General features: G+C 37.8%; 4 protein-coding genes across 9 annotated transcripts; 2 read left to right on the top strand and 2 right to left on the bottom strand.

Annotated features, from left to right (window-relative positions):
• The first annotated feature begins 15,296 nt into the window (after positions 1 to 15,296).
• Positions 15,297 to 29,749, top strand: LOC139984158 (zinc finger protein 704-like). The gene is made up of 8 exons (XM_071997913.1): positions 15,297 to 15,958; positions 18,111 to 18,241; positions 21,542 to 21,694; positions 21,885 to 22,069; positions 24,189 to 24,289; positions 25,785 to 26,040; positions 26,535 to 26,618; positions 27,119 to 29,749. The coding sequence occupies exons 1-8, from the start codon at positions 15,456 to 15,458 to the stop codon at positions 27,341 to 27,343; spliced, it is 1,638 nt and encodes a 545-aa protein (XP_071854014.1). The 5' UTR covers positions 15,297 to 15,455; the 3' UTR covers positions 27,344 to 29,749.
• Positions 29,750 to 40,878: 11,129 nt separating this feature from the next.
• On the top strand, positions 40,879 to 55,527 carry LOC139984659 (uncharacterized). Of its 3 annotated transcripts, none has more exons than XM_071998647.1 (14): positions 40,879 to 41,083; positions 41,308 to 41,390; positions 42,558 to 42,637; positions 43,792 to 44,014; positions 44,652 to 44,971; positions 45,558 to 45,721; positions 46,480 to 46,645; positions 47,435 to 47,533; positions 49,254 to 49,361; positions 49,995 to 50,102; positions 50,729 to 50,848; positions 51,103 to 51,210; positions 52,239 to 52,344; positions 54,394 to 55,527. In XM_071998647.1, the coding sequence occupies exons 3-14, from the start codon at positions 42,559 to 42,561 to the stop codon at positions 54,425 to 54,427; spliced, it is 1,635 nt and encodes a 544-aa protein (XP_071854748.1). In that variant the 5' UTR covers positions 40,879 to 41,083; positions 41,308 to 41,390; position 42,558; the 3' UTR covers positions 54,428 to 55,527. The 3 variants fall into 3 exon arrangements, with proteins under 3 accessions (XP_071854748.1, XP_071854749.1, XP_071854747.1); XM_071998646.1 differs by having other exon boundaries at positions 40,880 to 41,083; positions 41,308 to 41,452; XM_071998648.1 differs by lacking the exon at positions 41,308 to 41,390.
• Positions 55,528 to 59,838: 4,311 nt separating this feature from the next.
• LOC139984258 (uncharacterized) lies at positions 59,839 to 83,076 on the bottom strand. 3 transcript variants are annotated; one of them, XR_011798991.1, is made up of 16 exons: positions 82,252 to 83,076; positions 78,483 to 78,713; positions 72,280 to 72,522; positions 71,138 to 71,455; positions 69,190 to 69,420; positions 68,265 to 68,392; positions 67,663 to 67,815; positions 67,215 to 67,551; positions 66,413 to 66,606; positions 65,912 to 66,079; positions 65,191 to 65,303; positions 64,659 to 64,918; positions 63,871 to 63,937; positions 63,044 to 63,333; positions 61,430 to 62,465; positions 59,839 to 60,967 (listed from the first exon to the last, which is right to left on the bottom strand). XR_011798991.1 is itself a non-coding variant. In XM_071998090.1 (15 exons), exons 1-15 carry the CDS (start codon positions 82,310 to 82,312, stop codon positions 62,161 to 62,163), a joined length of 3,099 nt encoding a protein of 1,032 aa, XP_071854191.1. In that variant the 5' UTR covers positions 82,313 to 83,076; the 3' UTR covers positions 59,839 to 62,160. The 3 variants fall into 3 exon arrangements, 2 of the variants coding, with proteins under 2 accessions (XP_071854191.1, XP_071854192.1); XM_071998090.1 differs by having other exon boundaries at positions 59,839 to 62,465; XM_071998091.1 differs by lacking the exon at positions 78,483 to 78,713 and having other exon boundaries at positions 59,839 to 62,465; positions 82,252 to 83,075.
• Positions 83,077 to 87,339: 4,263 nt separating this feature from the next.
• LOC139984257 (uncharacterized) lies at positions 87,340 to 121,338 on the bottom strand. Of its 2 annotated transcripts, XM_071998087.1 has the most exons (19): positions 120,482 to 121,338; positions 115,326 to 115,556; positions 104,745 to 104,984; positions 103,558 to 103,887; positions 101,553 to 101,783; positions 100,923 to 101,171; positions 100,030 to 100,272; positions 98,196 to 98,444; positions 97,571 to 97,672; positions 96,793 to 96,920; positions 96,260 to 96,412; positions 95,811 to 96,147; positions 95,017 to 95,210; positions 94,503 to 94,670; positions 93,757 to 93,869; positions 93,225 to 93,484; positions 92,081 to 92,147; positions 91,380 to 91,669; positions 87,340 to 91,025 (listed from the first exon to the last, which is right to left on the bottom strand). In XM_071998087.1, exons 1-19 carry the CDS (start codon positions 120,540 to 120,542, stop codon positions 90,673 to 90,675), a joined length of 3,999 nt encoding a protein of 1,332 aa, XP_071854188.1. In that variant the 5' UTR covers positions 120,543 to 121,338; the 3' UTR covers positions 87,340 to 90,672. The 2 variants fall into 2 exon arrangements, with proteins under 2 accessions (XP_071854188.1, XP_071854190.1); XM_071998089.1 differs by lacking the exon at positions 115,326 to 115,556 and having other exon boundaries at positions 120,482 to 121,337.
• Positions 121,339 to 131,282: the final 9,944 nt, after the last annotated feature.

The following is a 131,282-nucleotide window of genomic DNA, read 5'->3' as shown; positions in this document are numbered from 1 at the left end:
AGATTTGTGTTAGCTGTTTCGTTAGGTTGTTCATGGCATTATCTCTACAACAAAATACTTGTTTCCTTGCAGAACTTCATCGTTTTCTATTGTACATTCAATCTTTACAGCGGATTCGCCCAGCGGTATTTGCCGGTGCCGCAGTATACTCTTTTAGGCATATATTCCTTTCCTTTAAATACCTTTCCCAGATCAGCGATGCCAAACTGTATCAGGCTGACCTTTCAGCTGAGCCGACCACAGATAACCGGTATAAACAAACTTAAGCTCAAATTCATCTGCACTTAAATCAAAATAAACAATTGTCGACATTTTCTTTTTCTTTATTACTTTTGGGTTGTAAAATCGAGGGAGGCGAAGATAATCGCGGAAGAAGAGTTCACCTCAAGTTCACATCGAAGTCTCGCGGCATATAATACTATCACGTGACCTTGTGTACACCGGGTCGTCGTTGCCGTGCTTTTGGTACAAATAGGCAAATGCTGTGTACATGTTGTTCCTCGTGCAGCAAATTAGAACCAAATTTAGTCCATTTTGTCTTACACCAGATCCAATCAGGGCGTTGTTTCTTTCCCTATCATCCGACATGTTTGTGGTTACAGCAATATATTGATACGTTAAATAGGCTATTATATATGGGAAAGAAAACAGTCGTGAAAGGTATAGCATACACCTACTAAAAGCCCTATTGACTTACACACTAATTCACAAAAGTAATGTGGTCTCTAAGTCTAGATAGAAGTTCTCACTAGCTAAACGCTACCGATCACTGGATAGCTGACAAGTTGGCCTTTCATGGCACCATCAATTTTCCGTAGTATGAACATGCAGATTTTTTGCTATGAGCTCCAAGTTTTCGTAAACAAACCTCTTTACTCAGTAGTAAACAATTTTCGTACGCTGCTCCTGGGAGGCCTGAAGGGGTCTTAAATTTGCTCAATTGACCCAATTTTTGCACCACATGTGCTCCCATTCATGCTCTTCAACATGAAAGCCACGAAAAGCTAGATCCTGATTGATAACATATCACAAAATATGTTCTCCTGCTGGCTTGGGTCAAGTTTCCTACTCTTTGCCAGCAATAATGTTTCGAAACGCTCGAGGACTTACAAACCTGCTAAAGGAATAGATGGCGCTATCGTCGCTTTAACAAGTAGTAGTTGGAGGAGCATACACTCCCTGTCTACTGTGATATGGTTTGATTGGAAAAGGATACAGGTTCAACACTTATTGTGACGTAATATCAACATAGTTGTTATAATGAGTGGATAGGACAGCAGGCTAATATGGAACGCCAATTATTACACATAGGATATATGATGATGTTCTACAAGATAAGCCTATGTAGGCAACATGCTCTAAATGAATATACCCATATTGTAAACTGATCAGTGAAATATGTATGCTATTGCGCAACCACGCACCCCCAGAATTCACCCCCCCCCCCCTGACAGACAGAATATTACATCTCCTAGTGTAGTGTACATAAATATAATATGTATATGCGGTGCAATCTCAACAGTAGACACTTCTTTAACACTGTTTTAAAGTTTGGCAACATCATTTTGCATCTGAGCGCCCTCCATTTTACCACAATTTCTCATTTTTACATATCAGTTTGTAACATATTGAACGCGCCTGTCCAAGTGTTCTGAATGTGCGCCCAAAGTCTCACACACTATATGTTAATGTTATTTATTAATACTACCGGTAGATTTAATAAACATAATCAACTTAAGTGTCATTTAACAACAGCACTGCATACAAGCTTGCATCATCAACATGGTCAAGGACAGACAGGAAGGCCTTAACTCCTTCTTTCAGAATTATTTGGGGGGCATATCTTTCAGAATTATCGTCATATGCGGTGATCGGTTCGGCGTTCCATAGCCTATAGCGATAGTTTCGCAATCTGCATATTTCAATCATGGGACTCAATTTCCGTGATTTCAATAAAAAAAAAATGGCGTTTGAGACGTAAAAGGCCATATGTATAGCCCACAAATATGCTAAAAAAGTCAAAACAATTTATAAGAGTTTCCAAAAGCAGTTTGGTGGATAAGGTTCTGGATCTGTAGTTTATTCGCATGTAGAGATTGAGAAGTGTTAAGTGCTGGGATATTTAACGGTCTCGAAGTAGCAACTCAAAAACAAATATAGGTGTGAGGGTTCCAGTGAAATGCTTGTGGCCGATACTAATCACCTTCAATTGTATATTGAAATGTGAGCTTGTTAAATGTGGCAGTCCGTGCACATTGACGCTGCATAGGTTGTGCCATTGTCTGTAAAATGCTGAAATGTATACATTGATGAGTGTATTGCGCAATCAGGGAGCTGCCTCCTTTCGCAACAATCTGTGATGTCATACATGGACTTTACTAGTTTCCCCTAGAGTGAAATTATCATACGATCTTGGGAAATACTTGCTAAACATATGGAAACAAAATGACTAATTGTTCAGTTCATATATTAAAATTTGCAACAAACATGACAAATTTCTTGATGAAAAGATAAGGTAATGAATGCAGAGAAAGATGTAAACGTTTTGATTGCACCAAGTTAACATTTCCATATGAACTAACTGTGTGAATTAGGGAGCACACAGCATCATGTGAATTTCTACACGTGATTTCCAGTGGAAGTGATTATTGCATCAGTGAAAACAATGGAAAAGATATGCAGTTTGATGTGTTCTCTATATATGTTATGTGACATAAATATCAACATGTGATATCTCAGCAGCCAGACAAGCTACCAAGTTGAAACAGTATCTCATTTCTTCTAGCTTCCTTCTTATTACTATATCAACAGAAACGCTATCACAGCCACTAAATACAAATAATAACGGTAGGTAACAGAAAAGCAAATAATTATAGCAACCTGGAATAAAAAACGACCTTAAAAAAGACCGTCAATGACCACGAAATCAGAACAAAATGTAGAACCGTTAAGTTTTCATGATGAGGTGGTTTACGAGACCCCCAAACTCAACTATCATCTGAAGGTTTACGATCATGAAGATCTTGGTGGTGATCAACTCCCACAAACAGCTTAGAACAATCCTGGTCAGTTTAGGAGATAACCTAGCTTAAAAATCGTGTCAGGTGTTCGACTTTGTAAATCTGTGACGTCATACTGCAATTAGGACCTGTAATCTTGTACTTTCTTTTTGCTTTTCATATAGTTTCAAGGTAGAATGTTAACAGTGTTGAAATAAAGTAAAACCACTAGGTTGCTAGTTGGATGAATAAATTATGACGTCGAAATTTCAGTAGCGCCTGGACCATGCTGGGGACACCGCCCCCCCCCCTTCCCCACCCAAGTATCCGCCCACAAATGAACCATTATACCGTACTACGCCACCGTTGACCATTCCAGAACAGACAAGTCCACGGTCATGACACTGTTGCATAAGACGAAAAGATACACACGGTGTGATCGTCCGACAGTTAGCCGATACCGTCTGCTTCCATGAGCAACATATCTAAAGTGAAATCTAAAGTTCTATACTTCCCTTCGGAATTTTACTCCTTCTACCTGCTAGCTAACCATTTCTAGCCTTCACGGATTGACTTGTACAACGAACTCCGTGTCCCTTATTTGAACCCGTAAACCAGCATCTGTTTTCCCTCTGGTAAGCTCGCTGGGTTTCCAATAAAAACAGCCAATAGAAATTCTCTCTTCCACGACAGTCAATAGTAAGATGGTTGCTACAGCTCACAGGAGTGATTCAGGAACAAGGCTCGTGTTTCCTGGAAATCCTCCTAGGCACTTGTTTTTCCTTTCCAATCACCCGGCTCTGCGAATAGTCATATTTTTGTACAAAGCCATCGACGCGTAGGCCTATGCAGTTGAGGTCGGGTAGGCCTATGTATAGAGAAGCTATATCTAACAGGGAGTTAGTCATCGTGTGATGAAGCAAAATAATAAGGGTCGGTTATAGGTTACTTATATGTTATATAATGCACGTGTGTTTGAACAAAGGAAATATTATTTAATCAACTTATCTAAGTATCAATGCAAAGGGGTACACAGTCGCCACATATACATAGACAACGTGGGTAGGCTATACTGGGCAGTGTGCCAAAAATGTAAAACCGGTGTTTATGGAAAAGAATGTGCAGTAGAAGCGTGTAAGTTCATACTCGTGTTATGGGTTACTTGGCTAGCTAGCTTGGACGGGGTTCACACTTTTCATTGACTGATTTTGTTCAGTCAAACAACGTTTGAGTAGACAGACATGAAACTTATTGAAGCGACTTTTATGGCGTGTGCAAAGGCGGGAGAGATTGGGTATACTTCCCATGCAGTAGTGTAGTACTAACAAAGTGCCCGGTACTCGATTAGTACTCTGGGTACTATTTTGCAAGTACTCGATGAAAAGTACGCTGGTGCTTAAGTGCTCGTACTCGTCGTAGTACTCGGACTAGTTCAATGCTAAAATACAGGATTTAACTTGGTACTCGCTCAAGACGAGTACTTTACGATTACTTACATGAAAACTAGTTATATAAAATTAGCATGACAACAGGAAGACATATAATATTTCGATCCATTTATATTACTCTATAATAGTGTTATGCACAGAACTCTGTCTCAGCAGTATCATACATTTAGCCTAGTCAGTGTATTACGACATACGTATGAACATGAATAATGTACGAATATGAACTGGATGAGTGATGTATGAACGTATGAACATGAATAATGTTTGAATGTGAAGTGAATGAGTAATATGTATGTCAAATTGCCCATGCAGACATACGGAACAATTAATAGTATAATTGCAGTATTGATAGTCTGCAGGCTGTGCATATGTAAACATGTCAGGAAGTTACTTGCTTATGTCGTCTCAATCCGATATGATCAGAACTTGATAGTTGTGATACTAATATTGAGATACTTCTGCATCAACTGTTATATCATCTGGTTATAATGACAGTTGTATGTATAAGGGTTTAAGTGCATACTTACTAAATCAAAAGTACTCGAGAAGTACTCGGTGAGTGAAAAGTACTCTTACTCGGTACTCAGATCATAAACTACAGTATTTGGTACTCTTAACGGCGAGTACTCGGTATTAATCGGTACTCGGTTGACCTTCAGAATGCTAAAAGACTTGAACAAGTCTAAATTAAAATATTGAATTAATGCTTAAGTTAAAAGGACAGTAGAGTTTGTAACATTGAGGGTTTTCATCATCTACTAAGTTAAAAAATAATTTCCTTTTTCTCTAGGCCGCTCTCTTTATCCTTTTCATTTATTTATTTGAACGTTTTGTCTTTCTTTACATCAATTTGATAGCTGTCAGAATTAAATATGTTGATGCTAAAAGATAGACTTGTCTGAAGTTGTGACAATATAGGCTTAATGATAATTATTGGTCTATATTGTTTGTAATAACAGGGGCAGTGTTCTCTGCCTTACTGAAAGGCTTTCAAATACGAAGAAAACTTGAAAACAAAGATTGGAAAAGAAATTATCAAGATATTCTGGTACTATGGTGTTCGCGTCTTCTATTGTGTTTGGAGAATACTGAAACTCCCCACCCCCCCCCCCACTCCTATCCTTACCCCACACTCGATCTCCATCCCTGCAAGAGACTATACTTGGATCAGGGAGTTGTTATGATAACAACTCCCTGCTTGGATGAAGTAAGGAAGATGGATTGCTGAGGTTGGAACTGGTTAATGGCTTGGTAGTATTCACCCACGTCTTTTAAATCCTATCTCCGTATTAATAACGCCTACACATTTTTTTGTAAGTATAGTAAAGATATGCTCGGAGAGTGTAACCCTGTCATCTCCGGATTGTATATGTTTCCACATCCGAAATTCACCTTCTGACGGCTGGCGCGACGTTTTGGAAGTTCCCAGCCAAGTCAGTCCCAAGTAACGTCCGTTGAACCACACTGTTTATTACGGCACCTGCATAATTACAATGGATCTCTCGAGATTTGTCGCTTCATAGAAAGGTGAAGTCAAGTTCAACTGCTAATTTACTATTAAAGATAGGCGGGGCTTACGTCACCTTTGACCTTCTATACAATAGACGTACGTTTTAAACGGTCTGAACCCTCTTTTCGTGTGGTCATGCTAGCTCTCTACGTAAACGCGTGCAACTTTAAGTGCAGCGAACAATGATATGAGCATAAGATTCCAACAACTAGTATTGAGAGCGTGCCGCTTTTCACGGTGCTTGGATATAATCATATATTAAATGAAAATATCATACAACAACAGCTGTGAAACCAATATGGATTTAGAAAGAAAAAAAGTGAAAAAATAGAGGGATAACACATTGGCGCAGAACTTACCTCGGCCACCTATAGGTTATATGGTTCGTAGGCTTACTAAGGGGGGAGATAAACTTGACATGAACCCACGGTTAATTAAGAATGTGAAGTACGGTTAAGAATATAACATGATTGGAAGAATTAAAAAAAAAAAAAAAATCGGTGGATGAAAAAACATTTCAGGGAACTAGTATATCTGGGAATTTATAAATCTATGGATGGTAAGCTGGAATCGCAAATTTGTGGTACTGAAGTGTGGGGCTGGGGAAGGTTAATGGAGACAGGAGCGCAACCAGCTTTGTATACGAACTTGAAAGAGTGAGGGGTAGGAAACTATGAGGGGTCGGGGTAGGAAACTGAGGGGTCGGGGTAGGAAAAAATGAGGGGAAGAGTAGGAAACTATGAGGGGTCGGGGTAGGAAACTATGAGGGGTAGGGTAGGAAACTATGAGGGGTAGGGGTAGGAAACTATGTGGGGTCGGGGTAGGAAACTATGAGGGGTCGGGGTAGGAAACTATGAGGGGTCGGGGTAGGAAACTATGAGGGGTAGGGTAGGAAACTATGAGGGGTAGGGGTAGGAAACTATGTGGGGTAGGGATAGGAAACTATGAGGGGTAGGGGTAGGAAACTATGAAGGGTCGGGGTAGGGAACTATGTGGGGTCGGGGTAGGAAACTATGAGGGGTAGGAAACTATGTGGGGTATGGGTAGGAAACTATGAGGGGTAGGGGTAGGAAACTATGAGGGGTCGGGGTAGGGAACTATGTGGGGTCGGGGTAGGAAACTATGAGGGGTAGGGTAGGAAACTATGAGGGGTAGGGGTAGGAAACTGAGGGGTATGGGTAGGAAAAAAATGAGGGGAAGGGTAGGAAACTATGAGGGGTCGGGGTAGGAAACTATGAGGGGTCGGGGTAGGAAACTATGAGGGGTAGGGTAGGAAACTATGAGGGGTAGGAAACTATGAGGGGTATGGGTAGGAAACTATGAGGGGTAGGAAACTATGAGGGGTAGGAAACTATGAGGGGTCGGGGTAGGAAACTATGAGGGGTCGGGGTAGGAAACTATGAGGGGTCGGGGTAGGAAACTATGAGGGGTCGGGGTAGGAAACTATGAGGGGTCGGGGTAGGAAACTATGAGGGGTCGGGGTAGGAAACTATGAGGGGTCGGGGTAGGAAACTATGAGGGGTAGGGTAGGAAACTATGAGGGGTAGGGGTAGGAAACTATGTGGGGTAGGGGTAGGAAACTATGAGGGGTAGGGGTAGGAAACTATGAGGGGTAGGGGTAGGAAACTATGAAGGGTCGGGGTAGGGAACTATGTGGGGTCGGGGTAGGAAACTATGAGGGGTAGGAAACTATGTGGGGTATTGGTAGGAAACTATGAGGGGTAGGGGTAGGAAACTATGAGGGGTAGGGGTAGGGAACTATGTGGGGTAGGGGTAGGAAACTATGTGGGGTAGGGGTAGGAAACTATGTGGGTAGGGGTAGGAAACTATGAGGGGTAGGGTAGGAAACTATGTGGGTAGGGGTAGGAAACTATGAGGGGTAGGGGTAGGGAACTATGTGGGGTAGGGGTAGGAAACTATGTGGGGTATGGGTAGGAAACTATGAGGGGTAGGGGTAGGAAACTATGAGGGGTAGGGGTAGGGAACTATGTGGGGTAGGGGTAGGAAACTATGTGGGGTAGGGGTAGGAAACTATGTGGGTAGGGGTAGGAAACTATGAGGGGTAGGGGTAGGGAACTATGTGGGGTAGGGGTAGGAAACTATGTGGGGTAGGGGTAGGAAACTATGTGGGTAGGGTAGGAAACTATGAGGGGTAGGGGTAGGGAACTATGAGGGGTAGGGGTAGGGAACTATGTGGGGTAGGGGTAGGAAACTATGTGGGGTAGGGGTAGGAAACTATGTGGGTAGGGGTAGGAAACTATGAGGGGTAGGGGTAGGAAACTATGTGGGTAGGGGTAGGAAGCTATGAGGGGTAGGGTAGGATGTCGTACAATGTAGGAGTCTAAGGGGAGGCTGCATCCCAGCAATTGTTGTTAAATGGAAGGTGCTTCGATGCAAAATGCCCCGAACTCTACCAGACCGGGGCAAATTGTCTTCGTTCTTTAGATAAAATAAGATAACCTTAACCTGATCCCCAAGGTTTGAATTCCAAACCTGATTAGGTCACGGTTATATCCTTGGTCTGGATTTGATATTTCAATGCGACAACATTCATGTTTGCATCAACATACGGCATGCATTTTGCTACGCTTATCCCTCCCCCCATTGGCCTCCCCCCTCCCCCATTAGCGTTTCTTTAAATCCCCGATGACGCTGCCGCTTAACAAGAAACAAAGTGAATTGGCAGTAAAACCTCACATTGTTATGTTAACCAAGTTTCTGCCAAACCCCACTTAATTTGTCTAAATGTATGTGTTGTCATTTGTTGAATTGTGCGATCAAACTGACCCTTCTACGGAAATTTTAAGGTGCCGTTAATTGTATTTGGTATTTTCTAAAATATATAATTATAGACAGCACATAATTGTCCCCGGGGACCCACTACGGCTCTCGACGCCACAACGTCAAGTATTTGTCAAAGTTTCTGTTGCAAATTATTTATAAATGCAAAGATCTCAGGATATTCTATAAGTTTGGTTGTGTGACGTTTAAGTGAATTAAATTCAAATTATTGCTATACAAAAATGGGCCCTTGATAAAATGAATAATGAATAATATTAAATGTGAGGAATTAATCACTAAGTTACAAAATCGTTTAGTATTAAGATAATACGTCAAAATATCAATTTCATCACTTTTTCAGAAAAGGCGACCTTTCACAGAATTATTACAAATACCGTAACATTTTGACGGCACTTTAAAGTTTCCATATTCCATAAATTCCCTTCAAAAAGAAAAAAAAAAGAGTGAAAAAAAGTTGATTACAGCTCTGCGTGGTTCGTGTAAAGTTCAAAGAAGACTATAGGCCTTATCGTGATGTCGATATCTAGTTCACAAAGGTTAAAGGGTTTCTTCTCCTGCTCTTCAATTTAAACAAAAGAAAGATCATGCGACAGTTTGGAACGGTCCAATTGCACTATAGTAAATGAAAGAGTACACACCATGTCAGGGTAAACTTCCATTGTGTAACATTTCCACGCACACACATACACACACTCACACACAGGAAAAAACAGGACTTGAATTATTATATGAGATGTATGATTTCACGTGAACAGGGCTACTATGAGTATTAGAAAATCAAATTGGTCTAAATTTTCTCAAAAGCTATCAATTCTCCACAATTAGTTCGGCACATTTGGACTAGGACTAGTAATGTTGACCAGCCCCTCCCCCTCCCGACATCGGGAGAGGGGCTGATGACGGATGGCGGCCCCAATATGTTTTTAACAGCAATAAGTAGTCAGACATTAGTCCGACCCGATTCCTGCCCCCCGCTCCCCCCCCCCCCACCCTCAATGTCCATTTCGGCGGACGTGTAGATTTACGGCCTCCAGGAACCGATCTAGCAAATTTCTAGCATGTTATATTAGTTACCATAATATGATAGAAAATGAAATGATGGTCACCCATATCATCAAACTGCTACAGGGATATTTTACTATAACCCTGACCGCCGTAACGCATTTGAACTTGTTGCAGATGATCACGACACTCTCGGTGTATGGGGAAAAAAGTAAGAGGTCTGACAACCCCCTAAAACCACCTACAACCCCCTAAAACCACCTACAACCCCCTAAAACCACCTACAACCCCCTAAAACCACCTACAACCCCCTAAAACCACCTACAACCCCCTAAAACCACCTACAACCCCCTAAAACCACCTACAACCCCCTAAAACCACCTACAACCCACTAAAACCACCTACAACCCCCCTAAAACCACCTACAACCCACTAAAACCACCTACAACCCACTAAAACCACCTACAACCCCCTAAAACCACCTACAACCCCCTAAAACCATACAAACCCATAAAACCACCTACAACCCCATAAAACCACCTACAACCCCATAAAACCACCTACAACCCCCACGCCCCAAACGTCTCTGCAGACTCAAACAGATCTCCTGACGGGAAACTAACTCACAGCAACAAACCTATCCAGGTTACAGTACCCAGCCCGACCCGCACCATCCAATCAGCTGATCCTCCAAAACTACGTATGGTATACGGCCAGACCCTCCCACGGGATAGCCAACGCCCCAGCTATAGAGAAACAGGTCACAATCCTGATTCGAGTAACGTATAGCACATAATAATCATATAGTCCGATCTATACCCCCATATACGTGCTGTTAGTGCACGCACCATCACATCTGACGTATGTATACAGTTTGTATTTTCTTGGAAAAATCACTTATATTCGTTACGTAATCGTATTTAAATCAATGAATTACAGCCTCGGACCTGCATAAAGTACATGCAGAAATTCTTTAATCTCAATATCATATGATCGGTACCGTTAAATAATTTGACTACACTGATAATTCCCATAACGGGGCATTTGGTTTGGATGATCCGTAATATTTTATAAAAAAAAATATATATTTTATTCATTATTACATATAAGATTTGAGCGCTTTAGGACTGAAATAGGTTGTCTTGAAAATCAAACTCAAGTAAGTTGTGGTTGTGAACATGCATGAGTGTTTCGTTTGGACCTGTTCGGTCTGCGACTTATGTTATTGAAATTCAAAATATGTTATCGAAGGCCTACTGTCCACAGACGCCGGACGGGGAGGGTGATATGCCCTGGTCCTCCAACACCCCACCCCTCCCTAATAGCTTTGACCGAATTGATTCTCTCGTGACTGGTGAAAATTAAACACCTGTGAACGCTGATCTGACTCTTACTCCACCCGACCCCCCCCCCCCCCCCCTCGATCTGCCCAGTCCCACACCTTCGTCGATTTCCCTGCAGAAGACGTTTGGATGTACTATACACGAATCCAGTTGTAGTACCTTGATACAATAATTGCCCTTCTGTATATATGTATATATAAGCCGCATTTTCATATTCCAGGTAATTTGCCAATAACACTAATGAGAACTATAGTTCACGGGGCTGGGAGAGCGAGGCCGGGTGGAAATGTGGCCGTGTGTGTGCGTGTGTTTGTGTGTATGTGTGGGAGGGCTAGGAGTGGGTACAGGATACGTTCTCCCTTAATAATTTAATTATAACTTCAAGAAAATGTAGAGCATCACACTTTTTAATTTTAAAAGTGAGATATAACGAGCTCCCTTGATATGACTTTCGATTGATGCTTTGTTTTTTATACTTAACGAACAAGGATTGATATGCAGCTCGTAACACTGAAGGGATATAAACGAATTTCTTTTAACTGTTATCTATGATCGATCATTCCACTGCGCATGTGCAGTTTGAATCATAGCACGGCGGCCGCTTGTTGTGACTCATAATATAACCTGCTCTCTTCTCTCTATCTATGCTTGTAGAAGATGCTGGATTCCTGGAAGAAGCCTTGGGATGGAGGATGATGCAAATGCCAATAACGAAATAGAATAGTAATCATTAATTCGCGGAAATGATACAAGAGTAAATAACCTTACTGAATACTCAGCTACTATAATGCGAGTTGGCTTTTCAAGTGAGTAACAATGAAGTATATTGCAAACTTGGTTATGCGCATACCGGTATGCCTTTCTGTATACGTGCAAACATACCCGACGCGTACTATAATGCCAGTGCACAATATAGATATGTGTACTGACTCAATACCATGGTTCGATTTCTTGGATAAACCGCTCCGTGCGAGATTACGTTTTGTCCATTTCAATCATACTATTCCTTGGAAATATCAGCTGCCATCTTGTTAAGCACCTATTTGTAGTGGGACTCACCCTCCCGATGTAAGGTAAGCCTAAAGGGCCATTCCTGTTCGGATTGTTTTACATATAAACCAACCCCACCCCCACTCCCGCAACACCCGGATTGACTGTTTTAAGTAAATTACACTAGATATTATAAGATCAGTAAATAATTGATTAACTAGAATAACACAACTATTGTACCTCGCAATTTCACTGGACCGGACGGAGTGTGTACTGCGGTGGATAAGACAGAAATTAGTGATGAACGATATAATAATATATACGTCACTTGCTAATTTCCTTACGAATTATCTTTATAACTACATACTCTATATGAAAGTCTTTACCATGTGTATATGTCCCATCGTGTTGCTAAGGACCAATGTGACGTGGCCATGTGAAATTACCAACGTGTGACACACCAGGCAAATGTTGGGCATTGGCCAATTAGTTAAATTTAGCCAGGACGCTATACGCCTATCCTTGCCTGATTGAAATGTTATACAATAGGCCAACAACAATGCACCTGTATGTCAACAACCCGAGTTAGCGATTTTGTCTTTCAGAAAAAGTAGCTGAGAATGTCCTAATGTAGAAATCATTTAGCCATTGAGGAAAAAGTCACATTAGTTAAAACAATTAGTTGTATGTTGATGAATTTCTATAAGCAGAGTATTTCGAAACCAAGTTTGTTCAAATGTGTCACATTTCAAGAATAAATAATTAAGGTAATTTTCGTTTAGGAAAGTAACATTGTTTTGAACATCTGCCATGACCATGAAGTCTTAATGACATAATTTACTAGGATCCTCTTCCCGGCTGATACATGAGTAAGGGAGGGCTTAGTCAGTCAAGATGGGGTGAGGAAGGGGGGGGGGGGTGTACTAGGATCCTCTTCCCGGCTGATAAGGAAGGGAGGGCTTAGTAAGTCAAGTTGGGGGGGGGGGGGGTATACGGTCAAACAAACATCGAATTTGATAGTTCGCTTACTGTGGAATATATTGTTATAAGTGTTACCATGTCTGCCATGCACGGGGAGTCCTCGTGTGGTATAGGTTCACTTACCCATACGGTACGGTATGCAATGGAAGAAGAACAACTACTTTCTTCTAGCTCTACGTAAAGAGCATTTCAGTTCATGACGAAGGAGGAGGAAGTAGCTTTGGACAAATACTTGACCAAACACATGATATGTATCCAATCAAATTTGGGCACAGTTTTGCTCCAAAGTGAGTAACATTACGACAGTTTAACAAATTTCATTGCCAAAGAGTGCCGATACATTGGTCAAAACTGTGTGCATTTTATTCAAGGTTTTGGCGGCAATCATTTGGTTGGGCCAAGTTTTTAGAGTATACGGTTAGGACACTATCCTCCTAACCTGCTTCAGGCTTCAATCGGACCCAACAATATAACTACGGTACCTGGTTACCTCAAAGAAAAAAGTGGATTTCAATCCTTCCCAGCCGTCAATAACCCCTGCCCCTACACACACATAGTGGTTACACATTCGATTGTTTAATGTTATAGCTAATTAAGAAATAAAACAAAACATGTTCAAAATTTAATTTCAATTGTTTTTTGGTCATGAAAACAGGTTCAATCCAGGGACAGTAGTACTAAATGTGCAAAACTGTTGCGTTTATGTAATGATCACCTTATCCAGAACATTTAGTTGGATGCATGCGTGAGTCAGTCGCTCATGCATTGAAACACTCATTCAACCTCATTACGTATGCATGCGTCATCGGTCTGTCTACGTGGACATTGTCTCGTCCTGTTTTACCACAGACTGTCACGAGGTTCCATTGATTCTTGCGGAAATCTAAGCTGATGAATGCAAATTAAACATCGTGCCAAAATTCATGTTAAAGCCAGAAGGGTTCAATAACTTTTTTGGAAATCGGTATAGTTCATATCGGGTACACATAACTTAACCACATTGCATAAATCTTGTGGTCAATGTTAAACTTATTCTCAAGTGGCGCAATGAAATTCAGACCAGACGCATTATAAGGAGACGAAGCAATTACGTCATATCTAATTTAAATATGTGGTAATTCATGTAGCCTTTGCCGAAACATTGCTACTCAAGTTTTGCTTAAAGATGAACATGATCTGACGCAAAAGTTGATTAATGATTTTGGCAAACAAACATATTTCTTATTACGAAAATACAAAATTACTTTTATAAAACATGGAAACAAATTAAGAATTGGTTTATGACATATCAGTTTGTTATTTTATGTTAATTACTAATAACTTACTAATTCGAGCAATCAGTAAGTTAATCAATAATTTGGTATAACAAGTAAGTAATGACTGTCTTAGTATCAATAAATAGGGTTTTTTCCCCTTGTAAGACAATATACATTTAAATGAGTCCTCACATCCCTACACAGACTTTCTAGCCACAATCTGGACCCTAACTCTAATCATATTACAACAATTTCCCGAATGTTTGTCAACCGTCCTCGAACAACTCGGAACTTAGGCAAACATGTGATTCCCGGGAACTTGGCACTTACCCAACCTTTTCTGTTCCATGTTTACATGGAGTGAATTTAATCAACACACTCCCTCAGGTAATTGTAAGCCAGTTACTGCTTAACGTGGCTTGTCCACAAAAAGCCGCTCTCTTTTCACAATATATAACCGTAATATAGTTTTTGCTATTACGAAAATAACGAACTGGAGATACTCATTTCATTTCATACCTTTACAAGTCACTTTTAAAGCTTTCGAGATATATTCGCGTAGGGAGTGTGTACAACCTATGTATGGAACTGTTGTGTAGCAGGGTTATCTGAAGTTCACATTTTCAGTGTATGCACGCACTCAGTAGGATTGCACAGAGTAAGTTATTTCATCTTTGAAAAAGAATAGATACATGCGAAGAAACGTCTGCACATGTAAGAAGAGATTTAGCTACGGTATGAAAGTTCGCTTTTGCTGTTTGTGATCTGTTATCCATTATTAATTTATTATCGCAATTCAGTAACAAACATCTTTACCACAAATTCAATCAGACAAAATTTCCACGAAAATACATCGAAGGCCATTTCGAAAGACGGACAACCAATGAAATCTTAATATCAGGGTCAACCTTTATAAGCCCCGCCCATCAGGTTATCAACAAATAGCGCGTGGGCGGAGTTCACCGGTAAAGTATCAGCCGGTACAGAGACTAGAATCAAAACAAGTCGCACATGACGTGATATATCTGAACGCAACAGTCGAGTTTGAAACAAGTGTATTTACGCTACGTTAAATGGAATTTTTTTCTCTTTAGCCTTCACTTTTTATTTGGAATATTGAAAAAATGAGGAGTATGGACAAGTCAGAAGTGGGGATTTTTCTCGGTTCTCAAGTAGCAGCTCCGTGGCAGGATGGTATATTTTATCCTGGAATCGTAAAGTCCGTTACGTCAAGGCCAATGGGTGACACACTGTACACCGTGGAGTTCGATGACAAGTACATCAAAAATTTTACCGACAGACAAATAATGATTGGAAATTGTTTTGTTCAAAACACGAAAGATATCCACTTAAAATTCAACCAAAGAGTTTTTGTCACTCATGGCGATGTGGAAATGTGTGGATATGTCCAGAAACATCGGAAACAGACGAATGAAGTGTTTATCAAGTTGGACGACAGCGAAGAAACTTTAATCAGAAAAAAACTCGAAGAAGTCCGGTTACTCTCTCGCAATAACAACGAGTTTGGATTTCCTACATTTGATGATATTTTCACCTTGAATTCCTCTTGCACGTCAGCGGATAATTCAAAGAAAAGGACAGTTACAGATGGAATCGAAGTTCCATGGTAAGTTAGACCTCTTGCCTTGCAAGTTATAACCCAACTGTTGCAGAATTTATTGCAAGGGCTATAGGCTAGGCATTCCTAGCCTTGGCTAACCTTGCTTTGGCCCATGTGAAATAGGCAAGGTGTGGTTGATTCGTTTTCTTATTTCTTACTATCTTTATAAATTAAAGTACATATCTTATTAGCATTCATACATTCTCTACTCCTGAAAACTAGAATAATTCCGACCTTATTGGTACAGCCTGCATTCATATATTTAATTGATGCTAGGCCCTAGCTATATTTGATACTCCTTGTCTTGAAATGTGTTCCACTACTGAAGGTTAAACTCCATATGAATTACATTGTTACATCATGACTAATTGACATGGATCTCTGCCCTAGCCTAAATTAGAACACAGAAATATGTGTCGTAGCTAGGACAATGTGTAATATTATATATTAAGGTAACAAACACTATAGTCTCCTCATTAACGAGTGGTCTTGGTTTTATAAATTCTGCGAGAAAAGCCATACAGGAAAAATACTAGGCTAGGCCAAAAAAACAAAAAAGATATATTCCGAACCATGTTATTTGTTGAGTGTTATTTCACCATAGGCCTAGACCTATAACTGATGTTTTTTTTCCAGTCCCGATTTGTGCCCGTGGTGTGCTCCGTGTAGGCTGCTTTTCCTACTACTCCTAGTGACTGATTTGGATTCATGCATCACAATCACGACTAAGACAAAAATAATACGAAATTGCTACGATAACGTGGCCTGACTTAAACTGATTGGTCTCCAACTGTAATGTTAATTGCGACATCCTGTACAGTAGCATTGTTTGTTAATATTAATACATAGGCCTACACAAGAACTGCTTCTTTTACATTCCAAACATAGAAACTAATGCAAATTGTCATGTAAATGAAATTAGATGTCACCATGATATCATATTGAAAGTTTTTTCCGACTTAAGTTATAAGTTGTTAAGTTTTTGAGCCTAAAATTGAGGTGAAAATCTGGATTATTATGTACAACCACATACACACTTCAGTGAACTGCATATATCATGCCGCATAGTGCGTGTTTTCATTTTATGCCATGCCGCCGATAGGTGAACTCGCTCTGTTGTTTACAACATGCGGCACAGTTCCATTGGCACGTGTCCAAAGTAGGTCCCTGGGTTAGCTCACCATCCAGGGGCTGTATAATACTAGGCCTTTTTTAGTGGTTTATCCTTGACAAGTGATATACTGCAGGGCTAGTGACTGTACAAATATGCATTGTCAGTTTGAAAGAAAAGAAGAAAAACATAAATTGGTCGAACATTTATCTAGGAACTTGCTTAAAGTAGGAAGTTCAGTATTTTGCATGAATTTCATTAGAAATTTACATATGAAACACATACTCCAAAAAATAAAAAAGAGAAGAATAGAAAGGGAGACACCTGTTACTTCCCATCTGTTTGAAGAATAAACTAGGGTTTAAATTAGTGACATTATGAGCCTGTAGGAAACAAAGACATGAAATTCCACTCCATTGTGAAGTAGCTACAAATATAGGTCCTTGTCCTTTGTGTCAAGGGTCTTAAGCATTATTTATTGTATCGTGTGTGCCATGCTCTGTTTGTATTCAGTATTGACTCAATTGTACTGTATAAATAAACAAAAAAGGTTTTCTTTGTGGAAGCTCAGTGATATTATGGATACATATCCATGTTTGTTATTAAACCTGGACCCAAATCTATATGATTTTCAGGCAAACCTTTGTCTGTATAGTTTGGTTACCTTGGGTTAATTTACAGTGACTTTGGGGGGGGGGGGCTGGAGGGGAGGAGGCATTGAAATTTTCAATTGTCAACTCTTTTTATTGGCGTCCCTCTTTAAGATATTCCCAAAATATGCTAGAATAAGTCAAACAATGGTCAACCATTGTACTGCTACCAAGCTTCAGAGCAATATGTCCCTCCCTTGGATTATATTTTAACATCACGTAGTAAACCCTCCTGTAATATCTGGGAATACTTTCAAAACTTTCAGCAAGGTTTTGCATCCTAAATTTCACAGCAATTATGATCACCTATAATAGATTGTGCATATTTAATGTGGTGGCCTAAAATTTGTGAAGACAACAATTAATATGTTTATATTTTACTTTTTACCTTTCACAGTGCCAAAACCCTAAAAGTAGCCAAAGAGGAGGAAGAACCAGCGATGAACGAAGTTATGGCGGCCATGGTTCTAACCAGCTTACAGACAGCCAGTCCATCCTTTGCACAGTGCCAGCCTATGGACTGCACAGGTAATTCTTTACTTCATTCTACACTTACCTATCATCTCACAATAACCCCACTCTCACTTTTACCTACCCCCTCACAATAACCTCACTCTCACTTTTACCTACCCCCTCACAATAACCCCACTCTCACTTTTACCTGTCCCCTCACAATAACCCCACTCTCACTTTTACCTGTCCCTCACAATAACCCAACTCTCACTTTTACCTGTCCCCTCACAAAACCCCCACCCCCACCCTCACTTTTACCTGTCCCCTCACAATAACCCCACTCTCACTTTTACCTGTCCCCACACAATAACCCCACTCTCACTTTTACCTGTCCCTGGCAAAACCCCCACCCTCACTTTTACCTGTCCCCTCACAAACCCCCACCCTCACTTTTACCTGTCCCCTCACAAAAACCCCACCCTCACTTTTACCTGTCCCCTCACAAAACCCCCACCCTCACTTTTACCTGTCCCCTCACAATAACCCCAATCTCACTTTTACCTGTCCCCTCACAAAAGCCCACCCTTACTTTTACCTGTCCCCTCACAAAAAACCCACCCTCACTTTTACCTGACCCCTCTCAAAACCCCCACCCTCACTTTTACCTGTCCCCTCACAATAACCCCATTCTCACTTTTACCTGTCCCCTCACAATAACCCCACCCTTACTTTTACCTGTCCCCTCACAATAACCCCACCTCACTTTTACCTGTCCCCTCACAATAACCCCACTTTCGATTTTCCCCTGATTTAGAGTGACAAGCCGTAAACAATGGGGTGGGTCATTTCCTGATGTTGAAAACATTATCTATGGGCTTCTGAGCTTGTTGACAGAAATCTGTCAAGTTATTAAGAAAACAACATCCTAATCAGCTTTCATGTGTTCTGCATTGAAGCTGGATAGTGTGTGTTGGGGGAGGGGGGGCTCTTAATCAGCTTTCATGTGTTCTGCATTGAAGCTGGATTTTGTGTGTTGGGGGAGGGGGAGGGGGGCTCTGGTGAGTTGTCTTAGTCCTTGCATCTGGAAAATTCTAGGTTGTGTGCCTAAAAGTTTGTCAACCGCTGGCCTACAGCAAACAGGTGTTATTATTCTGCCTGAAAATTGGATAGAATGCCATGTATATGGTCATAACCTTATGTCAAATGCTGATTAAGGCCATTTGTTCACTATTTTATGACAATATTGCAAGGTGCCTAAAGGTGCTTATGAATAGTGTACACATGTCACATCAAACATCCTTAGAAAATAAAATAGGAAAATTTGTTACTGCTGTAATGGAACTCCAGTATATTAAACATAATTTGAAGAAAGATCTGTAAATTTTTCTTGCTTATGATCCTCCCTAAAGATCCTACCCAGTGATTTACTGTAACTACTATTGGTGACTCATCTGCCAACATTCTTTTGACTGACCAATCAGGTGCCTGCAATTGGTGACACACCCACTGCTTGCTTGTTTGTCACCACTTTTCAATAACATGACTTGTACCATGACACACCATGCCCAGTGGGCTCTGATATGCCTCCATCTTAGGTATGTGCTCTTCGTAAATAAGCCTCTGATTGTGAAATTCAGAACTAGGACACCCCCCCCCCTCCCCCAACCTGTGAAAAAAGGTAGATAGTATACAAAGTTAGTATTGAATGGTTAAAATTAAACCTTTAGTATGAAATGGTTAAAGCAAAACAGGTTTGAACTCTTAGTTACTTCTGCGTTCTTTTAAAGTTAGATTCAAATCCTTCACCTGGAGGAGAAAGGGTGGAGGAGAAGGGTAGGGAATGGGGCAGTCGGGGGGGGGGGGGGGTTGAATAGGAACTGCACGTTTCACTTGAAAGATACTGAGAAGTCTATACAATTAATGGTCAAGCTGCTTTGATGCCATCTTCATTGCATTCTTTAGTCTAATTTTGTAGAAATGATAACTTCCAAGGGGATCATATTTTAGAAGCTCTTAAAACTTTCAATACACACAGATGAGATCATGAGTTAGATACAGCAACAATCTGATTGTAAGTTCTGTGCAACCACCAGCTTTTTCTGGGAGATTGGAAATCCATTATTAACACCCCCCCCCCCCCCCCCCGTTCTCTTCCATTGTTACATTTTCTTCATCTCTCATCTCAACGTGAGTAACTAACAATACATCAATTCCCAGAAATTTCTCCATGAAGAATTGTGTTGACAATGGCCTCTTTTATTTTTTCTTGCCCTAACAATACCTCTGTAAAGAGAGTGGTGGGTTTGTAATTTTAATGAACCTAGCTATTGTCTCTAATTTTTCTCAGAAACTCAATTATACTGTGGCATAAATATTGACAGTTAACCTCAGCTGATACATGTTTGGATGAATTGATATTGTGTTTGGTTGTATTCTGAGTATATATAGCCACTGGGGACTTGAGGGTGTGCTATTGATTAGATTTAAAAAGCATACACTATACAGCACAGCACCGGTCTACTAATAATAATGAACATATCATGCTGATTGAAGTGTGTATTGATTTCACTATTTCCAGCCAGATTTAAATCAGCTAGTTGTGGTCTCACCCAATCAATACTTTATTTGGTTCTAGACTCTGCTGAAAAGTTGACTTGGTCAGTATTTTTGGCATTTCTAATTATTTGAGCTGCCAGCTTCCCTCAATAACAGTGCTAAGGTTGCACTTAAAAAACACTAATATTAATGAATTTGGGCAATTTTCGATTATCGTACATATCTTTGGATGTCAGGTTGATTTTTTATCTTAACTTTTGTTTTCTGCTATTTGTTTGGAGGTTACAATGTGCATGGGTACTAGGAATTGTAAAACCTCTCTTCTCATTCATGTTGAATTAAATGAGAAATTGGTTATCAACTGAAAATTATCCTAGATAATTTCTATGATATAAAAATCGTAACTTATGGTCCAACTTGAACAATCATATATCTGACACATATGCAATGGATTTATTTACTTAATTTACCCCCCCCTTTCTCCACAATGGGTGGGAAGGGGTGGGCCTGTAAACTGTAAAGCCTACTTTAACAATGTATTATGTTGGGGAATATTAACTGTCACTCAGTCCTGGTAACAAGGGGCTATGGCTATGAGTACCAAGACAATTAGAGGACCCATGAGAACATGATACCTGAGGCCCGCCCCCTCCCGCACCTGACTATCTGATATGCCCCTGTTTATCCTCTAGAGTTGCTATTGTTATATATTATTGGTTACTGGGAATCATTGTGATTTTAACCAACCAAGCATTGGTAGTGTTCCATTTCACTTTTCAAAAGCAAAGTTAACCTTTTTTTTTTTTTTGTACTTTACAGGTCCTCCCAGTCCACCTGGTTCTGCATCCTGTTCTTCCTCTTCGGATGCTTGGTCGCAGGTCTCCATCTCTTCTCCTTCACCATCTGTCAGCAGTGGGAACTTCAGTTGGGATATCCAGTCCAGGGGAACACCCTCACCAGGACTTTCAATAAGTACGTATATATCCACAACTCAAACAGATCTTTCTAAGGGTCATTTCTTACTAGCATGGTTGAACAAATGCATTCATGTGTAAACTGGACAAAGAGGGTCAGCCATCGTAGACATGCCGGTACTGACTGAATTGATTAATTAAAACAACACATCTTTAAATACTTTTTTTTGTTGTAATCCTTCCTCCAGGTGATGCAGAGAGTTTGAGTGGGCCTATGACGTCACCATTTCAATACATGCCTCACGGCACCCCCCTGGAGAATATGCCAGGGGCCCTGGTGTTCAGTTCCTCTGTGGACGAAGGGATAGACATGGGAGAAAACAGTTCATCTGTTTTCTGGGACGAACAGAGCAAGAGCCCAATCAAGTTAAAGGTGGGTCGATTTTGTTAAATTCTATTTTGGTCAATACATTTTTAGGAAAGTTACAATTGAAAGAAACCACAGATACTCTACCTTCTCCTCCACCCAGGCGCCCGCCCCTCCCTCCACCCACCCCTCCCTCCACCCACCCACCTCTATATAATTAGCAAGCTTCATCCTCACTTAAACTTTCACCTCACCATACAGTTACACATTGTATTTAGTACCATTCTGATTCAGGTGATTCTATTGTCCTTACAAATTTAATGGCCTTGCAGAAGCATTCCAGATGGTGATGTTAATGAAATGAAAAAATAGCAGATAACATTTTCCCATAAACCACAAGATTCCTTCCTTCCTTTGAGCCTACTTGATGTAAAATGACCGTTACCAATCAGCCTCCCCATTTTAACAAATGTTACAACATTCTTCTTTGTAAACTGTTTAACATTGTAGTAAATAACATACACCAGCAGACAGTTTTATTCAAAGGTCAGACAATCCTCATTCAATGGCATTAATTATACATAAAGTACACCCTCCATAAAGTCCTCGTTGGCCTTCCTTGAAGCAGTGCCCATTATATTCCAGCCCTGATCTGTTTTCCTTTAACACTGTTTGCCAAGCCTGACAATATCTCTCTCCTGAAAATTTTGTTAGCATGTGACCCCTGGGAATTAAACCCCCCCCCCCCCCCCCGCAATGAAAGGTAAGGTCACACTAAGTTCAGCCAATCATAGGTAGCCCATTCCAGTGCGCTGTGTGTATATAGCCATGCAAGACCAGTTACATTGTGTACTGTATATTGGTAAATCTGCTGGCCACATGTACGGATAGACCTATATAGGTACAGCAGCAGCTTGAGCCTTTAGCAATGTTTCCTCTCTCATCTTGGCCCAAGTCCAAACTTGTTTCTTTCCTTTTAGACTTTAAAGAGCATGGAAGGACTTGCCTATTATACTAAAGACTGTTTATGATAGGAGCGATATTATCTCACTTTATTGGTTAGCTTATAATAACACATAAGGGCTTGCTGTTGATAATACTAGGAACTAAAAATAGCTTGGATTGTACCATTATAAGCCATGGGGATTGTTGTTGTTGTTGTGCGGTGGTTGGTTAAAGGAAGATCTGGTGTTATGTTATGTTTCAGAAGTATCGTGGGATTTGGGTTTTAAATTTTAACCAAGATTATTTCCCATCTGTTTTGCAGTTTCTAGTCAACTGTGAAGTGTTCTCATATAAAAAAAAAACTAATGAAAATAATTTGTGCCTGGAGTGGTATATTAAATATTTCTTTATCATCAAATGGGGGGGGGGGCTTGAAATTTGTTATTTGGTGCATGGTAAATATGGAAATATAGATTCAGGTGCATATGTCAGTAATAAAGAGGCAAGCACATAAATCAGCAGTACAACAGCAGTTTGATACTTATTATACTTATTTGATACTTATTACAGTTGGATACTTATTCCAGAGTAAGCACAAATTGTTAAAGTGATTTAACCAATCCTTGGATGAAATGAACATTGACTCACCTCTATTCATAAATGGTTAAGGTAAAAAATAAAAACATATTTTTTACCCATGTGGTTAATATTGTATTTGTATTACTATTATATTTCTGTGAAATAGTATTGAATCACTTGTCAAAGCGTTTGCAAAGCGATATTAATTGGTGTGCTTCTGCTTCTGGTCCACAAACTGCAATTGATTCAGAATTAAGCAGAGAGATTGATTTTAAACTAAACCCAGTTCCCAATTCTTCATTTTATCCATTGGCTACCCATTGAACGATGCTCTGTGTGCAAATCCTACGCTATCGACAATATGGCTCAAAGGACCATCCTTGTCATATTCCACTGTTCCAGTCATCCTTTCAAGCAAGTTGCACAACCAGTCACAAGATACTTAAAGTTGCAGTTTGCATCTAGCTCTTAGTCTCTACAGGGTCTTGCATATTGTAACTACTTATCATTTAAATTCATTTCAACCAAATTAGGCCCACATTTTCTCGTTTTGTTTTTTCTGCAAGATGAACATTTATTTTTTGTTGACTTTTGATACTTTATCAATGTATTTATGATGACTATTTTTATTACAGTATTCAATTATTGTTGTTCCCTGCAGGTATCTTCAAAGACGCTTTACAAGTGTACGTGGCAGAGGTGCACCAAGACGTTATGTACGATACAGGGCATTGAGAGGCATATTAGGACCCTTCACCTCGGGTAAACACTTATCAACTCTCTAAATTTGCAAACAATGTACTCCTTCAACTCCCTTTGTTTTCACTGTTACTAATGAAGTAATTGCATGTCTCTTATTGCAATTAAGTTTGACTAGTATCAAGCTGAAAGGTAGTTTATATTTTGATGTGATTTGATGATAAATAATCCTTTGGATTCAGTGAGTATAACAGATGTTTTCGTGTGCTGCTCGCTTGATGTTGTTTTTTCACCTATTGAAGATAAAAAGAAATATATACATATATTTATTCTAGAGATGGGAACAGGGTTTCTAGGGAACTCAAACAACCAAGATAATAAGCCATTACTAGCCGGTCCAGAAATTTATAAATGAATTTTAAAATATTCTAAAAATCTCCGATTTATTTGCCAGCAACTTCTGTCAGTGTTGAATTTCCTGAACTTTGAAATTCTGAAGATGATAAATTTGAGGCACTGCTTTACCACCGGTGCTGTTAATTATGATATTTAAATACTCAGACTGCCAGCTGCTGATGAAATTGACTGTATATCATAGATCCATTCAGCCAAATTGTTTGCTTTCATAGTGTCACTCTGCTACCAACTACAAAATAAATATTACTCAATTATCGCCATCGTTGTTATTGCTGAAGCCATCAAGACATCCTTGAACAAAAGCTGTAAAATAAAATAATATTTCAAGAAAGACATCCCTACTTCTTTTCAATTCCATTGATAAAGCCATCATGCCCTTCCTGTGTCTTTATACTGAGCCTGGGTCAACAGAAGTTTAATCAACAAATTGTCCACAGTTAAATAGTCCTGCCATTCTAAATGTTTGACCTGTCAGTGAACTTGGATTTAAATTTGTAACTCAGGGTTTTTATTGGCTGGCCTCTTATTCAGGGCAATCTGAGCCATCCGCATTATTGCTCTTTGCACTTGTAGGCTGCTGTGAATCTGCTTGTATAAGAGATGTCTGACATTGATTATATTAAAGAATTGTAAGATACTGTTGTCCAGGCGCTGAAAAATTGACATTTAGCAAAAAATCTATAAAGAAAAAGATGTTGGCGAGTTGTGGGATTCAGATTAGTAGTTGGAGGCGGTACTCTTTCAGAATGTAACATTTGTTACAGTTTTCAAACAAAATATGTTTAATAACGATAAAAATATCATTCTATATCGATGACCAGACTTTTTGGGGGAGGTACAGTAGTTATGAAGAAAACTGCAAAACATATAAAACAAAATATTTAACAGCTAGTTTGTTTTTTTAGGAAGTAATAATGGTTATCTGTCAACTATATAGATTCGTTTAATTGCAAAGAAATTACAAAAGATGTTTTCAATTAATAAATTATAGAAGTTGCATGGAAAAAGAATTGGTGGTGGTTTGCTTAAAAGAATGGTTTATAATTGATGACAAGAAGAGGCTGAAGAATATTTGGCCAAAACCTGTTCTGTACCATTCATGAAAAGTATAACATTGCAAGTTTATCCTTTTCTTCTGTAGGAAGAAAGAAAATGATTTCAGTGACCATGAGGAAGAATTCTACTATACAGAGGTGGAGTCCACGATGGAGGCATTTTCTGACACGTTTGCAAGTATGATGGCCTCGTCTCCTCCCCCCTTCCAACAAGACAGTAACGGTAACGCGGTTGTTACATCAGGAAATGCACACAACAACAGTGAGACATCACTAAACATTTCATCTCAGGCATTCTTTCCAGCAAACATGATCACTGAGCAACAACTGAAATGCAATTCAGTAAGTCATTCATTAATTAGGCCAAAGCATCCTCCTTAAATTCTATATGTGTCTGATTTATAATAGTTGATAGATAGATAGATAGAGAGAGAGTTGGGTCACTTTAAATGGAATCCCAGAACAATACATTTTTTGCATTCAATTTTTGGGGGCTAATATATTTTTGAGCCTCATTGTTTGGGCCAAATATTTTTGGGATCATCCAGGAAGAAATATTTTATTGGGCCCAATTTTTGGGTGGAAGGACCAAAATTTTAAAATTGCAAGAAGTCCACAACATTAAATCAGATTGTATCCAAACTTGGAATTGGAATACAATTGTTGGTTTAATAGCTGGTATATTGTGGGCATAAATATTATGAGAATGGGTGATGACATACAATACTTTAATATTCCAGTAAGCAAGGAATCGTCATACCCCTAGGGCTCTGGTTTGTTTATCTTTGTAGAACATGAAGTTTTATTCAGAATTCTTTATTGTCTTCCTTTCCCAGAATCGATCTTCTTCTCACAACTCACTGAACAATACCTCAGTCTTCAAGGCCATTCCAAGTACGACTCATCAGAAAAGTTGTAAGGTAATGTGACCTTTGAACTACCCTCTAGTCTACCTCCCTCCCCCCTAAGCCTACCTCCTACCTCCTCGGTTTCCAAACCAGTGTTTCCTTTTATATAAATCAAACTTATACTTGGTAGGGCAGCAATAACTTCCAAAAAGCACTGAATGGTTACGATTATCATCGAAACTAAAAATGAAATAATTTTGGTTATATTTGTATACTTTCTGTACGTATACCTTGGAGAATTGCATGTAAGGAATCTCACTTACAGCCTTTATTTGTAACATTCATCATTTGGATATTAGGTACCAACCAGCTCTTACCTCAGTTTTGTGACAACAACTTTGAAATATTTTATGGGTTTTTGGCAATTTACAACATTGGGTTATTGGTAGAAAAAACTAACTTAAAATATTTGTGAGTGTATTGTGTAATGCAAGACCTCACATACTGTAAGCATACATACACATAAATAGTTCTGCACACGTAACCATAGCCTTTTCCATCTTTAACAACAGAAATTTGAATCGGAAGAATTTCCAAGATCTCAGTTTGTGCAAGAACCAAAATTGAGCCATGTGGCAAGTCCACCGACTAAGGCACAACTCCAACTTGCAGGTTTGACTTGTAGCACCAAGATTCACGCAGAGGGCCGAAAGTGCCGTAAGGTATATGGTATGGAGAACAGGAGACTTTGGTGCACGCAATGCAAATGGAAGAAGGCTTGTGTTAGATTTGTTTGAAGAAATGTAAGAAACTTGTTAAAGATAAGATGAAATGATGGGAAAGAAGAAGATGCCTTGAATAGCAACTGACATTATTTTGAATTTATATGTGGTTTTGTGTTTACATGATGTGATTTGAAATTGGTAATATCTCATCGTGTGATTGAAGGGTTATTATTGGAGAGAGGTTTCTAGCCTACTATTTGTGGAAGTTAAATTGGGCCTAAGTGATGCAGCTTATTGAAATTGTGAAACACAGGTTGTCTGGATTTTATTCATTGGAAGTAAAAGAAGTCAGTAGTTGTGGCTGAAAAGTGTGAGAACAAAGTATAATAGTATTGGTTAGAGAATTTTTCTGAAAGCATTCTTGGATGTACTGTAAGCTTATTGGAAAAACTGATGTATGAAATGATGGCTGAGAAGTGTGATTTCTCTTAAAAAGATGAAAAGTTGATTGGAGAGAGAGATTTCTGGATATATTTGTAAACGTAGTGCTGGCATCTCATCAAAGTTTACTTAAAGGGGGCCTATCAGAATTGAAGTGAAGGAAGTTTTAAATGAAAATGATTTCTTGGAAAACAAATCAAGAAGGTTCATGGAGAGTCAGGAATGTTGACTTGTACTGAGTTAATTGGTCATGCTTTGAAACGTTTCATCATCTCAGTGTATAATTGGGAAGTGAATCTGGAGATGGGGTTCTTTCCCAAACAATTCAAATGAATGTCATAAATATTTGTTGCCAGTATCACATTTAAGGTATGTATATAACAGCAATAGTCAATTTTTGTTGATGAGAAAGTTGATAATTAAGAAACCTCATCAAAGTTGTAGAAGGGTTCTTGTACTCATTCATTGTGTAAGTATTCAAAGAAGTTTACTGCCTGCCCAAAATAGTTTGCACAATTACTTTTATGGATAAATTGATTTAGAACTGAATGTTTCAGTTTTTGTATGGGCATTTCCTCCCTCCTCCCCTTAAGAGAGAGCCTCCCTTCTCCCTTTAAGAGAGAGGATATGTGGGATTAGGGCATAGAGGGGTATAAGGTGAACTCCCAGCAAAACCTTTAAAACCTTTAAAAAAACCTCTATTTCATAGAAGGCTCTTTATTTTTCAAAAATACTCTTTAAAACCTATAAAAACCTTAATTTTTAATTTAAGTTTAAATTTTTTTTTAAGATTTAGCTTAGAGTAGAAATATTGTATTCAGTCATGCTTAACCATTGGCATTAAGTTTTTGTGGACAGCCATGCATGATTCATGCAGTGATACAAACCAGACTCACAAACAACAGTTAATGTAAGTCAGGTATTTTAAATAAGGGCCATAGATGATGTAAATATGGGCATAGATGGTGAGTATGTTACAAAGTAACTTCATTTTGGTTAAAATCTTTATTTTCATGTTTGAAGCCTTTTAAATACCTCTTTATTTCTTCATTTACAACCTTTAATAAAAATGTTATTTTGTTGAAGAGCTGCTAGGAGGTATGTGATCTGTTATGGTATCAAATGCAGTTGCACAATTACTTTTATGGATAAATTGGTTTAGAACTGAATGTTTCAGTTTTATTAAGGACATATTTCCTCCCTCCCTCCTCCCTTAAGAGAGAGAGGATATTTGGGATAAGGGCATGTATGGATTTTAGGTGATCTGTTATGGTATCAAAGTGGCATTATGGGATTTAATCTGTTCTCTCAATTATAAGTATTACTTGTTTTCTAAATGACAAGTTAGAACAGTTGTTTCGACAGTAACATTGATAAGAGCTTTAATATGGAATGGCACACAGAAATGCAAAATACAGCTGCAAAACTTTGGATAATTTTCTGTGTTTTGATAATGTAAAAAGTGTAAATACAGAGATGTTGTTATTATTATTATTTTGGTGTTGTTATAAGCAACTCTTTTTGTCCCTGCAAAGTAATTGCTGTTAATTTTCATTATTAAGCTACTGCAATAGAAGCAATTGATAACCAGTTAGGAATATTTAGGTAGGAACTTGCAGTATGAATATTGATAATGTGTGAATATGTAAATATTCATGAGCTGAATTGTGAATATTCAATTGGCACAATCATGTTTACAAAAGAGATTTATGTCAGGTGTATGGAAGTTGAGAAGAAGCATGGAATGTGTCTTTTTATAGTTAAACAGTAAATTTAAAGTTTTATTTTACAAAACTTTCAGGAAGCAAGCACCATTGTATAATCTACTAATTTAGTGGCATAATAGGTAGAAATTAAGTACAACTGTCAATGGAATGTCATTTCATAGCTATTGAAAGTGTTTTTGGAAAGAATATGATGTTTGAATTAGTAATTTCCACCAATCTTTTGTGTTAATTTGTTGTTTTGGTTTTTGTGTCCAGACTTTGACTGTGTAAATATTTTAGGGGAATGTTTATGTTAAAAAAAAAAAATAAATACCTTTTTGTTTTAAATACATAAATGCTGCTGTTTGTTTTGTTGTTCACGGTTACCTTTCAGTGTGTTTACATAAACAATAACAGTAACATAAAAACATAAGACTTGCTCAAAGATTCCTATTTCATTCTAAATGCACGACAATGCAACAATGTAATTAGTGGGAATTTTGTACATTAAAAAGATGTTTTCCTCAGCAGGCCTACATTATGTATCCATTTTGTCTAAACCAGTTTCTATTTTATTCAACATATTTTGTATTTTTCAATGACATTGAATATTCATAACATGGTCATAATGAATTAATGCTCTGAATATAATAAATTCATTGATTTACCCAAATAAAAAAATCAAAGAAAAAAGTTTTCTAGAGTGTTCTGTGGGGCCTGGTCCTTGATTTGTTTAACAAAGTAGATGATATCAAAAGAAGAAAAATTAGTTTTAATTTGAGAATTTTCATTTGTAAGAAATCTTTAATAGCTCCAAGCTTTCTTTTTCTGTGAATTTAAAAGGTTAACATTTTACAAGAGATACTGTAGGCCCTTGGCATTCAAAGTAAGAAGATATTTTATTTTTCAAGATTTTAGGCTTTAATGATGTGATAGATATTATCAATATTCCAAACTTGAACTTATTATTTAATTCCTGTTTTTGAGTCGTGTAGGGGGGGGGGGGATTGCTATTATCATGTTTGAAAGACATCATATGGAAGATCTGTTTGGTTATATTAATTCTTTGTTTTTGAGTCGTGTAGGGGGGGGGGGGAGGGACATCATATGGAAGATCTGTTTGGTTATATTAATTCTTTGTTTTTGAGTCGTGTAGGGGGGGGGGGGAGGGACATCATATGGAAGATCTGTTTGGTTATATTAATTCTTTTACGCTAATTATCTTTTCCTTTTCTTTATTTCTCTTTGTTTTGTCTTCAAGAACGAGAACAGTAAATATTTTATAGCATTACTCTAGCAAAAACATTGGAACGTCCCATTTTCTGACAGGTTTTGTAATGATGTACAGTTAACGGTTAACCAACTTGAAATTTTGTACATTTTGTAACAAGTAACCGAATATTTCATCATTTCTCTTTTCTTCAAGAACTCTTAGAAATAATTTAGCCTTGTGAACAAAATGATGAAAAATAAAAATTTAAAAAAAAAAACATATTTATTGTATGCATTCCTTGGTTTACGTTACAGTCAGTGGGCCCAGCCCCACACCACCACCACCACAGAGATGAAACCCATGCTACGTGCATCTTCTTCATGTTTAACAGTACACCTGCTGCTTTCGTCATTTTATCCATACAGAGTTCAAAGGTCATTTGAGGTCTGAACAGCCTGTAAACACACAGACTCCAAAAGTAATGCTTGGCGATGAACTTTGTATGTGATAGATAGGAAGCTTTGCATTTGTGCAAGCACTTGAAATCCACTGGTTTTTTGAGGAGGTCAAAGATCAGTTTGGGTCACCAGGGGTCAAATTGTGTAAACTTGTAAACACGATATATCAAGAAGGAAAGCTTGGGTAAATCTCGTGTTTCGTGTGAAGGAGTGCCACATTGATTTCAAAATCCCTATTGTTTTTGGTGGAGGTCGAAGTCCATTTGGGGTCACTAGAGGTGAAATTGTGAAAACCTTGTAAACACGATAACTCAAGAAGGGAAGGTTGGACGAATCTCATATTTAGTGCATAGTTGTGACACGTTCAGTACAAGATTTTATTGAGGTCAAAGGTCATTTGGAGCCACAAGACGACAAAATCTAGAAACCTTGTTTTTTAAACTACCGTAACACACCGACCAGCCATCAGATAACGTGTGCGTTAATCCTCATACGAATAGGAGGCTATTGGCAATTGGAGATGAGCTTATGGGCATCCGTAGAATCTAAAACTCAAAACTTAACTCGAACATATTTGCATTGGCTTCAACGTGCCGCTCGGAAGCCTTACTTTGCGTGCCAAAGGGTATATTTTGTCTTTGTAGCACAGTGGTTCTATTGGACGTTTTCCGTTGTATTTTCAGGTTGGATGTAGTTTCGTTGTGATCAGGCAGCGTTTATGAAACAATTAATAGTTCGTCTAGTAAGATTTTTTACTTTGACCAATCTCAATGCGAAATAATTGTGTAAAACGGTTTTAGTTTGACAGTGAGTTCACGAGCTTTTGTCTGGATCGGCTGTTGATCTCAATTTGTGTAGTCTCTTCCACCAGTTTCAGCATAGCTAGGCCAATTAACGTTCGACTTTCGTCACGTTTATGATTATGGGACAACTTGAACAACCCTGGCTAGGCCTGTGAGCAATTTTATGTTGTTTATGCCAGCAACGGTTGGGTAGAATTAGGGTTAGGGTTAAGAGTTACGGATATGGTTAAGAGTTAGGGTCAGGATTTAGGGTTCGAGTTGAGGGGTTAGGGTTAGGATTCGTTAACACAACAACGTGAAGAATACCAGTCAATACTAATACACTTAAGATGGCAAAACATCTTCTTAATTATTTATTAAGCAGTGGCGTAGGAAGGTACTTTTGAGTGGGGGCTGAAGACTGATGGCCGGCCTGGGGGAGGGGTCTAAGGGGATTTTTTTTTGCATTTCCAGGTGGCCTCAGTTGCAATTTGGTGCAATATAGCACACTTCAACCCACCCACTTCATTTTGTATATAATTTTGCATTTTCACCTGGCCTTAGATGCAATTTGGTGCTCCAAACAGGGGCGTAGCGAGCGGGGGGGGGGTGTGGGGGGGTGTCACACCCCCCAATAATTTGGTCGCTGTCGGCAAATTTTGGGACTGTCGGCAAAAGGAGAAAAGGTGAAGAGAGCGGAAGGGGAAGAAAGAAGGAAAGCTGAATGGAGAAAAGGAGAACGGGAGCTTCTTCCGTGCCAAATTTGACTTAAAATATGCACCAGATTGCATCTAAGGACGTTTCAAAACTAAAAATTTTCCAAAGGGGAGGGGTAGACTCCCTACCCTTAGACCCCTCCCCCATTTCAGTAACCACTTCCAGATCCGTCGGCAAATCAAATTTGACTTAAAATATGCACCAGATTGCATCTAAGGAGGTTTCAAAACTCAAAATTTTCCAAAGGGGGGAGGGGGACACCCCTGCCCTTAGACCCCTCCCCCATTTCAGTCACCACTTCCAGATCCGTCGGCAAATCAAATTCTCCACACCCCCCAACAACAAAAACTCCTTCGCTACGCCCCTGGCTCCAAATGAGATTTTTTCCTCATTTGGAAATGAAAAAGGGGTTTTCTGACTTGCGAAGCGGGGGGGGGGGGGCGGAATGATACTTCCGCCCCTCCATATTTTTCACTGGGGGGGCTGGCGCCCCAGCCCCCCGGTTCCTACGCCCTTGTTATTAAGACATTTTCCTACTGGCTATCAGTCATAATTCGCAAAGTATAGAACAATTTAAGTAGTTTTGAGACAAGTTTGCTGTTGTTGCTACTAGGATTTTTGGAAGATGCTCTTACAACCTCAGATTTTCAGTGCGTAAAAGATCGCTTTGATTTAGGCAGTGTAATGGAGTAATAGCGATATTTTTTGCGCATCAATCTGCAGCTAAAAGACGATATAAATAACGGGGCACATGTAAGAATTCGCGCTAATCGAGTAGCGGTTCAAAGTTACAGTACGGTACTGCATAGGCTTAGGACTCGCGCACACTTAGCTACTGTATAATGTTTATACCTAGTAATATAGGAGCCATCATGTAACAGAAGCCAAGCTATCGTCGTAGGTGTTTATACAGATGTTTTACTTCTAATTGTTTAAGTCATTACAGTAGGCCTAGCTGCTTATTCAAAATTCGACATGTCTTACTTTGTTCAACACTTACTTTTGGTGGATTTTTTTTTTAAATTTCATACTGCAAAGAAGCATGACTTTCCAATGCGCAATTACTTGGCACCATGTAATTGCCTAACTGCCTAACCTTTGTTCATAGAAAGTATTGATGTTGAAGATGTGTACTTTGGAGACTTGAACAACAATCATAGGCCTAGTGGCGAGTGAAATTTGGCGAGTAGACTTTTAGTCACGGTCGTCTAAAAGCGAGTACTTTTTAAAAATATTTGTTGAGGCCTGAAAACCTTTGAAAACATGATTTCTCATGGTAGAAATCATGAATACTTTTCATACATTTTATATTGATTTGCCATATTGAGTACAAGAATCCTGTTGCTTGTGAGGTCAAATCTCCTTTGAGGTCACCAGAGGTCAAACTCTGAAAACCCTTCTACATGAGATATAACGATTGACATCGTGGATACCTATAATACTTGGGGTGTGGATTCACCCTAACCGAAATCCCAGATCTGGGCCAGATATAAAATCCAGATCTGGACTTTCAATCTGGTCCAGATCTGGAATTTATATCTGGCCAGATAAAAAATGGGCAGATATAACTTGATATAAAATGAAGTTTTATGTGGCCCATATAAAATTTGATCTTGCAAATTTTGTTGCCATCCATATCAGGGCCAAATACAACTTTATCTGGTTGATATAAAGAAAATCCAGATAATTCAGTTATATGGCCAGATAAAACTTTATCTGCATATCTGGATTGACTCTATATCCAATTATATTTGGCTTTATATGGCCAGATAAAGGCTTGATATGGCCAGATTAAACCAGATATAAAGCCAGATCTGGGATTTCGGTAAGGGCATAACATTGAGTACAATACCCCTATTGTTTTTGGTGGAGGTGTGTATAGCCACCTACAGTATACTGACCTGTGTTGAACATGCCATAGTGTTATTGTATCAGAATGGTGGTTCGGACCATTTCTATTGTAACAGCTAGTTCTGGATTTACTAACAAGCAGACTTCTAGTGCACTGAAGTCATCGAAACCTCAATGCATTTTGCGTATTTTTGTATTTTTGAGATGATAAATAAATCGATAGTTTGACAAAAGTCAGACCTCAGGAAGTTTTTAGAACAGTTGAAAGTACAAGATAAAAAGTAAGAATTTTGTTCAGCAGTTCCCGTTGCAGTATTCTAAATATGCAAAAACGTGCTAAACAGGTGCTTTACGTAAGGCTCGTAAGCACTATTTTAAGAAGCTCATTTACCATACTTTATAGAAAAGCTTTCCTACAGTTCGCAATCCCAATAGCCAGGGCCGTCTTAACGCATGGGCCCACTGGGCACTGGCCCAGGGCCCGCGATGTCAGGGGCCCCGCAATCGTAGTAACCCCATGTCTTAATATGGGAGGAAAACTTATTGAATGGGCCATTATGCCTGATTGAATTCGATACTTGACAACTTGTGACGAGAGTTGGTGAAACACTTGAGAGTTTGACATTAAAGATTCGAATCTGAGTTGGCAACCCTGGAATATTCAATCCCCCGAAGGCTAACACAGAGAAACTGTTACTCCGTCACAATAAGAAAGAGGATATTGCCTCAGCCACGAAAAGGCATAAAATTTGAAAACCGTGGGCAATACCTCACTACCAAACCTAAACAAAATGGACCACCACTTGTGTTCAAGCTCACCTATACACCCCATATCAAAACCACGCATTTGAAAAAAGCACTTTGAAACATTGGCACTTAATCTCGCAACACGCGGAATTATCCAAACTGTTTCCAAAAGAACCGATTCTAGCCTACAAAAGGGCCCAAAATCTCAAAGATTTACTTGTTAACTCAAGGTTTCGTACTAACGAAGAATCAGCTGACTCTCAAGGTTCACACGAATCTCTTTTAGATGCTCTTATAGCTGCACTATGAGTCCATAAAAACTCGTGCACAGAAAATAGATGCATTTTGAAAACGAGACGCCCAGGCCGAATATAAAATATTCAAAGGCTACTACTGATGAAGCTCCTCCTATAAAGTTTGAGAGCAGAAACCGGTCTAGTTGGTCATAAGAACCTACGCTAGTCTCTCATACTATTAACAGTACACTCAATTCACCTAATAGGTGCAATTATGTTTCACCATGAGGAGTATGCTATAAGTTCATGTTCCTCGCGCCCTCCCTTAAAAATACTTCATGTTCTTGGCGATTACGTTGCGTTAGATAGTGTAAAACCGCCTACACCCCCTTTCAGTTGAAAGACTTAACACAAGGGTGTTACAAATGGTGAGTCCAGTATTGTTAGGGAAGGGATGGAGGGCAACTGGAAGATTACTCTTCTATAATGTATTTCAGCTTTTAGATATATCACGTATGTTATTCAGCTAAAGTTTTATGCTTTATGCGCGACATAGGGAGGGGTGGTAAATGCAGGCATGTCTATGCTTGAGCGCTTGTCAAGGATGACAATTTTTCACGCAAATTTTTTCGAACTCACTTGATTGAGGGGCCCCGCTCCATTGCCGGGCCCAGGGCCCGGTGATCTCTTAAGACGGCCCTGCCAATAGCTTACGTATAATCTCAAATATAATTGGAGGATTAGGTAACATACAAAATAAAACCTAGGCCTATGCCACTCGTTTTGCCATTACAGAAGGTCCACGCTGAATGATCCCAGAATGCATCTTACTGATTCTTATATAATAGTATAGAAAAGTAGAGGGGTGGAACTCCAACTCTGATTTCAAAAGTTAGCGACAGTACCCCTCCCGCCCCTCCCCCCCCCCCCCCACCCGACTCTCGTCTTCCTTTTCATTGGCCTATGCAAAGAAGTGTAGAGGTAAACGGCGCTACACACGTGAGTGCAAAGCCATTATATATAGAGATGGCACTGCCAAGTGTAGATGGCGCTATACCGTTTTACCCAACAGATACATATATATTGGACTAGTCAGTAATGCTCCGATGGTCTTATTACCAGGAAGCTAACGGCAAGTTCAACAAACTCTGTAGTATCTCATTTTTGTGGGACTAACATTTAAACGTTTTGTTGTTCAATGTGTCATGTATAGTCGTTCATTGCATCTCGTAGAGGCGTAAACAGTGAGTCAAAAGACGAAGGGATGGGGGGGGGTAGGTGGGGGGGGGTGCCTGTCTGATCATTCAATTTCATCTTCCCGCCTTCTATCTAAAGAAAGTGTTACATGGGCAAGTAGCTAGATGATGATCGAATGTTTCATTTTGCAGTTAGGGAGAGGAGGTGGAGTATATCTTAGCCGTTACTAAATTACCGCTAGAGGGCGGGGTAGGGGAGACAGAACTGGGCAAGAGTGTGAGAGGATTATTTATTGCCATCAACAAAATATGGACGATATCATCGATTTAAGAAAATAGTCTAAAAGGCATCTTTTTTATAGCATTCATAGCAAAAAAATATTATCGCCAATAAGAGAATTAAATTTGCAGTCTCCTACTTAACATTGGTATTCCCGTGATGGCATATTTTTTGCATTGTATGCGGTACAGTTCTGACCTTGGCACTCGCTACAAGCTGTGTGACATTAACAAATAATGTACACCATTCAAACTCACATAGAATTTAATCGTATGAGGGCTAAATCCATTGAAGAATTACGAGTTTATTTATTAAAATGAAAAGTTGATCTCATACAGGCAAATTTTACAACCCACAAATGTAAAACAGTAAACCCCATTCGCAGCTAGGTTCTTATCTCTTCTAAAATTTGAAGAAAACAAAAGATATGGCAACAGTTTGAAAATTTCAGATTATCTCACTGACCACCGCCCCCCCCCCTACTCCCACCACCTCCAAAGAATTAACGATGAAAGGTTGTGTGTGTATAGATGGCTTCTACTGGAAACTAAGCTTGTGTTATACTTCAATCATTTGTCCACAGATGATATATATATACATATATATATATATATATATATATATATATATATATATATATATATATACATATATATATATATATACATATACATATATATATATATATATATATATATATATATATATATATATATATATATATATATATATATATATATATATATATATATATATATATATATATATATATATATATATATATATATATATATATATATATATATATATATATATATATATATATTGGAATAACGTAAATAGACTGTTAAACAATTATACTGCATTTTAAGAATAGTAAGAGGAATGTGACATTATTACCCTTTGTTTAAATTTATTTACGACTATTACCGGACCTGGTAATAGCCAGAGTTGCTTGTTTTGTATAAGGGATGAGAACTTAAGAAGTGTTGAGTGGCGGTAACCTTCAGTTATCGTTTATTTCCTTGGACAAAGAATTTCGAGTAAAACCCCCCTCGCCACCTCCCCCTCTCCCCCCCCCCCCCCCGACCGGCTCGTCGGTAAAGTATCTTACCTGTATAATTTATCATATCTCTATGTTGCAAATGATCTAGCTACAAACCGCTTAAATTGTTTCACTCACTGTAATTGGCATTCTACTACTGCGTGCATGCAGAGCTATATATATATATTCGGCTCTGACTGCGAGTGTCGCAGCACTCCCTCTACTCTTCGAATATTTGTATTCAGTAGTGTACGTATGATACAAGCCATTTGGGTAATGCAGTATAGCGCCATCAAACTGAAATCGCGAACGAAGAAGGGAAAACAAGTACGAGGCGCGATGATATATCATATAACATGGAGCTATAAACCTGGTTTATAGCTCTATGCATATAATAAGTCGCCACTTTGTGTGTCAAGGCTAAGGCAAGGGGCAACCGCCATCTCGGTACAGGTTGGGTTGATGTGGGTTATGTCTTCTACATGAGGGGTTCGGGTTGGGTTGAGGTTGGTGGCGCTATGTCCTCTAGGTGAGGGGTCTAAGTATGTGGCGTCAATAGCCTTGTCGGCCCAGGGTGTAATTATGTCACCGGAAACTCTTTCTTGAGGTCTTTATTTTCCCGTAAGGTTATTATGAACTTCCGAATACATTATCCTTAATTGTATAGTTCCCCGGACTTACTATTTGATCAGCAATCTCGGAGGTGTAGCCCCATGACCCAACCTCCCTCGATCGTCAAGCCTGTACACAAACATGAACTTCTACATAATATTTCACTCCTTGGTATACCTACAACGTGCATGTTCTCACCATAGTACGTAAAGGCTTACACAAAGTAAACGTCGTTTCTTATTCATCCACCGGTCCGACGAACTACGTAGGCCTACTTCCCACAACACTATTCTACCTATAGACCAATACGTATAGTCTACGAAATGAAAAATGTTTTATCCCAACGACCAGACGCAGGTATACAAAAGATTTATTGTATTTGAACTGTTCTTTTCTTTTATTCAAATAAACTATAAGAAATGGAATTCAATGTTATATTTCTCACAATAGCTGCACCCCTGCTTGACCCCTCGTCTTTATCGTAAATAAATCCTCCCTCAAGGCTGTAAGAAGTTCACACTATTCTTAAACAAACAGGGGGGGGGGGGGAGCGTTTCGCAAGGAGTATTTGCAGAAGGAGATGAATCCTCCATTTTGTTCTTAAATTGGAAGATGAAGTCAGCCGCCATTGCAGCAAAAGCACGGAGTCTACGGAGACCCACTTGAATGGACTCTGCTTGTATTATGAAAACGACTATCAACTGGCTCCGAATTACTTTATGTCTGGTCTACGTTTCGAACTATACTTGTAAGTTTCATGATGCATAATTAATCAAGTTTTGAAGTTGTTATCGGTCCTTGGTATTCTCGCAGGGGGAACCCATGTCCTATGGTGTATCATTACCGACCTAATATCAAGGATAGTTTGTACGGTCGGACAATATTTTGTTGGTAGATATGGTTTGGACGGAAAATTTCTACAGAGGACAAACTATACTGCAACACCACCATGTCCGGTGAAAATTATTGATGATCTGTGCTGTGAACATAACTTTAGGAGGAAGGGGAGGAGATGACCCCCCCCCCCACTGTCACTAATTCTTTATTTTCATTCTCACAATATATCCTCATGTTTATTTTGTGCTGCTTTCCTTTAAGGAGAAGCAAGCCTATCTATCGTATTTATGATGGCGAGGTTTGTGATTTGCAACTCTTTCACAGATAACAAAAGGACATGTTCCGTTGTACTTGCTTTTTATTCTAACTGAGGACTTGAACAAAGAAATTCCACGTCCTCCGACGTCATTACCAAAGAATCACCAAGTCCTCAGAAGGATTCGATTGATGAGTGGTATTTTTAAGGTTTGGATCCGTGGATCTGAACAATGTGTGTAGGGTATGAAGGCCTAAGTGTTCTAGCTGCAAAAGATGTATACTCTGTGGAGTAGATTATATGAATTGGGATCCGTCTACAACATTCCGTCATCACAGTTTTCCGCTGTTCCTCGATATATCGCTCACTCCCTCTCTTAAATAACACAACAGAGGAGTAGAACATCCAGTGAGAAGGAACAGAATATTACTCTACTGTAAGTTCGTATTGGAGCGTTTTGGGAACTTCGCCTAAAGATATATTTTGCAAAGTGTATACACAATGTGAAGCTCGTGTGGAGGACGTGATTGTTTTTACAAACCGACATGTAACAACAGCCTATACTTCCGGCCCCACTCTTGGCAAAATCTTCGACTAGGGGCAGTAGAACATGTGAGTTGATTTGAAGTGACAAACCACAGTAACAAGATCATAAAACTTCCAGACTAAATGAGTCCTCTGCGCATTCTGTACCGCAAACTGGTGTATTTCTTACTTTCTCAACAAAAGAGTTTACAATTACAAAGGGATAATTAAATAATTACAAAAGTGGAAAGGGGCACTTTTGTTTGTTACAAAGGCACTTTTTTAGTTTTTACACAACTGTCGAAGGGGTGGAAATCAAGGGAGGAAGGGGTGAGTGCGGGGGACGAATGGGATCCTCTTCCCCTGCATATTATAATGTACTCTCTTCAGCGGTACGCACACAAACAATGGTTTAATATAGTCGCGCTCCGACCTTACCACCTAACGCAGGGTGCAAATGAATAAACACATTAATTGATTAAACATGTGTGCGATATAATTAATGACAAGGTTACTGATCTTCCTAGGGTTGATCGATAACTATATGTAAACCAGATGTAGGAAGTTCAGTATCGTCCAGGAAGCTGTCATAGATGTTACGGCCATGAAGCTATGCATACCCATCACGAACATGGTTGCTGTGTCAACACACCGGTTCATATTCGTTTCCTGACGTCAAGCTTGTTAGGAATCCTTTTTTTTTGTAAACACAGTTCGTCGGCTTTTGTACTTGGTTCCAATTAGTTGTGTTTTGAGAGCAATCTAAGTTGTTGCGTTTTAAACCATTCGCACGGGAACAAGCTGGTTGTGTAGAAGTCAGTCAGAATTTACCTGTCCAACAGTTCTACAGTGTCGCCAGAAAAGCAGAAGAACTTTGTATTAACTTTGCTGGTCGGGAGTCCATTTCAAGGTATTAATAGAGCGTATCATCAATTTATATATAAATTGTACGTTTTCCTAACTTAAAAGGACGATTTGTGTGTTTGTGTGTGTGTTGGTCTCGCTTTCGTACAGTATCGTTTCCCAAGAGGACATTAATCTGTAGACCTCTTGAGGCCTACATTGGTGGCCCTATTGAATCCTCCATCTATCGTGATTTGTTGTGATTGGGGTTTATTCTTAAATTGTGCTCAGGCCACCAGGATATCCATTTACTTCCGTTTGAATCACTGAAGACTGGAAATGATTAGCAGCTGCTTGCGGTTCCATTACTAAAGGTACTACGACGAAATCGCCATGTCCCTTTCCCAAAGATTCTTGTACTAGCTAGCTGTTATACGTAAGTTTTAGATTGTCATTTGACATCTCGTTAAGTTTAGTTTCAGTTTCGCTATGACATGACTGATTAGGCCAGGTTTGACTTCTCGTTACCGTGTAAGAAATCCCCCGGTTACTTATAACATAGGCAGGTTACACCGGGCTCGATTCCCAGTTACCATGCATAACATAGGCAGGTTACAACGGGCTGGATTCCCAGTTACTATGCATAACATAGGCAGGTTCCACCGGGCTCGATTCCCAGTTACCATGCAAAACATAGGCAGGTTACACCGGGCTCGATTCCCGGCTACCATGCATAACATAGGCAGGTTACACCGGGCTCGATTCCCAGTTACTATGCATAACATAGGCAGGTTACACTGGGCTCGATTCCCGGTTACCATGCATGACATCGGCAGGTTGAAACAGCATTTTTATGATGAAATGGCAGTATAGGTTCCAGTGTCAGTGTTGTTGTTCTACAGAAATGTTCACAGCCCGAGCATCTGTTGTTGTTGGGGTGGGGCGGGGTGGGGGGGGGAAGTCGGCGAGAGAATCTTATAGAATAGTCGTACGTATATGAATATAAAATCACTAACACTATAGTGGTGAATAGCATAAGTATAACCTGGAATATAACTTTCGATCAAAATCTATCTCCATACATATAGCGTGGTAGCCGTAAACCTACGTTGAAAAAAATGCACTGTGTACACGTAAAAAAAGGAATGATTAGCGTACATTCTTTCGAATTTCGACGTTTTTTAAATATCTTAAAATTATATGAATTTAGACACCACCGATGTAACCGATCCGTCACATATTTCATTTGTTTGTTTCTAACCTTTACTGTACGTGTAAGCCTTACCTTTACTCTACGTGTAAGCCTAACCTTTACTGTACGTGTAAGCCTAAGCTAATTTAGCACATGCAAGTAGACACGTTTCTGGGCAAAAAAAAACAAAACAAAGCAACTTATACAGATCTTTCTTAACAAATCATTGTTAACTTGAATAAAATGAAAACATATCTGGATTAAGTGGTAAACGGGTTGTCAATAACTTTGTCGTAATGAATTGGTTGATGACGTTATTATCTGATATTTTATTTCTTTTCTCATCTAGAATGGCTTCATCTTGTCTGCTTGGTTTTATGGTGCCTATAATGTTCTTGGGCGTGTCCAGTGCATGTGCTCCAACATCAGGTAATATTAGCCCACATTATGTTTATTCATTGTAAATTCTGATGTATTCTGGTGGGGTGGGGGTTGGGAGGGGGTGGGGGGAGGGGGGGGGGGGCTGATGGAACGTCAAAGCATTTAGAAGTTCGATCTGACTTTCAGCTCATACAATAGTGTCGTCTGTAAGGTAAACAATATAAAGAAATTTCAACATCGTCAGTACTTAATGTACCCTTCATGGACGTGGAAAGCATACTTAAGCCATTGTAACAATTGCTCAAATGTCTTTCAAAATCATTGAGAATAATACTAAAAGGCAGTGGGGTCAAATTGGCCCCTTGCAGTGGCGTAGGAAGGTACTTTTGAGTGGGGGGGGGCTGAAGACTGATGGCCGGCCTGGGGGAGGGGTCTAAGGGGAGGGGGTCTCCCCCTCCCCTTTGGAATTTTTTGCATTTCCAGGTGGCCTCAGATGCAATTTGGTGCAATATAGCACACTTCAACACCCACTCCATTTTGTATACTTAATTTTGTATTTTCACCTGGCCTTAGATGCAATTTGGTGCTCCAAATGAGATTTTTTTTCTCATTTGGAAATAAAAAAGGGGTTTTCTGACTTGCGGAGCGGGGGGGGGGTGGCGGAATGATACTTCCGCCCCTCCACATTTTTCACTGGGGGGCTGGCGCCCCCCCCCCCCCAGCCCCCCGGTTCCTACGCCCTTGGCCCCTTGTCTCACCCCACTATTACAATGAAAGCAGGATGACGCTTCACCATCGTTTAACACACACGATTTAGCATTCTCATACAAAGCATGAATTACATTCAGATTGTGTAATCCCACAATTCACGTCCCAGTAATGCTTAGGGTTGGAACTACGCATTTGCCTTAATTGTCGATGCAAAGTAGTCAAATGTTCTTTTTTTACATTTTTCAAAGTGTTCTTATAACGCTTGGCAGCCTTCCTTAGCCTCAGACAGAGTTTCTTTTTAAGAGATCTCTACCTTAAAAGACCAAGTGCGCCCCGCTTTTACGCAATAACTGACTACCGTTTTTATTTGTCTGTTAAACAGTCAATATTCTTTTGATGACGTACAATTCTTTGTTATCCTTGCAGATATTTCCCCACAAGTTGTCAATTGCTTTCTGATGATTATATTTTCATTCCTTTCAATATTTTAGTTCGCAGTAATCTGCAGATAACCAGACCGAGTTACTTCAAAGTCAGAGAATGTGGACAGCGACCTCTTTATCAGGATATGCGACGACGAAAGCGCGTTACCAACGGCGACGAAGCTAGAATAGGCCAATGGCCTTGGCATGTCAATATACAAGAAAATGGCCGTCCACCTTGTTCCGGTGTTCTTATCGATTCTGACTGGGTTGTTACCGCTGCACACTGTTTGTAAGTTACAATGCAAATCAGGCGCGGGTCCAAGTGGGAGATGGGAAATGTGTGGTTGGTGGTGTGGGGTTGTTGGGGAAGGGCGGTTCAACTTCACACAAAACTTCAAAGGTAGGTACTTGGACAGTATAGTGTGTAGACCTAATTATAGAACTAACTTATAGTCTAAGTATATATGTCTCAGAATGTACCATTTGATGTGAACAATGTTATTGCAATTTCGGGGGTGGGGTGGGGGGGTGGAATGGGGGTCGGGTGGGGTGATCCAGCTGTTTTGTTTGTTACTCCTGGTTCACCTTAGGTACAAAGTATATTTAGTTACTATGTAGAGCGTTCACTTTTGTCAAATCCATGTTGAATTCTTTACCACTTTGATTTTTGAGAAATGTCGTTGAAACACCTGGGTCAATTTAAGTGCCGGGCTGTACTTCTTTTACGACGTACGGCCTACTGAGAGCATGGAAGTGGCGTGAACTATACAGTATTATGTATACAGCTCCATTCATCTGTGCTGTGGTTTAACCAGTACCGCTTTGTGGCTCTGAGGTCATAATGAGCGTATGAAGTGTTACTCTTTGCCAGCAATGCTATACAAATCAACCGGGGAAACTTATAATTCCATGAATTTGTTTTCTAGTTATGACAAATGGCCAAAACGTAAATTGGCTACTGCAGCCGATTTAACGGTGACCGCCGGCACGCTGAACAGTGGTGCAGACAGTTCTCCACACTCAAAGACAACGGCTGAAGTTAGACTAGTAACCGATATCTTCATGCATCCACTGCACGCGGCCGAAAGCAGTTTAGATAATTACGACTTTATTATCTTGAAGTTAGCCGAACCATTCATTCTTGGCCCATATATTCAAACTGCTTGTATCCAGATCGAAGATGATGCATTTGAACCTGGTGCAGAATGTTATGCAGCTGGCTGGGGGCAGTATTACATATCTAATAGTAAGTCAATACTTTACGCATTGAACTAACAAATTCAAAGTATGAGTTGACAAATGTTTTATTATTTTTGAATATTTTTATTTAAAAGTTGAATAGAATTTTAACAACCTAACTCTTGAAGGATTTATTTATTGTTTCGGAAATACATTTCCATGAGTTTGTTGCTTTCTAAAGTATTTGTTAATACTGGCATTATTTGTACGTTTACTTTTGGTGCAATGAACCAAGACGCTGGAAAGGCAGTCCCTTGAATAAAAGTTGTATCGAATAAACATTGTAATATGTCAATAGTACAGGGGCGGGGAGGGTGGTGCAATGGTAGGGAAGGTTCAACTAGAACCCCATACCCTATGTAAGGGTGGTCGGCGATTGTTGCTGTCCAACAGTATTAAGTACATTTTGTTGAATATTTTTCAATTGAAATAATATGTCAGATTATAAGTCTTGCTTCATCTTGCATCACCAAGTTGTAGATCTTTACACCAAAGTCCGCTTTCGATCTCCCAATTAGTCGATCTCCCAATTAGTCGATCTCCCAATTAGCTGCAGGTATTGTTTTTTATGACATATTCTATCTGTTTCAAAGATGAACACAGCTCTGACAGTCTGCAGTACAGCAGTGTGCCGCTGCTATCACAGACAGAATGCAAAAGTTATGCAAGAAATGTTTCACGATACCAACTATCACTTGTAACGGACCAGAAGCTCTGTGCTGGAGTATGGAAAGGCGATAATTACGGACCGTGCAAGGTATTTCAACTGAAGAAACAGTCCATTTCGCAAACGTCAAAACATAATGATATCGTTTAGACCGTTACAGAAATCACTGCTATTAGACCAAGTTGTGTTTATTGAACATTTTTATTTAAAAACAAAATATAAATAACCCATTCAACAGCTCAGGTTCGTCAATTTTAGGTGGCTGGACTATATACAATGTCACTTTCTTAAATTCGCATCCTTATTTTGAATACGATACCGTTGAACATTCTCATAAAAATAAAGATAGCAGCATTAAATATCAAGGATATGTAAGAGGAAGGAAAAAGATAAACAATAGTGTTAATTAGAAAAATGAATCTATGAATTTACAGATACCTGAAAGTGTTGATTTAAGAAATAAAAAGGAAAAGTGTGAATGCAGGTAAAAACAGAAGTATTAACTTTAGACTAATTGAAAGTTACATTTTAAGCAGACACTGAAAGTAGGAGGCTTCATTGTTTCCGCAGGAAAGAAAAAAAAACCCACAAACCCCCCAAATACTGTAATATGAAAAGACGTTTAACACATCTGGGAGTCCAACGCCCATATAAACGAACAATAGACGGAAACAATAACCTATTGTGTGCACCGTTACTAGACTTGAAATATTCACGCAACAACTCCATCATGGTGAAGGCGCTAGCTATATAGGGACGCTTTAGTCTCTCGTGAGTCCGATGAGACCACTCATTTCCAAGTGATTGTTGACTTCTCGTCTGACATGTCCTTTTTTTTGTATTTCCAGGGTGATAGCGGAGGGGCCCTGGTGTGTTATGAGAACACATCTCGCAGCTGGTTCGTCACTGGTGTGGTTAGTCACGGACCCAAGTGCGGTGAAGTCGGTTTTTACACAAAAGTCTACGCTATGCTTGCCTTCGTTGATAAAGTTTTATCAGGAGGTTTTACGAACGGTTCGCACAGATATGTTATTTTGTTCGATTAGCCTTAGGCAAACCGGTACCTATGCAGTGGAGTCGGCGTGTGTTTGTGCGTATCCACTTCTTATGCAGCCAGACTGAGGACTAGAACATTCAAGGAACTTCCATGCCCCAGATGCCAAGTGAAAAGAATCAGTTAGTCCCCAGAAGAATTTGTTATTGTTAAGGGGTTATGTTAAGGTTATGGGTACGTGAATCTAACAATGAGAAAACAAAGGGAGAGAAACAAAAACTCGTGTGTGTGTGTGTGTTTGACGCCTTCGCGCCAGCATGAAATCTCGAGGAACGTAACATTGCAAGACCCGATACTTCCTTAAATTGAGTACAAAATTATGATTGTCTTTGGTGGGAGTCAAATGACACCTGGCGTCATCAGAATGGCAATATTGGAAAATCTCAAAAGCTCTCTATGAATGAAGAACTTTACCAAGTGTAGTAGAATACATATTATGGTTAGACACGTAACGTTTAGTCTCGTTGGATGGAGGGAAATTTATGTTTTTAGATGATTCTCATTGCAGAAGAAATTGGAAAGATTTTATTAACGCAACGCCATTTTTTTTTACATATCGGCCTACGGACATTTGGGATACCGGGTCTGCGATCCCTTCAGAAAAGCTCTTCACAAAATCGCATATTTTGAGTCAATTCTCAGTAATTAATAGCGTTTTAGGGAGAATTGTAAAGGTAGAACAAGACAAATTTATTAATTCATTGTGTCTAAAACGATGAGCTCAATTGTGTTGTTTTTTTCGCCCACAGACAATTACACGTGTTCAGATGGAATTGGTAAAATACCAGTGGAAAGAAAATGTGACGGCGAGCCAGACTGTGCAGACGACAGTGACGAAACCCATTGTGGTATGATGTAGTTAGTAATTGTGTTATGATTTAGTTAGTAATTGTGTTATGATGTGGTTAGTTATTTTGTTACAATGTAGTTATTAATTGTGTTATGCTGTAGTTAGTAATTGTGTTATGATGTAGTTAGTAATTGTGTTATGTATGTAGTTAGTAATTGTGGTATGATGTAGTTAGTAATTGTGTTATGATGTAGTTAGTAATTGTGTTATGTATGTAGGTATTAATTGTGTTATGATGTAGTTAGTATGTGTGGTATGACGTAGTTAGTAATTGTGTTATGTATGTAGGTATTAATTGTTTTATGATGTAGTTAGTAATTGTGGTATGATGTAGTTAGTAATTGTGTTATGATGTGGTTAGTAATTTTGTTACAATGTAGTTATTAATTGTGTTATGCTGTAGTTAGTAATTGTGGTATGATGTAGTTAGTAATTGTGTTATGATGTAGTTAGTAATTGTGTTATGTATGTAGGTATTAATTGTGTTATGATGTAGTTAGTAAATGTGGTATGATGTAGTTAGTAATTGTGTTATGATGCAGTTAGTAATTGTGGTATGATGTAGGTATTAATTGTTTTATGATGTAGTTAGTAATTGTGGTATGATGTAGTTAGTAATTGTGTTATGATGTGGTTAGTAATTTTGTTACAATGTAGTTATTAATTGTGTTATGCTGTAGTTAGTAATTGTGTTATGATGTAGTTAGTAATTGTGGTATGATGTATTTAGTAATTGTGTTATGATGTAGTTAGTAATTGTGTTATGATGCAGTTAGTAATTGTGTTATGTATGTAGTTAGTAATTGTGTTATGTATGTAGGTATTAATTGTGTTATGATGTAGTTAGTATGTGTGGTATGACGTAGTTAGTAATTGTGTTATGTATGTAGGTATTAATTGTGTTATGATGTAGTTAGTAATTGTGGTATGATGTAGTAAGTAATTGTGTTATGATGTAGTTAGTAATTGTGTTATGTATGTAGGTATTAATTGTGTTATGATGTAGTTAGTAAATGTGGTATGATGTAGTTAGTAATTGTGTTATGATGTAGTTAGTAATTGTGTTATGATGTAGTTAGTAATTGTGTTATGATGTAGTTAGTAATTGTGTTATGATGTAGTTAGTAATTGTGTTATGATGTAGTTAGTAATTGTGTTATGATGTAGTTAGTAATTGTGTTATGATGTAGTTAGTAATTGTGTTATGTATGTAGGTATTAATTGTGTTATGATGTAGTTAGTAATTGTGGTATGATGTAGTTAGTAAATGTGGTATGATGTAGTTAGTAATTGTGTTATGATGTAGTTAGTAATTGTGTTATGATGTAGTTAGTAAATGTGGTATGATGTAGTTAGTAATTGTGTTATGATGTAGTTAGTAATTGTGTTATGATGTAGTTAGTAATTGTGTTATGATGTAGTTAGTAATTGTGTTATGATGTAGTTAGTAATTGTGTTATGATGTAGTTAGTAATTGTGTTATGATGTAGTTAGTAATCGTGTTCTGATGTAGTTAGTAATTGTGTCATGTATGTAGTTAGTAAACGTTTTTGATAAACTTCAAAGGTGAATATCATGAAACTACAGAACATTTAATTACTGGTAGTCATGTCCCCCCACCCCACCCCACCCCACCCACCCACCCCACCCCACCCACCCGCCAACATGGACATGCTATCGAACTTCATCCTTTGCTTTGTGACTTTTCGCTTGTGCAGAGTGTACAGAGAACCAGTTTCAATGCGACAATGGAATATGTCAAATGTTGGCACACCGGTGTGACACAAAAAACGATTGCGGAGACTTAAGCGACGAGGTCGATTGCGGTGAGTAATGGGTGGAGTTAGAACCACCTAATAGAAGGACATTGGCTAATAATTATCAGTCAGGTGATGGTCACGTGATGGCCACGATATAACAAACAAATCTATATATATATATATATTTATTTATTGACATAAATATAAATATAAGTTTATGACTGATCTTGTTTTTGTATGTCTTAACGTCGTTTATATTATATAGTACGATTCATTGATTGATTGAGTGTTTTATTTATTTGTTTCTGATTTTGCTTTGACTGCTGAATGCCTTTCATTACTCTGTGTGTGTCTTATATACTAATTCTTAATATCTTACTATAGTCCCTGTCAATACGCTTTGGATTATTCTTTTATGTAAACCTCTATACATATATATATTTTTATCCATCCATGGCATCTATCCATCCATCCATCATAATGTCAATCTTAATAAATATTCTCTTATTATAATATATATCTATAACAAAGTTAAGAAAAATTTGACCAGAGGCTTGGGCTACGTTTTGAAACAACATAAATAACAATTGTGTAATGAGAAATATCCATCCATTAACAAAATGTAGAAATCCTGCAGAGTACTATTTTGACGCTGTCAAACAATTTACATAACCTAAAACGTTTGGTTTATTTCTTTAGAATATTTTCAATGCCACAGCAACCAAGAAAATATAAGCAAGAATCAAGTCTGTGATGGTGTAATAGATTGTAAGAACGACACGTCGGATGAAGACCCCGATTTGTGTGGTACGTGTGAACCCGGTGTACAAACATCTCTTGAGGACTTAATTGATCTGTCTATTCTCTCTTCTAATATAACTCAAAATGTCTTCTAATGAATATTATCTCGCAAAGAGCAGAAAAATTGTTTATAGCTGTTTGAGGGAGTAGTTCTTCACGAGAACTCTGGCAGATAAGCTAGAGATCATGGTTCTGGTCACCTTTAATGTTCATACAGCAGGATACATTTTAATTACAATTTTATTTAATTTTGCAACAAAATGTCACTTTTCAGATAACAAAAGTGTTACTTTAATTAACCCCCCTCCCCCCGCCCCCGCAGAAAAAGAATGAAAAGTGATGTGAAAAAAAACATGTTGAAAATAATCAAGTATAGTTCAATAACAATGTCGGAAATTTGATCCGAAAGACAACATGTTACGAAAAGAAGACATTTTCAGAGAAATAATTGCAATTTGTGCTAATGGAGTCACTCTTTGGATGAAAAGAGTAAAAAAAATCGAACTGATACCTTCCTACCCCACTGCCTATGTTGAAAATGCGTCGCTTTAGTTCCTATAACAGAAAGAAAAACCATATAAAAAGTGATATTTGATTTATAATATGATTAATTTGACATTTCGTTGCTCTAGAGTGCAATACTTCATCTCATTTCCAGTGCCCAAATGGTCCTTGTATCCCGCTATCATGGACTTGTGACGGGCAAGAAGATTGCATCACCACAGACATGGATGAAGTAAACTGCACAACAGGTATAACCCATTCTCCAAAACACTTCTTATGAGTTAGTTTGTATTGAATACAAATAAATGATCAGTTTACTGACTTCAGTGGCACTAATAATTCAGTTCAAAATATTAACCGACCGCATGCGCTAGCAAAAACAAAACAACAGGGATGGCTTTGCTGAACTATCAAAAGAAATTAAAACTTGTGAAAGTGAAACATCTTCATAAATTCTTGTAGAATGATATAAAGACTTATTTTCTTCTCAATTCGTCACCAGCTTGCCGCGAGGGTTATTTTGCATGTAATAATGGGAAGTGCACACATACCAGCAATCGCTGTGACAGGGGGCACGACTGTGATGACCGATCTGATGAACTCAACTGCAGTAAGTTGGAGGGACGCGGGGAGGGGCAGAGGTTGCACCCGCAAATGCTGCAGACTTTTACCCTAATGGATTACGTTTTAAAACACACCCTGCAAAACCGTGCACTAGCAACATTTAAACTTGGAGTACTCAAATATTTAAAATGTTGAAAACGATAGCAACATTTTGCATCTAGCCCCTCGCTGAAACAAAACACAAACACACAAAATTCCCAAGAATTGTACCAAAATACAGTAAAACTCTGGCTAAGGGCCTGGTAAAATGAACGTGAGCATCTCCTTATGTATGAACAAATCCTAAAAACGTAAAAGTTTATTAATATTATTAATTTGGAGTTGATCACGTTATTGCCTCTAATTTCCCGTTGTTTAATCAGTTACTCAATACCGTACGAACGTCACTTCACGAAACCACTATTCACATTAATGTTACGTTTATGCGCGCTAAAAGCTTTGTTTGACTGGCCTCGTAAGGCGCGAGGCATGCCATCCGTCGCACAAGAACATGAAGTATTATGTTGTTTGCAAAGTGTCCACACATGTCACTCTTTTCCAAAGAAATATCACTTGATTGGATCCGTATTTTATGTGGTTATTCCCGTTAATAATGTTACAAAAGATCCACCGCATGGGTCCTTAGAGATCATTGGGTTGCTATATAGCGATCCTCAAGTAGCACATTTTATGAAACAAAATAGACAAAACTTCTATTCTATTGAGTTTAATTCTATTAATATGAGAACTATTCACATGTGGGTACAAAACTCAAGAACAATACTGCAGTTATAACCTGTAACATTGATAACCAGCTCTAAAGCAAGAATATTCTACCTTCTAAACAGGAAACTTCTCCATCTAAAAGCAACAAACTTCTCCATCTAAAAGCAACAAACTTCTCATTCCAATATTTTTACTTCTCATTTCAATATTTGGCCATAATCTTCTATTGTCATGTGATTTAATTTTTCTGTCTTTAGCTTGTTGTTTGTCACGTGACAATTCAATATTACCTCTTTATTCGTTTTCAAGATCTCGATCCATGTCCTGAAGGTACAGCAGAATGTGGACCGATCTCCAAAGACTGCTTAAATTTAACCATGTTTTCTTGCGATAGAGAAACTACTGAATCTCTTTGGTGAGTATATATGCAATATCACACCATTGGTTGATACTTATTATAACTTTACTTATGTGGGCTTCACTCATATTCCTCCAGTACAATGTTCTCTGTCAATTTCACGAACGTTTTCTTCTGTCTAAAGAGGTATGTAATTGCATAAAGTAATCCTTAGTATTTCTGTCTTCAAACACACCAGACGTAAGATCTGATCCCGTTACTTTGAAGAGGGAAGCATTGTCATACTTCAGATGTCCAACGTATAACTTACAACGGTTTAGAATATAGATACCAAAAATAAACACACTGCACTCTTTACAACTGTAACTTGCTTTATGTAACTGTGCAAAATCCATTCACTTTAAGAAGGAAGAATTGTCATACTTCAGATGCCCAACGTATAACTCACAGCGGGTTAGAATATAGATACCAACAATAAACACACTGCACTCTTTACAACTGTAACTTGCTTTATGTAACTGTGCAAAATCCATTCACTTTAAGAAGGAAGAATTGTCATACTTCAGATGCTCAACGTATAACTCACAGCGGTTTAGAATATAGATACCAACAATAAACACACTGCACTCTTTACAACTGTAACTTGCTTTATGTAACCTTTCAAAATCCGTTCACTTTAATAGGGAAGTATTCGCATACTTCAGATGCCCAACGTATAACTCACAGCGGTTTAGAATATAGATACCAACAATAAACACACTGCACTCTTTACAACTGTAACTTGCTTTATGTAACCTTTCAAAATCCATTCACTTTAATAGGGAAGCATTGTCATACTTCAGATGCCCAACGTATAACTCACAGCGGTTTAGAATATAGATACCAACAATAAACACACTGCACTCTTTACAACTGTAACTTGCTTTATGTAACCTTTCAAAATCCATTCACTTTAATAGGGAAGCATTGTCATACTTCAGATGCCCAACGTATAACTCACAGCGGGTTAGAATATAGATACCAACAATAAACACACTGCACTCTTTACAACTGTAACTTGCTTTATGTAACCTTTCAAAATCCGTTCACTTTAATAGGGAAGTATTCTCATACTTCAGATGCCCAACGTATAACTCACAGCGGGTTAGAATATAGATACCAACAATAAACACACTGCACTCTTTACAACTGTAACTTGCTTTATGTAACCTTTCAAAATCCGTTCACTTTAATAGGGAAGTATTCTCATACTTCAGATGCCCAACGTATAACTCACAACGGTTTAGAATATAGATACCAACAATAAACACACTGCACTCTTTGCAGCTGTAACTTGCTATTTTAGTCACCTTACAAAATCCAACACACTTCAGTTATCTATGGTATAACTTGAGATCATTAAATATTTTAATATTCAATGACATCAACAGTGGTGAATGTTATTTCTGAAACAGTCAAAGCTGAAGCGATCGACGCAAAAAGTCAAATTTACAATATAGGTGTATCCCTGATAAGTACTACGTCGTAAATGGCGGAAGTAGAGTAGACCCCAAATGGTTTCATAATGACCTGTATCACAAAGCAGTTGCATCTCAAAACATCTAAGTACATCACATCTATTTACATGTTAAATTATTATATTACAAATTGTTACATTCTATACTATATATACATTTATTTAAATCTTTTCATTCTAGAAAGCTACCTCTGGAATCGTTACATCATCGATGTTAAAGTATAATTAATGATACATTATTAATGTATAAATAATGTATAAATGATGATACATTACAAACACTTACATTTGGTTTGCAAACCCTTTCGTGATTTGGGTTTTCAGACAAAAGTCACACTTTGTAGAAAGAAAAATGACTTAAGCGTGTGTGACGTCATAGATGTACATTGACAAGCGCACATCTCTCCTATCTCTTATAATTTAACATCGAATAATGTTCAAAGTACACAAATAATTGTCCAGCATACCTCACCCGCCCACTTTATCTTATTCATGGTGAAGATATATCACGTGACATTTTCTCTGTAGTGTAATGTGCTTTAATCACTGCCCTTAATTTATGCACATTTCTACGTTCTCTTTTTTTTCAGCCACTCTGGAGATACCACATGCCTGTCTTATTAGGTATTCAGTTTTAAAACAATCTTAATCTGTGGATGCTCCTTTATGTTTAATTCGATGATGACGTCGGTTCCTCATTGTACGTTTAAACAATGGTTAACGTTGATCAATTGTTTTCTAAATTGTAATATCTCCCCCAAAACATGCCCTTTAAGCTTCATATAAGCAACTCAGCGATCTTGAAAAAGATAAAAGAGATAATTCTTTGTCACCTACTAATTAAAAGCATTTATTGCCATTGTTAGTATAGAGATCGTAGCAATGTACAACACAACCAAATACAGATGTGTTTGTGAAGTGAAACTACCACAGATGAGCAGCATTTTCAATTTATCAGAGCTAAATCGCCAAACGTCATCATTATTGTGATATCACGTGATTACTCTCACGAATTTCAAAGTGCAGTTTGTTCTCAAGGAGATAGAGAAGGGCGGAAAGCTTATATTGATAAATTGGAGTGTCCTTTAGGTATTCCATATTTGTGTGACTTTTAGTTGGAACCGTAGGAGCTTTAATTTTGTCGCCATAGAATACTTTTGTAAACGAACACTACCACGTATTTTGATACTTTCTAAATTTTACCTATAATATAAATTGCTTTGTGTATAAAGACTTTATCTGGATCTCACTCAAAATAACGAAAGAAGGAATATGAGGATGGAAATAAACCATACCACAACTTTAGGCAGCTTTGATCACAAAGGTTTGGACCAAGTCCCGTCAGACACAGTGCTGTGATCATAGCATAGAGTTAATCTTTATGAACTCTTCTTAATTAACTAATTAAAATCTTAATAAATTAATTAATTAATAATCATGGCATGCTTTGATCTGATCTCATCTTAGATCTTAGCGAGATTTTGTGCATTTCAATATTTGATCTAATTGAGACTATGTGTTCTCGTCTGAGATCTTGGTGAGAATATTTGGGGGGTCTGAGATGATTTATATGATTTATCTGTGCACTTAATGTAACATCATCTATATTGTCATGGTTAATTCTAAATCACTCTATCTTTATTCTTCTTCAGGTATGATTTAGATCTGTACCTTTGTTTTTCTTAGATCTATGTTATAATACATATTGCAGTGTTTTCTCTGACTGAGTTAATATGCATTCTCATGTTTTGCATTACTTGTTTATAAGGCTGAAATTAATCGACGGTCCAACAATAAATGTCCATTGGTGCCTCTACTGCTTTCTAAAATGCCCTCAAAATCGTGTCCTTTATATCAGGTGAGTAGACGTACCCTTATAAGCAATGATCAAAACTTCCCGAAACTCGAGCGGTATTTACTCCAGACAAGAAATATAGCTGCAGGACTATTGAAGATGTTGACCTATGGGTTTCAGATCCATCACAATGTGTAAAGGAACCGTTCCTGTCACGTATCATTCCTGCACGTTTTTTTTTTACAATTTGAAATAAGCCTTGCCCTCCCAAGTTCTTAAAATGACATTTGTTGCCGTTTTGAAAGCTGAAAAATTGTCTCGGTGGCCTGCTACTTCAATGAAAGTGCAAGGCAAATTCCACCTTAAGAAAATTGCATCGCTCCTCTTGACCTTAATGCTAGCCGTGATGTATATGTTAAGTAATAAAATTATCTCGAACAGTAGAACATCTAGAACAACTTGTTCATGCATTCATTAAAAGTAAGTAAATTGACTATTGTAATTCCTTGCTTTGTGGGTACAACAGACATATTACTGAAACTACCACGTATTAAGAATTCAACTAGACTAACAAGATGGCAATCTACAGAGTTGCATATATCTCATCGCACACAACAACCGATGATTCCAAATGAACAATCTTGTGTTTAGCTACCTGGCAGTACCATTTATAAACTAACATGACTGCATGAACCCTACACTGAACAAGATCGCTCTACTCCATTTACATGATTTTGGGAGATACAGAAAAAGTCGCATTTTGGAAAAATGATAAGGGTACATATATATATAGCATTACAATTTTTTTCTCCAATTTCTTTCGCTATGCTGATTCGGATTCTTAGAGCTCAAAGATGGATTTTCGTCGACTTTAAAGTGGAGTTCCTCGGAATTTGAAGCCTCTTTTTGGCTTTATTAACAATTAAAAATAAATCAATAAAATCGCTTCCTAGAAAGTCCATTTGCTTTCAAATGGGTATACGAATCAGAACATAATTATGTGTGATTTTTAACTAGAAGATCAATGTACTCTATTTTCATAATTTTGGGAGGTATAGAAAAAGTCGCGAGTTTGCCCAAAATATATTTAAAAAAAGGATAAGGGTATAGCCTTACAAAATATTCAAGAAAACAAAATGAAATTTCTTTCACGATGCTGATACGGATTCTTAGAGCTCGAATATGGACTTTCGTCGACTTTGAAGTGGAGTTCCTCGGAATTTGAAGCCTTTGTTTGGCCTTATTAACAATTGAAAATAAATCAATAATATCATGTACGAAGAAAGGCCATTTGTTTTCAAATGGGACCAAATATATTACGTCATCATAATAACAAACATCATGTCATTTACATTATAGTCATAAATGAATTAAATAAAATTTGCTCATAACAAATTAGTATAGAATTAATATCATATCATTCTACGTGGGCATCTATTACTTAATACTATACATAAGTACAAGCATAATGCGTTAGTCATAGACATAAATGAATTAAATTAAATTAACTGATAACAAACTGCTATAGAATTAGTATATACTATATATCATTCTACGTGGGCATCTATTACTTAATACTATACATAAGTACAAGCATAATGCGTTAGTCATAGACATATATGAATTAAATTAAATTAACTGATAACAAACTGCTATAGAATTAGTATATACTATATATCATTCTACGTGGGCATCTATTACTTAATACTATACATAAGTACAAGCATAATGCGTTAGTCATAGACATATATGAATTAAATTAAATTAACTGATAACAAACTGCTATAGAATTAGTATATACTATATATCATTCTACGTGGGCATCTATTACTTAATACTATACATAAGTACAAGCATAATGCGTTAGTCATAGACATATGAATGAATTAAAAATTAACTGATAACAAACTGCTATAGAATTAGTATATACTATATGTCATTCTACGTTGGCATCTATTACTTAATACTATACATAAGTACAAGCATAATGCGTTAGTCATAGACATAAATGAATTAAATTAAATTAACTGATAACAAACTGCTATAGAATTAGTATATACTATATATCATTCTACGTGGGCATCTATTACTTAATACTATACATAAGTACAAGCATACTGCGTTAGTCATAGACATAAATGAATTAAATTAAATTAACTGATAACAAACTGCTATAGAATTAGTATATACTATATATCATTCTACGTGGGCATCTATTACTTAATACTATACATAAGTACAAGCATAATGCGTTAGTCATAGACATATATGAATTAAATTAAATTAACTGATAACAAACTGCTATAGAATTAGTATATACTATATGTCATTCTACGTTGGCATCTATTACTTAATACTATACATAAGTACAAGCATAATGCGTTAGTCATAGACATATAAATGAATTAAAAATTAACTGATAACAAACTGCTATAGAATTAGTATATACTATATATCATTCTACGTGGGCATCTATTACTTAATACTATACATAAGTACAAGAAAAGGCGTTAGTCATAGACATAAATGAATTAAATTAAATTAACTGATAACAAACTGCTATAGAATTAGTATATACTATATATCATTCTACGTGGGCATCTATTACTTAATACTATACATAAGTACAAGCATAATGCGTTAGTCATAGACATAAATGAATTAAATTAAATTAACTGATAACAAACTGCTATAGAATTAGTATATACTATATATCATTCTACGTGGGCATCTATTACTTAATACTATACATAAGTACAAGCATAATGCGTTAGTCATAGACATAAATGAATTAAATTAAATTAACTGATAACAAACTGCTATAGAATTAGTATATACTATATATCATTCTACGTGGGCATCTATTACTTAATACTATACATAAGTACAAGCATAATGCGTTAGTCATAGACATATATGAATTAAATTAAATTAACTGATAACAAACTGCTATAGAATTAGTATATACTATATGTCATTCTACGTTGGCATCTATTACTTAATACTATACATAAGTACAAGCATAATGCGTTAGTCATAGACATATAAATGAATTAAAAATTAACTGATAACAAACTGCTATAGAATTAGTATATACTATATATCATTCTACGTGGGCATCTATTACTTAATACTATACATAAGTACAAGAAAAGGCGTTAGTCATAGACATAAATGAATTAAATTAAATTAACTGATAACAAACTGCTATAGAATTAGTATATACTATATATCATTCTACGTGGGCATCTATTACTTAATACTATACATAAGTACAAGCATAATGCGTTAGTCATAGACATAAATGAATTAAATTAAATTAACTGATAACAAACTGCTATAGAATTAGTATATACTATATATCATTCTACGTGGGCATCTATTACTTAATACTATACATAAGTACAAGCATAATGCGTTAGTCATAGACATAAATGAATTAAATTAAATTAACTGATAACAAACTGCTATAGAATTAGTATATACTATATATCATTCTACGTGGGCATCTATTACTTAATACTATACATAAGTACAAGCATAATACGTTTAAACAGAGAAAAACGAATCTAAAAGATTACTTTGGGCAGAACTTTAGTCTTACTTTTTTATTGTCAAACAAACACAAATGAGTACTACTAACGTTTCTACAGCATTCTGTTTTCAAGTTATTCAACTTTTATGCTCAATTTCTGGAATGCTCCTTTAAGCCTCAATAGATGATGACGTCAGCTCCTCGGTGCAGGATTAATTATTAACGGTAATCCATTGTTTTATCAACTCTTTATAACCAACTTATTCTCTTTGAACTTCACATAGACAGTAGAGCATTTGTCCCGGATACACTTTTAAGGCATCGTAAACACGTCTTTTGAAGCCATTAAAGTCTTACGTTGTTTTACGATTGCGTTTTGTGTTGCATCTGATTAACTGACTAAACGGTCTGTACAGTACTTAAACTACATAGTCGAGTCACTTGAATTGATGAACCATAGCAATTAAATAGCTCATTACACAAGATTGAAAGCAGCCTACAACAAAACATAAATTAATGCTCTCAAAGTCATCCTCTCAGTCAGTTACAATGGCATTAAGAAATGAATTTAATGTTAAAAATGATTTAATCCATTGTCCTGTTTTGTCTCGGTTCTTCAGATATGGGTATACTCTTGTAGACTAAATGGGGATGTAGCGCGAGGTACACTCAGACAATACCGAAAAATAAAAATAAAGATATGAGTATAGAACACATGATTTATTCTTCCTCTACAAAATCAACAATACAGAAAATAATTCAAATTAAGAGTAAATTCAACTGAAAACGAGAACATGCATCTTCAGTTTCTGCTTCCCATCTCAATCTGATTCTACGAGAGGTTTATAGATTATTTTATTCTCATTAGTTTTTTTAGTGTTCTCATTACCGTTTCTGGAAGATTTCCAAGTAGTTCATAATGCGGAAGCTATACTCAAAGTCTCAGAATGTCACACATTCAACTCCGAAACGCGAGTTACCCCTCTAAGGTCACTCTAAGGTCACTCTAAGGTCAGTCTAAGGTCATTGAGGCTTGTCGCATAATCGCCAAGGTGTTTAGCTCACTGCGAGAACTTGCTCGAAACGACATCCTGAAAGGAATGTAGTACATCTGTTTGCCCGTAAAACAAGCAAGAGATGATAAGTCTTTGCATGTATGGCTAAGAGCTGCAATTATACCGTTTTATTGAAAATTACATAAAAATGTAATGGAAACTCCTATTTTTTGGGATAACATTAAAAGACTGGATTTTGTGGTAAAGAATGCACAAAGGATGAATTTTGGCCGGACATTTTGGGGTGTTTTTGCAGAACTTCAAATCAGAGTAAACACTTGTCCCACTGCCTTTCGGCTTTTGTGCACCTCCTTCCTCTTATGTTGAACATTCTTCCGCCGCCAGTCCTGGACTTCACCTGTATGCATGTTTGGATATAAACGGCTTATAAAATTGGAAAGCGCAAAACAGATTGATATAAATAATGCATCTGATTGCTGCACAACCTTCAAACGCACTCAGTTTGTAGCAGTTTCAGTTTATTTTCTCCACTTCACCTCAGTGAGATATAAGAGACATTTACATGATTCATTTCAATAACAATCAAGAGATTAACAAAATGAAAAATAATATATAACTTAAGAACAGGTGGTAACTGATCAGCTGCTTAATCCTTTGTGTCGCCCACCAAAGGAGGAATGACGTCAATCCTTCCACAGTTCAGAATATCCAATCATGAGGGCATCGCTGTATATGTTGTGTGCGTACAAGGGGTTCACAGAGATCATGCGCTCTGCGAAGCTAATCTAATGATTGAAATCGCGACACTGATTATCAACCTGTGTTCTACTATCGGCGCTGATATTCACTTCCTTGGTCCTCTGATCACTATTCATCACCAATGACCAGCGTTCTACTATCGGCGCTGATATTCACTTCCTTGGTCCTCTGAACACTATTCATCTCTTATTAGTTATACAACAATGACCAGCGTTCTACTATCGGCGCTCATATTCACTTCCTTGGTCCTCTGATCACTATTCATCACCAATGACCAGCGTTCTACTATCGGCGCTCATATTCACTTCCTTGGTCCTCTGAACACTATTCATCTCTTGTTAGTTATACACCAATGACCAACGTTCTACTATCGGCGCTCATATTCACTTCCTTGGTCCTCTGAACACTATTCATCTCATGTAAGTTATACACCAATGACCGGCGTTCTACTATCGGCGCTCATATGCACTTCCTTGGTCCTCTGAACACTACTCATCTCTTGTTAGTTATACAACAATGACCGGCGTTCTTCTATCGGCGCTCATATTCACTTCCTTGGTCCTCTGAACACTATTCAATTCACTTCCTTGGTCCTCTGATCACTATTCATCTCTTGTTAGTTATACACCAATGACCGGCGTTCTACTATCGGCGCTCATATTCACTTCCTTGGTCCTCTGAACACTATTTATCTCTTGTTAGTTATACAACAATGACCGGCGTTCTACTATCGGCACTCATATTCACTTCCTTGGTCCTCTGATCACTATTCATCACCAATGACCAACGTTCTACTATTTGGCGCTCATATTCACTTCCTTGGTCCTCTGAACACTATTCATCCCTTGTTAGTTACACACCAATGACCAGGATTATGGTAGAGTGGATATGGCGTTGGTATGACAGGTTATAAATCGTGGAGTTGAGTCCTGACCGACCAAAATGAAATGGGTCTTATACATCCAACAGAAATCAACGGTTTTCTCATCTGATCTTCCAAATTTTGAAATACTTTTGAGTGAGCTGAAACTGTAAATTGGATGGACATCCGACGTGAAGGGTAAGTTATAACCCTACGCCATTTGGCATCTACCACATTCACATGTGACTGCTCAGAGTCGAAGAATAACTGCCTTCCATGTTGATGTTACGTAGGGCATAACCCCGAAGTCCTTCAAAGAGAAATTCATCATTTGTTACTGTTTCAGGTTCGTGAAAATCTCGAATTTGATCTCTGAAAGGAAAACAAATTTTACGAGACTCTTGTTGTGTCCGTGTTTGAGCTGAGCTGCCTCTCAAATTGTAGATGCATGTATCCTTCTAGTCCAGGGGTATCCGACGGCCAACTTAGTGCATTTACAACCTTATCCGAATTGACCAACCACAGTGGATCATCTCCATTCAAATAGAGCCCTCTGTTATGGTGGATGGATCGCTCTTGTACCTTGTAACTTTGTCCACGTATATTGAGTTCAACGTCTAACCAAGGCATACAGGTTTTATAAGCGGTCCTTACGTCACTGACTCGAACACAGAAGAGAATGAATACTGCCAAACCTATAGAAAAGTGAAAACAAATATGGTAACGAGATAAAAGGTTGGATATTCCCCGGTTCGATCCCCGGTTCGATTCCCCGCCGACAGCAATGTGTGTCGTCTGGCAAGGGTGTTGTTCAATAACAACTTCCTGACATGGACGTTAAATGGATGTGTGCCGAGAGATTGGCTTCGGTCAGCTTGCGAGTCTACAAGCCTCCATGGCTTCTTTCGCGAGTTCCTGCTTGCGGGAAGATCACATATACATACATACATACATACATACATACATATTGATTGATTATCGATTTTAGGTCGATTATGAAGTTAAAAGAACATATTTGAGTTTTGAGAATCAATACACAGAAACATAGAATGAATGAACGTTAACATCTAGGCCTACACTTAGGAGCTAACGTTATCCTCATCGCTGTTAAAGCAGCCTCCAACAGATTTAGCATATTTAGGCGTTGAACATCTTGTAACGTGAAAAGGCTATAAAACACAACTAGCATTCATTTGTCCCCCATTTTCTTGGAGTATGAAATTGCAAGTCTAGAGTTTGTGCCATTGAAAAACTTTAACAATGATAAATTTACCTTGGAGAGAGTTGACAATACAGAAGAGAAGCTGAAATATGAAAGTTGGATGTGCCACAACAAGAAACCCCAAAGACCATGAAAGTCCCATCAATACCGACATACACATTGCATTTTGTAGCCTAGTAACCAATTGCTGCTTTCGAGATCGTGTAACAGCTTTACCCGCCACGTCAGTAAAAACCAGACGGCAGACGACCATGGAGAAGATGACGAAGTTATGAACCATGACAAGGCAAATCGGTAGCAGAAGAGAGAGGTATAGGTTGATACCAGGATTCGGAAAACAGCTGTCAATATATGAATGCGAAAAAAAAAGATAATTTATCAGGCTTATGTATCAGTTTCGTAAACATGGGATGAATGAGGAGAATAGCTCAGTTAATCTATCTGCTTTGAAATCTAGAGAATATTTCCTACCATAACATAATGAATTGCTCAAAGTAAAATACCCTCACCGATTTGTTAATCACATGAAAGTAACTTGGCGATTAATTAATAATACCTATACGCAGGAATTTCTAACCAGTGAGTTGAGGGACCGTACAAAGACCTATACGCATGAAGTTCGAACCGAAATTTCTTTTCACTTTTTCATTGTTTATAATTTCCTTGTCGGTTTTCTTTTTTGCTATTTTAAACCCTACGAAATTACGAAAACAAACAAGTTAATGTAGAATGTTGAGTTCTGAAATATTGCGAGAGTAACAAGTTCATATATGTTCGTTAGAGAGTTACACACATATACCTTCATTTTGATCAAACAACCTGCTATTAGTCCTTCTTATACCGCAAAGTACATTAATTATGCGTAACAAAATACTCACTATTCTTCACTTTTATACTGTTCATAGGATGACAAAACAGAGGCTGTTGTTATCAAAAGTGGAACTCCTGTATTGAAAATGAAACGAAGGAAAATAGTTTTAAAAATGTTTTATGACATCATATATAGGGACGTTAAGGGGACTTGAAGCAAGCATGTCATGTCATGGATGAATATTGAATTATTCGTTTTTATTACGTCATTCCTGACTCTGCCGTATTTGGGAGAATTCTATGAATTGGGTTGACTCTTAAACGTACGTAAACTGGTCTGTCAACTTTACAGAAAACAAAAGTCGTGTATTCATACTATGTGAGATTATTTTATTTGCTTTTATATGTAAATAATTGGGTTCAAATTGTGAGGAATCATAATTTTGTTATTAATATATTTATTAGCATCACAGCTCTCTGCTTCAAGACCAAAGTTAACGGTTATCATGTACTCCTTCAACTATATGAAAATCGAAACCAAAAGGAGTTGGCTGTATAGAAGAAATGACAAGCGAGATTCGTATTTAGATATCTAATAATTCAAATCGCGTTTTCATATGATATCTGGTATTGCAACTGACAGAAGATGTGTTTTATTGAGACAGAACATTATTTAAGATAAACAACATTCGCTAAGGCGGTAAAGGGTAAGGACTGGGGGCGGGGGGAGGTGGTGGGCATGCCTCCAAAATGGGAGGAATGCTCCTGAACTGCGCAAAGCACAAACAATGAATTGTTATAACTGTGTGTACATCAGCATATCATTAGTAACGTGGCTAAAGATATTACTACTCACCCCAAGCTAAAATCGAAGCTTTGAGAATAAATCGACGTACGTCTCTTTGGAATACCTTCACGAGGTACATATACATGTTATGTGCTTCCACCGCCATCCAGAACATGGTCGTCAGCATGAAGTAGTGTAACAAAATGGCGGACGCCATGCAAACGAAACTAATATTCGAATCAATGCCGGCGAGAAATACGATGTAGAGTAAAAGTAGGGATATACAGTGATTAATCAAGATTTGTCTGTGCCGACTATTACGTAATGTTCTGAAGAGAGAAAGAGAAACAGAAGAAGAAGATAGTTATGATGAGTTTCAATGTGAGTGTATAGATAAAACCGACAAGTAGTCCGGTGCAAAATATTGTTGGAAGTTAAATGTACTTTAAAGATTTTCAGTTTGAAAATCACATTTAACAACCTTACACACAAATTCGAAAGTAGTTATTATAGAACAACAGTTTGTTTACATCTCATGATAGATTTATCAACTGATATTCTGTTTTCTTGTCAATCGGTTAGTTTCTAGCTTGTTCCTCACCTAAAGGCTACAAAGGTTATTACTGTGATTAACAATCCCGCTATGGAGAGGACACATCCAATTTTAGTTAAAATGTCCAAAGCTGCTGATTCTCCTCCATGTCCGGTGAAATCCTGGAAATGGAAATATAAAATAATTAGTGAAAAATCACACAACATTGGACAGTTTAAAAAACTGTCGCATACTAGATTAAGTTGGAATAACATTAACTTGTGAAGATGTGAATATGCAACGATATAGGATTTATGTATATTGTGAAATACGCGATAATGACATCTACGAGGGGTGGGGAAGGGGGGGGGGGTCATAAACTGCTAAGGGCAGTGGGACATATCGACTTTGATTTGAGGAAGAAAACCCTAAATATTTCAAATTTGTACTGTTTGCTGTTTTCATCATAGTACATAACAAAAACATGGCAGTAAATTGATCTTGTATAGATTCATGCTTTCTTATGTGGATAGATGATTCATATCTTTGACAGAAGAACAAGAGACTTTCAGGTCAATCACCTGCAGGATGACATCATACATCCTGCTGATACCGGAAGTACTCCCAGAATATCAGAACATTTGAAATAACCACATCTCGTCATACAAAATGCTATGAGAGTTTGGCTTTCACCTAAAGATGCAGAAAATTTACACCAATTTAGGTAAGCAATCACTTGCAAGGGATTACTGAAGTAAACAATATATATATATATATAGCATATAGTTACCATAAGAACAGCAAAGTGAGTCAAATGGTCGCTATGACAAACGATGAATTCATTTGTCTGTTCGACCAACCAGCAACCTTTATTGGACCAGCCTCCGCCATTAGCTCCTAAGTTGAAATCCCAGAAAACACATTGAGCGGGTAAGCTAGACAGGTTTTCGCTGGAATTCTGTAAATCAAATTATAAGAAATGAATTAAATAAATTAATAAATTTACGAATCGTCAATTAATCGGTTAACTTATATATCTTAATCCCTATAAATATATACCAAGTCATGTTTTAAAGTTAAGTTATATATAACTGCAGAGAAGCAAAGATCTTGTTTCTTTAATGGACATTGATCATATGATATATCGATCATGTTTCATAAACTTAAAGATTAGATGATCGCTTGGTTGACAATCGCTGATAACTCACTGATTGCCCGTACTTTTATAAAAGACAAGAGGTTGACGTGGGAACTTGGAAGCTTAAACACAAGTGAAGTAAAATCTACTTACCAAAGGAAAAACTATCTCAACCGATTGACGGAGGCCTTGAATGGTCAGATCACCTACGGAAGCCGATATGATCCCTCCAGTAACGTTCCCTTTGAGCAAAGGATTGCGTGAACGTGCACCTATTTCCGCTTGTACGAATAGAACTGGGTTTTCGTAATAAATGAATCCAAGATGGAGAGCTTCGATTGGATCAGCTTCACAAATGAAAGAAAGAAAGGGAAATTCTTCTTTAAATGTTGTTTTTCCTCGAATGACAGTACAGTGCCATTGGTACATCTCTTATCAAATACAAAACATATACACACACACACACACACACATCTACTAATTATAACATAACGGCTAACATAACAGATGTGCTTACACGAAACCAAAGACATGCTGTGATGTAGTCCAGAACCACAATCACGTGATTATTACGTTGAACTATTATTGTTTCTCTGCAGTAGCTATGGAAATTGCTAGAATATTATTCTTTGCAGATAATACTTACAACTTAGGGCAACCAGCCTAGACAACATAAACAACAGAAACAATAGGACAGAAACATGAAACATGAACGATAGGGTGAAAAAACAACTCAAGTAATGTACAAAAATGGTATTCATTCTAAGAATGGAATTTGTAGCATGCAATCCAAAGGGTATCCATTTTTCAGATTGTTCGAAGTAACTTTGTGGTTTTTCCCTCTCAATGAAAGTCACATATTCTACTCCCCTTCGAAGCCCCCCCCCCCCTCCCCCCTCCCACCTGCTACAGCTAAATATAGGCCTATCGGTGACATAAATTTAAGTGGGCTCACTCAAGCTAGCATTCACGGTCCTATGTATCTCTTCCAGTGGGAGCTTCACGGTAGGTATTCCTGCTGAACTGCCTGGCATCGAAGCAGAGTGATGTACGGGTTTAATCTCAAAGGCTGTTTTCCCAATGGAGGCGCTAGAATTCTCAACGGTAGCCGTCCTTACCACTATACTCTCAGTCTCAATGGTGAGTTCCATCCCAGATTTACTTAATGTAGTAACCTGCTGTTCTAATGCAAGGGTGATTCTTGTTGATACTTGACTTTTCTCACCGGCGATTGATATTTCATTTTCTGTTAGATAAACCATTTCTACGGTCGCCAAAATTGACTCTAAAATCTGCAAAATACAAGAGAAAATTGAATTTTGCAGGATGTAATGGAACAAAATAGCAGAGAAGGAAACCATATGGAAGAGAGAGGCAGACTATAATGCTGAAGTAATACTCACATTCTGGGAGGGAACTCTAGTCTCTACAATCTCGTCAATAATATCTGCTATCAGAATGACGTCAGTGTCGTCGAGACGTGTCACATTTAGTCTGCTCACTATGTCACTTAGTGACAGCGCCACGTCCTCTGCCGTAAACTCGTCAACGGGATACTATTAATAATAGGAAAAAATAAAATCATCATCATCATCATCATCATCATCATCATCATCATCATCATCATCATCATCATCATCATCATCATCATCATCATCATCATCATCATCATCATCATCATCATCATCATCATCATCATCATCATCATCATCATCATCATCATCATCATCATCATCATCATCGTCCTCTGCCGTAAACTCGTCAACGGAATACTATCAATTATAGGAACAAATAAAATCATCATCATCATCATCATCATCATCATCATCATCATCATCATCATCATCATCATCATCATCATCATCATCATCATCATCATCATCATCATCATCATCATCATCATCATCATCATCACCATCATCATCATCATCCGCCCCCCACTCCTCCTCCCCCTCATCACACCAAAGTTACAGTCCTACACAGGATGTCGCTGTGATGAACTTACGTCTTTCAGTTCCTGAAGAGTAACGTTGTTCCTCGGTAAACCGCAGTCAGTTACTTCTGCACCGGCCGACCATAAACCACCGAGACGCTGGTAAAATGTGCAATTGCGGTAGGCGCGTGGCAACCCAGCTAAACATCAAAATATGGAAGACCAATGGTGTTCTTTACTTGTATACGATCAGAGTTAATAAAAGAAGAGTAATTGCAGGGGTGGGGGGGGGGGGTATGGAGGGAATAGATGTCATTGGAGTAATATAACTATTGTGGATAAATTCTCACCAAAGCACTTCAAGGGTTTCAGTAAAGTTGGAATGAAGAAAGCGTTGTATTTCGATACCACTTTTAAAATAATGATTCTTACTATTATTCGATTTTGTAGAAACGTCTCAGGCTGGTCAATTTAAGCCGAAACGGTTATTCTTAGTCTGGCACACAGTTCCTCAACAGGTTATAGCACAACACTCAATATACAAGACTTTTATGACCTCAAATAACATGTTTACTGTACATTACAAACTTGTCAAGGATAAAAGGATGTTGAATGTCTGTCACGAAGATAAAAAGGAAAATAACAACGTTTTTAGTTCACAGAGGATGATGGAAATTTGTCTTAATATTAACACGGTCAATGAACTTATCGTCACAGTAATCTATTGTTTTTGTTTTCTTACTTCTTTTTCTTGTTACAATGCATTGTGGGTTGACGTATTGCCCTTTCTTTCAACTTGACAGTTCCTGATCATGTACGAAGTCAATCTTGGCGAGCTAGTCTGCGCATGCTCTGTTACTAAAATCAGTTAATGTACGTAGAGTATGTTACTGGTCCCGATTTCGTATAATAAACAGCAAACGAAACACATATTGTAAGAAAAATAGCAGAATATTCCTTTGACTAAAACAAAAACATAGAAAGCAAAAGATCTTACCGACAATATTCACATGGAATGTGCATACATCAAATGTACCGCTGCCTGTTGCAGCAGTGATATTGACCGTATATACACCAATTTGAAAGCGATCGCCCGAGTTGAAGTTCGCGGTAATTTCAGCAATAACGTCAGCGTGAAATATGGGAAGATCCCAACGAACCTCTGTATCATTCATGCCTTGATCGGTTTGCTTCGTTACATTGACTGGACAGCCTTCAACAAGTAGATCTGTAAACAAGAAATTAAACAAGAAAATTAAAAGTGGGTGACGGTTCCGTCTATGTTTCAGAGAAAAAGAACGACAGGGGGGGGGGGGGGGTGGTGTCAGGGTTAGGGTGGGAGATATTCATTACTAAAATGGTCTGCTACATGCTTGGTTTTAGTGCAATGGGGTGCCAGTTGCGTATACCTATTTCATATAGGTCTATAGTTTCTCAACTTTTATTAAATAAATTTTCATTGACGGTACTTGACATGAATTTACTATTACAATAACATGTAATCAAACTGGTCCATGTTTGCTTTATGGATTATCAGGCTCCTGAAGAGGCGTGTAGACTGATCCCCTCTCAAGGAAGAAACAATAATTGATTGCATTTAAGTTGATTGGCAAAGTACCGAATTTGTTCCAATCACGACTGACATGGAACTGTAGAGCAAGCGAAACCATTTTTTATATGAACAGTAATATTAGGCAGTTAGGGAGGAAAAGAGCTTTACATACGGTCGGAATTTCATTTTTGATCAATCAGATAAGTAGGCCTAGTTCATCTAGAAGCTCGTTACACCAAGGATCTGCTACTTGGTCTGTATACCTTGGATACAGGGTTCATTAGCTGAAGAGAAAGTACACCCACCTACAGATATATGACCGACGGAAACCATGACTAGATACAAGATGAAGGTTTTGACCATAGACCGAATATAACAGACAACCGGTAGCCATTTTGTTAATCACCTAAATTATTAAAAAAACACCATCTGGGTAAATTTGCGGTTTCCTTTGAACACAACGTGTTAATCATTATATCGAAATGACGGAAACGTCTTAACCTCAAAGCCTAAAAAAACAGAAAATTTCTTGAAAATAAATGGATTAAGTCCTTGTATTGCCATTTAAGAAATGACAGGCTGCGGCTGATGACCTATATATATACCATCACTTTGTTTAGTAGTTGCATAGGCTAAGTCATGACAAATGCTTTGTCTATATTGATTATATTCCAATGGGGGTAAAAGATAAAATGAATATGTTTCTATAGGAATTTGGAGGTTTTGTGATATTCAGATTCTAAATATGCTAAATTTTGCGGAGTGTTCCTTTAAGGATATAAAAATTATATTAACGTCGGCTGCGCAGTGCAGATCGAAATGTAAATTTACATTCATTGTTTTATTAATTCCAATAAACTCAATCAAACATATTTCTTTGACTTTCTATAAGCAACAGAATAGCAGTGGATTAAATACAATAACCTGTATCCTTGAAATATTTGTATTACAAACATTTTATTTTAGGTTATGAATTTTCTTATGTTTTCCTATCTAGTTTTGTGTTACGTCTGAGGAGTTGAATTTCACGAGTCTCAGATGACCGAAAGCGTTCTTAGTCAGAAAACAACAGTGACACAGAAGTTAAATCACTAGTTTGGACGATCTATGAAATTTTATACTTAAATTTCTGATTAATATCATCCTTTAGTTGATACGTAAAAGTCCAAACATTTGCATGAGTAACTAAAACAATTAACAAATAATAAAATAGATAACTAAAAACAGCTTTTTATCGGAGCTATTTTATTTTCTTAACCACAAATTGTGATCGACTTACCTGACAGCCAGTTTAAATTAATGAATATTCACAATTTGGTACTCCATTCACTTTCAACAATGAGAAATAATAATATAACCAGAATTGGTTGAATTGCTACGAGGTTTGTCTTACTTTCGAACTGAATGGTTAATGGATGACTATTAGTTCGGTCCATATCAGTACAGACGAATTCTCCGGAATCACTTTCATTGGCGGGTGACAAAGTCAAGTATTTTTCAGGGTGGATGGAATCACCTCTCACTGGAAAAGCTACAGCCCTCCCTTCCTCTTGTTGGATGTGCTTGAACAATAGGTCGGGTTCTCTAGGTCTCCTCAACTGACACGTGATTGTGACGTTGCGGTCAGGAGGTAGAAAAACTGTTATAGATCCATCGTGTTGTACTTTGAGAGGTAAGTTTGGCGTGATGGTGAGTTTTTCTTCAACTCCAACTAAATGCAGACAAAATAAAAAATATATGAGATTATAATATTACATTATATGAGGCGAAAATATTGAAAATATTGCTAAAACTGCTTTCTGGTTAAACTGACGTGCTACATGAATGCGGAGAGCTTGCCTGATTGATCTTGAATCTTATGTACATAACAACTGTTAACCATTTCTTGTTCATAATCATTTCTGCATCGTCACCCTTCAACCCGCCCGTCCTTGCGCTGTACCTTACACCATTCTCCCGCTGCCATCTGCCTCTAATCCAGGGGCTGAGGAATGTACACCCCTTTTACTCCCGCCATAGAAAAGCATAGTCGTAAGTAAAACCTTGTGTGTCAACGTCGTTTGACTAAATAACCCAGATTTATTTATTATGGACTTAAAATATACCATTGCTCGTTCAACATTTTAAACTTATATTATACGATGTAGGAGGGCCTAACCAACCCCTCCACCTTTCCATATGTGCGTCGACATCAATGTCTCCATGGCCACGCCCTCTATTTTAAACTTTTTAATCATAGAACCTTCCCTAGTCTTTAGATTGACCTCTGCTCGTTGACTTGTAGCTGTCTATAGTAACTTATCAATGTATCGGTATACAGAGTAATTGTAAATGTGTTTACAAAGTATACACGTCAATTCAATTGATAAGAAATTGCGATCCTCCTCCCCATCTCAAACTCAGCGTTAAAATGACTACCTTCTTCTGATTTCGACCTGTGGTCGTTAGACAAACACGTCATTTTGTGTTTTTTATTTTTTTTATTTTATTATTATTATTATTAATATTATTTTGACAATAGTAAGTTATACTCACGACAAGAGGTAGGCACTTCGGGCCATTGACCACCAGATGAACAAGTATTTTCGGGCATTCCTTCAAGTACCTCCAATCCCGGGCTTTGACACTGGAACGAAACGGTAGTCCCAACTTCGAAACTTTCTTGATCTGTTTCGTTCAGTTCTATCCATTTTTCACCAATCTGGATAAACTGAGCGACGCCCTCTATTTGCGGAGGTCTACTACAGTTTTTCAGAGTTTCCATTATTTCTTCTTGTGCTGAAATAAAATATAGTGAAGACAAATTAAAAGTTAAAAGGGGTTGATGTAAAGTTGGACACAGAAAATATAGAAGTTGAAAGTGGTTCTAACGCAGGGTTTGTGAATTAATTTTGGTTAATATATCTTCACTGATAAGTATATCATTCAAGTAGACACAAATCCAAGGATCATCTTTACCGTGTATGGTAGAGGTATTTCTGATGAATAACTCTCCCAAATAGCCTCAGCAAATCTTGTTTCGTTTTGGGAGGTATCGCAGTTTATAATTCGTGTCTGTTGCTCTCATTTTGTATATCTGTGACGTCATAGTGATGTCACAGAGCCTCTAGGATATGCAACATTTCTATTTGCGTGTTTTATTCTTATCGTCAAGGTAGAAAGCTAACAGTATTTAAATTTAAACCAACGACATCATTATGTCATGTTAAGAACTTCAATATATTACATTCAATTGTTACAAATAAACATCGTGGAGGAACACTTAGCCTGATATAGAAATACTTTCACTCAGTACTCAAGTCCCAAACCTCCGAAATGGAATCAAACTTAGCTACTTGGTGAAGTTGTTCATTTGCAGTTATCTCTATCATATAGACCGGAAGCATATTCGAGCAATTTGGAAATACAAGTTTCCACTTTTTCGGACAAAATCCTCTTTGTTGACAATATCCTCACCCCTCCCCAACCCCCTCACCCGCATGGCATTCCTTGACAATATCCTCATCCCGTCTCCCCCCCCTCTCACCAGCATGACATTTCATAATAATATCCTCAGCCCTCTCCCCAACCCCTCACTCGCATGGCATTTAAAATCATGAATCATGTTTGTGTGGTTATCTTGATAAGTTTATTGCTTACATTCATATTGATGCGAGAAATCTTGCGGAAATAAATTAACATGGTTTATAATGAAAACAATAAAATTAAAAGTTTAGAAAATGAATTCACTTTCCTGTTGTAAGATAACGTGTTACGGTTACAAGAATAGTATTATATGTGGTGAAGTTACTACCGGACAGATTTAGGCAATCTCTGTATGAATATCCATCAACGGCTAATTAATTATTCCATTTGACTTTGCAAATTTGATCTCACAAACAAATTTATTTCAATAATTTATTTTCTGTATCACATGAACCAAATTAAGAACAAAATCCATTATTTGGAAAGAAACTTGTCTAGACCAACTATATTTTTGAATAAGTAATCGGAACTTGACATCTCTAAAACATTGTCTTTTATGGGCTACCATATACCGTCACATGACTTATTCGTCATCGCTAATGGCCGACGATGATTTCCGAGTCAAGGAGGCTCTTCCTGTCAACCTGTGTAGAATATTTTACAGGTTGTTATCGTCAAAAGATGACATTTACTGTTACGGTTAATCCCTTTCCCATTTTGATTGCCACGGTTAGTGTGGACTTCACAGTGGGCGGTTAATTCTTTCACAGGCATATAGCAACGGTTGGTATTATAATATGATGTTGTTAGTGGGCTGGCTGTCTATACAACGTAAGGATACAATGTCATAAAACCTGCCTAAGAATAAATGCATATAGGCTTAGCAATATGACTGGGTTATATAATAATTATGTTATAAAGAGACATGATTTTGCTCAGAAATGAAGTTAATAAGGTTATGCTTAGTAGACTTTATCCCAGTTATTGTTCAATTTACAAAAGGTGAGGGGGGTATTTCTATTTCAATGCCACTTAAACGCTGCATTAGATAAGCTATGCAATTTCATGAAAGTCAGTATTATATTTCCCTGCATGACTGACTCGAAGTTCAGTCGCACGCGCTCTTTAATGTTCATATATTGAAGTCTTGATCACGGCTCTTCTTAATTATTCAACAGAAGGTCACACAATTGTGGGAAGACACGTACCCACCCACCCCTTCTGCTCCCGTTGTCCTTGGGCAGAACTCCTATACGTATACAATGACAATTATTGGCGGAGATATCTTCGTACAAATATTTAGGTGGAAGATGTTTATATCAACGTAACCAGCTGCTTTAAGTTACTCAACATTGGTGTTTAGATTTAACCTGACGAACAAATTGATCTTACCATAGTAACGGTCCCGTAAATACAAATTGCAGAGCTTTCATTCATGAATCGCCACAAATAAGGTTAATCACTGTAGTTAAGGGAAGTATACATGTTACAAAGTCTATGGAATTGGTGATTATGTAAACCGCAAATTGCGTGAAAAGGGTTTAAATTCGAGCATTTCCCTGTGGAAAGTTAGTTCGGTGCCACACCAGTTGTCAAGGTAACAAGTTTACCATGGCTTGTATCATTAAATGGAGACTACATAGCATTTGTTTTTGCCTCCATTGTATTCATCGAATTAGGTCGAAACTTTTCCCTTTTGTTTTTTTGTGTTTTCGTATACGTAAGTTACATTTACTGTTTAGCTTATATAAATTGCATAGGCTACCTAACAATATACATGACGATGAACTAACGAATATGACAAGATGTGCTAATATTACGATTACGAAATATATGAGGTGATGGACTAACTTTACATGACTAAATAACGTTTCACAGTAACAGGTAAACTTGTCATGATCAAATACACCATCAACATTGCCACCGTTATCACCGCGACGGTGCTACCACCATCGCCACCACCACCACCACCACCACCACCACCACCACCACCACCACCACCACCACCATCATCATCACCACCACCACCATCATCATCATCATCATCATCATCATCATCATCATCATCATCATCATCATCATCATTATCATCATCATCATCATCATCATCGTCCTCTGCCGTAAACTCGTCAACGGAATACTATCAATTATAGGAACAAATAAAATCATCATCATCATCATCATCATCATCATCATCATCATCATCATCATCATCATCATCATCATCATCATCATCATCATCATCATCATCATCATCATCGTCCTCTGCCGTAAACTCGTCAATGGAATACTATTAATTATAGGAAAAAATAAAATCATCATCATCATCATCATCATCATCATCATCATCATCATCATCATCATCATCATCATCATCATCATCATCATCATCATCATCATCATCATCATCATCATCATCATCATCATCATCATCATCATCATCATCATCATCATCATCATCATCATCTTGACAATAGCTGTTAAATTGCTCTTGATCATATTTACCACCAACCTTGTCACTGATATCGTCACTATCACATCCACCGATAACACCACCACTCCCAAACACAACCAACACCATCATTATTATCATGACAATAGCAGGCACATTTATCATGATCATCCTCACCACCAACATTGTCATGGATAGAGTCACCACCACGTGCACCACATCCACCACTGCCAGTGCCACCACCACAAATTACCACAAACACCATCATCATTGTTATGACAATGGCCGGCAAATTCATAATGATCAACATAACCAGCACCATTGCCACCGTTATCGCCATTGCGACCCACAACCAACACACAGCAAACACCGTCACCGTTACCATGACCACCACCAACAAAAAATACCTATATTAGAATTACATATTTATCATGTATTGAATTCTGACCCGATAATTTGGAGATATGTGTTATCTAGTACTGGTATCCTCTAGTCAATAGTTATGTCATAAATTTGTTATAATATAGATGTTATTAATTGACCTCATTGGGTGGCTCCGTGCATGGACAATTATCACACCGGCTCCCTCTTTACACTCTTCGTATACATGCAATATCTTATACCACCCTTCCGTGTTTAACAGTGAAATCTATGAACTTTGACATTACAAAAAAAAAATGAATAGATTGCAGTCGCTAGATACATTTTCTCGACGTCTCGAATAATCCCGCGACCCACTGAAACATTTTTGCGCCATAGTTTACGGAAAGTCGACCTATAGAATTACATGACGATAAGAACTGACAATGGTGTGTCTGGGCGTAGCTTCGAATTGTTCGAGCTATGACCCTATCCATGACATGCTAGCCTCTATACAACCTACAAACATTCAACGAAACTTGAGTTGACAAGATACAACGCTCAGCCCATGTCATTATGTTTAATTATAAACAATAGGGTTCTATTACATTCTCATCGCTATATGGAATATAAAACAAATACACCCTAATGATACATGCAACCACCGAATAACAAAACAATCAGTTCCACGAAAACAGTGTCTACTCATTACCTGTTTAACCTATAACTGTATCTAGTTTAAAGTGACAGAAATGGGGATAGTCTTAGCTTATAAGTTTCATCGGGTAAAGAAACTTGGTTTTTATCAAAGTTAACTGGATCTCTTCTTTGCCTGTATAAGCATGGATGTATTAAAGGTATTGGCTGCTAACATTTCCATGACAACGTGGATCGTGAGCTTGACAGGTCATGTTTTCAGCAAATACAATGACGTCAATAAAATTCGATCAATGTTGTTTTCTTTCTTTTTCTTCAGTTGTGGCATTGTTGACCAACTTACGCATGCAAAATACTGCTTTGACTGGAAATTGGAATCGTGGAACAAGGGTTCGAGGTATACCCCCCCCCCCCTCCCCCATCCTGTTTGCAATCCATGAATTACGATGATGAGTACAAGCCTGGATGTAGACCTAACGACATATAGTCCTAATTTGTAGCCAAAATGATCCGCAAAATGCATCATTGACGACTAAAATTTCTCTTTCTTTGGCAGGGACCTTCAGACCCTATTACATCGAATTCGGTTCCAACAACCTCAGTACCACACCCCATCCATTTGTAAATCCTGGGTTCGCCCTGTAATCATAGTTCTGATATATGAACAGGGAGATAACATTTATAGGGAAATAGGGGCGGGGAGTCAGGCTTTGTGAGAAAGGTTGAGGGTTAGCGTGCTGTGCAGGTTCGGGGTCCAGGGTCAAATTGGCGGTTAGGGGATATGGGATGAAGTTTATTGTTTTCTTAGTTTATTAATATATTTCTTAACAAAAATGTGTATTGGTGGATCAGGTCAGAGATTCCGACCAACAGAAGACAGAAAAATCATATAGGCCTATACAGCGATGAATTTACATAGAATTTATTTTATGATTTTAAAAGAGTGGCTGGGGTAGTTGTATACTGGGCCCGACCTGTTGAGAATGGCGTATATATCAGGGAGTTGTTCTATACTTAGAGACCATTCTTTAATAGGTTAATCTAGGCCTGTTTGTTGAAGGTTTGCAATGGCCCAAGTTACCTAATTTAAAGTTGTCAATCGCTTCTGGAAAACGTGACACTGCAATTATTCAGACAATTTTCGGAATGTTAAATTATGATCAATAAAATGCCAAAAGGAGGTGATATGCTTTGAAGTGACGTTAAAACGTTTTCTTGTTGTCCAATATGGGTGACCAGAATTTGTCTTTTTAGCATATAGTTTGGGACTATAACGATGACCTTTGTTGATTCTGAGTCTGCAGTAGCGCTTATTGGTAACACGATATAACAGTCTTGGAATACTTGCATGATATATATGGACAAGCTCCACCAAAGGACATGCACTCCGTATCTCGAGCAGAAGTTAGTAAATGCTTCCGGTAGAATCGGTACAGAGAGGACGCATAAAGGGCGTACAATGTTACAATGAGTGTATATGAGCAATGCGTTTATATAGCTGAAGTCATGCACTTTGTTTTGGAGTGTATATGAACAATGCGTTTATATAGCTGAAGTCATGCACTTTGTTTTGGAGTGTATATGAGCAATGCGTTTATAGCTGAAGTCATGCACTTTGTTTTGGAGTGTATATGAGCAATGCGTTTATATAGCTGAAGTCATGCACTTTGTTTTGGAGTGTATATGAGCAATGCGTTTATATAGCTGAAGTCATGCACTTTGTTTTGGAGTGTATATGAGCAATGCGTTTATAGGCGTAGTCATGCACTTTGTTTTTCATTTACTGTAGGCTTCTGTTCCTCACCTCCGATATCACCCATCTCGCTCTCTCCAAGGTTTTGAGGGAATCGAATTGTGGCCCTTGTTTCATCCCTGAAAACGGGAAACCCTGCTGCACCAGGGTATTGAAACCGTGTGGAATAAGATATATGTGATGTTCGTTGTGTGTAGGTAGTACTGTGTCTGCGATAGCCCGAAGAGCTAATAACTCCTCCTTGTTGCCACTGGGTCCTTCGTTCGTTAACAGTGGTCGCCGCTGCATGGACGGGGAGAGAAATAAAGTCGATTATTCTGGCCATATATTCGTTGTAGAAAAGACGGTATGAAGTTAACTGAATCATTATCGATTTAGTCAATGAACAGGTTAGAAGCCACAGTACGTTTAAGAAAAGTCACCCAATATAGAGCCTGGCCACGAAACACTGATCAACTGATGGACACTCAATCCCTGCAGTCAGGTAACAATGAGGCTGTAACCACGGTGATGACAGAGAAACGCTAAGTGATAAAGAAGTAGTAGACCCTCCCAATGAGAATAGATACTGCACATGATCTTGGTTAAACGTTGGTAATGTGTACCTTGTACCAGTACAGAACATACTACACATGATCTTAGCCAAAAGGCTTTTACTCCTTTATTAGTCAACGGTAACAAATTCAGTCTCGAATCTTATATGCAATCTATAGGCTAAGATATTTGTTTTATATGATAGGCTATATATTTGTAGGTTAGGCTATATGCATTTGTAGGCTTAGCTATGTACTTGTAGGTTAGGCTATATGTATTTGTATGCTAGGCATACCTTTGCTATCTACAGCACTTTATAGTAACATGAACACAATTAATTTCTGTCAATTCCACTTTGTAGATTCTGTTTCTATGTCACAACATTGGCGAGTATGTGAGACAGTAAGAGATACATACCAACAAATACAGGTAGGCTAATCAATGACGTAGATGAGGTGTAGGTAGAGGTATCCGATGGATTTGCTACCTTTCCCCCGAAGAAACTATTTCTAATAATTTAAGCGGATAATTTTATCAGTCTTGAAACGTTTTCATTTAGGTATTGGTCCACAACGCGAAGTTAAACGATATAGGCTAAAGTATATCAGTATTGGCAATGTTGGCTTTCGTGTTTTAGTTCTACACATTAGTTTGAGTAAAACCCTATAGTATGGTCTAGGTACGGTACTTTATTGTTGCTGAATACCTAAGGAAATATATTTCATCAGAAAATGGGAAACCAAATCCAGCTAATGTGCTGCCGAAAATATACAAGCACAATATACACGCATAATAATCACAACATACAAGCACAAAAATCACAATATACAAGCACAATAATCACAATATACAAGCACAATATTCACAATATACAAGCACAAATAATCACAATTTACAAGCACAATAATCACAATATACAAGCACAATAATCACAATACACAAGCTCAATAATCACAATATACAAGCACAATAATCACAATATACAAGCACAATAACCACAATATACATGCACAATAATCGCAATTTTCAAGCACAATATCACAATATACAAGCACAATAATCAGAATATACAAGCACAAAAATCATAATTTACAAGCACAAAAATCACAGTATACAAGCATAATAATCACAATATACAAGCACATTGATCAGAATATACAAGCACAATAATCACAATTTAGAAGCACAATAATCACAATTTACAAGCACATTAATCAGAATATACAGCACAATAATCACAATTAACACGTACAATAATCACAGTATACAAGCACAATAAACACAATTTACAAGCACAATAATCATAATATACAAGTACAATAATCACAATATACAAGCACCACCTATGCGTTCTGAATTTTGTTATACGTATAGGTTTAGCATGATTTCACTATTTCGCACTAACCTCGAATGGAACAGATATATCCTATAGCTTGGTTTGGTTTTTATTGCAAATAGTGAGGATACGTACACAAGCGAACAAAAAAAAATCAGTATTTTTGTATGAAAAACAATATTATAGACAAGTGCCTGCACGGCAGGAAATCGTTGAGAATCCTTAGTTGCTTGCTACATAATTAAAGTGTATTGGCTGACAAAGAGTAGAAGTCAATAACGGAGAAATAGAATGGTCAACACTGAATTATTTTATCGCACAAATATAAACTGCGTATAGTATTGCTATATTTCTTTTTTTGCGAACCTTAATTTTAAACGTTCCTTCATGGCTATATTGTAGTATTCGAGTCCGTTCGGGTACTCGAGTTCATTTTCCGTACCCGTTACTCGGGATTTTGTACTCGTATAATCAGAGAACAAAACAAATTTCATGTACTCATAAAGTACTCATATTCGAAGCTTTGTACTTATATTCTATGACCAGGCATCAGGATAGGTGGACTAAACGACTTCATTCTCGGGGAGAGGGCACAAACAACGAGAGGATATGTGACATGTGACGTTGGTTTTGAGGAATAAAACAAAAAATCACCTCAAAATATGCTGTACTTTCTGTAGCACAAATTCCAGTATTTGAATAATTTCAAACGAAGGGTACATTATAATTACAAAACTGGAAAAGTGAGTTTTGATCAAAGAGAACTCTTTTGAGTTTTGTTGTTGTATATAAATACGTGAAAGGGGAGCACGATCCTCGATGCCCCGGCTGAGCTGCCCCGAGAGGCATCGCCGTATACTGATGCCCTTAGTTTGTACTCAAATCTTTAGTCTACTGCATGTTGTGAATTTGATGGACTTTTGTAATAATACAATTTAATGCTTGGTTTAGTTTAATACGATTTTTTTAATTGCCAGTTGTTTGCTTCAAGTATAGCATTCTACTTTAAGTATAACATACTGCTTTGAGTGCAGCATTATACTTTAAGTGTAGCATACTGCTATTCGTGTTGCATACTGCTTCAAGTATAGCATTCTACTTTAAGAATATCATACTGCTATGAGTGCAGCATTCTACTTTAAGTATAGCATACTGCTTCAAGTATAGCATTCTACTTTAAGTATAGCAAACTGTTATGAGTGCAGCATTCTACTTTAAGTGTAGCATATTGCTATACGTGTTGCATACTGCTTGAAGCATAGCATTCTACTTTAAGTGTAGCATATTGCTATACGTGTTGCATACTGCTTGAAGCATAGCATTCTACTTTAAGTGTAGCATATTGCTATACGTGTTGCATACTGCTTGAAGCATAGCATTCTACTTTAAGTGTAGCATATTGCTATACGTGTTGCATACTGCTTGAAGCATAGCATTCTACTTTAAGTGTAGCATATTGCTATACGTGTTGCATACTGCTTGAAGTATAGCATTCGTTTTTAAGTGTAGCATACTGCTATACGTGTTGCTTACTGATTTAAGTGTAGCATTCTGCTTTGAGTGTAGCATTCTACTTTAAGTGTAGCATACTGCTATACGTGGTGCATACTGCTTGAAGCATAGCATTCTACTTTAAATGTAGCATACTGCTATACGTGTTGCTTACTGATTTAAGTGTAGCATTCTGCTTTGAGTGTAGCATTCTACTTTAAGTAAAGCATACTGCTATACGTGGTGCATACTGCTTGAAGCATAGCATTCTACTTTAAGTATAACATACTGCTTTGAGTGCAGCATTCTACTTTAAGTGTAGCATATTGCTATACGTGTTGCATACGGCTTTAATGACCGGAAACGTCACAAAGTAGTTTCATGAATCGTTTGAATGTTATAGGAAAGAGGATGATATTTGTTATGACAAGATGACAATATGAATTAAGTCATACTTACAAGATTGGTAAATGAAGTTTGTCATTAAGAGGAAAACCATCCATTCTAGCTTAGAGGTCATCTTTCTATCCTGCCAAAATCACTCCAGACGGTAAGAAATACTTCCAAAAAAGTAGACCAAAATCTGAGTATAAAACTTATTCCATACGATCGGTTATTAAAATTTGAAAAAGATATACACTGAGATTTATGTCCCAGACTAATTATATCGTTGACTTAAAACGTGTCGTTAACGTATATTAAACATATAAAGACGTATCACAGGTAATGTATTGTCTTTAAAACAAGTTCAAGGTATCAACCCTTCAGACTATTTGTAAATTGGTAACAGTTCAACAAACGTCGGAATATGTTGCGTGAGAAAAATATGAACGGCTATATTCCTCTGCCGCGTTATATGTATATACACATATATTGATCCAAAAAGACGCAGAAATGTTTGCAGCTTAAGTGTTCTGTTAAATCCAGCCGGAATAATTCACTAGTGTAAGAATATGTTAATCCGACCACTGTCTTAGATGGTCACTCTATGTAACTGTTTAACCACACAGTTGTAGTAATTAACGGCATGAGATTCACTTAACCACTGAAAATTGACTATTCTCGTTTAGAAAACACAACAGTTCCCATATCCAGCAATTTGTTCTACTAAACTGAGTTTGACAGATATGAGTATAAAGAAACAGTCACTCTTCGTCGGAGAATCTTTGAGTGAAATAAACCCTTCACTCTGCTGGCTGGATACCATTTGCTAACAGAAGACGTCGTGGAATAATTGGTTGATAGCTTCCACTCAACCAAACAAAATTCCTGCCAACACTCATATCCTTAATCACATAGCAACTGAGAATTCACGACAGTTATACAAACTTCCTAAATCCTTTTTCCGGAAGTAATGTTTTGGTTGTTTGTTTTTTTCAGGAAAAGCACAGCGTGGCTCAATTGTTTGAATTATGCTGTTAATTACTTTTTTTTCTTTAAAAATAGTTGTTGAGAAATTACTGGATCTAAGTAAGACTTAACAGGTTTTTTTTTACAGAGTCGCTATAACTTTGATATTGGTTTCCAAAAATCTCTTCAACGTCTGCAAAGGTTTCCATTCTTCGTTTTTAATCCTTTTCAATTCTTTCTGCATAATGATGTCCTGTTCGAAATACTCAGCTTTTAATTCATGTTGATAAGTTTTCATCAGAGAGTTTAAGTATTATTATTATGATTATTATTAACATTTTAGAAGTATGTACTCCATCATGGTCTGAATAGTCAAATTCTGTTTGACAAAATAAGTAAAGGATGGTCAACATTTATGAAGTTTCTCACTTACTATTTGGTGATATGTTCTATAATTAGACAGTGTCCGGGCGACAAAAGGTTGAATATAGTGAAGTCACATTAATATTTCGACCGTTAACGTCGCTGGATGGAAACACTCGTCAGGGTGTCTCATAGTAACTTTTGTTCGTGTTATTAATATTGTGACATGGGATCATGAAAGGTCACTCGCTTGGTCCAATCATCACCACAAAACTTCTATTCTAAGAACAACGAGTATCACGAAGCAATCATAAAAGTATGTGAAAAACAGAAAGCGAAGTAGATTAGAGTTTCTAAACATTCAACAGTATATACACTAAATTCAAGACTTTCAGTGAAATGTTGACCGTTACTTACAACCACTGATCAATTAATATGGAGTTTTTGCAATAATTCGGACCTAAACATCAACCATCAAGGGTACATTCATACTTAGTTCTTTAGGAGTTTTTGTGTTTACAAGATTATCAGCCAATGAATTATGTTGACCTCTAATGACCTTTCATCATAACAAAGAACATAAGGACTTTTGTGCTCTTTAAAATTGATAATATATATTGGATAATATACCTCAATATGGATCTAAATACCAAATATGAAGTTGAATTAAAGCTTTACATTTTGATTTATCAGGTTTGCAAGGTATTAAGAGTTTGATCTGTGTTGACCTTAAATGACCTTAACCTCCACCAAGTTTCAAAGAAATCGTGCACTGAGTAAAAGGGGGCGCTACATACCAAGAATAAAGTTCAGCCAAGTTTTACCGTACTTTTTGAGTTATCACGTGTGCAAGGTGGTATAGCGACTTTCATCACTACCATACACCGTCAGGGGGAGCACTCCACGTATACCTCTGTGAGGGGGAGGGGTGGGGGAGGGGGATTCAGTTCAACATCAGCGGCTAATCCCCCACTGGCAGGCAAATTATTACACAACAATCCAAAAATTCAAAACTTGCAAAATATAGCACCATTTTGCATTTCTCAAAGGGGGAGGGGCCACCCATCCATTAATACCCCACCTTAAAAATATGATGGTTACGCCCCCTTATTTGAAAGTAATTTGACGAGAGAAGGAACTGAGGGAAATTCCGCTGTATCTATTGGGAGATATCATGCCTGCAGCTGGATGCTATTAAACAGTATAGGCAGTACATCACCGGAATGGTATAACGTGATGCAAGATGGTAAAATAATAGTTGTCAGCGTGTTGTTACGCATATCGACAATCTTGTAAAGGCATTGTCTCCAATCTATTCCATGAAACGGTCACAACCAGAAACGATCTATATTGACCTTTATGCCATCAAACAAAATACATGCACTTGCCAAACCGGATGTTGTGTTTCGAATGGAGTGACGTTGTTGTGACGAACTACAGGATGACAAAGAGACTCCATGTTGTTGTTGTTAGATAGTAGCACTAGTTGAGAGAAAACTTTCACACAGATGCAGAATAACAACCCAAAAATAACTTCGAACTTTATCAATGGAAAACGAAACACGTCATTGTTATTATTCAGATTAATCCTTGGACCTGTAAATAGATAACCAATCATCTTAAGTCATATTTCAAGAAAATTTCTTGAAATTTTTCCCCTTCAAAAGAGCAACATACGAATATGAGTAAAAGACATACAATGTCCCTTCTAGGAGTATTAGTGAGAGTACAATTGGAGTGTCCTTTAGGTATTCCATATTTGTGTGACTTTTAGTTGGAACCGTAGGAGCTTTAATTTTGTCGCCATAGAATACTTTTGTAAACGAACACTACCACGTATTTTGATACTTTCTATATTTTACCTATAATATAAATTGCTTTGTGTATAAAGACTTTATCTGGATCTCACTCAAAATAACGAAAGAAGGAATATGAGGATGGAAATAAACCATACCACAACTTTAGGCAGCTTTGATCACAAAGGTTTGGACCAAGTCCCGTCAGACACAGTGCTGTGATCATAGCATAGAGTTAATCTTTATGAACTCTTCTTAAATAACTAATTAAAATCTCAATAAATAAATTAATTAATAATCATGGCATGCTTTGATCTGATCTCATCTTAGATCTTAGCGAGATTTTGTGCATTTCAATATTTGATCTAATTGAGACTATGTGTTCTCATCTGAGATCTTGGTGAGAATATTTGGGGGTCTGAGATGATTTATATGATTTATCTGTGCACTTAATGTGACATCATCTATATTGTCATGGTCAATTCTGAATCACTCTATCTTTATTCTTCTTCAGGTATGATTTAGATCTGTACCTTTGTTTTTCTTAGATCTATGTTATAATACATATTGTAGTGTTTTCTCTGACTGAGTTAATATGCATTCTCATTTTTTGCATTACTTGTTTATAAGGCTGAAATTAATCGACGGTCTAACAATAAATGTCCATTGGTGCCTCTACCGCTTTCTAAAATGCCCTCAAAATAGTGTCCTTTATATCAGGTGAGTAGACGTGCCCTTATAAGCAATGATCAAAAATTCCCGAAACTCGAGCGGTATCCACTCCAGAGTCCAGACATGAAATATAGCTGCAGGACTATTGAAGATGTTGACCTACGGGTTTTAGATCCATCACAATATACAAACGAACCGTACCTGTTTAGTATCATCCCTGCACGTTTTCTTAAGGATGTTGACCTACGGGTTTCAGATCCATCACAATGTGTAAAGGAACCGTTCCTGTCACGTATCATTCCTGCACGTTTTTTTTTTTTACAATTTAAAATAAGCCTTGCCCTCCCAAGTTCTTAAAATGACATTTGTTGCCGTTTTGAAAGCTGAAAATTTGTCTCGGTGGCCCGCTACTTCAATGAAAGTGCAAGGCAAATTCCACCTTAAGAAAATTGCATCGCTCCTCTTGACCTTAATGCTAGCCGTGATGTATATGTTAAGTAATAAAATTATCTTGAACAGTAGAACATCTAGAACAGCTTGTTCATGCATTCATTAAAAGTAAGTAGATTGACTATTGTAATTCCTTGCTTTGTGGGTACAACATGACATATAACTGAAGCAAGCTACCACGTATTAAGAATTCAACTAGACTAACAAGATGGCAATCTACAGAGTTGCATATATCTCATTGCACACAACAACCGATGATTTCAACACTCTTGTTTTTAGCTACCTGGCAACACCATTTATAAACTAATATGACTGCATGAACCCTACACTGAACAAGATCGCTCTACTCCATTTACATGACTTTGGGAGATACAGAAAAAGTCGCATTTTGGAAAAAAATGATAAGGGTACATATATATAGCATTACAATTTTTCCCCAATTTCTTTCGCTATGCTGATTTGGATTCTTAGAGCTCAAAGATGGATTTTCGTCGACTTTAAAGTGGAGTTCCTCGGAATTTGAAGCCTCTTTTTGGCTTTATTAACAATTAAAAATAAATTAATAAAATCGCTTCCTAGAAAGTCCATTTGCTTTCAAATGGGTACGAATCAGAACATAATTATGTGTGATTTTTAACTAGAAGATCAATGTACTCTATTTTCATAATTTTGGGAGGTATAGAAAAAGTCGCGAGTTTGCCCAAAATATATTTAAAAAAAGGATAAGGGTATAGCCTTACAAAATATTCAAGAAAACAAAATCGGAAATTTCTTTCACGTTGCTGATACGGATTCTTAGAGCTCAAAGATGGATTTCCGTCGACTTTGAAGTGGAGTTCCTCGGAATTTGAAGCCTTTTTTTGGCCTTATTAACAATTGAAAATAAATCAATAAAATCTTGTACGATGAAAGGCGATTTGTTTTCAAATGGGATCAAATATATTACGTCATCATAATAACAAATCATCATGCCATTTACATTATACTCATACATGAATTAAGTAAAATTTGCTCATAACAAATTATTATGGAATTAATATCATAGCATTCTACGTGGGCATCTATTACTTAATACTATACATAAGTACAAGCATAAGGCGTTAGTCATAGACATAAATGAATTAACTGATAACAAACTGCTATAGAATTAGTATATACTATATATCATACTACTTGGGCATTTATTACTTAATACATAAGTACAAGCATAAGGCGTTAGTCATAGACATAAATGAATTAAATTAAATTAACTGATAACAAACTGCTATAGAATTAGTATATACTATATATCATTCCACGTGGGCATCTATTACTTAATACAAAGTACAAGCATAATGCGTTAAACAGAAAAAACGAAAGGATTACTTTGGGCAGAACTTTAGTCTTACTTTTTTATTGTCAAGCAAACACAAATGAGTACTACTAATGTTTCTACAGGCATTCTGGTTTCAAGTTATTCAACTTTTATGCTCAATTTCTGGAATGCTACTTTAAGCCTCAAGAGCTAATGACGTCAGCTCCTCGGTGCAGGATTAATTATTAACGGTAATCCATTGTTTTATCAACTCTTTATAACCAACTTATTCTCTTTGAACTTCACATAGACAGTAGAGCATATTTTAGATGACAATCAACTCCATTTGTCCCGGATACATTTTTAAGGCATCGTAAACATGTCTTTTGAAGCCATTAAAGTCTTACGTTGTTTTACGATTGCGTTTTGTGTTGCATCTGATTAACTGACTTAACTGTCTGTACAGTACTTAAACTACATAGTCGAGTCACTTGAATTGATGAACCATAGCAATTAAATAGCTCATTACACAAGATTGAAAGCAGCCTACAACAAAACATAAATTAATGCTCTCAAAGTCATCCTCTCAGTCAGTTACAATGGCATTAAGAAATGAATTTAATGTTAAAAATGATTTAATCCATTGTCCTGTTTTGTCTCGGTTCTTCATATATGGGTATACTCTTGTAGACTAAATGGGGATGTAGCGCGAGGTACACTCAGACAATACCGAAACATAAAAATAGAGATATGAGTATAGAACACACGATTTATTCTTCCTCTACAAAATCAACAATACAGAAAATAATTCCAATTAAGAGTAAATTCAACTGAAAACGAGAACATGCATCTTCAGTTTCTGCTTCCCATCTCAATCTGATTCTACGCGAGGTTTAAAGATTATTTTATTCTCATTAGTTTTTTAAGTGTTCTCATTACCGTTTCCGGAAGATATCCAAGTAGTTCATAATGCGGAAACTACCCAAAGTCTCACAATGTCACACATTCAACTCCGAAACGCGAGTTACCCCTCTAAGGTCATTCTAAGGTCACTCTAAGGTCATTGAGGCTTGTCGGATAATCGCCAAGGTGTTTAGCCCACTGCGAGAACTTGCTCGAAACGACATCCTGAAAGGAATGTAGTACATCTGTTTGCCCGTAAAACAAGCAAGAGATGATAATTCTTTGCATGTATGGCTAAGAGCTGCAATTATACCGTTTTATTGAAAATTACATAAAAATGTAATGGAACTCGTATTTTTTTGGATAACATTTAAAGACTGGATTTTGTGGTAAAGAATGCATAGAGGATGAACTTTGACAGGACATCAAATTAGAGTATACACTTGTCCCACTGCCCTTCGGCTTTTTTGCACCTCATTGATCCTCTTATGGTGAACATTCTTCCGCCGCCAGTCCTGGACTTCACCTGGCATATATGCATGTTTGGATATAAACGGCTTATAAAATTGGAAAGCGCAAAACAGATTGATATTATAATGCATCTGATTGCTGCACAACCTTCAAACGTACTCAGTTTGTTGCAGTTTCAGTTTATTTTCTCCACTTCACCTCAGTGAGGTAAACGAGACATTTACATGGTACATTTCAATAGCAATCCAGAGATTAACAAAATGACAAATAATATATAACTTAGATATAGAACAGGTGGTAACTGATCAGCTGCTTAATCCTTTGTTTCGCCCACCAAAGGATGAATGACGTCAATCCTTCCACAGTTCAGAATGTCCAATTATGAGGGCATCGCTGTATATGTTGTGTGCGTACAAGGGGTTCACAGAGATCATGCGCTCTGCGAAGCTAATCTAATGATTGAAATCGCGACACTGATTATCAACCTGTGTTCTACTATCGGCGCTGATATTCACTTCCTTGGTCCTCTGATCACTATTCATCACCAATGACCAGCGTTCTACTATCGGCGCTCATATTCACTTCCTTGGTCCTCTGAACACTATTCATCTCTTATTAGTTATACAACAATGACCAGCGTTCTACTATCGGCGCTCATATTCACTTCCTTGGTCCTCTGATCACTATTCATCTCTTATTAGTTATACACCGATGACCAGCGTTCTACTATCGGCGCTCATATTCACTTCCTTGGTCCTCTGATCACTATTCATCACCAATGACCAGCGTTCTACTATCGGCGCTGATATTCACTTCCTTGGTCCTCTGAACACTATTCATCTCTTATTAGTTATACAACAATGACCAGCGTTCTACTATCGGCGCTCATATTCACTTCCTTGGTCCTCTGATCACTATTCATCACCAATGACCAGCGTTCTACTATCGGCGCTCATATTCACTTCCTTGGTCCTCTGAACACTATTCATCTCTTATTAGTTATACAACAATGACCAGCGTTCTACTATCGGCGCTCATATTCACTTCCTTGGTCCTCTGAACACTATTCATCTCTTATTAGTTATACAACAATGACCAGCGTTCTACTATCGGCGCTGATATTCACTTCCTTGGTCCTCTGAACACTATTCATCTCTTGTTAGTTATACAACAATGACCAGCGTTCTACTATCGGCGCTGATATTCACTTCCTTGGTCCTCTGAACACTATTCATCTCTTGTTAGTTATACAACAATGACCAGGATTATGGTGGAGTGGATAGGGCGTTGGTATGACAGGTTATAAATCGTGGAGTTGATTCCTGACCGACCAAAATGAAATGGGTCTTACACATCCAACAGAAATCAAACTTTGAAATACTTAAGTTTGAGCTGAAACTGTAAATTGGATGGACATCCGACGTGAAGGGGTAAGTTATAACCCTACGCCATTTGGCATCTACCACATTCACATGTGACTGCTCAGCGGCGAAGAATAACTGCCTTCCATGTATGATGCTGATGTTATGTAGGGCATAAGCCCGAAGTCCTTCAAAGAGAAATTCATCATTTGATAGTGTTTCAGGTTCGTGAAAACCTCGAATTTGATCTCTGAAAGGAAAACGAATTTGACGAGACTCTTGTTGTGTCCGTGTTTGAGCTGAGCTGCCTCTCAAATTGTAAATGCATGTATCCTTCTAGTCCAGGGGTATCCGACGGCCAACTTAGTGCATTTACAACCTTATCCGAATTGACCAACCAGAGTGGATCATCTCCATTCAAATAGCGCCCTCTGTTATGGTGGATGGATCGCTCTTGTACCTTGTAACTTTGTCCACGTATATTGAGTTCAACGTCTAACCAAGGCATACAGGTTTTATAAGCGGTCCTTACGTCACTGACTCGAACACAGAAGAGAATGAATACTGCCAAACCTACAGAAAAGTGAAAACAAAAATGGTAACGAGATAAAAGGTTGGATATTGATTGATTATCGATTTTAGGTCGATTATGAAGTTAAAGAACAGATTTGAGATTTGAGAATCAATACACAGAAACATAGAATGAATGAACGTTTATATGTAGGCCTACACTGAGGAGCTAACGTTATCGTCATCGTTGTTAAAGCAGCCTCCAACAGATTTAGTTATATTTAGGCGTTGAACATCTTGTAACGTGAAAAGGCTATAAAACACAACTAGCACTCATTTGTCCCCAATTTTCTTGGAGTATGAAATTGCAAGTCTAAATTTTGTGCCATTGAAAAACTTTAATAATGATAAATTTACCTTGGAGAGAGTTGACAATGCAGAAGAGAAGCTGAAATATGAAAGTTGGATGTGCCACAACAAGTAACCCCAAAGACCATGAAAGTCCCATCAATACCGACATACACATTGCATTTTGTAGCCTAGTAACCAATTGCTGCTTTCGAGATTGTGTAACAGCTTTACCCGCCACGTCAGTAAAAACCAGACGGCATACGACCATGGAGAAGATGACGAAGTTATGAACCATGACAAGGCAAATCGGTAGCAGAAGAGAGAGGTAGAGGTTGATACCAGGATTCGGAAAACAGCTGTCAATATATGAATGCGAAAAAAGATAATTTATCAGGCTATCTAGAGATCTATCAGAAATCAAGAGAATATTTCCTACCATAACATAATAAATTTTTCAAAGGAAGATACCCTCATCAATTTGTTAATCACATGAAAGTAACTTGGCGATTAATAAATAACACCTATACGCATGAAGTTCTAACCAGTGAGTTGAGGGACCATACAAAGACCTATACGTTCGAACCGAAATTTCTTTTCACTTTTTCATTGTTTATAATTTCCTTGTCGGTTTTCTTTTTTGCTATTTTAAACCCTACGAAGTTACGAAAACAAACATGTTAAATTAGAATGTTTAATTCTGAAATATTGCGAGAGTAACAATCCTTCTTACCGCAGAGTACATTAATTATGCGTAACAAGATACTCACTATTCTTCACTTTTATACTGTTCATAGGATGACAAAACAGAGGCTGTTGTTATCAAAAGTGGAACTCCTGTATTGAAAAAGAAACGAAGGAAAATAGTTTTAAAAATGTTTTATGACATCATATATTGGGACGTTAAGGGAACTTGAAGCAAACATGTCATGGATGAATATTGAATTATTCGTCTTTTTCATTACGTCATTCCTGACTCTGCCGTATTTGGGAGAATTCTATAAATTGGGTTGACTCCTAAACGTACGTAAACTGGTCTGTCAGCCTTACAGAAAACAAAAGTCGTGTATTCATACTATGTGAGATTATTTTATTTGCTTTTATATGTAAATAATTGGGTGCAAATTGTGAGGAATCATAATTTTGTTATTAATATATTTATTAGCATCACAGCTCTCTGCTTCAAAAGCAAAGTTAACGGTTATCATGTACTCCTTCAACTATATGTAAATAATTGGGTTCAAATTGTGAGGAATCATAATTTTGTTATTAATGAATTCATTAGCATCACAGCTCTCTGCTTCAAGAGCAAAGTTAACGGTTATCATGTACTCCTTCAACTATATGTAAATAATTGGGTTCAAATTGTGAGGAATCATAATTTTGTTATTAATGAATTCATTAGCATCACAGCTCTCTGCTTCAAGAGCAAAGTTAACGGTTATCATGTACTCCTTCAACTATATGTAAATAATTGGGTTCAAATTGTGAGGAATCATAATTTTGTTATTAATGAATTCATTAGCATCACAGCTCTCTGCTTCAAGACCAAAGTTAACGGTTATCATGTACTCCTTCAACTATATGAAAATCGAAACCAAAAGGAGTTGGCTGTATAGAAGAAATGACAAGCGAGATTCGTATTTAGATATCTAATAATTCAAATCGCGTTTTCATATGATATCTGGTATTGCAACTGACAGAAGATGTGTTTTATTGAGACAGAACATTATTTAAGATAAACAACATTCGCTAAGGTGGTAAAGGGTAAGGACTGGGGGCGGGGGGAGGTGGTGGGCATGCCTCCAAAATGGGAGGAATGCTCCTGAACTGCGCAAAGCACAAACAATGAATCGTTATAAATGTGTGTATCAGCATATCATTAGTTACGTGGCTAAAGATATTACTACTCACCCCAAGCTAAAATCGAAGCTTTGAGAATAAATCGACGAACGTCTCTTTGGAATACCTTCACGAGGTACATATACATATTATGTGCTTCCACCGCCATCCAGAACATGGTCGTCAGCATGAAGTAGTGTAACAAAATGGCGGACGCCATGCAAACGAAACTAATATTCGAATCAATGCCGGCGAGAAATACGATGTAGAGTAAAAGTAGGGATATACAGTGATTAATCAAGATTTGTCTGTGCCGACTATTACGTAATGTTCTGAAGAGAGAAAGAGAAACAGAAGAAGAAGATAGTTATGATGAGTTTCAATGTGAGTGTATAGATAAAACCGACAAGTAGTCCGGTGCAAAATATTGTTGGAAGTTAAATGTACTTTAAAGATTTTCAGTTTGAAAATCACATTTAACAACCTTACACACAAATTCGAAAGTAGTTATTATAGAATAACAGTTTGTTTACATCTCATGATAGATTTATCAACTGATATTCTGTTTTCTTGTCAATCGGTTAGTTTCTAGCTTGTTCCTCACCTAAAGGCTACAAAGGTTATTATTGTGATTAACAATCCAGCTATGGAGAGGACACATCCAATTTTAGTTAAAATGTCCAAAGCTGCTGATTCTCCTCCATGTCCGGTGAAATCCTGGAAATGGAAATATAAAATAATTAGTGAAAAATCACACAACATTGGACAGTTTAAAAAACTGTCGCATACTAGATTAAGTTGGAATAACATTAACTTGTGAAGATGTGAATATGCAACGATATAGGATTTATGTATATTGTGAAATACGCGATAATGACATCTACGAGGGGTGGGGAAGGGGGGGGTCATAAACTGCTAAGGGCAGTGGGACATATCGACTTTGATTTGAGGAAGAAAACCCTAAATATTTCAAATTTGTACTGTTTGCTGTTTTCATCATAGTACATAACAAAAACATGGCAGTAAATTGATCTTGTATAGATTCATGCTTTCTTATGTGGATAGATGATTCATATCTTTGACAGAAGAACAAGAGACTTTCAGGTCAATCACCTGCAGGATGACATCATTCATCCTGCTGATACCGGAAGTACTCCCAGAATATCAGAACATTTGAAATAACCACATCTCGTCATACAAAATGCTATGAGAGTTTGGCTTTCACCTAAAGATGCAGAAAATTTACACCAATTTAGGTAAGCAATCACTTGCAAGGGATTACTGAAGTAAACAATATATATATATATATATATATATATATATATATATATATATATAGCATATAGTTACCATAAGAACAGCAAAGTGAGTCAAATGGTCGCTATGACAAACGATGAATTCATTTGTCTGTTCGACCAACCAGCAACCTTTATTGGACCAGCCTCCGCCATTAGCTCCTAAGTTGAAATCCCAGAAAACACATTGAGCGGGTAAGCTAGACAGGTTTTCGCTGGAATTCTGTAAATCAAATTATAAGAAATGAATTAAATAAATTAATAAATTTACGAATCGTCAATTAATCGGTTAACTTATATATCTTAATCCCTATAAATATATACCAAGTCATGTTTTAAAGTTAAGTTATATATAACTGCAGAGAAGCAAAGATCTTGTTTCATTAATGGACATTGATCATATGATATATCGATCATGTTTCATAAACTTAAAGATTAAATGATCGCTTGGTTGACAATCGCTGATAACTCACTGATAACTCACTGATAACTCACTGATTTCTATAAAAGACAAGAGGTTGACGTGGGAACTTGGAAGCTTAAACACAAGTGAAGTAAAATCTACTTACCAAAGGAAAAACTATCTCAACCGATTGACGGAGGCCTTGAATGGTCAGATCACCTACGGAAGCCGATATGATCCCTCCAGTAACGTTCCCTTTGAGCAAAGGATTGCGTGAACGTGCACCTATTTCCGCTTGTACGAATAGAACTGGGTTTTCGTAATAAATGAATCCAAGATGGAGAGCTTCGATTGGATCAGCTTCACAAATGAAAGAAAGAAAGGGAAATTCTTCTTTAAATGTTGTTTTTCCTCGAATGACAGTACAGTGCCATTGGTACATCTCTTATCAAATACAAAACATATATACACACACACACACATCTACTAATTATAACATAACGGCTAACATAACAGATGTGCTTACACGAAACCAAAGACATGCTGTGATGTAGTCCAGAACCACAATCACGTGATTATTACGTTGAACTATTATTGTTTCTCTGCAGTAGCTATGGAAATTGCTAGAATATTATTCTTTGCAGATAATACTTACAACTTAGGGCAACCAGCCTAGACAACATAAACAACAGAAAAAATAGGACAGAAACATGAAACATGAACGATAGGGTGAAAAAACCACTCAAGTAATGTACAAAAATGGTATTCATTCTAAGAATGGAATTTGTAGCATGCAATCCAAAGGGTATCCATTTTTCAGATTGTTCGAAGTAACTTTGTGGTTTTTCCCTCTCAATGAAAGTCACATATTCTACTCCCCTCGAAGCCCCCCCCCTCCCCCCTCCCACCTGCTACAGCTAAATATAGGCCTATCGGTGACATAAATTTAAGTGGGCTCACTCAAGCTAGCATTCACGGTCCTATGTATCTCTTCCAGTGGGAGCTTCACGGTAGGTATTCCTGCTGAACTGCCTGGCATCGAAGCAGAGTGATGTACGGGTTTAATCTCAAAGGCTGTTTTCCCAATGGAGGCGCTAGAATTCTCAACGGTAGCCGTCCTTACCACTATACTCTCAGTCTCAATGGTGAGTTCCATCCCAGATTTACTTAATGTAGTAACCTGCTGTTCTAATGCAAGGGTGATTCTTGTTGATACTTGACTTTTCTCACCGGCGATTGATATTTCATTTTCTGTTAGATAAACCATTTCTACGGTCGCCAAAATTGACTCTAAAATCTGCAAAATACAAGAGAAAATTTGAATTTTGCAGGATGTTGTGGAACAAAATAGCAGAGAAGGAAACCATATGGAAGAGAGAGGCAGACTATAATGCTGAATTAATACTCACATTCTGGGAGGGAACTCTAGTCTCTACAATCTCGTCAATAATATCTGCTATCAGAATGACGTCAGTGTCGTCGAGACGTGTCACATTTAGTCTGCTCACTATGTCACTTAGTGACAGCGCCACGTCCTCTGCCGTAAACTCGTCAACGGGATACTATTAATAATAGGAAAAAATAAAATCATCATCATCATCATCATCATCATCATCATCATCATCATCATCATCATCATCATCATCATCATCATCATCATCATCATCATCATCATCATCATCATCATCATCATCATCATCATCATCATCATCATCATCATCATCATCATCATCATCATCATCATCATCATCATCATCATCATCATCACCACCATCATCATCATCATCATCATCATCATCATCATCATCATCATCATCATCATCATCATCATCATCATCATCATCATCATCATCATCATCATCATCATCCGCCCCCCACTCCTCCTCCCCCTTATCACACCAAAGTTACAGTCCTACACAGGATGTCGCTGTGATGAACTTACGTCTTTCAGTTCCTGAAGAGTAACGTTGTTCCTCGGTAAACCGCAGTCAGTTACTTCTGCACCGGCCGACCATAAACCACCGAGACGCTGGTAAAATGTGCAATTGCGGTAGGCGCGTGGCAACCCAGCTAAACATCAAAATATGGAAGACAAAATGGTGTTCTTTACTTGTATACGATCAGAGTTAATAAAAGAAGAGTAATTGCAGGGGTGGGATGGGGGGGGGGGGTATGGAGGGAATAGGTGTCATTGGAGTAATATAACTATTGTGGACAAATTCTCACCAAAGCACTTCAAGGGTTTCAGTAAAGTTGGAATGAAGAAAGCGTTGTATTTCGATACCACTTTTATAATAATGATTCTAACTATTATTCGATTTTAAAGAAACGTCTCAGGCTGGTCAATTTAAGCCGAAACGGTTATTCTTAGTCTGGCACACAGTTCCTAAACAGGTTATAGCAAAACACTCAATATACAAGACTTTTATGACCTCAAATAACATGTTTACTGTACATTACAAACTTGTCAAGGATAAAAGGATGTTGAATGTAAACCATGTGTGCTCTGTTGAGAACATGCCTGAGTTATCGGAATTTACAACAGAATGAATTAACATCATCATTACACCGAGATGCTAACGTTAATTAGCGTTAATGCATTGCTTAACTTTGCATATTCTTGAAAAGCGGAATAACTATAAAACATTAAATTGTCGATTTTTCTTCAACTATACCATATAACATAAAATTCTAACAGGAGTTATCCTTTATATACTCACCGTTTGACGTCATCACTGAACATACTTGACGACTTGGTATCCGGAGACCAGGGTTGGATACTTCCCACATTAAACTCATGTTATGTAATAACACACATTTACCTGAAGAAAAGTCATAAGGATATTAACACTTTGAAAAACTGCAAAACGGTAGCGCCTGACATGTAAACTCACTAGACTCCAGTGTAACCAAGGCGATCGGGAAATACGTTTCTATTGTCCAAATAGGAGACGACGTAAGATGGTTCAGGGTGGGAGGGGAGGATGGAAAAGGGCACAAACTTGGATTTGAGGGGGGAAACCACAAAATCACCACAAACCCTTTCCGTCAAAATGAAGTATCACTGTACTTCTGTAAGCACAAATTGTAGTACTAATTTGTATGGTGACCGGTTCCTTATAGTTACTTTTATTTATTAAATTTTCAACAAAAGGTCACTTATTAGCAATATTCGTCTTATTTTCTCAAAAAGTGCACAAGAAAGAGGCACTTGTAATTTATGAAAAGGGGGGCTTTTGATATTTTGATGATCATAATAGTTGTAATGGGGAGGGGAGGGGTAGGGGGTGCGGGACAACTTCAATACATTTTTGAATTGAAAAATGAATTAAAGTAACATCTCACCTTCTTTCACATTGATTTTAAAGTGACAAGTTTCTTCATTATTACTGGCGTCGGTTGCGATGACGTAGATATCATGGCGTCCGGGCGTAAACGTGTCACCAGGTTCATGAGAATATTGTATGTTTACACTCCCTGTGTTATCGGACACGGTAGGCACTGTCCATGTAGCTTCAATGCTCTCTTGTACAGACGGATTAATTATGTATTTCTTATTGGCGGGACATCCCATAATAGTCGGAGGTTGCTCATCTGTAAGGTTTAAATCATAGCAAATATCATGTTCTATAATTAAGTAAAAGGTCAGTGTAAAAAGAATATATGCATATTCAACAGGTACTTTCAACTACGTCATTCAGCTGTTCAGAAAGTATTAGTTGTTATCTCAACTAATACGGTATAAGTTATATGTTTCATGTGAGGCCGTTAGTGTAACTTTTAGATGGAATTTGCGTCTGCATATGTAAGATTGTTTTAAAGACTATAGCCTATACACTGTTATCTATTATCATAATTCGCAATTTGGGACTGCACTTCTTGTCTTTGTCCTACATATTGACAGCAAAAAGTATTTGGTTGGTGTTTGGTGTGTGTATTGGGGGGGGGGGGGGGCTGAGGTACATATCAAATTCAATGTTCTTGCGTTTAGTTATAATAACTGGTTAATTTATGTTCTGTTAGTTACTATTCCTTATGTTTTTATGAAATATTTTCAACCCGACATATCACAATCCCAGAATTACTCGGAGGTATGTGGAATTATAAACCATCTGGAACTTGGATATCTACAATATTTGGCAATCGATTAAACCAAATTGGTTGGTTTTCTACCATGCGGCATTCATTGTCTAGTTCAATTTCCTGGTCTAAGCTGTACTTAACAATATGGTACTTAAGAATCGCCATCGGAAATAAACATTTTAATATCTGTAAATTCTACAAACAATAAGAAAGGTTACCCTGTTGTTGAATAATCTAATACAATATTTTGTGCTCAAACGGCGTTTATGTGCAAGACCCGGTTTGTGGTAGTACAGGTTATATAACATCTGATTTATTTACCTAACCAATGATCAGGGGCGTCAGAGCCCGGAGCCGGGAATAGCCGGGGTACGAACATTTGCCCCCCCCCCTCCTATCTAACTGAATATGACCATTTTCATAAATTAGAAGTGCTACTTTGTAGTCAAGCAAAGTATCGTTAATATATTTTATAACTCCCACTGTTCTTAGAAGGTTCCTCCCCCTCCCCCACTCGCCCCCCTTACTCGCCCAGATAGAAATCTGTTCCGTCGCCTCTGCCAATTAAGTATGTACTCTTTGTTAGCGAGCTATAGTTACACGTGTATAGACTGGCCCTCAACTTTGTCACTGAATCAAAAGTCAACAATTTAAATGTCTGACAAAGCTGTACTTTAATCCCTGTATCTGTTTCTTAAGTCAACAACTACTTGTCAATTGCCTTTCATTATCAGGGAACTGGTTAAATATTGATAAAAAACTTGGAAGAATAACATTTTCGTTTGGGCCTTGGAAACAGACTTATTCGGAACTAAATCTTAAGACCGGTAATCCATAAAGAGGATGTAGTGAATCCCGCACAATAACAAGAAGCTATTAGCCCAACTTTCCATGTAGACCCATAATGACATCATTTATAGACGAAATAAACATCAGAATACAACATTTCATGTCTATTATTGTCTTAAGGAGACACCCAGCCCCCCCCCCCCAACCTCTACATCATGAGTCATTTCCAATGGCCTAATGACCGCCTCCCTCCTTGTTTTAAGTCCTGGATCCATCCCTGGTTGTATACGCGTCATCATATTCTTACCAACAATCTCGACGATGAATGAGCATTTAGCTGTATTTCCATTACCATCCTGTACGGTATAGTTTATTGTGTGTATTCCTGGTGGGTAATTACGCCCTCTGTCGGCTCCACTCTGTTGAGGGTTAACGTACCCAGAATTATCTGTAACGTTAGGGTTAGGCCAGTCTATTATGGCAGTTCCTTCATCAGTCGCAAGTACTACCCGTTGTGATTCTGGACACTGTAACCGTGGAGGTTCAACGTCTGCAGTATAAAGAAGGGGAAACCATATTTGCCCAAAGAAGTAATATTTGCGTACTAAATTGGAAAGGCTTTACAAGATTACAAAGACCCGTTTGATGACTTCGGTAACTGGTTAAAGTTAGCACTTTCTTGTCAGAACCAGGGACTACGGTCAATACAACTCTACAACAATGGATTATATTTTCGTTCATTTCTAGGTATTGGTTATTATTTTTGAGTATACTCTGGATTATTTCAAAAGCAAATGTTGAAATCATAATTCATCATATCACCAGACCAGCATAAGAAACATGGACCTCAAACGATCAGTTGCTTGTTTAAATATTTCTGTATTATTCAATTAGAATACTCAAACAGATGTGACATCATGGATGTAAATGCGTTTTTTTCGCAACTTGTTACCCAGTTTACATCAAACTTCGGCATGCAATAATTATCCACAAGTCGTATCGACCTGCATGTGTTCTACTCTCATTCCTCTATAGCTTTATCGTTAAGCTTTACCCAGTCCATTGTTAATTAAACAAATAGACCGACATATTAAAGTAATATCAGTTCCCTTTCAACCTAAGGACAGAAGTTCATTTTCTGAAGCAAAAGTTTCCATCTTCAACAAAAGTAAATCAAATATATCTATTTTTTTACTTTACCTCTAACCGTAACGGTGAAGTTGCACGTATTCACATTTTCATATCGATCACGTGCTTCATACGTCACAATAGTTTCGCCAATAAGAAACGCGTTGTCATCTTCTGTGAAGTTCATCCCAGTTATGAAGACTTCACCCGAGTTGTCATTCACTATTGGTTCCTCCCACGTGACGTGTGCAAAGTTTTGTGATGGTTCCGCGTTGGTGAGGATGTTTCCCGGACAACCTTCAATGCGCGGAAGTTCCTTGTCTGTCACGAAGATAAAAAGGAAAATAACAACGTCTTTAGTTCACAGAGGATGATGGAAATTTGTCTTAATATTAACACGGTCAATGAACTTATCATCACAGTAATCTATTGTTTTTGTTTTCTTACTTCTTTTTCTTGTTACAATGAATTGTGGGTTGACGTATTGCCCTTTTTTTCAACTTGACAGTTCCTGATCATGTACGAAGTCAATCTTGGCGAGCTAGTCTGCGCATGCTCTGTTACTAAAGTCAGTTAATGTACGTAGAGTATGTTACTGGTCCCGATTTCGTATAATAAACAGCAAACGAAACACATATTGTAAGAAAAATAGCAGAATATTCCTTTGACTAAAACAAAAACATAGAGAGCAAAAGATCTTACCGACAATATTCACATGGAACGTGCATACATCAAATGTACCGCTGCCTGTTGCAGCAGTGATTGTGACCGTAGATACACCAATTTGAAAGCGATCGCCCGAGTTGAAGTTCGCGGTAATTTCAGCAATAACGTCAGCGTGAAGTATGGGAAGACCCCAACAAACCTCTGTATCATTCATTCCTTGATCGGTTTGCTTCGTTACATTGACTGGACAACCTTCAACAAGTAGATCTATAAACAAGAAAATTAAACAAGAGAATTAAAAGTGGGTGACGGTTCCGTCAATGCAGGTACAGAGAAAAAGAACGATAGGGGTGGGGGGGGGGGTGGTGTCAGGGTTAGGGTGGGAGATATTCATTACTAAAATGGTCTGCTACTAGATGCTTGGTTTTAGTGCAATGGGGTGCCAGTTGCGTATACCTATTTCATATAGGTCTATAGTTTATCAACTTTTATTAACTAAATTTTCATTGACGGTAGTTTACATGAATTCGCTATTACAATAACATGTAATCAAACTGGTCCATGTTTGCTTTATGGATTATCAGGCTCCTGAAGAGGCGTGTAGACTGATCCCCTCCCCCCCCCCCACAAAAAAAAGTAGAGGTAAGGAAGAAACAATAATTGATTGCATTTAAGTTGATTGGCAAAGTACCGAATTTGTTCCAATCACGACTGACATGGAACTGTAGAGCAAGCGAAACCATTTTTTATATGAACAGTAATATACTCAGCTATGTGCAGCGGCAGTTAGAGAGGAAAAGAGCTTTACATACGGTCGGAATTTCATTTTTGATCAATCAGATAAGTAGGCCTAGTTCATCTAGAAGCTCGTTACACCAAGGATCTGCTACTTGGTCTGTATACCTTGGATACAGGGTTCATTAGCTGAAGAGAAAGTACACCCACCCACAGATATATGACCGACGGAAACCATGACTAGATACAGGATGAAGGTTTTGACCATAGACCGAATATAACAGACAACCGGTAGCCATTTTGTTAATCACCTAAATTATTAAAAAAACACCATCTGGGTAAATTTGCGGTTTCCTTTGAACACAACGTGTAAATCATTATATCGAAATGACGGAAACGTCTTAACCTCAAAGCCTAAAAAAACAGAAAATTTCTTAGAAATAAATGGATTAAGTCCTTGTATTGCCATTTAAGAAATGACAGGCTGCGGCTGATGACCTATATATATACCATCACTTTGTTTAGTAGTTGCATAGGCTAAGTCATGACAAATGCTTTGTCTATATTGATTATATTCCAATGGGGGTAAAAGATAAAATGAATATGTTTCTATAAGGAATTTGGGGTTTTGTGATATTCAGATTCTAAATATGCTAAATTTGCGGAGTGTTCCTTTAAGGATATAAAAATTATATTAACGTCGGCTGCGCAGTGCAGATCGAAATGTAAATTTACATTAATTGTTTTATTAATTCCAATAAACTCAATCAAACATATTTCTTTAACTTTATATAAGCAACAGAGTAGAAGTGGATTAAATACAATAACCTGTATCCTTGAAATATTTGTATTACAAACATTTTAATTTAGGTTATGAATTTTCTTATGTTTTCCTATCTAGTTTTGTGTTACGTCTGAGGAGTTGAATTTCACGAGTCTCAGATGACCGAAAGCGTTCTTAGTCAGAAAACAACAGTGACACAGAAGTTAAATCACTAGTTTGGACGATCTATGAAATTTCCTACTTAAATTTGTGATTAATATCAACCTTTAATTGAAACGTAAAAGTCCAAACATTTGCATGAGTAACTAAAACAATTAACAAATTATAAAATAGATAACTTTAAACAGCATTTTATCTGAGCTATATAAGTAGATTATTTTATTTTCTTAAGCACAAATTGTGACTTACCAGACAGCCATTTTTAATTAAAGAATATTCACAATTTGGTACTCCATTCACTTTCAACAATGATAAATAATTACATAAACAGAATTGGTTGAATTGCTACGAGGTTTGTCTTACTTTCGAATTGAATGGTTACTGGATGTTGATTAGTTCGGTCCATATCAGTACAGTCGAATTCTCCGGAATCACTTTCATTGGCGGGTGACAAAGTCAAGTATTTTTTAGGGTGGATGGAGTCTCCTCTCTCTGGCAAAGCTACAGCCCTCCCTTCCTCTTGTTGGATGTGCGTGAACAATAGGTCGGGTTCTCTAGGTCTCCTCAACTGACACGTGATTGTGACGTTGCGGTCAAGGGTCATAGGAGGTAGAAAAACTGTTATAGATCCATCGTGTTGTACTTTGCGAGGTAAGTTGACTGGTGTGATGGTGAGTTTTTCTTCAACTCCAACTAAATGCAGACAAAATAAAAAATATATGAGATTATAATATTACATTATATGAGACGAAAATATTGAAAATATTGCTAAAACAGCTTTCTGGTTAAACTGACGTGCTACATGAATGCGGAGAGCTTGCCTGATTGATCTTGAAGCTTCTGTACAAAACAATTGTTAACCACTTCTTGTTCATAATCATTTCTGCATCGTCACCCTTCAACCCGCCCGTCCTCTCCTATTATCTCATTCACCACCCCCTTCCCCTCGGTCTGGCTCCGCGCCCTTTGCGCTGTACCTTACACCATTCTCCCGGTGCAATCTGCCTCTAATCCAAGGGGTGAGGAATGTACACCCCTTTTAATCCCGCCATAGAAAAGCATAGTCGTAAGTAAAACCTTGTGTGTCAACGTCGTTTGACTAAATAACCCAGATTTATTATGGACTTAAAATATACCATGGCTCGTTCAACATTTTAAATTTAATTCGATATAGGAGGGCCAAACCAACCCCTCCACCTTTCCATATGTGCGTCGACATCAATGACCCCATGTCCACGCCCTCTATTTTAAACTTTTTAATCATAGAACCTTCCCTGGTCTTTAGGTTGACCTTTGCTCGTTGACTTGTAGCTGTCTATAGTAACTTATCAATGTATCGGTATACAGAGTAATTGTAAATGTGTTTACAAAGTATACACGTCAATTCAATTGATAAGAAATTGCGATCCTCCTCCCCATCTCAAACTCAGCGTTAAATTTACTACCTTCTTCTGCTTTCGACCTGTGGCCGTAAAATAAACAAGTCAGTTTGTGTTTTTTATCATTTTATTATTATTATTATTAGTTTGAAAATAGTAAGTTATACTCACGACAAGAGGTATGCACTTCGGGCCATTGACCAGATGAACAAGTAATGTCGGGCATCCCTTCAAGTACCTCCAATCCCGGGCTTTGACACTGGAACGAAACGGTAGTCCCAACTTCGAAACTTTCTTGTTCTGTTTCGTTCAGTTCTATCCATTTTTCACCAATCTGGATAAACTGTGCGACGCCCTCTATTTGCGGGGGTCTGCTACAGTTTTTCAGAGTTTCCATTATTTCTTCTTGTGCTGTGATAACAAATAAACAAAAATATAGCGAAGAAATGTTAAAAGTTAAAAGAGGTTGATGTAAAGTTGGACACAGAAAATATAGAAGTTGAAAGTGGTTCTAAAGCAGGGTTTGTGAATTATTTTGGTTAATATATCTTCACTGATAAAGACTGTTATCATAAGTATATCATTAAAGTAGACTCAAATAGAATGATCATCTTTACCGTGTATGGTAGAGGTATTTCTGATGAATAACTGCCCCAAATAGCCCCAGCAAATCTTGTTTCGTTTGGGAGTTATCGTAGTTTTCAAGTCGTGTCTGTTGCTCGCATTTTGTATGTCTGTGACGTCATAGTGATGTCACAGAGCCTCTAGGATATGCAACATTTCTATTTGCGTGTTTTGTTTTTATCGTCAAGGTAGAAAGCTAACAGTATTTAAATTTAAACCAACGACATCATGATGTCATATTATGAACTTCAATATATTACATTCAATTGTTACAAATAAACATCGAGGAGGAACACTTGGCCTGATAATGTAATACTTTCACTCAGTTCTCAAGTCCCAAACCTCCTAAATGGAATTAAACTTAGCTGCTTGGTGAAGTTGTTCATTTGCAGTTATCTCTATCACATAGACCAGAAGCATATTCGAGCAATTTGGAAATACAAGTTTACATTTTTCGGACAAAATCCTCTTCGTTGACAATATCCTCACCCCTCCCCAACACCCTCAACCGCATGGCATTCCTTGACAATATCCTCATCCCGTCTCCCCACCCAGGCGCGGCGGAACGGAAAACATATTGGGGGGGGGGCTAATGTGTGGAGACTATCTAAGCGGAGCGCCACCATCGGTTGGCGCGGAGCGTATAAGAAAATTTTGGGTTTTTCAAACCCCCAGATGGCCGGAAACGGCACTTCCCGAGTGTTTTATGGTTGAAATGAGGCAAGTCATTGGCCTAAGACGAAGTTGTGTTGCGCTTACCGGTACTCACACTCACTGCTTCCACTTTTCACGGGGCGTGAATACGCGGTTGGGGTGACAATGTGGTCTATAGCCAGGGGACGGGCCGAGGGTCCCCCCAGCATTTACTAAAATTATTACACCAATATAGTATACGTGTGCATCGGACAGATCGACAAGTATGCATTGAAAAATGGGCAGATGCACGTTTCGGAGCCTTGGTAAATATTGGGGGGCTTATCATGCATTTGCCCCCTCAACTTTTTCATTGGGGGGGGCTGAGCCCCCCAAGCCCCCCGGTTCCGCCGCCACTGTCCCCACCCCCTTCTCCGCATGACATTTCATAATAATATCCTCAGCCCTCTCCCCAACCCCTCACTCGCATGGCATTTCAAATCATGAAGCATGTTTGTGTGGTAATCTTGATAAGTTTATTGCTTACATTCATATTGATGCGAAAAATCTTGCGGAAATAAATTAACATGGTTTATAATGAAAACAATAAAAAATAATCAAAATTAAAAGTTTAGAAAATGAATTCACTTTCCTGTTGTAAGATAACGTGTTACGGTTACAAGAATAGTATTATATGTGGTGAAGTTACTACCGGACAGATTTAGGCAATCTCTGTATGAATATCCATCAACGGCTAATTAATTATTCCATTTGACTTTGCAAATTTGATCTCACAAACAAATTTATTTCAATAATTTATTTTCTGTATCACATGAACCAACTTAAGAACAAAATCCATTATTTGGAAAGAAACTTGTCTAGACCAACTATATTTTTGAATAAGTAATCGGAACTTGACATCTCTAAAACATTGTCTTTTATGGGCTACCATATACCGTCACATGACTTATTCGTCATCGCTAATGGCCGACGATGATTTCCGAGTCAAGGAGGCTCTTCCTGTCAACCTGTGTAGAATATTTTACAGGTTGATATCGTCAAAAGATGACATTTACTGTTACGGTTAATCCCTTTCCCATTTTGATTGCCACGGTTAGTGTGGACTTCACAGTGGGCGGTTAATTCTCTCACAGGCACATAGCAACGGTTGGTATTATAATATGAAGCTGTTAGTGGGCGGTCTATAGGCTGTCTATACAACGTAAGGATACAATGTCATAAAACCTGCCTAAGAATAAATGCATATAGGCTTAGCAATATGACTGGGTTATATAATAATTATGTTATAAAGAGACATGCTTTTGCTCGGAAATGAAGTTAATAAGGTTATGCTTAGTAGACTTTATCCCAGTTATTGTTATTTACAAAAGGTGAGGGGGTATTTCTATTTCAATGCCACTTAAACGCTGCATTAGATAAGCTATGCAATTTCATGAAAGTTAGTATTATATTTCCCTGCATGACTGACTCGAAGTTCAGTCGCATGCGCTCTTTAAATGTTCATATATTGAAGTCTTGATCACGGCTCTTCCTAATTATTCAACAAAAGGTCACACAAAAGGTCACACAATCTTATAATACTCCAAAAGGCAGCCATTCGCCACATAACACACTCAGCCCCACGTGAGCACACCAGTCCCCTATTTAAAAAACTCAACTTACTTAAATTGCACGATCTCATTAAAGTTAAGCTTGCATTATTTGTCTACAAGACCTGGAATGGATTACAACCAGCTGCCTTTGACAATTTTTCAACCAGTAACAGAGATGTACATAATCATAACACGAGGCATGCTAATCAAGCCCACTATAATCTCTACAATACCACCATTGGAACTTTAAGCCTATAAAACCGTGCAACAAAAACATGGAATCTTCTAACGAACGATTTAAAGAGTAAAAAGTCAGTCACATCCTTTAAGAAGTGGTTTTGTAAGGAAATAATAGCTAGTTACTGACTAAAACTAAATTATACCTGTATGTAATTACTATATATATATTGAACATTTAATTTGTATTTATATATATGTATATGTATTTATACACATATATATATTTTTTTTTCTTTTCTTTTCTTTCTTCAGGGAGTCTTCCACATTGTTAAGCTTTTAAGCTTTATGGAAGACTTCCCTCCACTTTGTACTTTTGTGGCAAAACAAATAAGTAAATAAAATTGTGGCAAGACACGTACCCACCCACCCCTCCTGCTCCCGTTGTCCCTGGGCAGAATTCCTATACGTATACAATGACAATTATTGGCGGAGATATCTTCGTACAAACATTTAGGTGGAAGATGTTTATATCAACGTAACCAGCTGCTTTAAGTTACTCAACATTGGTGTTTAGATTTAACCGCACGAACAAATTGATCTTACCATAGTAACGGTCCCGTAAATACAAATTACAGAGCTTCCATTATGAATCGCCACAAATAAGGTTAACACTGTAGTTAGGGGAAGGATACATGTTACTAAGTCTACGGAATTGGTGATTATATAGACCGCAAATTGCGTGAAAAGGGTTTAAATTCGAGCAAATCCCTGTGGAAAAGTTAGTTCGGTGCCACACCAGTTGTCAAGGTAACAAGTTTACCATGGCTTGCATCATTAAATGGAGACTACATAGCATTTGTTTTTGCCTCCATTGTATTCATCGAATTAGGTCGAAACTTTTCCCTTTTGTTTTTGTGTTTTCCTATACGTTAGTAACAGCTTACTGTTAAACTTATATATATATATTGTATAGGCTACATAACAGTATACATGACGATGAACTGACGAATATGACAAGATGTGCTAATATTACGAGTACGAAATATATGAGGTTATGGACTAACTTTACACGACTAAATAACGTTTTACAGTAACAGGTAAACTTGCCAGGTCAAATACACCATCAACATTGCCACCGTTATCACCGCGACGGTGCTACCACCATCGCCACCACCACCACCATCGTCATCATCACCACCACCACCACCACCACCACCATCATCATCATCATCATCATCATCATCATCATCATCATCATCATCATCATCATCATCATCATCATCATCATCATCATCATCATCATCATCATCATCAACATCATCATCTTGACAATAGCTGTTAAATTGCTCTTGATCATCCTTACCACCAACCTTGTCACTGATATCGTCACCATCACAGCCACCGATAACACCACCACTCCCAAACACAACCAACACCATCATTATTATCATGACAATAGCAGGCACATTTATCATGATCATCCTCACCACCAACATTGTCATGGATAGAGTCACCACCACATGCACCACATTCACCACTGCCAGTGCCACCACCACAAATTACCACAAACACCATCATCATTGTTATGACAATGGCCGGCAAATTCATAATGATCAACATCACCAGCACCATTTCCACCGTTATCGCCATTGCGACCCACAACCAACACACAGCAAACACCGTCACCGTTACCATGACCACCACCAACAAAAAATACCTATATTAGAATTACATATTTATCATGTATTGAATTCTGACCCGATAATTTGGAGATATGTGTTATCTAGTACTGGTATCCTCTAGTCAATAGTTATGTCATAAATTTGTTATAATATAGATGTTATTAATTGACCTCATTGGGTGGCTCCGTGCATGGACAATTATCACACCGGCTCCCTCTTTACACTCGTCTTATATATGCAATGTCTTATACCACCCTTCCGTGTTTAACAGTGAAATCTATGAACTTTGGCGTAACAAAAAAAAACAACTAATTAATAGATTGCAATCGCTAGATACATTTTCTCGACGTCTCGAATAATCCCGCGACCCACTGAAACATTTTTGCGCCATAGTTTACGGAAAGTCGACCTATAGAATTACATGACGACGAAAGACTGACAATGGTGTGTCTGGGCGTAGCTTCGAATTGTTGGCGTTATGACCCTATCCATGACATGCTAGCCTCTATACAACCTACAAACATTCAACGAAACTTGAGTTGACAAGATACAACGCTCAGCCCATGTCATTATGTTTAATTATAAACAATAGGGTTCTATTACATTCTCATCGCTATATGGAATCAGGGGCGGATCCAGGGGGGGCCGACCCGGCCCCGGCCCCCCTTTTTGGAAATCAGTTGCGTTTTTTTTATGTGGGAGTACTTCAAATTCCTAATAGGCATAACTTGGTGAAAGAAAAGCCTAATATATATCCAGCTGCTCTTCCCTGAAACGCGATCGTTTTTATTCCAAATTTGAAACTAAGGCAATTATCAGGCCTACGCAACATCACGTATTAATTAGATACGGCTCAGTACTATTGTGCTGACTATTACTGTCAGGGAAATCAATGCACAGTTAGCAAGTATATCATAATTATCTGAATGAAAGGGGGTGAAGGCGGTTTTACACTATCTAACGCAAAGTAGTCGTCAAGAACCTGAAGTATTTTTAAGGGAGGGCCCGAGGAACATGAACTTATAGCATGCTCCTCGTGGTGAAACATAATTGCACCTATTAGGTGAATTGAGTGTACTGTTAATAGTAGGAGAGACTAGTGTAGGTTCTTATGACCAACTAGACCGGTTTCTGCTCTCAAACTTTATAGGAGGAGCTTCATCAGTAGTAGCCTTTGAATATTTTATATTCGGCCTGGGCGTCTCGTTCTCAACATGCATCTATTTTCTGTGCACGAGTTTTTATGGACTATAAGAGCATCTAAAAGAGCTTCGTGTGAACCTTGAGAGTCAGCTGATTCTTCGTTAGTATGAAACCTTGAGTTAACAAGTAAATCTTTGAGATTTTGGGCCCTTTTGTAGGCGTGAATCGGTTCTTTTTGAAACAGTTTGGATAATTCCGCGTGCAGGGGCGTAGCGAGCGGGGGGGGGGGGGGGTGTGGGGGTGTCACACCCCCCAATAATTTGGTCGCTGTCGGCAAATTTTGGGTCCGTCGGCAAAAGGAGAAAAGGTGAAGAGAGCGGAAGGGGAAAAAAGAAGGAAAGCTGAATAGAGAAAAGGAGAACTGGAGCTTCTTTATCGGTTTTTTCGATTTTCCAGTTCTTCTGATAAACTCATTCACCAATCCAATCACCCGACGCCTGCAAGTTAAAAACCTCTCGGCAAATAACTGATAATGTCACGGCCGTCAGTATAGCTACTGTAGCCAGGCTCGGCCAGACGAGTGCCAGAATCGCCGGCAACTCGATGAAAGAAATGGAATTAAAGGCTTCCGTATAGGCCGCAGCCCATGAGTCGTGCTATCGTGTGACAACGTGTTGTTATTATCCTCTGTTCAGAATGACGTCATCGCAGATGTCATTCGTTCTCCGTGGAAAACTTAAGGACACGGCTCACGAATTGTACACAATTTTTAACGTTTCTCGCTTGTATATCAATGAATGTTGTTATTTCTCATTACCGGAAAGTTTTCTGAACATTTTCATCACGAAGTTTCACTATTTCAACCATTGGTGAAAGAGAAAACACAGTTCGATAATTGGTCTCAATTAATTCTTCTTCTGCCGACTGCCATAAAAATAATATCGAAATGGAAATTCTTCGGTGCCAAATTTGACTTAAAATATGCACCAGATTGCATCTAAGGACGTTTAAAAACTAAACATTTTCCAAAGGGGGGAGGGGGACACCCCCTCCCCTTAGACCCCTCCCCCATTTCAGTCACCACTTCCAGATCCGTCGGCAAATCAAATCCTCCACATCCCCCCCCCAACAAAAAAAAACCCTTCGCTACACCCCTGTCTGCGTGTTGCGAGATTAAGTGCCAATGTTTCAAAAGTACATTTTTCAAATGTGTGGTTTTGATATGGGGTGTATAGGTAAGCTTGAACACCATTGGTGGTTCCTTTTGTTTAGGTTTTGTAGTGAGGTATTGCCCACGGTTTTCAAATTTTATGCCTTTCGTGGCTGAGGCAATTTCCTCTTTCTTATAGTTACGGAGTAACTGAGGGCGTTGTGGTCAAGTGGTTAAGGCAGTGGACTTGTGATCTAAGTATTACAGGTTCGAGCCCTGGCCAGATCATTGCGTTGTGTCCTTGGGCAAGGCGCTTTATCTCCATCGCCTCTCTTCACCCAGGTGTATAAATGGAGACCTGCGAGGTAACTTGTAAATATAGTTGCGTGCGCCGGTTTGTGGCTGCACCCTATGGGAAGTCCCCCGGGGGACACGTGATTGTGGTGCACTGTGGTGCCCCAGGAGAGATTGATTGAATTGTGCACACTTTGGTGTGTCGGTGTGACAAGTTACCAATGACCAGGGGTTAAGTTGTAAAGTCGTGTGAGGAGGCATTAGCCTCATACAAGACTGTAAACCTTAAACTTTAACTTTAACAGTTTCTCTGTGAACGCATTCTTTTTCTGTAAGAAATCAGTCTCATTGTTACATAGACGTGCGTATCGTAAGACTTCCCAATTAATGAAGCCATTAAAAGTGGCAAGTGGGTGTGCAGAGTTTCTGTCGAGGTATTGGAAGGTTTCCGTGGGTTTGGTGTAGACTTTGGTGTCTAATAACCCATTGGTTTCAAACCTTGGACCTTTGAAGATTTTCAAGGCTAGATATGTTACCTCGGTGTGGAATTTCATTCAACCTATTTACTAGTTGTTCAAGTTCCTGAGGTGAACCGTCGTAAAGCAATAGAATTTCATCTCTATAGCGGAGCCATTTTAAGATTTTATTATCTGGCGGTAAAATCTGCTTTTCCAGTCTATGCATGACGATATCACAGATTTCCGGAGAGCCCATGGCGCAACCGATCTTTTGTAGATAGAATTGGTTATTGAACTCGAAACAGTTTCTTGTTAAAAATGAGTTCAATTAGTTTGCGCATGGATATGGAAGATATTTTATTTATTCCATATTCGCTTTTTTTCCCGCCTTTTCATAGACTTCTTGACATATATCTATTGCCTCCTCTTGGGGAGTATTGGTATACATGGCGACGACATCGAGTGTAGCAAGTACTACTGCTTTTGGTAACGGGGTGGCTTCCACAATTTTCAGAATGTGATTTGTGTCTTTCACATAGGTGCTTTGTTTTAATATAATAGGAAGCAAGAAATAGTCCACAAATTCCGATCTTTTTCGGTCGGTGATCCGTTTCCCTTATTATCGGGCCCTCCCTTAAAAATACTTCAGGTTCTTGGCGACTACGTTGCGTTAGATAGTGTAAAACCGCCTACACCCCCCTTTCATTAATAAGTATATCATAATTATCTCATTGAATATATCTTGTTTTATGTTTTTTCTTGGGGTGAATCTGGTGTCATAATTTTCGCGCAAAAGAAAAAAACGAATCGACGCAATAATAGTGTATCCATTGTACATGCACTGTTGAACGTTGTTAAATATGTGTCTATCGAGAATAAATATGTGCACAAAAAAGCGTGTCTGCAACGTTTCTGGATTTCTAGTTTTTGGCGAAATGTTTCACCATTTTGCATCTAAGCACTCACATTTAACCAAAAATTTCCAAGAGGGAGGGGTTGTCCCCCCTAGACCCCTCCCCCAGGACGCAGATCACTAAAGTGCTACCATCGGGATGTCGGCCCCCCCTTTCTCAAAATCCTGGATCCGCCCCTGGGAATATAAAACAAATACACCCTAATGATACATGCAACCACGGAATAACAAAACAATCGGTTCCACGAAAACAGTGTCTATACTCATTACCTGTTTAACGTATAACTGTATATAGTTTAAAGTGACAGTAATGGGGATAGTATTAGCTTATAAGTTTCATCGGGTAAAGAAACTTGGTTTTTATCAAAGTTAACTGGATCTCTTCTTTGCCTGTATAAGTTATTACTTCAGGGCAGTATTACATCGAGTTAATATTTGAAAATTTCGAAAGGTATTCGCTGTAAACATTTCCATGACAACGTGGATCGTGAGCTTGACAGGTCATGTTTTCAGCAAATACAATGACGTCAATAAAATTCGATCAATGTTGTTTTCTTTCTTTTTCTTCAGTTGTGGCATTGTTGACCAACTTACGCATGCAAAATACTGCTTTGACTGGAAATTGGAATCGTGGAACAAGGGCTCGAGGTACCCCCCCCCCCATCCTGTTTGCAACCCATTAATTACGATTATGAGCACAAGCCTGGATGTAGACCTAACGACTATAGTCCTAATTTGTAGCCAAAACATCCGCAAAATGCACCATTGACGACTTCAGACCCCATTACATTGAAGTCGCTTCCAACGACCTCAGTGCCACACCCCATCCATTTGTAAATCCTGGGTTCGCCCCTGTAATCATAGTTCTGATATTTAAACAGGAAGATAACATATATACATAGGGAAATGGGGGCGGGGAGTCAGGCTTTGTGAGCAAGGTTGAGGGTTAGCGTGCTGTGCAGGTTCGGGGTCCAGGGTCAACTTGGCGGTTAGGGGATATGGGATGAAGTTTATTGTTTTCTTAGTTTATTAATATATTTCTTAACAAAAATGTGTATTGGTGGATCAGGTCAGAGATTCCGACCAACAGAAGACAGAAAAATCATATATACAGCGATGAATTTACATAGAATTAATGATTTTAAAAAGAGTGGCTGAGGTAGTTGTATACTGGGCCCGACCTGTTGAGAATGGCGTATATATTAGGGAGTTGTTCTATACTTAGAGACCATTCTTTAATAGGTTAATCTAGGCCTGTTTGTTGAAGGTTTGCAATGGCCCAAGTTACCTAATTTAAAGTTGTCAATCGCTTCTGGAAAACGTGACACTGCAATTATTCAGACAATTTTCGGAATGTTAAATTATGATCAATGAAATGGCAAAAGGAGGTGATATGCTTTGAAGTGACGTTAAAACGTTTTCTTGTTGTCCAATATGGGTGACCAGAATTTGTCTTTTTAGCATATAGTTTGGGACTATAACGATGACCTTTGTTGATTCTGAGTCTGCAGTAGCGCTTATTGGTAACACGATATAACAGTCTTGGAATACTTGCATGATATACATGGACAAGCACCACCAAAGGACATGCACTCCGTTTCTCGAGCAGAAGTTAGTAAATGCTTCCGGTAGAATCGGTACAGAGAGGACGCATGAAGGGCGTACAATGTTACCTTACTAAACACAAAGCACAGGCATGCAGTAACGTGACAGACTCACAGGTTTGATATAAGTGGAGTCGATATGAGCAATGCGTTTATAGCTGAAGTCATGCACTTTGTTTTGGAGTGTATATGAGCAATGCGTTTATATAGCTGAAGTCATGCACTTTGTTTTGGAGTGTATATGATCAATGCGTTTATAGCTGAAGTCATGCACTTTGTTTTGGAGTGTATATGAGCAATGCGTTTATATAGCTGAAGTCATGCACCTTGTTTTGGAGTGTATATGAGCAATGCGTTTATATAGCTGAAGTCATGCACCTTGTTTTGGAGTGTATATGAGCAATGCGTTTATAGCTGAAGTCATGCATTTTGTTTTTCATTTACTGTAGGTTTCTCACCTCCGATATCACCCCTCTCGCTCTCTCCGAGGTTTTGAGGGAATCGAATTGTGGCCCTTGTTTCATCCCTGAAAACGGAAAACCCTGCTGCACCAGGGTATTGAAACCGTGTGGAATAAGATATATGTGATGTTCGTTGTGTGTAAGTAGTACTGTGTCTGCGATAGCCCGAAGAGCTAATAACACCTCCTTGTTGCCATTGGGTCCTTCGTTCGTTAACAGTGGTCGCCGCTGCATGGACGGGGAGAGAAATAAAGTCGATTATTCTGGCCATAGATAAAAATTGCACTAAACGCAGACTCCAGGAATTATCATGAAGCTTTCTTATATATTCGTTGTAGAAAAGACGGTATGAAGTTAACTGAATCATTATCGATTTAGTCAATGAACAGGTTAGAAGCCACAGTACGTTTAAGAAAAGTCACCCAATATAGAGCCTGGCCACGAAACACTGATCAACTGATGGACACTCAACCCCTGCAGTCAGGTGACAATGAGGCTGTAACCACGGTGATGACAGAGAAACGCCAAGTGATAAAGAAGTAGCAGACCCTCCCAATGAGAATAGATACTGCACATGATCTTGGTTAAACGTTGGTAATGTGTACCTTGTACCAGTACAGAACATACTACACATGATCTTAGCCAAAAGGCTTTTACTCCTTCATTAGTCAACGGTAACAAATTCAGTCTCGAATCTTATATGCAATCTATAGGCTAGGATATTTGTTTTATATGATAGGCTACATATTTGTAGGTTAGGCTATATGCATTTGTAGGCTTAGCTATGTACTTGTAGGTTAGGCTATATGTATTTGTATGCTAGGCATACCTTTGCTATCTACAGCACTTTGTAGTAACATGAACACAATTTATTTCTGTCAATTCCACTTTGTAGATTCTGTTTCTATGTCACAACATTGGCGAGTATGTGAGACAGTAAGAGATACATACCAACAAATACAGGTAGGCTAATCAATGACGTAGATGAGGTGTAGGTAGAGGTATCCGATGGATTTGCTACCTTTCCCCAGAAGAAACTATTTCTAATAATTTAAGCGGACAATTCTATCAGTCTTGAAACGTTTTCATTCAGGTATTGGTCCACAACGCGAAGTTAAACGATATAGGCTAAAGTATATCAGTATTGGCAATGTTGGCTTTCGTGTTTTAGTTCTACACATTAGTTTGAGTAAAACCCTATAGTATGGTCTAGGTACGGTACTTTATTGTTGCTGATTACCTAGGAAATATATTTCATCAGAAAATGGGAAACCAAATCCAATGCCGAAAATATACAAGCACAATATACACGCATAATAATCACAACATACAAGCATAGTAATGACAATGTACAAGCACAATAATCACAATATACAAGCACAATATTCACAATATACAAGCACAATAATCACAATTTACAAGCACAATAATCACAATATACACGCATAATAATCACAACATACAAGCACAGTAATCACAATAAACAAGCACAATAATCACAATATACAAGCACAATAACCACAATATACATGCACAATAATCGCAATTTTCAAGCACAATATCACAATATACAAGCACAATAATCAGAATATACGAGCACAAAAATCATAATTTACAAGCACAAAAATCACAGTACACAATCATAATAATCAGAATATACAAGCACAATGATCAGAATATACAAGCACAATAATCACAATTTAGAAGCATAATAATCACAATATACAAGCACAATAATCGCAATTTTCAAGCACAATATCACAATATACAAGCACAATAATCAGAATATACAAGCACAAAAATCATAATTTACAAGCACAAAAATCACAATATACAAGCATAATAATCACAATATACAAGCACATTGATCAGAATATACAAGCACAATAATCACAATTTAGAAGCACAATAATCACAATTTACAAGCACATTAATCAGAATATACAGCACAATAATCACAATTAACACGTACAATAATCACAGTATACAAGCACAATAAACACAATTTACAAGCACAATAATCATAATATACAAGTACAATAATCACAATATACAAGCACCACCTATGCGTTCTGAATTTTGTTATACGTATAGGTTTAGCATGATTTCACTATTTCGCACTAACCTCGAATGGAACAGATATATCCTATAGCTTGGTTTGGTTTTTATTGCAAATAGTGAGGATACGTACACAAGCGAACAAAAAAAAATCAGTATTTTTGTATGAAAAACAATATTATAGACAAGTGCCTGCACGGCAGGAAATCGTTGAGAATCCTTAGTTCCTTGCTACATAATTAAAGTGTATTAGCTGACAAAGAGTAGAAGTCAATAACGGAGAAATAGAATGGTCAACACTGAATTATTTTATCGCACAAATATAAACTGCGTATAGTATTGCTATATTTCTTTATTTGCGAACCTTAATTTTAAACGTTCCTTCATGGCTATATTGTAGTATTCGAGTCCGTTCGGGTACTCGAGTTCATTTTCCGTACCCGTTACTCGGGATTTTGTACTCGTATAATCAGAGAACAAAACAAATTTCATCTACTCATAAAGTACTCATATTCGAAGCTTTGTACTTATATTCTATGACCAGGCATCAGGATAGGTGGACTAAACGACTTCATTCTCGGGGAGAGGGCACAAACAACGAGAGGATATGTGACATGTGACGTTGGTTTTGAGGAATAAAACAAAAAATCACCTCAAAATATGCTGTACTTTCTGTAGCACAAATTCCAGTATTTGAATAATTTCAAACGAAGGGTACATTATAATTACAAAACTGGAAAAGTGAGTTTTGATCAAAGAGAACTCTTTTGAGTTTTGTTGTTGTATATAAATACGTGAAAGGGGAGCACGATCCTCGATGCCTCGGCTGAGCTGCCCCGAGAGGCATCGCCGTATACTGATGCCCTTAGTTTGTACTCACATCTTTAGTCTATTGCATGCTGTGAATTTGATGGACTTTGTAATAATACAATTTAATGCTTGGTTTAGTTTAATACGATTTTTTTAATTGCCAGTTAAGCAAATGTTTGCTTCAAGTGCAGCATTCTACTTTAAGTATAACATACTGCTTTGAGTGCAGCATTCTACTTTAAGTGTAGCATATTGCTATACGTGTAGCATACTGCTTCAAGTATAGCATTCTACTTTAAGAATATCATACTGCTATGAGTGCAGCATTCTACTTTAAGTGTAGCATACTGCTATTCGTGTTGCATACTGCTTCAAGTATAGCATTCTACTTTAAGAATATCATACTGCTATGAGTGCAGCATTCTATTTTAAGTATAGCATACTGCTCCAAGTATAGCATTCTACTTTAAGAATATCATACTGCTATGAGTGCAGCATTCTACTTTAAGTATAGCATACTGCTTCAAGTATAGCATTCTACTTTAAGTATAACATACTGCTTTGAGTGCAGCATTCTACTGTAAGTGTAGCATATTGCTATACGTGTTGCATACTGCTTCAAGTATAGCATTCTACTTTAAGTGTAGCATTCTGCTTTGAGTGTAGCATTCTACTTTATATATAGCATACTGCTATATGTGGTGCATACTGCTTCAAGTGCAGCATTCTACTTTAAGTATAACATACTGCTTTGAGTGCAGCATTCTACTTTAAGTGTAGCATATTGCTATACCTGTTGCATACTGCTTGAAGCATAGCATTCTACTTTAAGTGTATCATACTGCTATACGTGTTGCTTACTGATTTAAGTGTAGCATTCTGCTTTGAGTGTAGCATTCTACTTTAAGTATAGCATACTGCTATACGTGTTGCATACTGCTTGAAGCATAGCATTCTACTTTAAGTGTAGCATACTGCTATACGTGTTGCATACTGCTTGAAGCATAGCATTCTACTTTAAGTGTAGCATACTGCTATACGTGTTGCTTACTGATTTAAGTGTAGCATTCTGCTTTGAGTGTAGCATTCTACTTTAAGTATAGCATACTGCTATACGTGGTGCATACTGCTTGAAGCATAGCATTCTACTTTAAGTGTAGCATACTGCTATACGTGTTGCATACTGCTTGAAGCATAGCATTCTACTTTAAGTGTAGCATACTGCTATACGTCTTGCTTACTGATTTAAGTGTAGCATACTGCTTTGAGTGTAGCATTCTACTTTAAGTATAGCATACTGCTATATGTGGTGCATACTGCTTCAAGTGCAGCATTCTACTTTAAGTATAACATACTGCTTTGAGTGCAGCATTCTACTTTAAGTGTAGCATATTGCTATACGTGTTGCATACTGCTTCAAGTATAGCATTCTACTTTAAGTGTAGCATTCTGCTTTGAGTGTAGCATTCTACTTTATGTATAGCATACTGCTATATGTGGTACATACTGCTTCAAGTGCAGCATTCTACTTTAAGTATAACATACTGCTTTGAGTGCAGCATTCTACTTTAAGTGTAGCATATTGCTATACGTGTTGCATACTGCTTCAAGTATAGCATTCTACTTTAAGTGTAGCATTCTGCTTTGAGTGTAGCATTCTACTTTATGTATAGCATACTGCTATATGTGGTGCATACTGCTTCAAGTGCAGCATTCTACTTTAAGTATAACATACTGCTTTGAGTGCAGCATTCTACTTTAAGTGTAGCATATTGCTATACGTGTTGCATACTGCTTCAAGTATAGCATTCTACTTTAAGTGTAGCATTCTGCTTTGAGTGTAGCATTCTACTTTATGTATAGCATACTGCTATATGTGGTGCATACTGCTTCAAGTGCAGCATTCTACTTTAAGTATAACATACTGCTTTGAGTGCAGCATTCTACTTTAAGTGTAGCATATTGCTATACGTGTTGCATACTGCTTCAAGTATAGCATTCTACATTAAGTGTAGCATTCTGCTTTGAGTGTAGCATTCTACTTTATGTATAGCATACTGCTATATGTGGTGCATACTGCTTCAAGTGCAGCATTCTACTTTTAGTATAACATACTGCTTTGAGTGCAGCATTCTACTTTAAGTGTAGCATATTGCTATACGTGTTGCATACGGCTTTAATGACCGGAAACGTCACAAATTAGTTTCATGAATCGTTTGAATGTTATAGGAAAGAGGATGATATTTGTTATGACAAGATGACAATATGAATTAAGTCATACTTACAAGATTGGTAAATGAAGTTTGTCATTAAGAGGAAAACCATCCATTCTAGCTTAGAGGTCATCTTTCTATCCTGCCAAAATCACTCCAGACGGTAAGAAATACTTCCAAAAAAGTAGACCAAAATCTGAGTATAAAACTTATTCCATACGATCGGTTATTAAAATTTGAAAAAGATATACACTGAGATTTATGTCCCAGACTAATTATATCGTTGACTTAAAACGTGTCGTTAACGTATATTAAACGTATAAAGACGTATCACAGGTAATGTATTGTCTTTAAAACAAGTTCAAGGTATCAACCCTTCAGACTATTTGTAAATTGGTAACAGTTCAACAAACGTCGGAATATGTTGCGTGAGAAAAATATGAACGGCTATATTCCTCTGCCGCTTTATATGTATATACACATATATTGATCCAAAAAGACGCAAAAAGTTTGCAGCTTAAGTGTTCTGTTAAATCCAGCCGGAATAATTCACTAGTGTAAGAATATGTTAATCCGACCACTGTCTTAGATGGTCACTCTATGTAACTGTTTAACCATACAGTTGTAGTAATTAACGGCATGAGATTCACTTAACCACTGAAAATTGACTATTCTCGATTAGAAAACACAACAGTTCCCATATCCAGCAATTTGTTCGACTAAAATGAGTTTGACAGATATGAGTATAAAGAAACAGTCACTCTTCGTCGGAGAATCTTTGAGTGAAATAAACCCTTCTCTCTGCTGGCTGGATACCATTTGTTAACAGAAGACGTCGTGGAATAATTGGTTGATAGCTTCCACTCAACCAAACAAAATTCCTGCCAACACTCATATCCTTAATCACATAGCAACTGAGAATTCACGACAGTTATACAAACTTCCTAAATTCTTTTTCCGGAAGTAATGTTTTGGTTGTTTTCTTTTTCAGGAAAAGCACAGCGTGGCTCAATTGTTTGAATTATGCCGTTAATTACTTTTTTTTCTTTAAAAATAGTTGTTGAGAAATTACTGGATCTAAGTAAGACCTAACAGTTTTTTTTTTACAGAGTCGCTATAACTTTGATATTGGTTTCCAAAAATCTCTTCAACGTCTGCAAAGGTTTCCATTCATTCGTTTTTAATCCTTTTCAATTCTTTCTGCATAATGATGTCATGTTCGAAATACTCAGCTTTTAATTCATGTTGATAAGTTTTCATCAGAGAGTTTAAGTATTATTATTATTATTATTATTTTTATTATTATTAACAGTTTATAAGTATGTACTCCATCATGGTCTGAATAGTCAAATTCTGTTTGACTAACTAAGTAAAGGATGGTCAACATTTTTGAAGTTTTTCTCTTTACTTAGTGATATGTTCTATAATAAGATAGTATCCGGAGTGTATAGAGAATTCACATTCATATTTCGACCGTTAACGTCGCTGGATGGAAACACTCGTCAGGGTGTCTCATAGTAACTTTTGTTCGTGTTATTAATATTGTGACATGGGATCATGAAAGATCGCTCGCTTGGTCCAATCATCACCACAAACCTCCTATTCTAAGAACAACGAGCATCACGAAGGAATCATAAAAGTATGTGAAAAACAGAAAGCGAAGTAGATTAGAGTTTCTAAACATTCAACAGTATATACACTAAATTCAAGACTGTCAGTGAAATGTTGACCGTTACTTACAACCACTGATCAATTAATAAAGTTTTTTTGTTGTTGCAATAATTCGGACCTATACATCAACCATCAAGTACATACATACTTAGTTATTTATGAGTTTTTGTGTTTACAAGATTATTAGCAAATGAATTATGTTGACCTCTAATGACCTTTCATCATAACAGAGAACATATGGACTTTTGTTCTCTTTAAAATTGATAATATATATTGGATAATATACCTCAATATGGATCTAAATACCAAATATAAAGTTGAATTAAAGCTTTACATTTTGATTTATCAGGTTTGCAAGGTATTAAGAGTTCGATCTGTGTTGACCTCAAATGACCTTGACCTCCGCCAAGTTCAAAGAAATCGTGTTCTCAGTATAAGGGGGTGCTACATACCAAGAATGAAGTTCAGCCATGTTGTACCGTACTTTTTGAGTTATCGCGTGTGCAAGGTGGTATAGCGGCCTTTAGCACTATCATACACCGTCAGGGGGAGCACTCCACGTATACCTCTGCGAGGGGCAGGGGGAGGGGAAGGGGAGGGGGGATTCAGTTCAACATCAGGGGCTAATCCCCTACTGGCAGGCAAAATATTACCCAACAATCCAAAAATTCAAAATATAGCACCATTTTGCATTAAAGCACCCTTCATTTCTCAAAGGGGAGGGGCCACCCATCCACTAATACCCCACCCTGGGCGACAAAACACCACTCCCCTATTAATAATATGATGGTTACGCCCCCTTATCTGAAAGGTATTGGACGAGAGAAGGAACTGAGGGAAATTCCGCTGTCTCTATTGGGAAATCTCACGCCTGCAGCTGGATACTATTAACAGTATAAGCAGTACATCACCGGAATGGTATGACATGGTACAATATGGTAAAATAATAGTTGTCAGCGCGTTGTTACCACTAATCTCGTTAGTGTAGAGATCAGTGCGTTGTTACGCATATCGACATCTTGTAAAGGCATTGTCTCCAATCTATTCCATGAAACGGTCACAACCAGAAACGATCTATATTGACCTTTATGCCATCAAACAAAATACATGCACTTGCCAAACCGGATGTTGTGTTTCGAATGGAGTGCCGTTGTTGTGACGAACTACAGGATGACAAAGAGACTCCATGTTGTTGTTGTTAGATAGTAGCACTAGTTGAGAGAAAAATTTCACTCAGCTGCAGAATAACAGCCTCGAAATAACCTCGAACTTTATCAACGGAAAACGAAACACGTCATTGTTATTATTCAGATTAATCCTTTGACCTGTAAATAGATAACCAATCATCTTAAGTCATATTTCATGAACTTTTTTTGAATTTTTCCCACTCAAAAATAGTAAAATACGAATATCAGTTAAAGACATACAATGTCCTTTATTTATTTATTTATTTATTTGTTTGCCACAAAAGTACAAAGTGGAGGGAAGTCTTACATAAAGCTTAAAAGCTTAACAATGTGGAAGACTCCCTGAAGAAAGAAAAGAAAAGAAAAAAACAAAATATATATATGTGTATGAATACATACATAGATATAAGTACAAATTAAATGTTCAATATATATATATAGTAATTACATACAGGTATAATTTAGTTTTAGTCAGTAACTAGCTATTATTTCCTTACAAAACCACTTCTTAAAGGATGTGACTGACTTTTTACTCTTTAAATCGTTCATTTCTATGAGTGTTATCGAGAGTACAATGTCTCAATTACTAGTAGGTACAAGACGTACGATGTCACTACTACAGTAGGACTAGGAGTACTTGATTTTCATTTTTACGGGTATAAGTACAAAACCTCAATTTAAGTCTGGATAGATGTAGGCCATGTATGTACTAAGTCTGGATATGTGTAGGATATATATGTACTTTTTTTCTGGATAAGTCTGGATAGATGTAGGCCATATAAGTGCACATTCTGGATGGATGTCGGCTATATGTGTATCGGTGTTTAGTCTCAGCTGTTGTGCAACCACCATTTTTCGTTAAGTTAAACTTAGTTACACAATGTTTACCTGTTTTTTATGGAATATGGCTCATTGCTATAGATAATTGAACACCCTGCGTGGAATAAAACCATTTGAACTAATTCTGATGGAAAATATACTGAATATTAACTTTTGTTTTCAGAGGAACGCCCTGAAAGACACCCATCTCATTTGACGATGACTCGCTCATTAATTAAAGAAATTATAGCGTATGGTTTATTACATAATACACACTCATTATATCCGTTAATCGTAGAGAGGAATTCTGAGTGCTTAAGGAAATGTAATGTATAAAATGTATTCATCATAAATAGTAAAGGAAGGTCGTTGTTTCGATATAAGCATTGCCACCTATATCGAACTGTGCTGGTCATGTTTAATAACAACATGGTATATAATACAGAAAATATAAATTAGTACTGATGTGTTTTTGTTGCTTGCTCCAAAAATCAAAATCACAAGCCCCACTGACTCTCGACGTTTGTCCCCCCCCCCCTCCACCCCAAGATTGAAACGGCTTCCGCGCTCTCTGAAAGTAACATCCAAACAAAGAGGGTTCGAAATGATGCGAAGCTATAGACATAAAAAGCAATGTCCTACAATGTCATACGAATAAGAGAAGAATGTATTAGCTTAACTTGCACATTATTAGATTATCTAGAAATTAACTCCACACACGTTTCGAGCGGAGTACTATAAAGGAAGAATCTTTAATTTGCTGGACTAGAGGGTTGGATTCAATGTAATGAAAAATATTTATCCAGCAGAAGTAGTATAAAAGAGAGGCTGCTTTAATACCAATTAATTTAGGTAAACTTATAATCAATGCAATGCATAACAGGAAGCCATCAATCAGTTTGATTGTCCACTGTCAATTAAAGCCCAGCCTGGTATTTCCAGCGTTCTGCTTGCTTCGTGACCCACCTTTATCATGGCGAGCCTCTAATGGCGAATGTTATGGCCTGGTGCTGGGCTTTACGGGGTGAAGGTATCCCCCGCTTAAGGGTGCTTAATTTTAAAATGGTGTTATAATATGCAACATTTGAAGTTATTTATATGTTCAAGAGTTTTCCATTTTTTTCTCCACAGATATCTCAATTCTTTTCTTCCGACGTGTTTGGCAACCCTTCAATATTTTTTAGGCAGGCCTGAAATGTCGCGACCCCCATTTTGATTACCAGGAAATTAAACGACTTGAGTAAGTATTCTCTAAGTGCAAAGATTATAGTGTGTTGGGTAAAAGATAAGGTTAGTAGTATTCACTTGTCACGGTAATTTAATGTGTAACCAGTGAGATGGACAGCCAGGGAATGAATAGGCTCTCTCATGAATTCAGTACCACTCCCCTGTTCGTTTCATTCAGATATATTCACTACTTTGGAATATGATTACAGACGAATGCAACGACATTAGCAATGTCGGAATCTCTCTAGTTTTACAAGAATCTTTTAGTACAGGCTAAAGTATTTTTCTAACAAAATTCCTGGATTTATTTTGTATATCAAGATCAAACCGACAACCTCATGCAAGTGTGCGTCGCGAAGATGTTACTTTTTTTAAAGGTTGGCCACAGTGAATTTTATTATCTACCAAAGAAAGTAGAGAATAATCTATGCATTTTTTGAATTTCGCAAATTCCTTCACTGTGTTCCGAGTGAAGGATGGTGGAAATTGTCTCAGTCTAGAAATGAATATTTCACAGGAAATTGAATATTTCACAAATAAGTTGCACCTTGATGAGATTTTAAACTAAAGGGAATATTGACAACCAAACAAGCATTGCAAACTTCCAACATTCCAAGGAGATGACATTTCTGGAATAAATCATCAACAAAACTGTTGTATCAGTTTAAGTAAAGCTAATGTGAAGATCATGACGTCACATTATACCTGTGGTGTAGACAGAGACAATTCACTGCCCAGCTGAAGTAAGGATATGATATAGCCCGTCAAATAGGTTACATTCAATGAATCATATCATTAAAGGTCAACATATATGTGCTGAGACAGTGGGATTTATTTGTCCCTCTTCAATACATGTTTTATATTGCTTACCTACTAGAACTTAATCTCTTTAAGTCTGTTTCTCCGACTGAATTTTGAACTTTATTTTCGTTGACGCCGTTAATAAATATAAATTTCAATGGCAGGTGGTTTATAATACGAAACCTTCCTCTACATCTGTGCTTCAGTTATTATGTTATTATGTTTTATATTATCACCTCAGTGAGGTTCTGAACAAACTGAAGAAGAATTTGAAACGAGATCAGCCTTAAGACATGTAGGCTGGTATTTCATTCTACATCAATCGTAAAAAGCCGATTCAGTCAATAACGGCTTAATTTGAATGTTTGGTAATGCATTATGAAACTATGGGAACGGGAAATGGCGGACCATTTCTTTTATCAGTCTGGGGTTTGGGCCCTTCTTCCGACCTCCTCTCTCCTTGGCAACCAAAATTAGAGGAAATAACGAAGTAAATCAAACTTGGTCATAAGGGAGACATAGCCAAGATGGCTTCTCCAAGAAATGAGAAAAACGAATTGAGAAAAAAGAGACTAGAAACAAGAAACAAAGACAGAGAACTATCTTGATTCCCTGATTAAGGCTCTTGTCTTCGTCCATGAATAATTGGCGGATCTGACCTTTAGATGACATCAGTTTGTAGAGCAGTTATTCTAATTGTAGCGTGACTCATATTATGTCAATATCTACAACATAAACCGTCTCCAAGATGTGGTAAATTAAGAAATTCAAATCATCAACAGCCTTGTAAACTTTTGAAAACATTCGACTTCCTCAACGGATGTGTAAGTAACTACTTCATAGCACAAACACAATATCAAGGAGGGTCTTGATGGTTTAAGATTGGGAGAAAATCATCATTGCACGGTATGCATTAATGCTGCACTCTGCGTTTGGTGTGACCTTATTGTATCATTGTGACCAAACCATCTAAAAGATACAGATAGCCGGCATCGACACCATGTGATATTATTATAGCCGTATGGCTGTATAGCTGTATACTATGGCCTATTATAGCCGTATGGCTGTATTGCTACATAGCTGTATAGCTGCATAGCTGTATACTATGAGTTATTATAGCTGTATAGCTGTAAACATGTCAGGTTTGTTATTCATAGTATACAGCTATACAGCTATGTATAGCTATATATCATGATACCGCTATAATAACTCATAGTATGGTCTCAGTCATATGACTGAGACCATACTATGTGAGTTTCCTTGGTATTCTACTACAGATGTTATTTTCATTGAGTATAGTTTCACACATGATTAAAACCACTTACCACTATAGGTCGTGCGGCAAAGGTAACCCACAGATGCAAGCTTTTAGCACACACTAAGTGGATACCTCTATTGTAACAGAGCCAACCACTTGATGTGGCAACAGCGGATCTGAGTATTACTATCATTATAAGATATTTTTATTAGATATTTTTATTAGATACTTACCTCTCAGTGTACCGATTAATATACGTTTCACAAAGCATGATGATATAATCGCCCATACGGACTGATAGGTATACCTCCTTCCTCCTCCTCCCTCCTCCTCCTCCTCCCCCACCCCCACCCCTCCCCTCCCCCACCCCTTCCCCACCCCTCCCCCACCCCTCCTCCATGAATAATCACGATTTTTGCCTTTAATGCAGGGAACTTTGAAATTCTGTTTATATAGCATGATAATACCGTGTCCGTTCTTTTTTAAATTAAATTAAGAGATTGCGATCCGTGGTTTGTGTTATAAGTCGAGTATTGTACTACCATTTGGACGTACAATGTATTGCTTTAAGCTAATATGAAGGCGTATGGGTTTCGATGATTACTTAACAAGCTGTTAAATCTCCGAAAACATCCTGACAAGAAGTATACTTAAGGACCTCGACGTAGAAATCAACTTTATCTAGTACATAATGATTGTTTTAAGAAAACATCCTGACAAGAAGTATACTTAAGGACCTCGACGTAGAAATCAACTTTATCTAGTACATAATGATTGTTTTAAGAAAACATATACGAGGTAGCAATGCTGGTGGCGTCTTACCCATGAGATTTCTACCTGCGATACGCAACAGGCGATATTAGCAAACAACTTTAACAGTCAATTTAAAAGTCTTCAGGTCTTATAACGTTCTGGATAACAGCTTTTCATGACCTATGAATGTGGGTATTTGATTGCCTGTCACTCGTGTTGCTGATCCAAAGTATCCAATGTTATTCGACTGAATGACCCATCGTCGACATAGAATCCATTTGTATTAGGTGAGGGTACATAATACACTTCACAAATGTGTTAGAGTTGTGCTCTGTCCCTGCCCCTCATTTCCGAAGCCTACGCCTTTCTTTCCATAACGTTATTTCATATTGAAGTTTCCGTTCACTTCATGAAACTTATAGTGACACGTCCACACATTTTCTTAAAATATGGTCGTTTGTGCCAGAGCTTCAATCCTCTCATCAACATAAGACCCACCCCCTTCCCGGATTAGCTTCAATCCTCTCAACATAAGACCCACCCCCTGCCTAGATTAGCTTCAATCCTCTCAATAAACGATCCTTCCACCCCACCCACCCTACCCACCCCAGAGTATCTTACCTATGTGTCATGAACCACCGTGGTCAAAAATAGGTCAAGTCGATCATTCACTCTTGGGACTTTCCGTCGCACTAAAACTGACTATTTTATAGAACTGTTAAATTCATCTGCTTAAATAAGTTTTACAATTTTGCGGAAACATAAAGCAGGAAGGAGGTAATGGGTGATTGCGTCTAACTTCCCACAATTTGTGTTTGTGACGTCATGTCGCAAATATATCCCGTCGGTAAAGTGGTGGCAGCACACAGCAAGTAGAGCAATGTACAGTTAAAGTAAAGAGCCGAAAGTCTTGATACTTGGATGGTAAGTGTGACGCTACAGATGGTTTAAAAATCAGTCCAAGTGAACGTGAGCCAAATCATATTGGGAATCGTTGGTGACGGGTGCTGACACAAACGTTCAAATTTATACTTCCATCTCTTCTTGAGCAACATTGAAACTATCATGTTGGATACATTTTGCAAGTGTCCTGTAGTCCAAGGATTCAATACGGTGTGTAGTATATGCCAGTTGAAATTAAACTCATGTCTCTGCTCAACATGTGCTATAAAGTGACGAAAACTAATAAAAGCCCGTGCTACACTTGCAAAGGGCAAGCAGTCACGACCTAAAAAATAAATGTTAAATTGAGGGCGCAATGATGGAATATATGTGAAACATACTTCAGTGCCATCTATATAGCAGCATATCACATGCAACTAGACAAACGTGGCAATCGCATCGTTCCTCTGATACTAAGTGTGTATCATGCATCAAATCCGGCCGAACGACCCGTACTAAGTGGGTATCCCTCATTCATCACAGCCGGCCGAACAACCCGTACAAAATGTGTATCCCTCATGCATCATAACCGGCCGAACGACAGGTACTAAGTGTGTATCCCTCATGCATAACTGATTGTTCCTTATAGATTTACTCTTCTGCTATATAATAGCGACAAGCTGGAATACACAGGACATAATGGTCAGTCTCATTTTTAGATAGTTTAGATCGGTCCAGAGCAAAAGTTATGTCAATGGAAAGACAACAGGAAGAAATCATATTGGAACAAAAATCAGCTTCAAAGCTCGTTCTATGTTCATCCTGTTTTGAAGAATGACTTTACCACCAACTGCTGTGTTACTTTAATGTGGAAATTATTACATCATCTAGGAATATAAAATTAATGTGTAATGGGGTAAATTTTTTGTTTGACGGTATGATCAATGGTCATGTTGAGTACTCGTAATTGAACCAGTATAGGAATGATAAAACAAATACAAACACCTATAGCAATTCGAGAAAAGAAGTGTTTGTCATTTTTTTAGCTTTCAAATTTTCAATGTAAGACTTCATAATACTTCTTAGTGGAAACACTGCGATGCCGGTTGAAGTGAGGGCGCTGTGCCATATAATATCATCACATATGTGTGTGCAAGTCGAGTAGACTCTTAGTACATGTCGGCCTCCGTAGTGTTCTCCAACTGGAAACGTTTGGAAACCAGCCCCTGTGTATCTGTTTGATATGTAGATTGAATATTGCGTTGAGTATGCGTCACATATATAGACGTTGAAAGATATCTGTACGGGTATTCCGGTTACGAAAAATGGAGTGTTCGAATCAAAACTGTGTTATTTTTGAGCAGAGGAGCGGAGAATTGGTTACCCATCTTGAATGTAATAATTCTCATTCATTTCAGAACTTTTCTTCTGATAAAGCAAACATGCTCATGATACGGAAAGTTCGGAGACATGCCGTAAGTGTCTATATAGTTCTGTCATCAATGCAATGCAAAGAATGACTGAAGGCATTTCCTCCCTGTCCTCTCACAGCCTCACATGCCTGTTTCCAGTGATCATTTCCTCCCTGTCCTCTCATACTCATAGCCACACCTGCCTGTTTCCTGTGATCGTTTCCTCCCTGTCCTCTCATAGCTGCAGCTGCCTGTTTCCTGTGATCGTTTCCTCCCTGTTCTCTCATAGCCACACCTGCCTGTTTCCAGTGATCATCTCATAGCCACACCTGCCTGTTTCCTGTGATCGTTTCCTCCCTGTCCTCTCATAGCCACATCTGCCTGTTTCCAGTGATCATTTCATAGCCACACATGCCTGTTTCCATTGATCATTTCCTCCCTGTCCTCTCATAGCCACACCTGCCTGTTTCCTGTGATCGTTTCCTCACTGTCCTCTCATAGCCACACCTGCCTGTTTCCAGTGATCGTTTCCTCCCTGTCCTCTCATAGCCACACCTGCCTGTTTCCAGTGATCATTTCATAGCCACACCTGCCTGTTTCTATTGATCATTTCCTCCCTGTCCTCTCATAGCCACACCTGCCTGTTTCCTGTGATCGTTTCCTCCCTGTCCTCTCATAGCCACACCTGCCTGTTTCCATTGATCATTTCCTCCCTGTCCTCTCATAGCCACACATGCCTGTTTCTAGTGATCGTTTCATAGCCACACCTGCCTGTTTCTATTTATCATTTCCTCCCTGTCCTCTCATAGCCACATCTTCCTTTTTACAGTGATCATTCAAAGCCACACCTGCCTATTTACAGT

Source organism: Apostichopus japonicus, chromosome 17 (genome assembly GCF_037975245.1).
Source record: "Apostichopus japonicus isolate 1M-3 chromosome 17, ASM3797524v1, whole genome shotgun sequence".
NCBI classification, from domain to species: domain Eukaryota; kingdom Metazoa; phylum Echinodermata; class Holothuroidea; order Aspidochirotida; family Stichopodidae; genus Apostichopus; species Apostichopus japonicus.
This window is presented reverse-complemented; position numbering and strand designations above follow the sequence as displayed.

Bases quoted from the DNA above. Each gene is read 5' to 3' on its own strand.
- LOC139984158 (XM_071997913.1), top strand. From the start codon at position 15,456: ATGAGGAGTATGGACAAGTCAGAAGTGGGGATTTTTCTCGGTTCTCAA. The intron at 22,070-24,188 runs GTGGGTCGATTT...TGTTCCCTGCAG, and splicing joins AGAGCCCAATCAAGTTAAAG to GTATCTTCAAAGACGCTTTA. The intron at 26,041-26,534 runs GTAAGTCATTCA...TTCCTTTCCCAG, and splicing joins AACAACTGAAATGCAATTCA to AATCGATCTTCTTCTCACAA.
- LOC139984659 (XM_071998648.1), top strand. From the start codon at position 42,559: ATGGCTTCATCTTGTCTGCTTGGTTTTATGGTGCCTATAATGTTCTTG. The intron at 42,638-43,791 runs GTAATATTAGCC...TCAATATTTTAG, and splicing joins TGCATGTGCTCCAACATCAG to TTCGCAGTAATCTGCAGATA. The intron at 49,362-49,994 runs GTGAGTAATGGG...TTATTTCTTTAG, and splicing joins AAGCGACGAGGTCGATTGCG to AATATTTTCAATGCCACAGC.
- LOC139984258 (XM_071998090.1), bottom strand. From the start codon at position 82,312: ATGACCTCTAAGCTAGAATGGATGGTTTTCCTCTTAATGACAAACTTC. The intron at 72,523-78,482 runs GTGAGGAACAGA...ATTTTATTTCAG, and splicing joins CGAGATGGGTGATATCGGAG to CACAAGAAGAAATAATGGAA. The intron at 67,552-67,662 runs GTGAGTATTACT...TGTATTTTGCAG, and splicing joins CTAGAGTTCCCTCCCAGAAT to ATTTTAGAGTCAATTTTGGC.
- LOC139984257 (XM_071998087.1), bottom strand. From the start codon at position 120,542: ATGACCTCTAAGCTAGAATGGATGGTTTTCCTCTTAATGACAAACTTC. The intron at 103,888-104,744 runs GTGAGTATAACT...GTCTGCATTTAG, and splicing joins CGAAGTGCATACCTCTTGTC to TTGGAGTTGAAGAAAAACTC. The intron at 96,148-96,259 runs GTGAGTATTAAT...TGTATTTTGCAG, and splicing joins CTAGAGTTCCCTCCCAGAAT to ATTTTAGAGTCAATTTTGGC.